The sequence below is a fragment of the Harmonia axyridis genome, chromosome 2 (genome assembly GCF_914767665.1).
Source record: "Harmonia axyridis chromosome 2, icHarAxyr1.1, whole genome shotgun sequence".
NCBI classification, from domain to species: domain Eukaryota; kingdom Metazoa; phylum Arthropoda; class Insecta; order Coleoptera; family Coccinellidae; genus Harmonia; species Harmonia axyridis.
In genome coordinates, this window is record NC_059502.1 from 35,930,146 (window position 1) to 36,074,324 (window position 144,179).

The 144,179-nt window shown below is 34.0% G+C and overlaps 5 protein-coding genes across 8 annotated transcripts; 2 read left to right on the forward strand and 3 right to left on the reverse strand.

Annotated features, from left to right (window-relative positions):
* Positions 1-652: 652 nt before the first annotated feature.
* Positions 653-964, reverse strand: LOC123673290 (cytochrome c-like). The gene has a single exon (XM_045607775.1). It carries the CDS (start codon positions 962-964, stop codon positions 653-655), a length of 312 nt encoding a protein of 103 aa, XP_045463731.1.
* Positions 965-18,479: 17,515 nt separating this feature from the next.
* Positions 18,480-64,525, forward strand: LOC123673237 (heparan sulfate 2-O-sulfotransferase pipe). The gene is made up of 8 exons (XM_045607708.1): positions 18,480-18,749; positions 43,998-44,137; positions 48,385-48,446; positions 59,525-59,741; positions 60,805-60,865; positions 60,924-61,080; positions 62,480-62,756; positions 63,648-64,525. Exons 1-8 carry the CDS (start codon positions 18,703-18,705, stop codon positions 63,818-63,820), a joined length of 1,134 nt encoding a protein of 377 aa, XP_045463664.1. The 5' UTR covers positions 18,480-18,702; the 3' UTR covers positions 63,821-64,525.
* Positions 64,524-118,025, reverse strand: LOC123673236 (glycogen-binding subunit 76A). 4 transcript variants are annotated; one of them, XM_045607704.1, is made up of 3 exons: positions 117,739-118,025; positions 76,524-77,897; positions 64,524-65,146 (listed from the first exon to the last, which is right to left on the reverse strand). In XM_045607704.1, the coding sequence occupies exon 2, from the start codon at positions 77,871-77,873 to the stop codon at positions 76,539-76,541; it is 1,335 nt and encodes a 444-aa protein (XP_045463660.1). In that variant the 5' UTR covers positions 77,874-77,897; positions 117,739-118,025; the 3' UTR covers positions 64,524-65,146; positions 76,524-76,538. The 4 variants fall into 4 exon arrangements, with proteins under 4 accessions (XP_045463660.1, XP_045463661.1, XP_045463662.1 ...); XM_045607705.1 differs by lacking the exon at positions 117,739-118,025 and adding an exon at positions 117,443-117,682; XM_045607706.1 differs by lacking the exon at positions 117,739-118,025 and adding an exon at positions 101,676-101,803.
* A 7,645-nt stretch (positions 118,026-125,670) lies between these two features.
* Positions 125,671-126,849, reverse strand: LOC123673291. The gene has a single exon (XM_045607776.1). The coding sequence runs from the start codon at positions 126,847-126,849 to the stop codon at positions 125,671-125,673; it is 1,179 nt and encodes a 392-aa protein (XP_045463732.1).
* Positions 126,850-131,553: 4,704 nt separating this feature from the next.
* On the forward strand, positions 131,554-133,683 carry LOC123673292 (spectrin alpha chain, non-erythrocytic 1-like). The gene has a single exon (XM_045607777.1). The coding sequence runs from the start codon at positions 131,554-131,556 to the stop codon at positions 133,681-133,683; it is 2,130 nt and encodes a 709-aa protein (XP_045463733.1).
* Positions 133,684-144,179: the final 10,496 nt, after the last annotated feature.

The following is a 144,179-nucleotide window of genomic DNA, read 5'->3' on the forward strand; positions in this document are numbered from 1 at the left end:
ATTTTGAATAAATTATTATTATTATTATCACTGTGTTGATGAGGGTCAAAAACCCGAAACACGTGTCCTTGGTTAGAGCATCTCCTTGAGGGATGTATGTAAGTACATTTTGTTTGATTAGCGATTCCCTTGATTATTTCCATTATATGCTTGTTCTTGTACTCGGATGTTAATCAGACTAACGTCAAAAGAGTATATTAGGGTCGTAAATTATAAAATACACCTACATGAACAAGACGACTCTGCTCTATTACAGAGTACGGATGGCAACCCTATTTATATTTTCATCGTTGTCTCGAAATTATCGTGTCAACCTTTTTTTCGAGATTGAAAGCATAAATCTAGTTTCGAACACCCTCACTATAAAATAAGGATTCCCACACATATTTTTAGACAAGATCTGCACAGGAGAATATTGTTTACATAGTCACTTGTATTATTTATTAAAATCATCAAAGATAATCAAGAGAATACTATGCAACAGAAAAATAATTAGGAACATTGATCGGTTAACAATAAATACATAATAACAGTGGAAAACTATATGTGAGTAATATACATATATGTTTAATTCATATTGTCCTGCTGTGAACTGTTTTATTGTTTGTTATGAACATGCAAAACTACAAAACACTATAGACCCATCTTAGATCTATCCATTCTTCTTGAGATAGGCAATCAAATCCTTCCGGTCTTCGGCTTTCTTCAACCCTGGAAAAACCATTTTTGTCCCGGGAATAAAAGCCTTAGGGTTCGTCAAATAAGTATCCAAATTGCTATCATCCCAGGTAACACCTTTGTTTTTATTCGCATCTGTGTAATTGAAATTAGGCGCTTGTCCACTCTTCCTACCATAAATTCCAAATAAATTCGGACCTACTTTGTTCTTACCACCTTTTTCGATAGTGTGGCATTGGGAACAGGCTTTAATGAATATTTTCTGACCTTTATCTGCGTCCCCCATGATCAAGGAGAATTTTGAACACTCGAATTAGTGAAACCTGACATTGAGTGTCAAAAATACTGAATTCATCTATGAATAACCACAGAAGCTGAATTATTTCGGTGTGATTGATTTTTTATTCGATGAATTATGGTTGTATGATACATAGAGAAATTAATTTTATAGAATAGTCCAACGAATTGGAGCAAAATTTTTTTAACAGTTTTTTCCAAATAGATTGCACTATCAGAAACTTGAAATTTGATGTCGACTGCCCCAAAAAAGGAGAAAAGTTAAGCGACATTTTCATATGACTCTTCTTTGAAAATAATAATCATAACTCCTTATTTCAAAACCATAAGATACAGGGTGTTTCATGTGAGCCGGTCCCTGGATTTCGTGACTTATCCTTTGAGCAATATTGAAAAGTGACCCATCACAATGATAGTGGTTATTGTTCACGCCTTCACGGGCTATCCAATTATCCCTCTTATGCATAATTTTTTGTTTCAAGGAAGAAAAAATTAATTTCACTCGAATTTATTAGAGATATGTTTATCTATTGATTATTAAAAACTCACAAACGTGAAAGAAATTTCATTTTTCATTAAAAAAATTGTCCTCATATGAGGACAATAAGAATAACACAACTCAAAAACGATAGTCACGAAAACATTCAGAGCACAGTGCAACTAAGCAACGATTACAATTATAACGCGTTTTTCTTTTGCATTTCTGTTCCTTGCAACGAGCGGAGTATTTTTGATTGTATTTCATAGGCCAATGCTCGTTATTATCCAATCTTCATTCTTTCGGAACGAGGATTCTAAGTCTTCTTATACGCGTTGCAGTTCCTTTTTCTCTTCTTTTCTTCCCATATATCCCTTACAGATTAGATATCCTGTATTTGACCTTTGAAAGATCAATTTTTTTATGTTCGTTGAATCTCCAAATAAGCCAAGCATTGACAATGGTGGCATCACCACCTGATTCATATATTTCTTCCTTATTTCCAGAAGCACCCTGATAGGGTTCAAAACAGTAGACATATCCTGAAGTCAACTAACACAATAACATGAAAATCGCATAATTGACTAAGGTACGGAAAAAATTCAAATGAAACATAAACAACAATCGTTCACTTTGTCCTCATATGAGGCCATTATGACAAAGCTTATTCACATTGTCCTCATATAAGGCCAAAACATTTTTTACTGAAAGAAGGCGAAACATGTGTTTTTCTTATAATTGAGTTGAATAATAATAATCAGTAAGCAATCTAGAGGAAGCTGGTTATTTTTTACTCACCAAATATCATCAAATTCACATCGAAAAAAACATAGTTTTTCGGCATTTCTGCACGTAACCACAAATGACTCGGATTTCGCGCAAGATGTGGTTTTTTATAATGTTCTCTTGTGGTGACCTCTTTTAATGAATTCATTTATCAATTTTGACCCTTCTATGAGATTTTTAACGTATTAAACAAGTATACGAATGTGATCTGTATATTTTTGAAACCTTTGAAGATATGTCCTCATTTGAGGACATTATGCATGAGAGGGTTATGTTATCGAAAAAACTTTCAAACCAAATCATGAAAAATTATTGGGGAAAAACCATTTTTCCAAATTTTTATTTGAAAATTTGACTGGTTTTCGAAATAGAAGGTCTAGAGACAATTTCTCACCAATTTTTCCACGCCATCCTCAGGCCAACTGAATACGAATAACTTAGTTTACACGCACAATTCTATCGTATGAAGCAGCTATTTCCTAATACAAATCGAGTAGACTAAAGTAAAAGCAATATATTATTTTATTTGAAAATTCTTATTTTAGGTTAGCTCAAAGGTATGCTCACCGTCTCTGTAGTCTGTAGTAAAATTATCTATTAAATAGTGCATAAACAGTCTCGATGATGCTTCTTCACAAAAAGTCTAGAAATGAAAAGGATCCACAATTCGTATTAGTCTTGTAATCTCTATTATGTAATTTTTTATTTTTATTTTTCGTCTGTATAAATGATCTAGAAGGAATGTCGGAAACAGGACATGGAAGGAGCAGCTGGTGCGTCAATGTCATGTAGAAGACGGGAAGTTTGAAGTAACCGGTGTTGTGTCTACCATTTTAAAAATATTCACGTTCCCATTGAAATCTGAAAGGTTGTTTAACAAATATATTGTCACTCTGTTTGACGATTTCGTATTGTTCAAGTAATGTAAGTTTTCTGAAGTTATATCCCTTCTGTAGTATCTTCAAATTATCTAGTATTGCCTTGTGGTGTTGTTCCATCAAATGATTTCCTAATGCAGAGTTTGGTCGGTTTTTTGATTTTCACTCAGCCTCTTTCCCATGGTTCGTATCGCCATACCAATATAAAAACAGGAGCAGTCTGAGCATGTTATTTCGTAATTGCCACTGTGTTGGTCTTTTTTCAGTTTTTGATTTGTTGTTAATCAAAAAGTTTTCCAAAGACTTGTGCCGCAAAAAATATCCAAAAATGGAGTTTGGCTGAACTGTATTGTTATTGTTCATGACTTGACTTCTGAGTAGAAATAAAAATGAACATTGAATTCATAGATAATAGATAAATCCGTGACAAGAGAGTTCCGAGTAACAACATAAAATAATGAAATGTAACCATGAAATCTGTGTGAAACTGAGATTTTTCTATACGATTTTGTTCTACAAGGTTTAGTTGATTGAACGAATTTGCCACATAATAATATATTGTTCCCTTATCGTTGATACGCCTCTGTTTTCGATACGATTTCTCCAAAATGAATTCCTTAACGATGAAATTGAAACATAAGTCCACAAATATTAAAGAGACAATTTACAGAAGAAAGTTCAAAACCGGTCGGTTCTGATTTATTATCCTACTAGTGGTCAAATCCATACGACCGCATTGACCTACCGATCCCAATATTACAATTGGTGTAGTCTTCCGCTCCAAGCCACCAAAAAAAAAAGTGTAGTACAGGTTTCTTTTTCGTACTTTTACTTAGGTGAAAGGTGAAAGATATCGTAGAAGGTGGGCAGTGGATATGATAATACCTTAAAGAGTGTTTTACATACTGTTGAACAGAGGAAAAAGAAAAGGCTTGGATGGGACTTGACAATTTTGCTATCTTGCATTTAAGCGATTGTTCATGTAATCGGTCGTTGAAAGTTCATTGTCTACTTTTTGATCGTTGTATGGTCTAATTATGGGGGACGAACGATCTTCTTCTATAGGTAAGAAGTAATTACTCTTAGGAATATAAACCGAAAGTCTGTTTGATGTACCTAGCAATGATTTTTGGAAATTGTTTAAATAATAAATGAGTGATTGAATTGGAACGAAATATACCTATAAGGCCAGTTGTTATTCCATTGCATTCTGAACATTCAAATTTGAAATCTATCATGCATTCTTCATCACTCCCTATTTGAGGAATATTTGGCTGATGTTCATACTATACTATTATAAAGGGTGTTTTTTTTAGAGCTATAGAACTTTAAATTGCAATAAAACAACGATGGATTATTCGATTGACATGAATTTCATTTATCCGCAAGATAATCTTGTGGTATTACATTTTAAATATGATTTCTGGCATATGACCGCCACGGCTGGCTCGGATGTAGTCCAATCTGGACTTCCAATTTTCGATGACTTTTTCCAACATTTGTGGCCGTATATCGGCAATAACACGGCGAATGTTGTCTTTCAAATGGTCAAGGGTTTGTGGCTTATCCGCATAGACCAATGACTTCACATAGCCCCACAGAAAGTAGTCTAGCGGTGTTAAATAACAAGATCTTGGAGGCCAATTCACAGGTCCAAAATGTGAAATTAAGCGGTCACCAAACGTGTCTTTCAATAAATCGATTGTGACACGAGCTGTGTGACATGTTGCGCCGTCTTGTTGGAACCACAGCTCCTAGACATCATGGTTGTTCAATTCAGGAATGAAAAAGTTAGTAATCATATTCTATACCGATCACCATTGACTGTAACGTTCTGGCCATCATCGTTTTTGAAGAAGTACGGACCAATGATTCCACCAGCCCATAAAGTGCACCAAACAGTCAGTTTTTCTGGATGTAACGGTGTTTCGACATACACTTGAGAATTAGCTTCACTCCAAATGCGGCAGTTTTGTTTGTTGACGTAGCCATTCAACCAGAAGTACGCTTCATCGCTAAACAAAATAAAATGGACGTAGTGCGCGATACGTATTCCGCACAGAACCATTATTTTCGAAATGAAATTGCAATATTTGCAAGTGTTGTTCAGGCGTAAGTCTATTCATGATAATTTGCCAAACCAAACTGAGAATAAATCACTTGACAGGTGTTAAATCGGTCGCCATCTTGAACAGTAATGCCAACTTAAATATATACCTCGAAAAAAACTCCCATACAAGGACTACTGATTTATGCCATAATTTCAAACTAAACCTCAGGTTTAATATACCAAGAACTATGAAATTTTCATAGAATTAATACAGTTATTTGCAAAGTAAATAATGGGCAATTGAATTTTTTTTTATACCAAACTGTCTATTGTGGAGAATCTCTTCGATTCCTTCTGACAATTAGACCATAAACGTGCGAATATACTAATTTAAACGTCATAATGATGAACTCGTAAATGAATAGAGATGCAGCGTATCTTATTTTGGATCTGAATTTCACGCTGCATCTCGTCTGAATTTCTTCTCTAACGGTCTTCTCGGTTGAATAAGATGGTTGATGATACTAATTTCATTTACTTATTTCTTCTTACGAATTGTCCAATCTCAAAAATCTAAGATGCGTGAAATAATATTTCTTCATATAAAATGAAGTGGTGTAATTTAATTCATAACGCAGGTATCGGCAAACATGATGAAATCTTTTAGACATTGATTAGGAAAAATGATTTGGATGGAACCGATTTTTTAGATAATAAGAAAGTAAGTTCTGCATTTGCCGAAAATTCCCTATTTTTACAAATTTTGAGCGGTAATTGATCTCAAACAGTTATAGGTAGGTGGTATACTTCGAAGAAGAATTTGTACTCAATTTCAAATTTTATCACATCACCACTCAGTAAAGTTTTTCTTGATAAAATATTATTTGACCACCAAAAAAAAAAGAAGTTTTTCTCGATGAAATAATATTTGACCACCAAGACACCTCGATTTTTTAAAGATTTTAGTTTTTGTTTTATGCTGTTAGATGATGTCGATCACATTTTGACTGGAATTCATGTTGGAGAAGCATGCACAGTACTGTTTATTTTTTATGATCCCCTGTAACTAAAGAATTTCTATTTCGGCATGGGGCTCGAACTCTGAACATTTGGTTCAGGAACCCTGGTTATGTTAGCTCCATGCCAATTTCATCCTTGGTAGCTTATCTATTCGAGAAAAACATGAAAATCATGAAAAACTATTCGGCCGGCATGAGATCAAACAATCCGGATCTTGGAGCTGGTCCCTTAGAGATAACCAATGTGTTCAAAGAAATTTTTTTCAGAGCCTTCATTTTTTTCTATAAAATGAACTCAAATTCATTCCGGTCCGCTCATTAGGAAAATTTAAAAATCACAAAAATCTCTTTGGTCGGATGAAATTCTTTAATTCCTTTCTGGAATCTGGTTCCAGCCTATGTGGAAAAATATTTCTCCTTGCTAGATCTTTGATTTCTCTATAAGATTAACCTAATTTTATTACGATCACTCATCCATAAATCAAATCGAAAATGTTGATAGTGAGTTTGAACATAGTGGAATGAAAAGTATCCCCATTTCCACCAGAGTAATGTTAGCTCCTGCTAAGGAGGTGGTGTAGAAGTCGTAGTCTTACCCACTGGACCAACCGAGAGAATAAATATTTGATTTTTTTTGTATTTAAGATTTCAATCGTTTTACTTCAATTGATTTTGCTTCTATTAAAATCTTATATATTATACTTTCTGATATAGTATGTGGACTTTTGTGTTGACTAAAAATTATCATTACAAACATTAAACGACGTTACCATAGTGAATAATAATAATTAGTAATAATAATAATTATATTGTTTATTGACTGAAATAAGCATAAAAAGTTACAGAGGTTACATACTGCATATTAGTTGTCATATAATATGATGTTATTAATAGACATTTGACATGAAATAGTGTCACGTCACAGCTAGGAAATTACACTCTATTCAGGTATTTTTTGTATCATATTTTTTTAGATTTGTTTCTTTGCGTAGCCATGGTTGAAATATTTAATCGATCTATATATTTGAAAGATCTTTTAGTTTTTCCATTTACAGATTTTATAACAGATATATTTGTAATTCATTTGTAGATTTGTCTGTGTCATCTTTCGGAGGTAAAGTCAGGGATGTAGTTTATAGGGATCAGTGCGGGCTCAGTAATCAGTAATTCTCTCTTTTTTTTTGACACATATGACTCACTTATAATAAAATTTTGAAATCAGAAAGTTATTGAAATTTTTTCTTTGAGTTACGTTATTTTTTTTTTCTTTTTCAATCATTGTTGTCTCGAGATGTATAAAGCTTTTTTTCATATATTTTTCGTCAGGGTTTGAGTGGAAGAGCAGGGGTGTATGGCTTCATCACCATCTGAACTCCGCCCTGTGATTGATTTTTTCTGATGTTTTTTTTTGGAATTGTAATATTTTTTATTCTCTTCAATAAAGGCATTATTATTATTATTATTATTATATGCTGTGCTCTTTTCTGTGTTACCCAGATGATGCTTTGGATATAAAAGTTCACTACTTCTTGTTCTATATGTCGACGCACCAAATTCAATGCCATAATGATTCTTGAACAAGAACAGTAAGCTTTCCTGAATGTGAATACCAGCGACTGTGAGAAGGCTGTTTGATCGAAAGATGCCCCTGCATGAGTCCCCCGGCTTCCTCCGTGTCGTGATTCTCAACACTCTCTTTTGAATTTTCATTATCCCATTAAGTGCAGTCGAGCAGCCATAGAAGATAATGCCATACCTTACTCTAGATTCAAACACACCATGGTAGACCATCTTTAGGGAATTCACATCCAGATATTTAGCCATTTAGAGTAACAGACGGAGCTTAGTTTTTTACATGTTTCTGGAATATGGGCTTTCCAACTTAGAGTTTCATCAAGATATATACCAAGGAATTTGCTGGATGGAGCTGTTTTGAGGGTAGAAGACTCGCTTACTATTATTATATGAGGAGTTTCTATGCCCGAGGGGTTGGTTTGAAATAGAATAATGTTGGTTTCTTCTGCATTTAGTATTAATCTATTTCTTGAGAACCAAGTGGAGGCCTTTCCCATTATAGAGCGTATATTATTCACCACCTCCGGGTATGTATAAGCTTTTACGAGCATGTTTGTGTCGTCCGCATAATTTGACATATCTGCTCCTTGTATGTCCTCAAGAATAGATCCGAGATCATTGGCAAAAATGATGAATAAAACGGACCCTAGGACACTGTCCTGGGGAATGCCAAGAGTTAAAGGTGCCTCGCTTGATATGTAGGTAACACCCTCTTTAGTAACAGAGGTTTGCTGTGCGGCCAGTAAGGTAAGATTCGAACCATGCGTGACCTGCGTACCCCGCACCATTTGAGCTTTTCCAAAATATATTTATGGGAGTCGAAAGCTATAGTCTAGGAATAGACCTATCACAACATCCCCATCTTCAAGAGCCTAGTATATGTTCTTCAGGAAGTCAAAGATTGCGGTTGTCGTCGATTTGTCCCTTACCAAACCATGTTGCTAGAAATTCACTCCTACCAAATAGTTAGGCTGAAAAGGACTTTGTTAGATTTTCATTTCCATTTGTTTTTTGAATATTTCCTCAACATATTTGGTGTCAGATTGTCATCGTTGCGAGTTCATTTCTACTGAATTTTAGTGTATTGATGGTTTCCTGTAATCCTTAAAGTATATTCATTATCTAAACCGCAAAAAAAGTTTGATAATTATTCACAAGAACACTCACACCATAGTTATACAATAACAGTAAAATATTATTTTTACTACTAATAGGTCAAAAAGAGTACCTGAAATGAAACATAAAAAATTATTAATTCAATTGTATTTTATCTACTGCCTCTAGAGGCAGTACAATTTTTTGTTTGTTTTTTTTTCACAAATATTTTTCACTTCTGAACTGGAGCGAATATTTTTCAATATAATTCGTTTCATTCTATTCATGAATGAAAATAATTCAGTGTTTTTAAACTTTAAAAAGATTTATCAATATTAATTTGGATGGAAGTACACTTTCCGGAAATTTGACACCCTATTGAATGTAGTTGGCGTTCGCGTTCGCCAGACGACTGTTCTACTCGAATTATATAAACCAATCTCTTTCCTTTTGATTGTCATCTGATGGATAATAGTACGTCAGTTCATGCATCGAATTTCTGTTCATGCATTGTGTCGATGTTAGATCGCGTGACACTCAGTTTTGCATATTTCAATCACAATAATAGAACGTGACGCATACTGTTATGAATGGATTGGCGAAAGTTTTATTTTTCGTTGATAATATAATAAAAAATAATTTCATGATTTCCGAGACACATGGTCTTTTATATTTCTACTCTCTATTAGAATACCGTTCACTCCGATTTAAACTTGTAGCAGATCAGTTCGATTTGTTAGTGTCCATCGACCGATCAGCCTCCTGTCATCGATTTAAAAAGTCGCAGAAAGGATTGTAACGCGTAAAATGAGAAAATTCAATATTTCATGAGAAAAATTAACCCACTGGGCTCTGACAGAAGGGACCAGCTAGCTTCCAAATTAATTATTTCGTCCATGAATATTACCCCTGTTTAACAAAAAAATGCCTTGTTATTATCAATATAGAATTTTTCAAATCATCTGAACGGTCAGCCTTTGTGGCACCTGTTCATATCCTGTTCCCGTCTAATGCTGAAGAACTGTGTGTAAGACTGAAAACAGATCATTATATAGGAATGGATGAAATAGTTTCGCTGAGTACCCTTATCATTTCCTCAGATCTAAAGGGTAAAATGATCAAAAGTTCAACATACGGGCTCCCGATAGGGCGATCTGGTAGATACACATGCCACTGGTCTCATGGAGATAAGTATTGCTCTGACACTGATGATTCCAACTTTCGTGGAAACGATGAAATGGAAGCTGAAATATACTGTTCCAGAGTCAGCCTTTCGATCATTCTGGTCATATGTGCAATTGTATTTCACAAGAACATCATGCCAACGAAGCTGCTGCGTACCTTTAAGAAAGGTTCATAGTTGAACTGCACTAAAGGCAGAAACATACTACAGTTGACGCGTCGACCGGGTCTAGCCAGAGCAGCGTTCCATTGTGTCGACTGTAGTATATTTCTGTCTTTAGTGCAGCTCAACTATCGATGAAAATTTTAATTCGATTATTGTGAACCTTTCTTAAAGGTACGCAGCAGCTTCGTTGGCATAATGTTCTCGTGAAATACAATTGCACATATAACCAGAATTATCAATAGGCTGACTCCGAACAGTATATTTCAGCTTCTATTTCCTCGTTTCAAAAAAGTTGGAATCATACATAAGTATATGGGGCTTTACAAGTGTAAAGCCTCACTCGGCGCGTCGGTTCACATTTGCGACAACACCAGTGGAAAAAATAGTAATGCATATAGATTATTCAAATAATTACGAGTTCACAAAAATCAAACTGTAAAGTAGTTCTTCCGATGAGTTCGATGACGATTCAGTAGAAGCAGCAGTAGCTAAGATACTACAATGTCTCCGCAGAAAATATTCGATACACGAAACCTTTTAGACTAGAGAGGAATGTGGCGAATTCGAAATTGTCTATCACAAAATCATCACGGGAACCAGAGAACTCCGTTAGATTTTTCATGTTTTCGATATGAATGTTCCGACGAAAATCTGGATCCTCTAAATCGGTTGTTGTCGAGATGAGCTATAGTATAGTTCGCTGTTCTCTTATAAGGAAACCATTGCTCCAGAATTTCGTGCGTAAAGTCGGTCTGCTCAGCGCATAGCATCGACTAAGTATGTTTCTGTCTCAGGATCATTTGAATCCGATTACGGCACACCAGAATTAGTATGGAATTGCTGAATGATCCTCGACAGGAGCGAATAATAGATTCACTCTTCTAGGATTGGACAAACCTAAAAAAGCAAGAAAGATGAGAGTGCATATTCCCAGAACGATCTAGCTGATTAAGATGTGTGCAGACTGTGCCTGAATGTGCGAGACGGCAGTGCATATCATCTCAGAATGTCTGGAAGTAAACATACAGAGTTTCGGTTAGCACTACATAGCCTGTAATGGCGCAATGGAAGGATAATCAACCGTCCACCAGATACATATGGAAATAATATGATATATAGGAAGAGGAGAGAGAAAGAACAAGTTTTTTTAGGAAATCGAAAGAGTTCAACCTAAAGCTGATCAAAGGTCTATAGAGCGAGAGACAGACAAAAGGCAAACTAACAACAAATTTGTTCAGAATGGTATGAAATGCATTCTGAAAGCGCACATTTAAAAATTAGAAATTAAGAATTTATTTATACAAACAGTATTTATTTCATTCATTTCATTATAGATAGACTGCGTAGAAAAAAAAAATTTTAAGATGGGTAATTGAATATCATTAAATCAAAATGAAGTTCTTGAATGAACAACCAACTTACGATGATTGCTTTCGAGTGGAAATATCATTATGCACTCAATTAAGAAACGGTGGCCTATGATTTACCATATCTTTATTAAATTATGTATTATAAACAACACAATTTAAACACCTTCCAATTTCAGTTATTACTTTCGAGTCTGCCAGAGGTAAAGGAAGCAATGTAACCATTTTTGTGGCGAAAAAATGTTGGTTGTTGATTTCAAAATTCCCTCCCGTAAAATGTATTTTAGACCACCTTGAAAAACTTTGGTTCCAAGTCCGTCCATCTACACTCGTCAAAATGTTCTAAGGGACAGCGCGAAATTTTAATTCCATTTATTTGTGAAAAAGATTGAAGAAAATTTTTGAAACATAATATAAAAATAATAGGTATCTATAATTCATTAAAATAACCCAAAAATAAGAAATGAATTGAATATTAACTTCAGTCACTTCAGAGACTAAAAGAAAATTAAAGAATTCTCAATAGTGATGTTCTAATAAAAACGTGCTATGAGGAAATTTGGTAATAAAGGAATGAAGCACCGAGACAGTTTACGACAGCCTCACATCTCCTAGCCATGATCCTCCTCAAGGTATCAATCCGATTTTGATCAATTTGTTGTCACTGTTCTCTAAGCAATTTAATAGTGAATCTCGAGTTTGAGTTGAGTTGAGTAGTTGATGACTGATTCGTTTGTGTAGCGTCAATACGCTAATGACAAGTAGAGTGATTTGCTAATCCAAATAACTAGACGCCCTCTGGTACATTTTATGAACAATTTAGCTTCTATCAGATCAATTTGTCTCCTTTTTATATTCAAGGTAAAAGGGATAAATCTGGAAACCTGGAAATTGACTAGTTCAGAAATGAGAAGGGTCTTTTAGGTACGGATGCGAGTGTATTCACGCTTCATAAGATGAAACCATCATTTTACTGCATATGTAAAACAGTCCAGAACGTTATTAAGTGCATAAAGGTTTACGAAAAACATTATTAACATTTTAAATTAACCGCTAACCATTTTTCATACATTCAGGAGAATTTGGTATTGCCAATGTGTCATAAAACTTACTAAGGAAACGAGATTAGTTGTATGGCCTATTGCAATGCCACCTCAAACCATCAGGTTCCACCTTGGTATCTATCCACCCCATGTACAGATTCTAAATAAACGCTTATACCACGGAGTCTTCACACTGTTTTTCTATAAAAATCTGGATTAATTCGTGAATAATACTCCTCCCATTCTTATTCCACATCCTGATCTAATCTCCTAGCGGTATTCTCACGAGAAAGAACAGGAACTCTTAGGGGACGTCTAGCATGAAGGCCAGTCTCATGTTAACGATTTCTCACCGTTTGATCGCTAAAATGTATATTATCAACAATCTGTAGTTCACTTCCTAATTGATTAACGGTCAACTTTGGGTAGTATCATGCTTGAAACTGTATAAATCTGTCGTGAACCGGCTGGGTAGCTCTTGAAGGATCAGCACGTCTTTCTCGGATATCCTTTAAACGTGAGTTATCACGCTTTTTGATGAATTTACCATTTCAGCAACATTTCGCATTATCATGTCATGTCACCCTTTATGAGACCAATTGCTCTTAACTATGTGTAGCGATCGCCGATCTAAATGATGCCTATCCATAACTACTGTATGAAAAATCAGCTAATTCGAAAAAAATTACGCATATAACTAAATATTGACGTATACAAGTCAAAAATTAATTAAAGTTACCCAATACCTTTACCCTTGTCACGACAAGAATCAGAAGAAAACTACGAGCACAATATGAAAAACCAACATCTTAGCCACATTCCCTTCGTAAGATACATTTTATTTAAGAAAATAATCAGTTGTCCCGTAGACCATTTTGATGTGGGTATATGTTCGCACATTCTGAACTTCTCAAAACTCAGCAATTCTTTTTCGATTTCTATGAAATTATGGGTACTCAGTTTCGGCAGTAAATGATCCGATATAAGATATCAGCTTTTCTACGATCAAGACTACGCATTATGCATGCCTAAAGGTAGAATTCCCGAGATTTCTCATATCTGATCTGAGCAAAGCTTTCGATTGTCTTTCCAGAGGCAAGCTTCTTGACAAATTAAAGTTCTATAATATTGATCGGAGTGCAATAGATCTCATTAATTCCTTTCTCATAAATAGAAAACAGGGTGTAGATCGTAGTGGTATAGTATGTCTGATATGTGTGATGTCAAATGTGGTGTAACCTAGGGATCGGTCCTTGGGCCACTTCTTTTTATTATTTACATGAACGATCTTGTAAACATTGATGAGGACGCTGATTTCGTCATTTTTGCCGATGACACAACGGTATTGAAAAAAGCAAAATCTAAGGAACTTTTGGTTAATAACATGAACGAAGCATTTCATGTAGTTTCGGATTGGTTTCATAGCAACCAGCTCAATTTAAACGTAACTGAAACGAAGTTTTTTTCAATGAGAGATATGGAGGGAATTGCTTCAACTAAACCGGTTAAGTTCTTGGGTGTCCATATAGATATTAAATTATCTTGGAATGCTCACATGGATAGCTTTTGTCAGCATGTATCATCTTGTGTCTATGCATTGAGAACATTGTCTGGTGTAGTTTCGAATACAGTTTTGAGGAGTGTCTATCATGCTTTCATTGAATCAAATATGTCGTATGGTATATTGTGTTGGGGTCTTGATGCAAATGTAAAGCGTCTATTCAGTTTACAGAGGAAAGCTATCAAGGTAATAGCCAGCTCGGTTTAAGAGATGAGTGTAGGAATGCTTTTGAAAAAAAAAATTCTTACTGTCCCTTGTTTATATATGTTACAATGTTTGTTATATGTGAAGTCTCATGTTGCTGAATATAGGACAAACCAAGATGTGCATGATCACAGTACTCGTCAAAGAAGGCATATTTATACCGATTTCCGTCGAATCAACAAAATGAAGTGTGGAGTAACATATTACGGGCCTAAACTTTTCTACCCTTAAAAAGTTTTAAGTTTCAGTTAATAACTATTTACTGAGGAAATGTTTTTATTACCTTGAAGAATACGTCTCTTTTGATTTTTCTGATTTTCAGGAGTGATACTTTTGTATATTTTTCTTTTTGTTTTGTTGTTTGACGTATGTAAGCATTTTTGTTATGTATTAGCATGAATAAATTCTTATATCGCATTCTACTAGATAAATATTGATGAAAATTGGTATGGCTATTTGGATAGTACCTAGGTCCATTACTTCAGATGTATTAGTGGTGAACCTCCATTCTGAATACTGTATACACATGAAGTATCCAGGATCTCAATATTTTGCTTTTTACTCGTTCAATTTTGAAGAAATTTGCTGAGGCATTCGTATTGGAATATTAAAAGTTCCATAGTACCTATTCCTTACATAAAGAAGTGGAGAGTATGGTTTCAAAATTTTAATCATCGATTCCAATAACAGACATTACTGTTTTCAGAAGTTTGCATCTCGATAGATTCATAAATTGTAGGGAATATTCTCTTGTTTAATATTGTATATAACTTATCCCCGATTAGTTGTCCTATCATTCAGAATATGCTGTATGTGTAGTCAGTGTAGTGTCTAGTCCTCTTAGCCACTACACATATAGTAGACATTGTATATAACTGTTTTCATTATAAAATGAGTCGGAAAGGAGGTATTACCAAAAAACTTTTTTGGTGGTGCGAGCGGTAAAGATACGAGGAGGCAAGGTTTTTTAAAATTTTTATTAATCTTCCCTACATATTGGGTAACTAAGTATCAAAGTTATAATCAATTATTTATTCATCTCAGATTACTGGATCTGATATTAATTTGAATTTTCCTGAGGATAACTGAAGAATTATTTGAGAAGAACCGACAAAAAACCAAAAAAGGGTAGTTCTGAACCAGGGTTTTTTTTCAAATTTCTTTAAACTACCAGTGATTCACCAAAACTAAATTCTGGTGGAAAGAAACGGGCAAGTACCCCCAGTACCCCCCCTAATTTCTACGCCCTTGCGAGGTGGCAAAGTTGAACTTTGAAATTCTTAATATCGCCAATTTTTGAAACTTGGACTAAGTAGAATCTTCTCAAGTTATTGAATTTTCATGTATATTGCCTTCTTTCTAGATAACTCCATAGTAATGAGTGATGAAATGGCTTTCAGTCCTCGAAAGACTATGATCACATTCGGATTTCAATTCGAGTATAGACTGTCGCACGCCTCTTTTGAGTTGCAACGCCAATTGGTTATATTAAATTCTCCAGTTTTTCCCGCTAATATCCTTTGAGAGTTATCGAATTGGACAAGTAAAGACAAGAAGGCATGATATGCCGATACGGAGTAAAAAGCTCTGAATTGATTGGCTGATTGACAGTAATCATTCTACAAATATATTTAAAATCACCTGGACAATCGTAACTCAATAGTTCAAAAAGCATCGTAATATGTTTTCTTCAGGCCCACATTGAAACTAAATGTCGATATAAGTGCACCTGCTTCGATGTAGTGAAACCAATAATGATTAGTGATATTCATACAGGTTCACATAATTGTTGAGTTCTAGGGAGAAAGAGTCATTTGGCAAAAAACGCCACATTGTGTGTGTTATTATACGAAATATTATTATTTATGGTATCCGAATAACAAGAGCTCTCATCAAAGGTAACATGATAGTCCGACCTGTATTGAAGAAGTAATCGACCAATATCTTGAATTGACTTATATTACAATCGTATTTATTCTTCGTCTACGATTTCATAGCAATCCTACTTAAATACCATCCCAAACGCTATTTTTCCACACACATCGAATTTTTCAATGACACATCGCATGTTGCTACATCAATGATAGCCGTCATGAATTGATATCATACCCAAAGTTAATCTTGACCTCGAAATTCAACGAATAGTTGAATTTTGAATACATAGTTCACTTTTGGGTCAAAACTCACCTAATCTGCCTCATACTGCACATATTTGGGACATGACTGATCGCTAGCTGCAGCCTCTATAAGCTTGCGCACGAAGTATACCTATGGACCCAGTTGAGACACAGTTCAAGTTTGGTATCAGCAAATTTAATGAAAATCTCACTTGTTATGTTCAATATTGAGGAAACGGATTGATTTCTATTCCGAAAAATCAAATTGCTCAATTTGTATTTTGTTTAATGGTAATAAATATCATAGTAATTTTCTCTCTTTTACGCTGAATAATTTGTTAATTTCATTTTTTGAATTTATTTTCCGCGTTGCACTTAAGTATTATTAAAAATTTTCAACCATAAATTCAAATGGAAAAATTAGAAAAGCACTGACGTGAGGAGTTTTAACGCGTTTATACAAGTTATTTTCTGACAAAATTTTGCATAAATTTTTTACTGTGTGTTTTTTAAAGCAAACTAAGGCTTCTCAGCACAAATGTACATCCGATACCTAGTAAATTTATTCTTTATTGTATCAGTAATTTTGGAGAATTTCATAGCTGAATTGTTGGATAACTCATTTCATCAATGAACTTCATGTATCTGATATCCCAAATTCGTTGTCTAGTGAGAGATCTCAGAATCCCTTCTAACCAGAAAAAACGAATGCCACATATTCGGGATAGATTTCTGAGAGAATGTATTTGGTGAAAAAAGCAATCTCATAAAGTCAAGTGTTTTTAAGCTTTAAGAGAAAATTTGAAAATGGCATGAAATGAAAAGTTCTCATAACTTCTTTATTATTGGTGGTATTACCACGAAACAAAAACATCCTACAGGCACTTTTCCTAGTAGATTCCATTGGTATAATAATTTATTTTTATTGCCATTCATTTTGAAATTATAATACCAACTTGTGTTTTTTTTAAATGTAAACCATAACAATTTCTATAACAAATAAAATCGCTCTGTTTTTCCCTTTTCAGAAATATGTATACAACATTATGAATAAATTTCCATTCAAACTATAAAAATCATCAAAAGTTCCAGTTTCACACGACAAGTTCTTATCTATGATACTCTGTGATTTCAGATAATTGTAATATTAGGTGGCCACCAAGGTCTACGGATTCAACACCGTTAGATTTTTCCCATATTTCAACATTTTCAAAATGATCAATATTAAATGTGACAATAAGAAAAAATCTAACAGTGTTAAATCCGGAGACCTTGGTAGCCACCGAATATATTAATCATCTGAAGTTCACATATTATTATGAATAGGCACTTGGTGTTTGCCGTGGGAAACTGAAACTTTTGATGATTATTATAGTTTGATTGGAAATTTTTATATATAATGTTATATATTCTTGATAAGGGAAAAATTGAGCGATTTTATTTGTTATAGAAATTGCTATGCTTTACATTAAAAAAAAACACATGTTTGTATTATAAGTTCAAAACTAATGGCAATAAAAATTAAATGATTACACCTTTGGATTCTACTAAAAAAAGTGCCGATGATGTTTTGTTTTATGTTTATAGCACCAACATCAAAGAAGTTGTGAGAATTTTTCATTTCACGCATTTTCCAATTTTCTCTTATAATAACTTGAAAACAGTTGAATTTATGAAATTGTCCAAAAATGAACTCAAGTCTCTACCACAGTCCGTCCAAAAGTTATCATCTACTACGAACATAATCGTTTTCGACCTCGAATTCTTCATGTCGAACTCGATTTTTTGGAATCCCCCTCCGCTCTAAATTCAAAAATTAGAGATATTTAGGCAAAATGCCCCAGCAAGCATGCAGAAAAAATAGTAACCGCTGTCTGGACATTGCTATAGAATGTGCTCTTGAATGCAAAAAGGTTGGGGACCCCTGATCTATAACTACCGCGAGAGGAGTAGGCCATGCAAGACGCATCAAGCGTGTTACTCCGGAACTCCCATTCCGGTCCCGGGTCCGGTAGGCGGCTTTGGATGTTACCGCTTTTCAGTTGTTTGCGGTCGGTCCAAGAGCACTCTTCACTCTTCCCAAATAGTCGGAGTCTGCGATCATGGTGCCGTTTTACGCGTGCTGAGCGAAATATATTCTTCTATAATCCTCATTGATATGATCGAACTTTTTTGATGAGCCTCAGTTTTTCATTTTGAATCAAACATGGATGTCATATACAACAAATATCGGCGTATTAACCTGCCTAAAAGGTGAGAGAAAATTTTTATAGTAATCAAAATTGAGACAATTATTTGAAACCGATTCCTCCGATTAACCTTCCCATTTATTCACTCAAACATACATCGCCAGTAACAGAATTTTTTTCTTACTTTGTGGTTCATTAATTTATTTCAATTTTTTCCAGAATAAATTCATTTCGTAGTCTTTGAAATTTGTAGATTATCTTCTAATGTTTTTGGTATCAATGCGCTTCAACAACAAATTTGATGTGAATAGCTCTTATAGTTTCCGATTTTTGTTTAATTATTTTCTATAATAATCCTTTCAATCGTTCGAGGAAAATATTTGTTGATTATATATTGGGTATAGAATTCGAAAATTGAACTAAATATGTGTTTACGCACTACGTAATTAGAACTGCTGACAGAAGAGTCTTATAGGAACATATCTATAGATCGTAAATACCTCATTATTTATTGATGAGATCAAAATAATCATATAACAGTAAAATGGCTTGTTCTGTTTGATTAAATGAATAAATGAATAAATAAATAAACAGCAATCCAATATATGATAGGACATATACGTATGAATAACAAAGAAGTAGAAACCGTGTGCCTTTGGGTACAGTGAATACATTTTTCAAGAGATAAGTTTTGTCTATAAAAAATGCAATGGTGCGCAAAAAGAGGATTTTTGAAAATTATAGTCTACACTTATCGATGTATTCATTAAATAAATAAATAAGTTTTTTGAAACAAAAAATATAACGAAAAACAGTCTATGAACGTATATTGTTGCGTAAGATTATGATTAGATTTGAACAACATTTTGGTTCTGATGTTTGAAATCGGATGAATTGGAAAAAAATACTATCATTTAGTCTTTCATCCGAATAATATAACTGGACCGAACTTGTACCTAGTAAATGTTGTAATGATGCTGATTAAAATATTCGTTACCGCAAAGTCCTTACCCTAATAGTTCCGAAGTTACGAATACTCAATATTTTCAGTAGTAATTCTGCATAGATAATAGGTTATCGCCGTAATTTGAAATTGCAATGTAACGCTGTAGGAGAAATTAATCAGAAATAAAAGATTACATCCACGCTATATCACTGTTCTGATAGTTTCGGATGCTTGAAATATTTAATCTTGAAGTTCAAAATTCACCGGATAAGACCATTTTTCTTAATTTTTTTGTAATCGCAATAATTGATTTTTGACTATACTATACCTACTGTAATTTTCATTTGGAATATTAAGAAATTGCATTATTATGTATGAAAGCTCAATGAATTTATAATTGGATCATTCTTTAACGTAATTCAATTCGTATTGAATGTGTAGTATACATTTCAATATTTAGTTTATCATTTATAATTCACATTCTTCTTTTACATTTTTTTCTTGTTTTGATCTCTCGTTTTTCCATTCAAAATTCGGACTCCTTTATCAGTGTATTCATAATAATGGATTATCGGTAAACAAAAACATATATCTTATAATGTTTTTGCAGGGGAGCGAAATTTATTATAACAAATGCTTTTATTCTACTGTTGCTGTCAAGGTGAGCGTCAACTTCCCTGTTATAGGTTTTTTACTGCAGTTATTTCATTTTGAATAAAGGTTCCCTTTTGTCAGTCTCTCTGACCGGAACTTCAGCCTATTTCACTATTGTATGTCCTTTTATACGTTCCATTAAGTTTTCCATGTATTTCTATATTGTCTGTTCTATTGTTTTTATCATCAGACATCCTCTTATCTTGATTGCTCTCGTAGGTACCATGACATTTTTATGAAATTTCTTATTATTCTGGTACCTAAGTGCAATTGTAAGGTCTTCTTCTTGGAGATTTCCACATTATTTCATTTGCTTCCTGTTGGTATATATGATGCTCGGATCTACTACCACTGCCCTTATGAATTTGACTTTGTTTTCCAGAGATATATGTTGTACTTATGCTTGTCTGGTTTTTGATTCGTATTCAGGATTTGTATGATTATACAACTCATGTTCTGATGAACCAATAGAATCCGTAAATTTCCCATAGTATTGATAAGTGAATATACTACTTGACGACGAGGTATAATCGTTTTGGTGTTTCGCCTCCTGCCATATTGTGATCATTTCCATAGTAACATTCTTGGACGTTCTCCAAAAAATAAAAGTCAAGCTCAGTGAAATGTCATTGAATTATCAAAATGCAGTGCTTTGGTTATAGTTATTCAAATTATTCGTTATATAATCGTAACGAATACCACTCGAGCATAGACAATATATTTGGATTATACGAACCTCTTCACTCGACATAGTTCGCGAAACACCACTCGAGCTGCGCTCTTGTGATGTTTCTATGATATTGTCTATGCTTTTGCGATATTATAACTGTTTATATTTCCTTGGTAATTTTTTTTTCGATTTAGTTTTCTCTGAGCTTACCAGTATTCTTCCTTGTTAATCCTCAACTATGTCCCAGAATTATCCCGTCACGTAATCGTAATGGGTAGTGGGCATTTTGTTCGTCTTCTTCATTTTATCAATGAATCATTGGTGCCACATCTTCTCTAAGACCTTTTCCATGACCATTTGCAAGAGTAATATTGTCCATGAAAAAAAGTGGATCTTCTATAATGTTTTTCCATAGCCATCTCTGCATATTTTATGATTAAAACATTCTTAAAATCAATTCTTATGAAATTTACTACTTGAAAATTTATTTCTTTTCTACATTGCTTCTCCTGGTGTGAATCTAATGGAATCATTTGAAATCAAAAAAAAAAATTACTGCTATACCTAGCTATGTAATGAACATATAGTAAATAATTTTTTTCGGCAACCGTCCGGGAAGTGCTCACTTCCCGTATTTTTACGTAAATTACTATTCTGAATAGACACTCTTCGATATACAATATGAAAATCATCATGAAATTCAACTCAATTGTTATCAATGGAAATTTACGAATTCCAATAAAATAATAACCTAATCAACTGAATATTTCGTTTTGAAATCCCAATTTTGAATGGTCCAGTAGTTACGGAATCGTAAATATCAATCATCTAGAAAATTTTATTGATAATGATAAGTCTATGGATTCAATAATTTGCGAAATATATATAGTACTGGAATTGTAATGAAACGATCATTGTGAATCGGTAATTCATTATTCAAATACATGATTATATCATACTTATACAGCCTAGAAACACCTGATATTCAATTTTCAACCTGATTTATTATGATTTACGACTTTCAATCAGCTCACTTTATGATGGATTATAATAACCAAGTTATTCATCATTAATTATTCAGCCATAAATTCATTCTAACACTGAAATCTTTATTTGATTTTGCGTTTTTACTTTGACATCGTTTAAAAAGGTGCATCATTTTTTATAGTGATAAATTCATTCCAATTTATTGATTCCCTTCCAAGTAATATCTGTCATATGAAACAATTTATAGAAAAGGAAGTAGGCAGCTACTATTATTGAATGATACTTTTTAACATATTGGTGGAAATTATCCATATAGTGGTGGTATATTTGTGTTATGATTGAAAAAATGATTTTTGGAGGAAGAATCAAGTTAAAAAAAGTTGCGTATTGTACCTATTTATTTGAATTAATTCTGCAATTCTGAAAATTCCGGAAAAACAAAAAGATATATATATATATATATATATATATATATATATATATATATAAGGGGGGTTAATTTTTCATCCCCTATACAGGGTTTCCCAGAAAGAATGCGACAAACGGATTCCATGAATGAAGGTCATCATGGAGGACTCAAAACTCTTAAACTAATCGATCAAAAATTTCAAATTTTGAAGTTTTATCAACTTCACTATCGCCTTCCTGAAATCAAACAAAGCAGATCCGTACTAGGAAAATTTTAGATTTTTTCTAGTTTCGGGAATACTGGATCACCACATACATGAAATTTATGATTTTTTCTGATAAACTTCTGCTGTAGTATTGTAGGATGTTTTTCAACAAGGTCATATTTCTATGAAGGCTCATTAACTGGAAACGTTTAGCCCTGGATTCACTAGAAATTGCGTCCCTTCAAATATGACGACCAAAAAAAATTGGAATGAAATCATCTTTCGAATGGGATAATAAAGAAGGTATGTATCTGTGAAAAAAAATTGACAGATCCACGACGCCTGAACATTGACTTGTACAAAACGCTTTTTACAGAACAAAACAATATTCAGTCATTTTCGAGAAAATTTGAGTTACCAAGATTAGTGAATCACCCTGTACATTTGGAAAATATTGGTTCGATACCTACTCAACTAGTTTTTTTTCTTAAATATATCAAATTTGGACAACATTATACAGGGTGATTCACCGGGATGGTATTAGACGTTCATGGAAAATTAATCATAATTTTGAGCTGCAAATTTGCATATTGAGGTTTGAGACAAAGTCAAAAGAATTTCCAAGTATGGAAAATTCCTAATGTCTCAGTGGCAATAACGAACCAAAAACGGTAGGGTCAAATGATAAAAACCGAGTCTACCATTACCTCAACTCCTTTCGCCGTTAGGTCAGTGTTTAACTTTGACCAGCCCCAGCGGCAGACAAGGATGGTGGGCCGTGAATATAAACTACCGTAAGGAGGTCATGTCTTACGCTTCTTGCCATATAAACTGGGAGGAATATTCCACCAAGAGTTTTGTAAAACTTCACGATGATATAAACCGATAGGAATTTTTATGTTCTCTTTGAGAAATCAACATCAACATCGTCTAAAAATCGAATATTCAACTGTCTTGTTATTTCATCAATTCATTGATTCAATTTTCATTTGAAGTGTTCAGTGAAAACATAACAATGAAAGCTATTGTATAAAAATTCAATTGCTTCTTTTGTTACTTCGATAAATTTTGAAATGAAAAAATTATTTGAAACTTATGATGCTCACTCTATACAAACCATTTCCGATTATACATTATTATTATTTTTATTTAAAATTTTCATGAAAAGTTGCAGTTTATTCTGTTTAGTTTCTGTCAGAAGTTTTTTGAAAATCTATAGCAGCTATTATAAATTATAACAAAAACCCCTTATTTCCTTATCTATCTGAAAATTCTTTCAACATCCCACACCTTTTATATTTGACCTTTCGGAGAACCCGAAAAACGTTACGAGGATTCCTACCAGTGTCTCATATGGACCTTCTCAAATAACAAAAGATATACCAAAACTCCTTCAAACAGAAATACTAGATTTGCTGAGAAACTATATTTGATCACTGTTCTGTTGTTTCTTTTTGTTTTTGTTCTTGTCATTCCCTGGATACACCTCTTCGTCACGCATCCTCCTCGCCGTCCTTGATTTGGCAGACTTTTGATTTGCTGGTTTTTCCTTTTTTTATCTTTCATGAACTGTATTATTAACTGCTTTGGCCTGGCCAGATTATACAATACAGGCATGCTTTGCCTAGGTGAGTCTTACCTGGTCATACTAGATTCACAAATATTGTTGTTTTATAGGAAATATTGTATGGAGATCAGATTGAAAAAATTGAATTGAATTGAAATTTGATTGAATACTTTTTAGTAATACTGTATCAATGCTATATTATAGGTTCACTTCACCACTTCTGGCACAGCACTGTTAATTGTTTATGCAGCAGCAAAAGGTTGGAGTGTAACTCGAAATGAAAAATTATTTTCCAACTATGTTGTTATTTGACGAATTATTATTTTCAGAATGACCTAATACAAGGCAATACACTATCCACAAAATAGTCGGGTACGATACTGTAGAGGTAATAAGCGGGATTTTTGGTGATACCAACGTCGGAAATGATTGAGAGGACTTCTAATTTTTTTGCTTAATAACTGATTATATTTCAACTAGAATATAAAATTCTCCCAACGTTTTCGAAGAAAAAACAAAATTCAACTTCAAAGCAACATTCTTAAAGAAATGTTCTTTGTTCTACAACATTCAAAAGAAATGTAAATTTTTTTGAAAAATGTTTGGAACATTTGCATCATATGAGAACATAATTTCATAAGAAGAGACATTCACCAATTCATTATGCTTGAACTTGAACTTGTGTGAATTGAACTTCCTTTGCTAGTGTTCCTCAAATGGTATACCAACCCAATTATCTGAATGAAAGGTTCAACGATCTACATCTGATGTTATTCGATTAAAAGATGAGCCTGATATTATAAAAACACTCAAGTCAATTGCAGCGCAGTATTAGAGAAGTCTTTCGTAGTGAAGATACCAAGTAATAACGGAATGACCAAGACCTTGAGAAAATTATACGAGGTCACCTCAAGGAATACAAGGAATGTGAGATGAATGGGAATGAACGATAACATTAGAAATTTGGAAAACATTCTGTTGTTTCATGAGTTTTGTGAGTTAGAGATTGGTTCCAATGTTTCACCCACAGTTCAAATGCTCAAATATTGATAGAAATTATTTGGAAAGTAAACATTTTTTCGATGAAATTTTAGAATGATTCACTATCTGATTGTTTCCTACATGGAAGTATAAATGGTTACTGATATGAGAAGAATGATTTTTCCTCAAACTATTTCATTCAGTTTTCAAAACACGTAGTCAAAACTTCCTGGTCTGTTGCATGTATTGAAAATTAGAATTATGTGATACTCTCAACACGAGATTATTATTTTGGAAAAATTTCAATTAAGAATCTGAAGAGTATGTAAATATAATTAATGTCTGATTCGACATACAGTATGTCAATGTGCAAAGGTACCACCCTGAAAATTATCAATCCCGTAGATCCGCAAGGATGCGGGATTGTTAACAAATACTCTTTGTGTTCAACCTATTAAACATGCTCATAAAAAGGTCTTATGCTATCAAAAACATACTATAGTATGGAAGTTTAAAACTTGGCAAGAGCTGTCGAGTTTTACCGCGTTAAAACTCGAAAAATCTGCTGACAAGTGCTGTCTCACAGTTTTTCCAACTAGAAACCATTTGTTATTCAAAATTGAGCGTTTCTGATTGGTGAAAATTAAGTCAAGGGTCGGAGTTGCAGTAATCAGCTTCCAAGTACATACCCGTACCCCTATTCCGTCTGCATTCAAAAAAGGCCATTTCATGTTTCAGCCATAGAAGAAGCCATTGATTTGATTCCTCTTCTAAATTCAAGGGTGATGGTTCACGCCTAGTTGCTAGATTAGATAATGGTATTTTGTCCTGATATTACAGATATTTGCCTAGGTTTTTTAACTCCGGTACCATACTTGTCATTAATGAACGGCGCTCTTTTATCCTAAAAAATAAAGCTTTAACAATTTCTTTACTCAATGTCGAAATATAATGACTTTCCAATTTGCTGATCATGAATCGCAGAGTAGTTTCAGCAGTAACTGGTGTTGTATCTTCGTCGTAACTTATGAGAGGCTTATTGCTTTCTGGGACGTTTCAAAAGACGTTTGCGCTTTGGGAATATGCAATTTCAATATTGAATCCCGCAGACATCCAGAGGGATCCCGCATTTGCGGGATTGGATTCCCTAGTTCCAACCGATTTATCACCCTGTGAGCTTGATGTAAGTAACCCCTAAAATTTTGGTTGAGTTACCTTGTTTTGAAGGTTATTGTATATGGCTTTTTCCAAAATACCATACACTTGACCTTTATTATTAGTATTTCCAAAAAATATTAATTATAATAGTAGAATACGATAGCAAGAGCTGCAATGAATCATGAAAAATTTTGTACTATAAAAGATTCTCAAAATGCTATCCATTATTCTGTAGATAAAAATATATCTTTTTTTCTTTAATCTTTGGCCATTACTGATTGGAAAACTTCAATTTGAATTTCTCTGTATGCTGTGCGTATCCTAACTTTCAATTCTTCTACATCTCGGAGCAGCATTTTATACACACCCAACTTTGAGTGTCTTCAGGGGAAAAATCTAAAGGTGTCAAATCTGTGTAGCATCGTGGCCATTCAATCAGCCCTCTTTTACCAATCCATTCCTCTTGGAAATCGAATGTGAGCAGTGAGCCGTAAAGACTAACGGACATAATCGATTTTTACTTATATTCTTCATCAACCATCAATGATTCGAAATCAATCGTTTTGGATCACTTTTGACTCAAAATAAAAAAATAATAAATGTTTGCTCAAAACGACAGAATGCTGTACCTCTCGAACAAGGTAAACAATAAACTGAAAAGACTAGTGACACTAGTGTAAAGCTGACCGTGACTACAATAATAATTTATGTACAATCAATTCGCTAGAGTTTCAATCATAGTCGGTCAATGACCAATAATGGGTAGAACCATTTTTCTGAATCAACATAATATAGCGTTGGAGTTACAAGCTGAATCAAAGCAAACAAATTATTATGATATGTATGTCCATGACTATAGTTGGTAAAATTCTTTAATGATTTTTAAAGTGGTCGACTGAAATATATGCTATTTGAACAGGTAAATTGTTACATTATATAAATAGTAAACGATTGTCATGAATTAACAGAATATACCCTCTATGATATGTACCTATCTATTTAAGTTATTATTTTTGATTATAAAATTCGTAATTTAAAACACACAAATTGTACTGGTATTTTCATTAATTCTGTTGATTCTTGAATAACTGAGATGGAAATTTCTTGAGAATTCCGAAACCATCAATTTGATCAGACCACAACATTGCATTCAGATATGAAACGATAATTTCATGAAATATTCATGTTGATCACGATACTAGAGAAAATATAAGAAGAATAGGTTTCGAAAAAAAATTACAAATATTTTCGTGATCACAAAAAATTCGAAAACAATATTCGGAAAGAAATACCCAATATTTCCATGACAACAGATCCGGTCGCAATGAGATTTTGTAGAATAACATTTTAAAGCTTTTTGTTGAATTTCGTAATCGTATCAATATCGTTATCAGAACAATAGGAAATTCAAGCTGACATAAAGTCAGGACTTTTAAGCGCTCGTTTATTAATGTTACAATTTGCCCTTGGAGTCCAAATAGACATATGAGAACTAACACTTCATTTGCAATACCTATCCAAATGAAAATTCTTTGTCTGAGATCTGCTGTAGGTATTCTCCAATATGCAATCTCTACATTTCTATTGGTGTACAACTTTGCTTCCGCCGTTTTGCAATAGATGGCTGTAGCTATAAGTGGTAGTCGAAATAAATAGACCGTAGATGTCATTCAATAAGCTAAGGTATTTGTAATCTTAACGCCATCGAAATATTAGTCGATTTGTGTCTGCATCTAAAGTTATTCTCCATTAAACATGTCAGCTTACGAGCCAAATTCTCGTCATTTTCGGGAGGTTTTAATTTTCTGCTTTGGTATGAAAAAATCTGCGGCTGAGGCACATCGATTGCTCTCAAATCTCAAATACCTATGGTAAGGCCGCTATTAGTGAAAAAACATGCCGAGAGTGGTTTCAACGCTTCAAGAACGGTGATTTTGACGAAGACCAGTGGTGGAAGAGAGAAGGCTTTCAAAGATGCAGAATTGGAAGCATTACTTGATCAAGACTCATGTCAAATGCAACAAGAATTGGCAGGATCATAGGGGTGACGCAACAAGCCACTTCAAAACGCCTGAAAGTCATGGTTCAGAACGAAGGAAATTGGCTGCCGTACGAGTTGAAGCCGAGAGATGTTGAACGGCGTTTGTTTGCTTGTGAACAGCTGCTAGTAAGGCAAAGACGAAAAGGGATTTCTGCATTGCACTCTGACTGGAGACGAAAATGGGTTCTTTACGATAATCCCAAGCTCAGAAAGTCATGGAGATATCTAGGCCATGCTTCCACGTCGACGGCAAAACCGAATAATTACAGTTCCATTTCCAAGGACATGCTCAGCATTTGGTATTATGAGTTGTTAAAACCGACTGAAACAATCATAGGCGATCGTTATCGAACGCAATCAATGCGTTTCAGCCGAGCATTGAGAAACAAACGAGCGCAATACAACGAGTTACGAGAGTAATTTTAAAGCATGACAATATTTGACCCCATGTTGCGAAAGTGGTCACACCCGCCGTATTCTTCAGACGTTGCTCCCTCGGACTATCACTTGTTTCGATTAATGGCACACGACCTGGCTGACTAGCACGTCCGGTCTTAGGAAGAAATATAAAATTGGATTGATTCTTGGATCGCTTCAGAAGATGACCAGTTTTTTCAACGCGGGATTCGTAAGCTGCCCAAAAGATGGGAGAAAGTAGTGGCGATGGACAATACTTCGAATCATAAATGTATAACCAGTTTTTTTACAATAAAGACTCAAATTTAGAAGAAACGGCGGAAGCAAAGTTGTACGCCTATGTATAAAACGAAAATTTGACATTGTCTGATTCCAACATAATTGAACGTTGAATATAAAAGTTTGTTTATCCAACTCTCTGACACCTGCTTTATCCATACCCCTCTGGAATCTGAGTGGAGATGAAAGTACAACTAGTTTCAAAAATCTGCTAGAATTACAATTAGAATCAATTATATTTGAAGATGAAAGTGACCATCCTATTCGCCGACTAAGCATGACATGCGTTCACTTTGCTCTGGGCAAAACTAAACTTCAATAAAATCGAATTACGCAATCTAAACATCTCCGAGATTCTGAATGTAGGCCTTCATTAATTTATATCTATCCTTTCAAAGTAGGTAAAAGCATGAAAAAATCTAGACGAAATGGATTAAACTGGAACAGTCCCTTTCACATCTTGGCCTATGATGCTTTCGAATGGATTGTAGTTCCTGGAAATGCCATCTATGAAGATTTTTTAAATTGATTTCATTCATATTCATTTGAACATAAGCCCATATAAGTCGATGACACTCCAACTAGAATTTCATAATTAGTAAATGTATATATGTTGCATTTCAATTTGGAATGAAAAATGAGAAAGATTACTATATGGCAATAAAATATTAGTCGTGGGATGAGAATGTTTAGTGGAGTTTGTCGAAATAGCTAGCGAAAAAAATCTTAGCATGGAGCAATATAGCGTATTTTAATCAGTAAGTTATGGATTAATCATATAGAGAAAGTTGAAGCTGCACAGAAAAAGCTTTAAACACATCAACCTTTGTTTTTTGCTATACTCGCATTTTTGACCATTGAAAATTAAATTGAAATTGAAGGACGGCGATTATGTACAGGGCCGGCGCGAGTAATTTTGGCGCCTGAACGAATACAATTTTCGGCGCCCCTGCTGAAAAATCAATTATCACATACCCAATGGTTGGGCTGCCATGTGTTATTTATTTATTATTATTTTGATATTATGTTCTGAATAATATTTTTCATATTTTTTTTATTATAATGTAAAATGGCTTGTTCGTATAAATAAATAAATTACATAGGCGGCATCGTAAAGGCGTGCAGGGAATGTTGACAAACTAAGCGGAGCGTAATAACCTCATATTGTTTTTAAGAATCAAGGATGAAGTATGAAAAGGCGGCCAGCAAACTGGGTCGAATTGCCGACCCTCTAATAGAGGCGCCTGAAAAGGTCGCTTCACTGTTGCACCCCCTAACGCAGGCCCTAATTATGTAATGTCAAAAATTCTACTACATTAAAGAAAGATAAAGAAAGAGAAGAGTTAAGTCGCACGAACGAGAAGGCCATTTGACAGGACCACTTCTGGAAATAAAGTTGTCACCAAATTCATTTTGCAATGAATAGATTGGAGGAACATACTGTCGTCGATGTTGAGCTGATTAAGATGCTCAATCATTTCCCATGTAGTCGAAGCACAAAGGTCAACAAGTTGAGAACGGCGATGTATCGACAATTCGGCTTCCTCTTCAGCACTTCGCGCAACAGCAGCAATTTTCTCTTCGGTACGCACATTTATTTGTCTTGTTGATGGTATTGAATCGAGATGAATAAAATTAGTGCGAAAATAACTGCACGGAAGGCTTGCTCAATTTTTTTTTTTTTTTATACGCATCTCTCGGGAAAAGACTGAGCTTATAACGCCCTTTCAAGCGCCCCGTGATGAATTTAGAAGAAATCGGTTTGTGCGTGTCTTAAACCGCTGTAAGTTGTAACCAAGGGGGAATACATCTTGAGGTAGGGTATTCCATAGCCTTGCAGTTCGGTAAAGAAAAGCCTTCTGATACACCGATGTCCTAGCTGTAGAAAGATGCACGACAAACTGGTGAATATAATAAACCGTGAAATGAACGGAGATGAAGTACTCTACAAACTTCGAAGAAACAGATTTATTTTTTCGAGGTAAATTTTCACAATTTTGAAGCGTTGTTCTGGCGTTAAACGATTCATGATGAATTGCCAAACCTTAATGAACAGAAATGTCAAACCAGTTTAACATTATCAACTTTCAAACCATAGACAACAACCATCGAAACTTCTCATGCACCTTAAAAAAAACACCTATCAGAATTCTGATGAAAATTCATAAATGATAATATATGACATATGAAAATCGATAGATCACTGTATATTACTATATTACAAAAATCATTTTCCTACCTCCGGAAGGTTGAGTACCTCCAATTTGTTAATGATATTTCCTATTGAAAACTCATAGTACTGCGTATTACGCATATGATCTTTCTCAACAGATTACTGAACAGTACTGTCCTACAGTAACCTGTAGTTTCTGATGAAGTTTTTAATTTTTTCTTCTCGTGATAATTATAGTTTTTTCAACTTGTATAAGATTTTATTACAAATTTCTTCGATAAGATTTTCGATAGATAAAATGAAATAGCTCTTGTGGAGCCCATTTTCTATTCCAAAAGTTAGCTTTTGTAGTCGGAAATCCGAACATTGCATGCAAATATTTCATCATACCTAATAATTAGCTCTTTTACACAAAAGCATTCGAAACGAACACACATACTCGATGCGTTGAACGTACTAGCTACTAGAGTTCTACGACTTTTCAACAATGAGATATAAATCAATGTCAGGAAAAATTGACCAAGGAAGAGATTCCTGAATGTCGGAACATAACTTGTTCGATCAGTCTCAATGTGTTTTTTATTTTATCTACTAAACGACCAAATGCAGTGAATTGGATCAGTAGGTCAAACACCTCGTGTTTTTCCGTTGTCAATACAACTGCATTTCTAGTTGGACCTGTTTTTTTTACGGGGGCCGCTGTTCTGCATCGGTGACAGGAGATCCATTCATTCAGGGAAGGAAGTATCATTCGACAGTGGCGTAGCCAGGGGGCCAAATGAAATCCATTATTGTTCGTAATTACTAAAGAAAATAGAATTTTCAGTCAAACATGAAGGCTACAAACCTCATTTGAATGTTCATTTTCAGCTAATTGTTTCCAATAATGACTGTGGAATTGGTAGACGCTAAAACTTTCTTTCCCTAATCAACAAGATTCTGCGGTATTGATAATTTAGGAGATAAAACTTGGTGATGAACAAAGTTTGACATAACTTCAACTCTTTGATTGTAGCTTGCATTTTATGGTAAAGATCCAAATTATTTTCATTAATTCACAAGGAAATTATTGGCTTTTTGAGAGCTCGTTCCCCGAATATATCATATCGTCACGATGTCAGTATTTTTGAAATTTTGAGCTGGAAACGGTCTCGAAGAATAAGGTTCGTCTACTTATGACGATTCCATGCTCAAATTCAATTCTGTCCGTCAGGCGTCAGTATGTTAGTTCGGCAGTACCTAGAGGGACAATAACTCGAAAATATAAACCGAAAAACAAAATAAGACTAATAATTCCGTGAATATGACGATTCGAAATATTTTTTTCAGATAATTTGTGGAACAAGTATTCGAACAAAATATAATATCGCATTCTGATGTAAAATCACAATTTCAAGCTTCTTACAGAATTTTATGCTTATCGCTTAACCAGACTATATAAATTTCAATAGGAATATCGGAAAAAATACTTAATATTTCAGTGACAATACATCCAACCGAAATGAGATTTCTCCTGTAGATATAAAATAAAAGATAGAGGAAGATGAATAATTGCAATGTGTCGGATTAAAAAGTTTTATTTCATGTATAGCCAATAATCATTCATATGATCTATCATGTGAAAATTCAATAGGGAATCCAAAAATATAAACGATATATTGAGCATGCCATTTGAAAAAAAAAATAGTCACTTTCAATATAATCGGAAGTGATAAAAGCATGAAAATATTTGAGATATTTGCTGCAATCCGAATAACACAATAAAAATTAATTTCATTAAAATATCTTTATAAATTAATTTTGGGCGAGGCTGAGAAAGAATAGCTGTATAATTCAATTTAATAACGCACAGGTAAATATTTCGCGAAATAAATACCTCTGTAATTTTTTGATGTTTATAGTGAATAAATATTATATTATTATTATTATATTATTTGAATTAATCCATCCAATCATACATACATAATATTTATAAATGTGCAGAAGAGTCTAGAATCGATGATTTACCGCAAATATTTTCCTCAATAGTGCAGAAAAATGACCAATTCTGAAAAAAAGTAGTGCGAAGTGCTAGATATATTTTCATTATATTAATATTTTGAAATATGTAAAACCGATTTTGAGGGCACGAAGCGCAGTGGAGTGGAAGCATTTGCAGTTAGGTACTCACATTAGTCTATAATAATAATAATAATAAATTTTATTTATACGGTATATTTATGTACCTATTTATTATAGGAACTAGGTATAATAATAATGCTTCAAAGGATCTGTAACTTATTATATTTATTTTAGCCAATAAACATTATTGTTACCATGAATGCTGAAAATGGAAGTTTAACTAGGCTTTAGAATTTTAAAGATATTTGAGAATGCTGAATCATAATTGATACCAGAAAAATCCAGAAATTAGTATTTTAGATAATATGAAAAGTTAATACATACTATGCATCGGAAAGAAACATTTTAATATAAAAAGTTTAATTTGTTTTTCTTTGGTAGATAGCAATTTTCGAAACACAAGGTGTTTCAGTTTCGAAATATCAGATACTCTTCATCAAGTCGTATAGGATTCAATAAAAGAATATTAATTCAAGAATCCTTAGACCGATTAACAAAAATCTTTATAAAATCCGACGTCAAAACATAAACATCGTTAAACCGAGTGAATTCAAGGATTTACTGAATTCCAAGAGTGATTAAATTCTTCATATAGTACAAATTAACAATGTCATCATATAAATTATTCACAAAAAAAACTGGAGTTCTACACCCGACGCTGGCGGATGTCGTTATTGGTCGCTATTATACCATCATCGGCTACCGTAAATACTGTACATATTAATATCTCATTGTTGTTTAACAGTTGTGACTATAGGTAGCTACGTGTTCTTAATGACATGATTGATACAACTTTTTTTAGAACTTAACAATGGATATCATCAATGAAGATTTGATTTTACCTCAATTGCAAATCAACCAATTACATCGACATACAATATGAATCACTTGAATGGAACCGAATACTATAAACGCGTTGTTTGTACAAGGAATTCATTGTATAGTCTTATTTTTATATTGTTTACACTTTCCTTCGAGAATGTGCTATACAGAATAAATTGCATATTGTTTCACTAAAAGGTGTGCTAATAGGAAATTTCCTCGTAAAGGTACTTTCTACAATGAAATGTTTTCCAATTATTACGAATAGATAGATGTGTGGACAATCATGATGATCGTTAATGTGAGAATGCCATTTCAAAGAATAATTCGATAGGAGTTGAAGAAAATTCAATAAAACTGACAAATCAATGACATTTCTGGAAATAATTACTTATGTGATTGAATTATCATAAAAAATTTGCTGACAAAAAAAAGAATTGATAAGACTGCCAGTGTTCAATTATCTAGACTAGACTGTTCAATGTGGCCTATCAACCGACTTTTGTAACAGATTCCATATGAAGAACTCTTGGGGAACTTCTTACATTTATTATTTACATAATTTTTATTCGTTTTTAGAATCCGTCATATTTTAAGAACTTCGAATCGGTATTCATTCAATTCGTAAAATAATTCAAATTAAAATATTTGTCGAAAATATTCGAAATAAATTGTTAAAAGTTCATTTCCTTTTTAGAATCACCTACCATCTCCATTTAAGGAAATGAATGTTAAAATTTAGTCAGGCCAACTTGAACTTTATAATTCATGAATAAAAAGGAACTTGTGATTCAGGCCTTAGTATTCAAACATAGTGTTGAGATTTCAGTTTGTTGAGTTGTTGATTACCTAGTCACTTTAAATCAATATTATTCATTTTATTCGTACACTTCTTTCTTCACCTATTGAATTAGTTATTCAAAATATCATAGTACGATATCATTTGGAGTAGATTTTGTAATTAATAATTCGTGAAGTACTTCATGAAAAATAGTCTTTTATGAGTTTTCAATAAGATCAAAGATGTGAATAAAATTGCATAAAGTTTTGAAGAATGAGAAGGGGTTTTTTAAATGAATCAGCGTAATAATTATTTAATGCATCTGTTACTCCTAAATCTTAGATGATAGAAATTATGACGAGAATTCCTTTCAAATATTTTCATGACTAGCATCAGAGCTCAGCAGCACGCTGCGTAATTGTCGGCAAAATGGAAGCGCTTGGTACATAAACCCAACCGTTCATCGGCAAAGTTACCACGATCTGCTATGGAAGTTATTGCTTCAATATTTGTGAAGCCATCACCATCAATATAAAAATATGGAAATGAATTGAAAGAATGACTTTGTATTCAACGAATAATTTTTAAGTTAGACTCCACTTGTGATCAAATTTGTTTTATAATGTGTACCTGCACCTGAACTGAACTCTACTATTTGATTTATTTTGATTTTGGCATGGAAAATACACTAGAAATGTTCAATATGAATAGCCAAAATTGAATATTCTGCTTCTCTCAACTCAAGTATTCAATCACATAAAAATTTGTTTATTATGTAGTGCTGTGTTTCAATGTGAGCTTAAATGACCTGAAGAAGAATAGGTACAGTAATGTACGATAGCAGCAGTTTTTAGTGAGATTTTCAGATCTTGATTGGTGTCATGTTTTAATTTGTAATGGAACTATTTTGTAAAAACTTTTTTAAACATGGGCTTCAGGAGTGATCTAGATTCTTCAGAACAGAATGTTGATTTTAATGAAGTATCTTCATATTATCAGAGCTGTGCCGAACTTAAGTAATTTATGATCAAATTGTCGAGTCGAGGTGAGCTTATTCAAATAATTTCATTATCAAACTGAGTTGGCTTCTACTTCAAATCTAAAATTTAAGACATGACATCATATCAAATATTCATTTCTATGGTTTTTTCCACAGAGCATTGTGGAAATTAGCCGAAGTACCCATTTTTTGATTTCACAGATCATTTTTTTGAGATCAAATTACTCGAAAACAGCGCATTTTACGAGAAAATATTAGGTATACTCTTATTTTTATAAATATCAAATATTCATTAATGAGCGTTCATCTTACATTAAAGAGTTGGGTTCTTCCAATTTCTGCTATTTTTATGAAATGTAATGGTCATAACAAGGGAATTGGAAGATGGAATTGTTTGTTCGGAGAAGATTCATAACATCAAGGAAAAGCTATATTCCGAAAAATTTTTCCATTGATGCAATCATTTACGAGATATAGGCGAAAATTACTTCTTTTATCAATTTTCAACAGCCTGAATTTTTTTAACCAAACCAAATCGGAAAAAAGGCAAAGGAAAAGGGGTTCTTTTGATCTAAGGAATGTTCGGTTGAAATGTATGTACAAGTCAAAGGCTCCCCCAGTGTATGGCATATAAGAGAACTCAACCTGCTTTTGAAATAGTTTCTAGATAATAATACCACTGAAAAACTTCAATTTACATATTTCAATTCTTAAATCCGCTAATCTTGTCATCAACTTATCAAACTTCAGCATTTCTTGATTTTTAGATAGAATATAAGGAAGAATTATGGGTATCATGAAAGTTAACAATTCATCAGTTGGAATGTCATTCAATCTTCAATAGTGATTTACTATGCAATCGAAACCAGAGAGAGCTCCTCACGAAATGCTGCTTATGTCAAAAAATTTTCCACTCATTTCGAATGAATCCATTTTAAATTCAAGAAATTGGTTTTACGACTTCCAATTATCGAAGCAGATGATTCACTTACACAACAGCAAATAAATTGATTTCGGAATCATAAAAGGTTTCTTGGAAAAATGTGCCCGCTTCACGATAGTCCGGTTTTTTATATCCGTAGAAAGTATAATTAGTTCATACCTGGTGCATCGAAAGTGTAATATGCGAGTGAATAAACTGGAATAAAGACCCACCAATACATAACTGTGTGTTGGTTTCATTACAAGAGCTCTCATTTATCTAAATATTGAGGATTTGCCAATACTTTCCCTCACAAGGCAGCAATATTTGTATAGAACTGACCAACTCAACTGCACTAATACACTACCTTTTACTACCAATTAACTGGACTACAAGAGTATAATTTAAATTGCCTCGTGATGTTCATTTGGAGTATCTGTTTGTGTAGAGTGTGCCTTTCACTCTGTTTCTGCACAAGGTGAAGGTAAATATATATCTAATGATTTCCAAAAATGAACATATCGGATCAACGGGAAAAATTTTCCTTCCTAAAATTTGTTCATTATACCATTGTTCTCTTTGAACAATAATTGTACTATTTGCGTGGTGTAAAATCCAAACATCAGATGAAAAACATTACCTACATGTTGTTCTAATAAGAGTCTTCCTGCATCTTATTGAATATACTTCTCGCTTTCTCGATTAGGCATCTTATTTCTCGAGAGTGATTCTAAAACCCTATTTAAGGTGCAGTCCAGGAGGTATATAACTATCTCTGCCATATTGTTGGCACTAAACTGTGGCTTTCTGGCGTTATTTTTGCTTATAAGTTTGTTTTTTCTTGCAATTAATTTTTATACCATATTTCACGCAGACAGAGGCGACACGGCCTATTATCCATCCGGTCTATAAGTCCATCTGCATTATCAGCAGTATGAGAACTGTATCATCCACATATCTGAGGTTGTTCACTATTTCTCCTTCTCTGAATATATGTTCTGAGGAGGGATAAAAATATACAACATTTACATTCTCCTATCCGTATGTTAAATTCCAACTTCCAAGACTTATCACAGAGCTGCAAATCTCTGCAAAGTAATTTTTGTAGTCTGGTGGACTGAAGAGTCGACTGGGGTGCAGAAGGTACCGGGTTCGAATCCTGGCTAGGTCATAGATTTTGTACATGTCTGGTGATGGTTAATGATTTTGAAAGAGTCTTATAGATGATGAAATGTTACATGTGTCGATGGCTCAGAAAGCCAAGCACATATAAAGGAAGTAAAAATAAATAAATAAAAAAAGTATTTTTGAGGTTATATTGATGATTTGTTATGAATATTTGAGAGATTGATATCATATTTTCTGTATTGATACAATGAACAAAACATAAAGTAAAGTTTCAAAATACACTCACGCTATTATAGACAGTCTCCTTCGCAATTTGAGATATGTCAAGTTGAACAGGGATTAACTGTTTTTTTTTAATGTATTATTTTTGGTAGATCTGCATTTTGGAATTTCATCATGCTATACATATACATATCTGTCCGAAATCAGCCCAGAAATGGAATTGGAAAATTAAATATGTTAAATTGAAGATTTAAAAATTAAATTTTTACTGAAAATCGGAGTTAAGATCTAAAATCTAAAAAAAAATATTTTTTGGAAGAACGAGTATTGATTATGATGCATTTCCGTTTTGATCTCCTAATAAACAGAATTGTTAATGTACTAGAGTTCCTACGTAATACGGGAAATAATATAAGGGTAATTTTCAACAAATTATTTCAAAAAAAAAGTAATTTGCATATTCCCAATTAAAATTTATCGATGCCTTCATGTTAAAAATTAAATTTTTTAAGACATTACCCAATAATATACATCCATTCGATCTAAACTTTTTGCCATTGAAATATCGAAGGAGTATTCCTAGACGGTAAAACCAGCATGCATTAATTTACTCGGAGATGACAATCATAAAGGTCTGTTGATCACTAAAATTAAAAATCTGAAATGCGCCAGTGAAAGCAGGCGGAACAAAAGATGAGATATTTGTCCTTTCTAAACCTTTCGTTTTTCATTTATTCGACTAGTGAATGATAAAGTGGACTGATGAAGATGGTCTTCGACCAGTGTAATTATTTTTCAGAGCATTTATTGCTAACCTTCGTAAAAGTCTGAAGAGTGGAAACAATATTTTTTTCAATTATCGCGAAAATTATTCGCTACATTGTCTACATGCAGGGTGTTTCATCATAAACTGGAAAAGCATATATGGTCATGTAGATGACACTGGAAGGATAATTTTTATAACTTGAATTTGGTTGAGAAAAAGGTCAAAATAACTGAAACCACTATGGATCTGTTGCCGACGTTTCGACTTTTATAAAGTCATCCTCATGGCTCTACAATAGGGATTATGATTATCGTACAAGATTGATAATAGAACAAATAATAAAATAAATGGTAAAATAACAATAGAGTCGAAAATAGATTAACTGTAAATAGGACAATTTTTACAAAAATATTATATGAACAAAATTATTATAAAACAAATTATGTAGAGAACAATAGAGAAACTTACAAGAAAAACAGGTTCTCTGTCGAAAAAATAATGTATTTTAAAAAAGGACATTTACATATACTCTGATTCCACAATATAAATGAAAATGTTCACATCATTAGGACCGGAAAAGAGCACCTGAATGAAGTCATCCAATGAAAATTGAAAGAATTGTTTGCCCCCTTTTTGATTTCTTTTACATATTAACTGATAAGATACTTGTAGGAACCATAGGCGTGCCTGATATGTGGATATTGTAATGTTTTTAATTTACTGATTAGGTGTGAGTAGGAGTTAGGTAGAAATTGGGTATCTGTTTTTTTATTAGTATTGTTTTTGTATTTTTTATATTTATCATTTCTTGTATCCTTTTTCTCTGTAGTTTTGTTGTCTTCCAACAATTTCTGTATTTTGAAAATCAAATTTCTGAAGATTTTTGTCCGAGTGTTCTGCAAGACTTGTTTTATTTGTTGCTCTCAAGAGGTTTTCGGGTATTATACTACGTTTATGTTCAGATATTGTAGTTTTGAGTTACCGTCCCGTTTGCCTAATATACACTTTGTCGCATTCCGCACAGGGAATTTTGTAGATTATGCCGCTTTCGAGATTTTAACTTGGTGAAGTACTTCTTTACGGAGTTTCCATTTTTCAATGGGATATTGAAAGGAGCATCAGCAAATACATTCTTTAACTTCTCTGAGAGGCCCGAAATGTATGGGATTTTGTAGAAGAAGTTATATTCATTTGGTAGTTTGTGCGGAATGCGACAAAGTGTATATTGGGCAAACGGGATATCTCAAAATATCTGAACATGAACGTAGTATAAAACGCGAAAATCTCTTGAGAGCAACAAATAAAACAGGTCTTGCAGAACACTCGGACAAAAATCTTCACAAATTTGATTTTCAAAATACAGAAATTGTTGGAAGACAAAAATATAGAAAAGAGGTATACGTTTGTTTTAACTTTGGAAAAATATGACTCTGATCTAACAGAATATTTTTTTCTTATCATTCTAGAATTCCTTATAAGTTCAACTTCAGACACTATTTGATTTGGAAATTCTCATCAACATCATATTTTTCCTTTAAAATGTTGTGCATACGCGGAAATTTGGGAAGAGATTCACTGTTTTTTTCTCTTACATAAAAATTAACCTTTCCAATTATTAAGTAACTATTACCAAATGCGATGTAATAAAAACTGACATAAAAAAGGTATCACTTCCTCGAAGTACCTTTTACATTATTTCAATTAAAATCCAATTTTTTAATTTCATGATCAATGATTAAATGATTGAATCATTTATCTATTATCTATTGTGAAGTTTGTGATACATTCCATCATCCATCTGTTATAGAGCGTAGTAGTTTGGATTAAGTCTCTATTGGGTATTTGAATAGTCCATCTCTTAGCACAGTATATAGAGTAGTAGTTTTAGCACATCCCCAGAAAAAGATGTCGTGATTCCATATGGATGACGAGCATTCATTCATGAAATAGAAAACGTAGGTAAATCAATAATGAATATAAGTGATATCAGTACAAAATCTAATACTTTCTGAATTATGAATTTTCAAAATTTTTCAAAAGATGAAATATAGCGTGAGAAAATATTGAAACATCATTTGAAATTCACAGTATATTTTCGTAATAAAATAATTAAATTATAAATGAAGAAATAGGTGTTCAAGTATCGTTTCTCAGAGCACACGCAACGACAGTGCATTCTTAGAATCTTCTAGGATTTGAATGCTGCCCTAACATTCGAACGGTATGTTTAAATGACCACCAGATCTGCTAATATCTTTTATGCACCTGCTTTCAATTAAATGAAAATAATAATACGGATAATTGTCTTATATAACATAAGGGAACCAGCATTCGATTGATGCGTTCTTCAATACCGTCATCTTTCAATAAATTGCACCATTAACCTACATGTTCACGATCTTCTCGAAAACATGATACATTAACTTTTCCGGTTCGCTTTTCTATTTTATGAGACCTGGATGGGAAATAAATGTGATAATTGGAGGTAATCAAAATAGCACGTTATAGTGGATAAAATGGTCAGAACCGTTATCAAGGGGAAGTGTATTATGTTGATTATCGAAACAAGGTGAAAGACCATTTGAAATGACGACAATCAGCAGTATTTTGTTAAGACTGTTTGGTTTTTCTGCAGCAAGAAACTGGAGAAATACTTCGTGAATCAATATTGTACTGTTAGAATTATCGATTTTGAATCCGGGAATATTCCTGTTTTACCAAAAAAAAATGATTGCGTGTAGTTTTGGAGAGCAGGTCAGGGCCGCCGCCAGGACCGGCAAACCGGACATTTTAGGCCCAGTCAAATAATAAAACCAGACATATTTTTAGACACAAAAATGATTACTCAGTGAAAATACCACTTTTTGTAGTAAAATAATAAAATTACCAAGAGCCAGTTTTTTAATCGAATAGGCTTTCTCAACTATAGTTATGAAAATACATATAGGTACTAAAATGCACCTTCAAGAACTACGTCTTTTCAATATAGACTTATATAGAATAATACTTTTCAACAATGTAAGACATTTTTTGATGTAATCGAATAAACATCCTTTGATACATTTGACAAGGTGATTTTATGTTAAAAAATACGATTTCATATTATATAGAATATACCTGAAAGGAATAACAGAGGCTCCTTCAAAGAAAATTCAGATAAATTAGCCAAAGCAGGGCAGCGAAATTTTATTTTGCCGGGGCGCCAAAATGTCTGGTGGCGGCCCTGAGGCAGAATTCTACATTTGGAGAGGAGAGCCTTCAGATACCAAAAAGATACTACCCTCTAGAATAGGCAATTTTATAATATAAAGAATGATTAAATTACTGAAGAAATTTTTGCATCTTTAAGATTTTGTTAATGTCGATCGAGTTGTAGTTTTGAAATTATCAGGAAAATAACCTTTTGAATGGCCATTCTAGCGAGCCTACCCTGAAAATTTAAAGTTTCCAGGTCAATAGAGTTATTGTATTTACGGACGACATATTGGAATTTGAGGAACAATTCATCATCAGTGAGTTGAACCTTATAGCTTAGGACCATGGTCATCTCAATGTTCGAAAATAACAGACATTGTAACGAAATTATATAGCGATCTGGTCAGAGAACGACCCCTAAAAATATTTCCTTATTCATTAACATCCTGATAGATCAGAAAATTAATTTGTTCAAAGAAAATTTTGTTATTCGATAAGCAGACTGAAAACTTATTTTAATTTTTGTTTCTCTGCATATTTCGATAATTTTTACAATAAAACATACTAGTTATTTGATGGTTATGAAAAGGTCATTGAAAGCTTGGGGCATTTAAAACAACATTTTATTCTAAACTCAGGCACGGTACATTGCTATAATGAGAATGTAATGAATCAAAGTAACCTTCACAGTGAGATAATTTCATTATCTTTTATAAAGAAAACGTTTGCGTATGTCAACTAATTATTATGATATTCTGTTGCGTTTTACTTTTTTTAATGCTATTGTTTTGTGTTACAAACTGAATGATTTGAGAGTATTTGATGAATTTGTTATTCAGCTTATTGGCTGAATTATGCAACCAGTGGAAAATAATATTGATCATTCGTTTCGTATGTCCTTCGAATTTTTAGACACTTTTTGAGTGTTGTATTCAAACGAGAAAGATTCGCCTGCATCAATTTCCCTTCTTCCTTTTTCCAAAGAAGTTTGCTTACCTACTCATACATAAGATTTTGATTAGTTTTGATATAATTCAACACACCAACACACATTAAAAGTTAAAAACGGGTTATAATATAGAAAAATAGAAAAATTCCACTTCACTCACCTCAACCTAATCAACAGAATATACTAAACCTACTGAAGTGTGAGTGAAAATGACAAAATAGATTCTTTGCGACAAAGGGATAACTAGATAGGTATAAAATGATATTATTTATTTACCTTAGTGTACTAAAAAAATGCTATGAGGGGTGCCGTCGATTCAATTCGAATAGTTTGGAGCTTCTACTTCAGGATCAGGATTAATTTTAACCCGATTGTTTATCATCAATTCATCTTTTATTTCCCGTACATAAATAATGATTGTGCCAACGACAGTCGGGTCAGATCGAGCCCTTCGATATAACCTCTGGTTAATGAATTCGTAGATTCAATTTTTGCACGATTAAATTATTGAGCATTGTGATGGATTTCCATTCCCCCCTTGTGTACGCCACTGGTGGTTACGGTTCTTCTTCAGAAATAATCCGATAAAGTTCAGAAAAATATTCTCATCTTCACTACAAAAAACCCTAACCCCCAAAATAGCTGGTTACGTTCGAAGGTTATAACTTTTTTGTTATTTAACGGAATCTACCTATGATGTTATTTAAAATCTCCGATGAAATGATAAGGGTCTACGTCATCTATACTGTGCAAAATTCTCATCTCCAAAAACTAACTCTACAAATGAAATTCACAACCAGTTTTGTCACGATTTGCGTAGAATTCAATATTTTCTACCGCAAAGTTACCAACCGACCAATAGTATCAAAGTTATGAACTTTTGAATATTTCCTTCTAAACATTCGATTTTCTTTTTCAGAACAAGTGATCTAATTGCACTGATGGCAATTTCAACAACACTCTTTCTATTCTTGCACACAAGAGATTTGAACACGAAATTGAGAGAAATGGAAGTCAAACTACAACCAGAAGATGAAATATTGAACAATCACATATCAGGTAAGAGTTCCTTGAACAGCTTCTTCGACAATAAACTTTTAAATCAAACAAGAGTAACAGAGTATGAATATTATATTGAATGTTCCAAATAACTGAAAACATTTTCAAAATTCTCCAGCCGATTGAGTGACAAGATATCAAAATATTTGGAACTATGATCTTTATCTTCAAGAGATGGGAAAAAATATTATTCCATGAAACAATTAATATATCATATTATTCAGGTATCAGATAAATACATTCTTGGTTCTTAGGTCTATAGGGTGTCTGTAAATAACTGCGAAGGGCTTAAGGACATGATTCGTCGATGAAAATTAGCAGATGTAGTTCTTATAATTTTTTTTCAAAATCGACCTCCCTTCCAAGATTCAGCCTTTGGAAGGTGTTGACAAATTGGCAGGTTTAAATTTTTTTTAAGAGTTTCAAAAAACACTGAGTCATAAAACTCTACATAGGTAATATGAAGCACTAAGTAGATTCGGATCCGACCCTTGTATCTATATATAAGAGCTCAAGGATATTTCCTGATATGAAACTCAACGGCTCCAGTAAGTGGAAGTTAATAAAATAATTAATGATATTAGGCAACATCACAAAAGAATCTAAAGAAATTGATGGCAATATTGAAATATCATAAATGAATGACTAACATAGCATTCGATGTCAATTACATGTAGTCAACTCCTCATTTCAACTACGGCTTGTTACACTTGAATACTACTATTTGTGGTTATGAATTGCGTTTTTACAAGGTTTATTTAATTTATTATTATGGAGATGATACTCGTTTAAGTGAATCATTCATATTTTATCAATAGGAATTGTTTGTGTTTTATATAAAATCAATTCAGAAACTTTGTTTTTTCAAATTTTTTGATTGGAGAGTTAATTGCCTCAGAAAAACTGTTCATCTGTAACATGAGAGTCCTTCGACTGATCTTTCAGGATATCCGAATATAACAAACATCTGTAACTGTGTAACATAACGGAAATATATATTTTCCATTGAGAAATATATGCCCAAAAAACAGTCCTAGTTCTAATTGAAATACAAATATAGCCCAGTTGTCTTTTTGCATTTCAAATTTATGAACCTCAATGCTTCTTACTTCCTGTAATTTACATAGTTTCGTGCTCGGATTCTTGTTCAAATGCAATTCTGTATGTCCCATTCGATTGGCAAATAGAATTATCAGTTTCAGTATATCAAATTGGTATCCTGAAAAAAATGAGCATATAAAATCAGCATATAAATTTCTAGAATTTTGATTAGATCAGATGCACATATCCGCACAAATTCGAAAGTATTCTGATTGCACTTTCATAGAAAATGCGGGAAAGAATTTAAGAATAAATTGTCAAATCAATAAGAATATTGATTAGGTAATCGAAATATAATTTTATGCATATTTTCGCGAAAGTTATATGTAGATATATTGTTGAATATTCAATTCGATGCACCTCTACATATATTAATCATCAAGATTTATATTTTGTTTCCATCTTGAGCTCCATTTGTAAATCACCACTTTCCTATATGTATATTATTCTACAAAGTGCAATTTTTATTGCACTTTCTCTTGGAAACAAGACTCCAAATTGTTGGACGTGAATGGGTAATTTGAACTGGTTTTTATTGCTTCTTCTTCTGTTATAAAATTTTCATTTGTTCAATTCATATGGATGAGGCACCATAATTTATTCTCCACAATATGAACTGGGAGTATTGAGGTAGGATAGATATCATTTTTCTTGAGTACCTAGGTAATTCCACAAATGACCTAACTGAACTTCATCTCTCATTGATATATTTTTGGTCAATTACCTTCACTCGTTCACTTAAATACGTCATCCAAAAAGAATAATGATTAACCAATATATCTAAACCCTCTTCCTCATTCGTTTCGATATCCCATTTTTTCCTAAACTTCATTGGCAGGATGGACCTCTCAAACGACTACACTCCTGTGCAAGGCCGTAGAAATGAGGGGGTACTGGGGGGTAATTACCCCTAATTTATTGTGTTTCATTCAAATTGCAATTTATTTGTGGAGACATCAGTTTTGAATTGAGTATATTTATAAGGTGTTCCTAAATTGGAGGTACAAATGAAAATGACAGATTTCTTGGATCACTTCAAGAAAGAAAGTCCTTTATCATGAGTCCGCAAACGCTTTGTTCTTGAGATACAGGAGTTAAAGTTCAAGTTTTTCTCTCATAGCACCTTCCCTTCACTCACAAGACATTGAACTTAAATTGGCATGAATATTCCAATTTAAAGTTTTCATTATGTGATATCCTAATTTTGAATGCAAATCTACAAGGAGATTTTTTGAAGGGTGCTCGCTTTTTTCCTCCAGAATTATTTTTTGTGAACCACAGGTAGTTAATTTAAAAAGAAACTCTGGTTCAGTACAACACTTTTCGGTGCGTTGTAGTTTTGTCGTAACTGCAATAGATTTCGAGAGAAAGACTCGAAAAGCTCTCTAAAGTACTTCTTAGGAAAATCAAAATTATTATAGAAATCCATTTATGTAGCTGTAATAATTGAATCAATTATAAGTTTTGGTACTTGATTCACCAACTCTGTAGCGAAGATTAATAAAGATTTGTTAAACTGGTTAAACATCACAAAACACACAAGAAACACCCTGTATCTCGAAAATAAAGCGTTTGTAGGCTCATATTTATGGATCATTTTACTTTTAAAATTATTCAAGGAATCTCTCATTTTCCTTCGTAACTCCAATTCGAGAACACCCAGTATAAGATAAGAACAATGGAATTGGTAATAAAAAAAATTATTTCGAGTAATTTGGTTCAAACTTCGTTATCAAACCTCATTTTCCTACAATATAGATATGAGTAAACAATGTCGTCAAAAAAATTTTTTCGATTCTAGAATCTTGAACAAAGTGAACGAGTTAATTTCTCTAAGTGATTCAATATAATCATGCTGGTCAATCAAATAATCTGAACAACAATAGTATCTCGAAATCGAGTAGGGTAATTGGTAAAGGGCAAGAAGAGGGTGAAAATAATGTTATTTTATAGTTATTTGTAGTTTGGGGGTAAAAATTTAGTATATTTCTCTTTTCGTAATAATTCTTCATGGCGATTTAATTTATCTTGTATATGGTTAAGTTTTTTAAACACTTCTTTTTCAATTAAGTATTTTTTTAATTATCAATTTTCATCATATATTATCGGTGAAATATTACCTGTAGGAATAGGTTCTAGGAGCTAATAAAATGAATGAATGAAAAAATTCATCAACCTTTAGTTTTAATTGTTCCAAATACGACCTAGAACTTATATAGCTATGGATATATCGATGAATCTCCAGATCGATATCGGACGAAGCAAAACTATCATGTTCACTTCTCGATGGACAGGCTAAAAAAATAGCTGAGTTCACTTCAATCCTCCAAGAATCACTTATGTGCTCATTCTTCTACATCGCCATGATAGTTGATAGAAAATTTGATTATCATTATTTCCCATATAAAGGGGGAACTTAAACTTGGATATTTCAGTTTATTAATGAATACAGAATAAACTTAGGCATCACTTATTATAAATACAATACACACACAGTTCAGAGAATATGGTATATAATTAAGAACTGTACCTTAATTGAAATATGAGCCGTTTATTTTGAAAGTGACCTAACTCCGTTTTTCAATTTTCTGCCGGTTACCTTGTTTACATTTACAACTTCATGTTATTTATCAGTGACGCACTTCAGATTGCTTATATTCAGAAAAAATACGATACATTTTTTACACATAAGTTTTCCGAATTAATTGAATAACTGAGCCGTGTAGTTTGAAACGCAAAATTTTCAATATCTCGATTTGAAGATAAATGGAGTTAGGCCACTTTCAAAATAAGCGGCTCGTATATTTTTTCCGATACCTAGTTAACGATAACTTCATTCAAGTTTAATTTTAACGTTTTAACACATAAAAACCACTTCAATGGTGTAATTGAATCCTTCAGCTTGTACTCGGTTGTAACGCAATCTGCAGAAACAAAATGTTATGGGTAGTCTACTATGGTGGATGCGCATGGGTCGAAAGATAAGTTACGTTCAGTTTGCATAATCAACAAATCAACTCCATTTAAATTAATTCGATTACCAATAATGTTTTATCGACTGTATTCAAGGCAAAACTGAAAATATCATTTATGCTGTCATTTCCATCATGGTTTATGATTTCATTCAAATTATTTCCGTTTTGCAGATATGGACAATCCTCCAGAAGGTGTTAAAGCGATGATGAAATTACTTCAAAGTACAGGAGAGGTAATAAATTTGTCAATTCCTTCAATAGTAGTTACTTTAATCTTAAGGTTTTCAAGAGTAAGTGAGCACACTAGTGTTTTAGACATCTTAAGTAAAATCTCGAGGAACGTAGAGAACATATTGTTTGAAAATTTTTCAATTTGTATCAAGAATCAAATGGAAATATTAAAAATAATATTATACTATATTTTGCCTTCCAGAAAGCAAGTAATAACAAAATTTTAAATGTGCTACAGAATATTTCTCCTTAATATTTTTCCTATAACTCATAATTCTTATAATATATGTACTGTGACTAATATACAGTTACAGTTAAACGTTGAAATTTTCGAATGTTTTTTCGATACAGTAACATTAGGCTCATTAGAGCTCTCCCATTTGTTTGGAAATACACAGGGTCTACCAAAGAAGTGTAAACGACCAAACTTCATTTTGGATTTCAACTTTCAATTACAGATCTATGTTACGAAATTTTCATTTTGCTACGAAATAAGAATTTATTTGTTTTATAAATTTACAGGTAAATGCTCTGAATATCCGGTTAATAAGAATACTTCGGATATTAAGTATATTTCTACCCATGCAATAGCTTTTCAATATTTCAAATTCACCAAACTCGAGATTTTTTTGGAATTATTGAAATTTGAAAAATTCATCCAGAATATTTCTCTCTGCTTGTTCTCAGTTTATTCACAGTCGTTCCATGTAATTATATTTAACTGATCTATGAAAAGATGCTGGTTCTACAAAAGGAATTATTTTTAGTACTTAGTATCTATATTATTTTCATCATTATTTCATTATATGAGTATCATACTATTTATATTTACTGATCAGCATCTTTATTGCATTTGGGAGAGATCTTTACACTTAGGTGTTAAATAGTTAGGTATATCTAGACATTTTAATAACTCTTTTCGGGCGTTAATTACGTGCCTATCTATAATTCTCATAACAAGCATTTCAACCTCAGAATAATAAAAAAATTTTAAACTATGCTGGTTTTGTCGATTTCGGTATATATACCGTTTTGTTGATTTATGAGGCAAATTAGCCTGACTATGGATGATGAATTAATTCTTCTCAGTCTATCATAAAATTAATATAAAATTTGAACATTTCGCCTGTTACTTTTATTCAAAACTTTCTACTGAAATTACATTCGAAAATTAAAAACTAATGTCATCTTATCATATAATGTTATTGCTACTAAAATTTTTGGATGAGTATTTACTCTACTTCTATTATGCTGGTAGTAACTGGGTATATAAGCAGATTCCAGAATAACCCAAGATTCAACTTACATGTTGCTTTGTTGTTATAGAGAGAATCTTAAGTTGGGAAATATGCATCTTATGTTGTCATTTATGAAAAGGCCTTGTGGATTTTCGAGCTAAAATAGCATTGAATCAAATTTTGTATAAACATCAAAAAAAAAAAATTCCCAATACAGGCATAGGAACTATTCGACTTTTTTCTCAAATATCAAACGATATACACTGAAAATACAAAATATAAACGAGAGATTTTAGATGATCAATTGAATCACTCACTAGGAAGCCAATGGAGTTAATCAATTTCATTCTAATTAAACGAAGGAAGCCCATCACAATTGCAAACAAGAATGCAAAGTTCATACTTAAGAAAACTAATTGAAAATATACTAACCTTTAATTCTGGTTTATTATTTTCAATGATAATCCTTCGAAATTGAACAAGCAAAAATTAAAATCGCCATGCATTTTTCACAGTTTGTGTTTTGGAAAGTATAGAATCAAAATAACGAATAAAAAATCAGTACCTCCGCAGTCCAGAGATTTTCTCGTAAACTATAAGAGCGATTATCATTAGGTTATTATGGATACTAGGTAGGCACAGAAATATGGCTGATGTTCATTCTTCCGAGATCAGTATTTTCTGTTTTCATCATCGTGCCTCAAACTATTTTTCTTCAAAATATTCCGAACAGTTTATAAATTTTAGTGGTTTATCAATGTTGAAATTTTTACATATTCAGAAACACCTATACACGTCTCGAACTTTTCAATAAGTTTTAAAATAATGGAAATTGAAGGAATTGGCCGATATTCAAATGCAACAATAAGAAGTGTAATAAGACGGTAATCATTCTTCGATCTTACGCAGTGTCATTTGGATGTGAAACAGAAAGTTCTCTGTATTATCATCGGAGCAGACGCGGTTTTTCCTTTTGGTTATGAAGGAGGTCCTTTGGCTTTATCAGCAAAAAATTCTTTGCTTCATGCGCCAAAATTACTCGCGCTGGTCATGATCGATTTACGATTGATGATTGACGGAATTGACTAGGAGCAACTGATGTTTCCCAGACAATACTAAGTACATATTTTCAATTTTTATTCAAAGGTATAGGTATAGAATACATTTCTGATGAAAACCAATATGATGTCCTCGTATTGAATTTTACTTTTAAATTGTGTTTCCTCTGAAAATCAATTATTCTAAGCCTCGTTAATATAGGTAGTCTTCATAGATAATTCTGATAGAACAGTTCAGAAAAGAAAATACACATAACACATTAATATCATTCATAATATGACAAACTTTCTTCAGCCTTCTGGAAGCTGCGAACCGCGTCCGTTTCTAAGTCAGCATTCATTAAAAATTTATATTTGTGGTGACAGCGCTGCCTTGCGATAACCATGTGACATATTTCTTTGCGATAACGGTCCTACTTTTTCTCTTCGTCATAATAAATCCGATTTTTATGAAATAATTGCTGGCAGCCATCCGGATCTGATCATTTCACGCCACTGTAAGAAACATAACGCGAGTCGAGTGGAAAATGTAATAAAAGAGACCGCTACAACAAATTATTTATGTCGGAGTTAACACACTAATGACGATCCGAAGTTGTTAATCTTGCACGTGATAAGCTGGATGCGTTTTCGAATAAAAAATGCTTTCCGTTGATTGATCTGGATTTCTCTGGACCTGAAAGAACTACTCTTCCGTATTGATCATCACTTAATGAAGGAGATGGGAGAAATAAAAAATAATCGAAAATTTCAACACAGTTATTGCATCTCCAATAGAGAAATTTCTGTGTCTAAATTTATTCATTGAAAGTAAGAAGAAAAATAATTCACAATTATTATAAATGATTGTAACATAGTGGTGTCATTTGATTTTTTTCAATTTACTTATAGCGGGTTTGAAAACAGAAATTCAAATATGACTGGTATGAAAACACAATTCGAATAGGAACTGATGATACATGATTAATTATTGCCGATTTTGAAATTTCATCGTACATGGTATTAGTGAAAAGCGGTAAAAAACATTTCAAAGGGTCCTTACTCCTGGCGGCAGATTAAAGGAACGGCAAATTTCATATTCTGCAAAAATATTATAATCATGATTTGAAGGAACAGATGGTAATCACTTGTTGCCAGGTCCGGACTATAATAATAACATTTATTTTGCAAAATAGCTATTAAAAACTTTAAAAAAAATAAGTGAATCCATTTCATGAAAACACATCATATATGTATGAAATTAACATATTTTTATAAATTCTATAATTATCATTATATTTTAAGGTAGCAGGCATATTATTATACAACTTTTGGCCCATGCTTAATGTGGATTTATTCATAATAGTAGTGTTATAATTATACAGGGTGTCCCATAAGTGGCACGTCACAGTGACACCGGAGGTAGGTCAGCTAAAGAGGGACCTAACCAGCCTAACATGACCCCAGTAAAAGTTGCATGGTTTTCGAGTTATTACCAAATTACGTTTTTTAGTGAATTTTCACCTTTTTTAACATTGACAGGGTCAGAATTCTGCTGGAAAGCTCTCGAAGCTTATTTTTTTTGTTGTAATGGAATCTTAAATAGTTATTTAAGATGACATGAGTATGATTATGTCAAAAAGTTATGTGGATTTCCGTGAATTAATGGATAAATCTTGATTTCAATTGCTAGCAAAACGAGAACTTCGACTTTGGACACCTGCTGTGAAAAAAAAATCCTTGAAACAAAACGAGCAAGTAACATCAAAAAATTGGGCATTTTAGACAGATTTAGAAATGGTACAATACACGAATCTTATGCCCATAAAACTAGGTATTTTCATCATTTTACCGATGCCCTACTTAGGGGTTGTCCATTAATCATGTGATCTTTTTTTAGCATTTTTTAAACCCCCCTCCCCCATTGGTGATACGTAGTGAGGTTTAAGACCACCCACCCTCCCACTTCTCAACATCATGTGTATTTTTAGTACCTACAACGAATCTTAAAATTTTCTGAATATTAACTCAATTTAAATATAGGTATAAACTATAATCTTTCTTCTGAAATTAAGGACCATAATAAAAATGTCTACACCAGGTTGCAAGTTTTTTTTGATTGCCATAACAATAATAATAAACGAAAAGTGTAATCATAGGAAAAACATGTATTGTACTAGTACATGAATATATTTAATGTAGTCAAGGTCACTACACGCCGCGCCGTGCCGCTTAATATTTGTTTAAAAATCGCGCGTTTAACGAAAAAATAAATACACGTGATATCTTACTACACCCCCCTCCCCCTTGTGATATTTTCGTGATTTTTATCAAACCCCTCCCCCCCCTTTCAAGCCTCACGTGATTAATGGACAACCCCTTAACTAAGTTGAAACTAGGAACCCCGCTATCAGGTAATTTTGCCGCTTGCTATGACATTACATTTGATACCGGGCTTTGTTATTATTTGTTAAAGTCACAATAGGGAAAAAGATGGATTAGAGGAAGCGAAAAAGGAATATTATTGAAAAAAAAGGTAAATTAATTAAAAACAGACTTAACTTTCGATTATTTATTTAATTCTTAAACCTAACTTACAGTAAATGTTCAAACTGTTTCCCTCGGACTCTAATGCATAAATGACACCGTTTTATAAAATTACGATTCAATTTTCTTAAACTAATTTCCGATATGGTCCGGGCTGCGTCGAATACGCGTTCACGCAATTCTTCCTCGCTTCTTATTGGTTTTGCATACACTTTGTCCTTTAAACATCCCCAATAAAAAAAATCCAGTGGATTCAAATCCGGGGATCGCGGTGGCCACAGTATGGGTCCTAATCGCCCAATCCACCTGTCGGGGAATGTGTTGCTGAGGTGCTCGCGAACCCGCCGAGCGTAGTGTGCCGGGCAGCCATCTTGCTGGAACCACATCCTCTGCCTTCCTTTTTCGCTTCCCCTAATCCATCTTTTTCCCTATTGTGACTTTAACAAATAATAACAAAGCCCGGTATCGAATGTAATGTCATAGCAAGCGGCAAAATTACCTGATAGCGGGGTTCCTAGTTTCAACTTAGTTAAGTAGGGCATCGGTAAAATGATGAAAATACCTAGTTTTATGGGCATAAGATTCGTGTATTGTACCATTTCTAAATCTGTCTAAAATGCCCAATTTTTTGATGTTACTTGCTCGTTTTGTTTCAAGGATTTTTTTTTCACAGCAGGTGTCCAAAGTCGAAGTTCTCGTTTTGCTAGCAATTGAAATCAAGATTTATCCATTAATTTACGGAAATCCACAAAACTTTTTGACAGAATCATACTCATGTCATCTTAAATAACTATTTAAGATTCCATTACAACAACAAAAATAAGCTTCGAGAGCTTTCCAGCAGAATTCTGACCCTGACAATGTTAAAAAAGGTGAAAATTCACTAAAAAACGTAATTTGGTAATAACTCGAAAACCATGCAACTTTTACTGGGGTCATGTTAGGCTGGTTAGGTCCCTCTTTAGCTGACCTACCTCCGGTGTCACTGTGACGTGCCACTTATGGGACACCCTGTACATATAAAAATCATCACGATATCTTGTTTCATCACTATGAACTTCGTTTACAAAATGTAAGGTTTCTTTCAGGTAACCCGGCAACATTTCAAATGTTATCCTATGAATATAATCTAGGGTTTTGTATGTTATTCCCCGATTTACACTCATAATTTTCAATATTTTTAACATATTCTTAAGGAGTTCTTTCTGACATTTCAAAAGGATTCTCAAACCTCGATTTTGAATTTTTTGTAAGATAGCTATAGAACATTTTTGTAAGTTAAACAAAATAGATGCACAGTTATCAACATGTGACATTACCAGTGATTTAAACAACATCATATAGCTGTATTCATATCTATATTATTCCCTATTCTAGACAGGAGATGTGTTTTTTAGACTTTTTTTTTGCAATATATTCTGCGTATAATTTGAAATTCAAAATTTCGTCAGCACCTCGTGAGGTGCACAAGAACTTTCCAACAATAATAATAATAATAATAATAATAATAAATCGTACTTCATTTCAAATCATATTACATAACAAAATCATGAAAATGAAGTGAAACAGTGTCATATATATATATATATTTTATCCCGTATAACTTGCTATATTATAAGGCTCTAAATTTAATAGGAACTTGTATATTTTCTTCTTGAAAGTTCTGGTGTCCTGAATTGCTTTTATATTGCCAGGCAACGAATTGAAAAGTTTCAGGCATCGGTATTCCACTTGTTTTTGGCTTGTTGTTAATTTGAATTTGGGAAATATGTAGTCCAAACTTCTAGTTTCGTGGAATGATTTTTCATTTCGATATTTTTGGAAAAGATGGTCGTTTTTCTTCATAAACAACAAGCACTCATGTATATATAAGGCATATATTGTCAGTATTCCATTTTTCTTGAAGTAAGTTCTACATGATTCATTGTATTTCAGATTGTTTACTATTCTAAGTGCTTTTTTCTGCAATATGAACAAATCTTCTATATTCGATGTTCCATAGAATATCATTCCAAATCTCAGCCTTGACTATCGTCGCGTGATACAGAGCTTTCAGGGCTTCATATCCAATGTATCGTGCCATTGTCCTCAGGCCATATATATTTGTTCTTAACTTTCCGCTTAAGTAATTCACGTGTTCATTCCAATTTAAATTCGAATCAATATACATTCCTAGTAACTTGGTGTGTTCTTCTACCAAATTGGTATTTTGGTTTATACTTGAATTTCCGCTATTCATGTTAGAGGGTGTGAAAAGTACCAAACGTGTCTTTTCTTTGTTGAGTACTAAGTTGTTCATCTCAAACCAATTTTCACTCTCTTTTATCAATTTTTCGCTCATCATCCTTAGTTCTGAAAAAATCTTATGAACAGCTAATAGATTCGTGTCATCCACATAATTTGCTGTAATTACCTGCCCTTCTTCAACTCCAAGGCATTCATCAAAATCATTTATGTATATTAAGAAGAAAAGGGGGCCAGCTATACTACCTTGCGGAATTCCCAAAATGATTTCCTCCAATTCCGAATTGAACACTCTTCCCTGTGACTCCACTTGTACCATTTGTTTCCTAGATGCAAAATATGACTTTGCCCATTTCAAAGCCGGTCCTCGTATGCCATATTTTTCTAATTTTCTCATCAACTCATCTACACTCAAACAGTCATATGCTTTAGTCAAATCCAAAAAAATTCCCATTGCATATTCCTTGTTTTCAAATGCTTCCACTATTTTCGATACAAACCTGAAAATAGCCGTTTGAATCGATTTTCCCTTTTGATATCCATGCTGACTTTCCTTGAAGAACGCATTTTCTGTTAAGAAATTCATGATCTGCCTACAATACGCTATTTCTAGTATCTTTGAGAAGCTTGGTAAGATGCTTATTGGCCTGTAATTTCCGTATTCATTAACGTCACCTTTTTTATGTATTGGTTTGACTATTGCTATTTTCATTCTTTCTGGAAAAATACCACATTTGAGGGAGTTGTTTACAATGTGATTCATAGGTTTAACTATTTCCTCAGCTGTCTGTTTTATTATTTTGCTTGATATTCCATCATATCCACTTGTATCTTTATTTTTCAACGACGTTATAATTTCTTTGGTTTCTTCTAAATTTATTGGTCTCAGTAACAAGGATTTATTTTCTTCCACATACTGGTATTCACTCCTGTTTCTTGTTATATTTGCTGTGAGTCTTGTAGCTGCATTTATGAAAAAGGTGTTCATATCATTGACAATATGGGTTGGATCTCCATTCACTTGAAATTGATTTGTTTTCTGAGAGTTATTCATTGATTTTATGAAAGACCACATAGTTTTATTTTTATTTTCAGATGTTTTAATTTTCCTGTCGAATTTATCTTTTGTTCTCCTTTTCAAATGATTATCATATTCTAATTTTGTTTTTCTATACATTTCCCTGAACGATTCATCGTGTGTGCTTAACGTTAGCAGTATATCCAATTTCTCTTTAATGGTTGCAGTTTCAGGATCCATTTTATCCATTTTTGGTTTTCCTCTCACTTTAATTTTTTTGATTGGGAATAATTTATTGAAAATTTCCTGGTATAACGTGTGAAAGTGATCAAACTGGCTATTTATGTCTTTCTTATTAATTTCATACAGAGAATCCCAATTTTGTTCTCTCAGTGCATCCTTGAAGAGTTGAAAATTTCTCTCTGAAAACATACGTCTGTATTTGAACTTCGTTTCTTCCTGATCAATGGTGAATACTATTTTTTGGGCTGTGTGATCGGATATGTGTGCATCAAAAATGCTGACTTCATATAGTAATTCACTATTTGTAAAAATACCATCAATGCATGTTGCTGAGTTCCCTGTTATTCGGGTCGGTTGATTAATTGTCTGCTCTACATTATATGTCCCCATCAAATCTAGTATGTTGCGTCTTTTACTTGATTTTTTTTCCATATTTATATTGAAATCCCCTGCTATTACCACTTTCACATTTTCATTGTGTAATTTTTGTAAAATTTTTTCCATACCCTCAGTCAATATATCATCATTTCCGTCATTGTATACAGCGACGCAGACCTGTTTACTTTTTCCTATATAATATTCAACTGCCACACATTCAAATTTTCCTTTTTTTGAAATCTTCTTGATGTCTTTCCTCTCCTTTACTTGAAACCCATTTTTTGTGTAGATGGCTACTCCCCCATGTTCTTTTTCCGCCCTGCAGAAGTGTGTTTGCAATGTAAAGTTTGCTATTGCATGATATTGAAGCTGTTCTTCTGTCTTCCAATGTTCTGATATACACAACACCTTCACTTCCTCATTCTCCTTCAGTGCTTCTTCTAAAAGTTCTTTGGCATTGCCTATGGATCTAACATTTTGATGTAAAATCCCAAATTTATTAGACATATTCGGATGTTCATTTTGTCTTTGTATATTTCTCTGTGATGTACCAGCAGGTGTATCTACTAAAAAGAAGGTTCTTTTTGTATGTTTAGTGTTTGTAGGAATTCTCTATGTTTATCAAAATCAAAACGTTTGACCCCTACTCCATTTGGCCAGAATTCTGAGCTATATAATAGATCTTTTTTGTCTATCGGTGCAGTGACTACATATCTATTCAAACCATTACCTTTCACTGGAATTTCTTTAGTCCAAACTTCATTATCGGTAAGTCCAGTTTTTTGTTTGATATACCCATGTACTTTTTCCTCGGAGCAAGCTTTATTTACTCTATATATGTAAATCCAAAGTTTTTTCTGAACTCCCGTGAAATCATCATTAGTTGTCTCATTGCTTGTTCCTATTGTCCCCATTCTTTTCCTGTTCGGTCTTCTTCTCTGGTATTGCCATTGGTATTCTTTTTCATGATTCTCCTCATTGCTTTTTTCATTCTTTGCCATTTCTATTTTGGAAGTTTTAATTGCCCTTATTGGTTGGGTTTGTAATCTAATCTGTTGTTCTTGGATTGAAACCTGTTTACAGTATATTTGTTTACGTTGTGTTGTTTGACTTTCCTTTCTGGGTTCACTGGAACTACTTTCTCTTGTGCCTACTCTGTCTGCATATGATTGATCAGTTTGTTTACGTTTGTTATCATCCGTTATCTTGATGGTTGGAATTACGGCGCAGTTGTTATCTATTTGATCTTTACTAACCTCTCCTAACTTTTCTTGAAGTAGTTTATTACTCAATGTTAGGACGTTGTTTTTATCCCTCATTTCTTCCACAAGGAGCTTCAGATAGTGTATTTCCACTTTTAGGGATTTGTACTCATCCTTATCACTTTCATCTTCACTTTTCTTATCGCAGCATTCAATCATTCTTTCGTTGATGATTTTCACATTTTTCATTCTTTTTATGCAGCTTTCGTGGAAAATAGCGAAACACCTATTGCATATGCAAACCTTGCACGACTTTGAACAGCATTTGAACACTTTTTCACTGTTATTTTCACAATTATTTGCATAATCATCAGCCTCTCTATCAGACACGTCCGTCTCGTTCGACGCCATATTTATCATATCAAAGCTCCCAGAGCTTCTGGTGAATCACTACCGATGTGTGTGGCCTGGCATTGTCCTGATGGAACAGTTGTGCCGCAGGGGAGCAGCTCATAGTAGATAATTCCCTCGATAATTCCTGCCAATCTCACCAAACATATAGCAAAACCTTTCTAGCCGTCAATCCTAGCTTGACCACCGTTTCCGCGACCTCGCCATGTTTCGGCCACGACCGTTTTCGCTTGACGTTGTCGAATGTGATTCACTTTTCATCAACAGTCACATACCGCTTCAAAAATTCGGTTCATGAGATTTTTTTGTGTGTGATATCGATCCATCAAGCTTCTTCTTGTGACCAGCCCTATGCAAATTGTCTCAAACGGTTTTTTGTGCAATCTGTAGCTCTTGGGCAATCAAAATATATCTCACATGATGGTCGGGCTCGACAATGTCCATGATTTTATCGAAAATTTGCGTTCCAGTGCTTGGTCATTTTTAACATTGAAACTATCGGAACGAAATCGACCAAACATTTTCATCTTCATCGAAGAAAAACTGTAAAATAGAGTATTCTCTCTTTTCTAGTATCCGTCTTTGACGCGCGCTAGAACTAAACTAAGTCTTATGACTGTCACATTATCCATGTTGGCTTTCTTGATAATTTACGATAATCTTATGACAATAAAAATATTGTCATAAGATTATCGTAAATTATCAAGTTTTAGTAGAAAAAATTCTACTAAAACTCAACAATAATTCACCGCTTACTTTTAGGTAACCACGTTAGAGCCAAATAGATTAAACAATACGAAAAATGCCCAACAAAATATGGTATTTTTCAATAGAGTTCCGAAAGTTGGTTCTCAGACTCTAATGGAGTTGTTACGTAGACTGAGCATCAAAAACAACTTCGGCTTTCATCAAGATGCTGTACAAAGGGTAGAAACAATAAGACTACCACCAGAGGATCAAGCAGATCTCTCTGCTATCGGTAAGTTATCCATTTATATAACTCTTGAGTAGGCTCCTACCTTTCCCGTAACGTAACCTACCAAAGAACTATAATAGTTATGTACTAGAATTATGTTTTCGAATCCGCAGTTCTCCCTAGTATACAGGGTAATTTGTTCGTTAGTGAATTAAACTCTTTCACCAGCTATATATCAAGCCGTTCAACTTTTGAAGCAAATTATACTAAGTCATTGTCAATTTTTTTAATCTCATGGATTTTCTGGATTTTCTAGTTCGTGTATCGGGTGTCCCAAATTCGTTGTCTAGTGAGGGGCACTTTTCGGACTCGATTTTTGAGAGAATTAATTTGGTGAAAACCGTATCCTCAAAAATTCATCTGTTTTCAAGCTTTAAGAGAATATTGGAAAACGATGTGAAATGAAAAGTTCTTATAACTGCTTTATTATCGGTGCTATTAATGTGAAACAAAAACGTCCTTCTTGCACTTTTATTATCAAACCATAAAAAACATTAAAATCAAGCAAGTGGCTATCTATAATAATCTGTCAACTTCAGTAATACAAAATATTCGGGGGCCACCAGGGTATTTGGATTTAACATCGTTGGATTTTTTTAGTCATATTTAAAAAACAACATTCATTAATTTGAAAATGTTGAAAAAATCTAACGGTGGTAAATCCGGAAACCTTGATGGCCAACGAATATATTAATTATTTAAAATTCACAGACTATTTTAGATAGGCACTTGGTTGATTTGCCGTGATGAGACTGAAACTTTTGATGATTTTTATAGTTTGATAAGAAATTTATATATCATGTTATATATTTTCGAAAAGGAAAAAAGAACGATTTTATTTGTCATAGAAATTGTTGTGGTTTACATTTAAAAAGACACAAGTTTGTATCACAACTTCAAAACTAATGGCAATTGAAAATAAATTATTACACCAATGGATTCCACTACGTCATATTTGGTTGTTCAATATAGTCTACGTTATAATAAACGGATGCTACTGTAGTTAGTTCTCATATCAACAATCCATAATATTATTTATTCACTGATTTCTTCCATAATATTTCAGTATCAAGCTACGAACCACCAGGAGTCTTCATAAAACATGTAGTATTCACAAATTTGTCAGAGTAAGTGAACAAAATAACACTCTTGAAGAATTGGATGCTAATTTATCTTCTTTCACAGATATGGATATCCTGAACCGATATACATAAACATGGTACGAGATCCAGTGGAAAGGGTTATATCCTGGTATTACTATGTGCGAGCCCCATGGTATTTCGTAGAAAGGAAAATTATGTTTCCTGATCTTCCACTTCCAAATCCAAAGTGGCTCAAAAAGGTATTTATTGAAATCCAAGAATGATAATTCGAAATTAAATGACTTTGCATTTATGAATTCTTTGGACTGTATTCTTTTATGAATTTCAAAAGATTTCCTACACAAATTAACAGATAAATGTACCCAATCAACAATAAGAATTTCAATATCCAGTGATCATGATCATAGTGATAAAGATAACTAAGATAACACATACGAAAATTGATGGGGGAGGGGTATGAAAGAATTTATTTACGAAATTGTAAATAAAATGTCGAAAAGTATTTTTTTTTGTATGCGGGTCTCTGATTTCAGCCAGTTAAATTTTTTTGAATATCAAAATTTTTTTGCGATTCCATTTTCATGAAGATCCACGCAGGCGTTCAAAAGTTATGTCGATTGAAAGTTTTTGATAAAATACATAAAACAGCCTGTATCTCCTAAACTAATATAGTTAGGACATGTTTCTAGCACTGATTCAGGCTCACCAAAATGTCCTACATCTGCCCTGAAAACCTGTACAATCATTCGTGAAACACCCTATATACTTCATGCGAAGATTTCTATCTATTTTGAGACGTAAAATATACCATTGAATTTTTTCAACCAGATTTCGGGAAACCTGTATAGTCTCTAAGATTAAAATTGGCACATGAATGAGCGAGCGCCGCTCAAATGCTCCTGGCTTCATATCAGTGCTAGATAGATTTACCTTACTTATTTTTCTAGCTTGGAGGAATATAAAGGTGATATTTCCGTATCATTTTGTAGATACGGAAATAAATACATGATACAAGAATAACGAATATAATATAAAATATATATATAACAGAATTGATGATACATTTTGTGAAAACATCGGTTGAGGAACAAAATTTTTCCATATTCATAGAAAATACATTTCAGAATAGTATTTTTAGTCTGCTTTTATTGGTAACATCTTGAAAAAATCATTAAATTCCATTTCCCATTATTAAAAATAATGAATCTGTACTTCAACGTAAAATAATATGCAATAATCTTCACTAGCCGAAATAGCCTTAGTATAATTTGTAGTATTATCAAATTACTCGAATCCGAAATTGTTGTTTTCTAATACTGACATTCCCACGTAATTTTACTAATGAAGGACTTAACCTTCATCATTGTCTCCGAATGGAGACAATGCGATTCAAGTATTCACTTGAATCAGCTATCATTAAAAAATTGTCTTGCAGATTGTTTTTCTTCAATTAATCTTTTCTTCATTCCCGTAGGTAATTGGAGGTGCGGTAGGAATCACATTTCAATTAAATTTTTCATGCGGGTGTTAAAATAACTCACAATTCTTCAAAGCGAAGTGCATCTTGTAATGTTTCCTCATAGATTTCAGTTTTGCAAACCATCTATGAATGAAAACATTTTTTTTTTATTCTTATAGGATTTTGAAGAATGCGTTTTGTCTGGTGACAGAGAATGCAGGTACGAGGAAGGAGAGTTGAGAGACGTTAGTGATCACAGAAGGCAATCCATGTTCTTTTGTGGTCATCACAGGGACTGTCTACCCTTCAACTCGCCAGGTGCATTGGAAAGAGCTAAGAGAGCTGTAGAACAACATTACGCAGTAGTTGGAGTACTAGAAGAGCTCAATACAACCTTAACCGTTTTCGAAAATTATATACCAAGGTTTTTCGAGGGGGCAAGCGATATATACTGGAGTAAGTTGATTCAAGGGAACACAGCATCAAAAGTTCTGAAGCCTCTATACATGGTGTTCCTAAAATGGAAATACGAACAAAAATGATAATTTCATGTGAAAACTCCAATAAACATGGGTCCGCAAAAGTTTTGTTTTCCTGATGTCAAGTTTGATTTTTTTCCCATAGCACCTTTCCTTCAAAATATATTTCAGTCAACTTTGGCATATATATTCCAATGAAAAGTTTTCATCATGTGATATGCTTATTTCGAACACTTCCACACTTTTTGATTACTTGTAGAAAAAATTTTCAAACAATTCTCTCTTCTCCTTAGGAATATTCAAATCATTATAAAGATCCAGTTAGAGAGCTGTAATGAATAAATTGATTATAAGATTTATTCTATCCATTAATTATAAGTTTTGGAACTTATTTGCCTAATCTGTGGCGAAGATTAATAAAAATTCGATGAACTGGTATGATCTCACCATAAAAATCTATCTCTATCTACCTATCTCGAAAACAAAGCATTTGAAAACCCATCTTTATAAGATTTTTTCTTGAAATTATACTAGAAATCTCTCATTTTCTTTTGTACCTCCAATTTAGGAACATCTGTATATTAAATGTTATGATAAAATTTGGCTATTTTTCTGTTGAAATGCAATTTATTGAGGAAAAAGTAGAGTAAGAAATGAAATAGGGGGTATGCTGTATTTTTACCTCAAAATTGCTCGAAAAATCAGTTAGTGAAATTCGCATTATTTGAACTGAATCCTTCTGCAAATTTTATAATCTCCTTGAGATCAAAGATGGTGACTCTATGTCTCTCGTTGACTGATTTTCAGTTTTCTTTCTAACTACTCATACATACCTTCTCTTTTACATATTCGTTCAATTTTGTTGCAGATGAGATAAGTGTCTACAATCCCATCAACAGAAACTCTTTCAAACCTCCAGTGAGTGAACGAGTTAAAGACATAGTCAGGCGGAATTTCACAAGGGAAATAGAATTCTTCCAATTCTGCAAACAGAGACTGAATAAACAATACCTCGCACTGAAACTATATGATAAGAAATGAGATTCATGGAAATTTGTACCATTGAAAGGTCAATAGGCTTCTAGTCTAGGCAAGAATGAATGACATCGGCCTTGAAAAATTGGTGATAAAATTAGGTTGGATAGATGAAACGAATTTTTATCCACGAAAAAGTATTTACTTCTAAATGATGTGAAAAATATCTAGATAATTCTTGAGGAAGTTCTGTACACCATTGCTTATTAATAATGAAATTGTGATCATAACTTTGAAATCAATTCATTGCATTCATTTTTTTTATCACTTATAGTTTCTAAAGAATTTGAAAATTAATAATCAATGTTTACTAATATAGTTCAAGCTGAATTTTTTTATTCAGAATTTTATATTGGGGTTGAGTTTGTAATATCCCTTTGATCTATATCAATATCTTTCTTCAACGTTTTTACCAATATTCTTATTCTTTCATTATAAATTAACAGGATATTCAGCTCTTTCTACTTCGTGTACATAGAACCATCTTATTGCTGAATATAAATTCTTGGGTAATCTAGAATTGAAAATCGAATTGCTCAATCATTCTTGACCGCGACAGAGGTTGCAAGCTAAAGATGTGTGATAATTTGAAGAGGGGTGCAAGGTATGCATGATATATTCGTTTATAAATTTCTGAAATGTGATTTTTATTGAAGATATCTACAAAACTATATACATAGTCAGTAATGTGGAAATAAATTATTTCATGTACTTTTGTTTTTTTATTATTCAAAGAGGAACATGGATACATTACATCTAGAAAAATATTGAAAAACAAGTCTCTCATAATTGCAGAATTCCTTCGTATCATAACGTCAATAAACAGATCAGAAATAAAATATCGAATATTCAAATGAATTCAATATCGAATAGAGAATTTGAGCTGCAGAATCAATTAAATCTATTAAAATAACTATTTGAAGAAGAAATAGAATTCTTCTTGTTATGAAAAATATACTTCAATAAAAATTATTTCAACGCGTACCAGTAACTTGGCACATAGTCTTATTTCGATTTGCATAGAACATAATCTTATATAGATAAAAATCAGACTAGGACTGAAAAGAAATTACTAGCAACTAATAAATACTATTTACAACAACAATGTATAAAAATAAATAAATTAGCTCATTTATTGCTTTGAATCTTGGTTGTTTTCGCTCTACTTGAATATATGAAATGAAATAGTGCAACTTAATGTGTAATTTTCGATAGATTTCTCATAAATATTTTCTCAATCTTCGAAGTGGTTCCACAGAGATTTCTCTTCATTTTTCTATGGCAGGTTTCGAAACCTTGATCAGACTTTTCGTTAACATTCACCCATTGCACCTGAAAAGAAATAGAACAAAATTAAATCATGACCAAACAAAATTCAAGAGTATTCGTCAGTTATTTCAGTAAACGAAATAAACCAAAGTTGACATAATCGTGTTAAGAAGGTACCTACGATTATAATAGAAATGATGAATGCCAAATCATATACAAAAAAAATCAATAAGTAGGTAAAACGAAACAATAGTTATTTGACCTACTAGGCAGCAAAGTATTAGATTGACTGCAGCAGCGCGGCTTATAGTTCATAGCAGAGCGTAGCGAGGCTAGTAATTCAGCCAAGGAAGTCAATCTACTTTGCTGTCGAGTTAAACATATGATTTTTTCTTCGATTGTTCATAATGATACATGTAGGATATTGTATTTGCAGATGATTATAATTCCCACAATCTTTTTATTTTTTCTGTAGTGGTAAATTAAAACGAAATTCGATAGAAATCGCAACTGTTGGAATGGTTGGTTGCTATGGTGATTATAGTTCGACAACTTATGAAATATCTGAAAGTTTTTTTGGAAAAATATAGAATATGTTTATATTATGGACAGTGATAGCGACTTAGAAGTACTTACTTCTCCAGAAATAAGGAAGATGGCAAAAAATATTGATTGTCAGAAAATGTCGAATGTTTTATTCGCATTGAGAATAATCACTTTGCTGCCTAGGCAGGAACGTAGTTAACTTGCTGTCTAGGCAGAAAAAGTAATACTTTGCTGATTGATTTGTGCCTGCAAAATCAATATTTGTTGTCAATCTGAGAAAAAACCATTTATGCGCACAGTTCGCCATAATTAAGTTCCTTGCTTATATTGACTGACAGCTAGCTTAAGAGCTAGCAGGGTTCTTTTGACCAACTCATTACTCACAAAGATGTGTGATATTTATATAATACCTTATTACCGGTCGATTCAGAATAGTTATTTATAATACAAGTGCAGAATGCATTGATATTCTTCCACGAGTTCAAAATTCAAAAACGAGCCACGAAGTGGCGAGTTTTGGAATGAACGAGTGGTAGAATGAGCCTTCTGTACGAGTATTATACATTATTTTCTCTAATTCATTGCATTTTCATTGAAATTAATGAAATATTTCCATAAATATATTTTAGTGATTTTTGCATTGAAAAATGTTGGTTGGCAGAACTGATTTCTTTAAGGCAAATTGATGAATTGACAGATAAAGCCGTGGCGGAAAGTTCGGAGTACCAACATAGAATAATAAAATATAACCATGAAAACTGTGCGTTTCTGATATATTCTCGCACGATTTTGTTCTACAAGATGTGGAAGAATGAACGGAATAACCACAGAATTAGAGAAAATATTATTATTGCAGGCATCTCGCAGTCGCGTCACCAAATTTTTATTTTTTGAAAATGTTTTGTTTTTAACTCACTCTAAACTACAATTTTGATATGGTGCTATTCACATGTTTAAATTTATGTAAAAGATTATTTTTTTTATGATAACTTTGCGATCCCATGGTAGATACTTGCAATCATTGAAATGGCTTGGCAATTTTTGTTGACACTCAAATGTACATAACAACAAATTAAAATTAAAAAATACTTTCTTGATATTTTCAAGAATTGAAATTCAATGACGCTACTGATAAATGGCTACCAAAAAAAAATTGTTATTGACCAACAATAAAAAAATCTTTGTGGAAAATGGGACCGCTAGCCCTCTTCTACTATGACAACTCTTTGGTGTCTTCTGGAAGATACTTCCAAGTATTGAAATGGGTTAGCCTTCTCTTTACACCCAATCAAATCTGAACAACAAAATATCGAAATTGTATCTATATGTGAGTGGTATGAAAAAAAATCTTTTTTCGGCAACCGTCCGGGAAGTGCTCACTTCCCGGACGCTTTTTCTTTGAGAAAGTAGCATTTCCCGGCCTAGTCCGGAAAGTACGTACTTCCCGGACTAGGCCGGAAAAGAATCATAGAATCCATAGCAACCGAGATAACGGCTGACAGTTCATATGAAATTAGTTGTCAAAAATTTGCATGTTTTTTGATCGTAATCGCAATAAAATAATGAAAGCAGCAGCGATAGTGTTATTTTACATGGTTGCCGAAAAAATATTGTACGCAACACGCCCGAAAATGGTTTTTTTGGACTCACAGACTTCCAGGACTCGCTTACGCTCGTCCTGGAATTTTGTCTATTCGTCCAAAAAAACCCTATTTTCCGGACTTGTTACGTAAATTACTATTACATTTTTAAAAATTTTAGTTGTCACGAACCTCAAACATTTGTAACAGCGTAAATTCTACAATTACCATCCAATTTTCATGGAATTGGGTGTGGATATCCTGTTTTTTCTGTAGATGAATTCATACAAATTTCTGCTTTTCGAAATTAATGTAGCTACGCATTAAGCGTTAACGAACATGAAAATGTCGATATTTTCATATCTCGCGTTCTGCTAGTCCCATTTTGATGAAATTCATTTATTATGTACTTTCAGATTAGACCAAAATCAATTCCAGAGGAACGGACTGAAGAGTAAGCATTGAGAATGAACAAACGTGAATTCCCTGGAATCTCCATATCTCACGTTTTGCTTGTCCGATTATTATTATGAATTTAAGCTTTCTACCACTACTCATCAGATGTTTATGAAATTCGATATAGGTATTAAAGCCAAGTCATCAGTAATGTTAGCTCTTTGCCCCAATTAGAACTTTTAGGCAGATATGAGATAAAAGTGTTACAATTGGCAGAATATTTTTGTAATTGGTTTCAGAGAAGTTCTCGTTTACTCACGCGTTTCAAAGTTATCCAGAATAGTATACAGGGTGAGAACTATTTAGAGGGCCACTACAGGGATTTCGGAAATCGTTAGAAAGACAGGGTGTCCTTAATTACAAAAAAGTTGCGTCATTTAGGGATGAGTGTGTTGGTGTGAACAGATCCGAAATGTCTCCATTGGTTCCCGAGATATCTCGAATATACTGAAATCGAGATTATCTTTTTTTTCCTGTAGAACTCATTTGTTTTTGGAGATAACTTCACGAAATTTAGTTTATAGCCATAATCCAATATAGAGATACTAATGGCGTCTTCAGATTTTTTCTTTTTTCCATTATTTCAGAGACGCGATAGTCATGTGATGATTTCACATAACTATTCAAATTTGCGTAGATACCTAGACTCGATATTTTTGTCGAGTGTGATACATTGTTGAAATCGTAATTTTTTTCTTCATCACCTCACAAGGAGGATATGGCGTCCATAAAAAAAATTGACTATCGCGTCTCTGAAACAATGGAATGGAACGGACACCATTAGCATCTCTATATTGGATAATTACTACAAACCGAATTTCGTGAAGTTATCTCCAGCAACCAATGAGTTATACAGAAAAAAAAATCTCGATTTTCAGTTTTTTTTTTAATATCGTGAACTATTGGAGATATTTTGTATCTCTCAACACAAACACACTTATCCCATAATAACGCAAGTTTTTTGTAATTGAAGCCACCCTGTATCTCAAAAGGGTTTTCGATATCCCTGTAGTGCCCCTCTAAATAGTTCTAACCCTGTATAATGTATTCTACTAGTAAAATTTTCCATTAGAAGTTCAAAAATTTTTTCATTTCGAAAGTGATTACAATTCGCAAAGCTTACTTACACCTTTAGACTATTCAGTACGAGGATGATCAATTATTGACGCAAGTTTTTTGTAATTGAAGCCACCCTGTATCTCAAAAGGGTTTTCGATATCCCTGTAGTGCCCCTCTAAATAGTTCTAACCCTGTATAATGTATTCTACTAGTAAAATTTTCCATTAGAAGTTCAAAAATTTTTTCATTTCGAAAGTGATTACAATTCGCAAAGCTTACTTACACCTTTAGACTATTCAGTACGAGGATGATCAATTATTGACTGGATTATCTACCTGCTGAGTTTCTGGTCAAAAATCGCATTCAGGGTTCTCGGAAAAAGGAAACGTGTAATAACATTGCGTTAATTTTTAACATCGGCAAATAAAAAGCACTGATCTAATGTTCGGAGCTTCTGAGTGTCCGTCATTCATGCGCTTATTGAAGACCTCAGAGTTGTTTATGTACAAGGTGCTCCCAAATTGGAGGTACAAATGAAAGTGGGAGATTCCTTGGATAATTTTAGGAAAAAAGTATCTTACAAACATGGGCCCACAAACGCTTTGTTTTCCAGATGGAAGGTGTTTCTTGTAGTCCTAGTTTTTGAAGATTACATGAGTTTATCTAATCTTTTTGAATCATTACTACTGATCGGCTAACTAAGCACCGAAACTAATAATTAATGTATTCATCACAGTTTACTAACTGGATTTTTACATACGACAAAACTCAGTATCGAAACTATGTTTTTTTTTCAATTCTTTCAATCAACCAGTGGTCCACCAAAATGAAGTTGGGAATTATATGTGACAAATTTCAGTTAAATGTCTTCTGAAGTCGAAAATGAAATTCAACACCCTGTATTTCGAAGACAAAGATTTTGTGGGCCTATGTTTATAGGACTTTTTTCGTGAAATTATCTAAGGAATCTTTCATTTTCGTTTATTCTTCCAATACAGGAACAGCCTGTGTAGAGGAGATATGATTTATGATTTTTCTGTTATCGGTTATTGCATTTAGAAGACGTTTTCTTATCATACTGTCTTCGTGAAATTTGAACTTTCAAGTGCTTCAGTGCTTGATCAGCTGTCACTGAAATATGAGCTCTGTTCTCGATGTTCTGTTCGAATTTTTTTTTAGTTTATATAGATGACGCTTTGAAAGCACGGAGATGGCGTCGATGGCTGCACTATTCTCAGGACAGCTTGGGACATAAACCCAACCGTTCTAGTGAAAAGTCACCACGCTCCGCTATGGAGATAATACTGAAGATTCCATCAGTTGACTGAGTACGCAACCAAAATTTCGCAAAATTTCCTTGAAATTATTATTTTATACCGGCACAAAAATTTTCAGCTGGTTGGATCTATTAATACTGAATTATATCTTTCCTAAGTTTTTTCTAGAATTTTATTTGGTTCCAAGCTTTCATGAGACAAACAATCATCCTACTAAACTGATTGAGAAAAATTAGAAAAAAAATGGGAAAAAATATTCTATTGGATTTTGAATGCGATTCAATGAAATATTCAATCTACTATAATTTTCCAATATGGAATTCATTGAGATCATTTGACCATTAGAATTGCTTGTTATTTCCATCAGTAGGTAAATTTGGAAAATCGTTCAAGGAAATTTTGTTGTTCAATTTTGGAATATGTAGACATTGCGGATGTATCAGTTAAGAGATAATCCGATTTATCGTTGTATGGCTACATTACTCCTGTGTAAAAATTTCAATTTACTTATCTTAAATTTCATTAACACTCATATATATTTTTCGTATATAATCAGGATGCAATTCGGATCATTGAAGATAATTATGTTTTCGATGCAATTCTAATCATTAAGATAATTTTGATTAGTTTTGCATCTGAACAATTTCTTATGTGATATTTTTTCAAATCGAAATTTTCGAAATGATCAAAATAAACTATGGTCAAGGTTAGGACTCCGGATCAGTAACCTCATATCACTCTGATTTATCCAAAACATTTCGCAATATATTTGAAAAATAATATAAGCGGTCGAGCCTAAATAAAATTTTACCCGTAAGTTGACGAAGGATTCATTTTTAAGTTCATTATCCGAATAAAACAAATAAGTATCCGATACTGAAATCTATTCGATCCCAAAATAAACACCAAAATCTGGTTCAAGTAGGTATCAACGCTTCTGGATTACATACACAACGTCTTTTTATTTTGACTTAATAATCACACAACTATGATGAGTCTTACAGGGATAAAATGAGTTCACTATATAATAGCATAACGTTACGAATTTCTGTACGAAAATACCCCAATAGGCAAATAAGGTCGAGAAAAAATGACTTTTAAAAATTTGATCGATAATTTTTGGCAGGTAGCGGGAAATGAAGGTGTGTGAAGTAAACACCGTTTCAGAAAATGTTAAGCCGTAGCTGTGAGAGCAAACATAATAAACACACCAAGATACACTAGTAGAATAAATTAAAGGATCAAAAAAATATTCGAAATTTTTAGCGGTTTTTCAAATGGCTGTATTTTCGATAACAATGGTCGTATCTCAAATTAAGAACAAATTTTTTGAAACTTGAAGTTTATAGTTTAGAGATCTCATGATGAAAGAATTTTCAGCAACGTGTACCGCTCAATCCTAATGAATACAGTATCTAAAATTTCAGCGAAATTTTTTCAGTTTTCATTTTTGGCATACAGACTTGGAAATTTAATTTCCAACTTAACCACTATATGGATGAGATAACTTGTTCATTCAGCTTCAATACCCTTTTTTCATCATTTCGATGCGGGCACTTCTCGCTGAAATATCGAAATTTGAATTGAAAAGGACCTTTTTGTCTTTAACCATCAATATCTCACCAATCAATGATTGCACAGAAACTATAAGAGATATTTCGAAAACTTGAATGAATTCTCTACAAGAAGTAGCTATTGGATTTTCAGAAAACATTTTTTTTCGTTCTCTACATTAATTTGAAAAGTTGATAAAAAAAGTGCTTTTGGAGGCTTTTTGGATAATCAAGCACTGGATTGAAAACATCGAAAAAACCATCAATGATGAGTATGCGTTTTACAGTTCAATATCACCACATAAATCCCAGAGAATTTCAATTCAATCCATGAAGCGTTTTTTTTGTTTCATTCGATCGACTCCAAATGAATCAATTCAACATGTCATTATCATTTCTTATGCGATTCCGTAATTTCATTCCATGATCTTGATGATATAAACCGAATTAAATTCGAAGTTGGTATACCCAAGTGAATTCCGAAATCGATCTACTCGCTTTTCAGAAATTGCATAACTCAACTTTTCATCTATAGAACTTTCACAACGCTAAAAAAGCCAGTTTATTCTCAAAACGAATTTGTAAAATTTGAAAATTATTTTTGATTTCCTAACATGGTTAGAAGGCGTGATCCTTCAATTTTTTGAAAATTCGATCGAATGAAACAAAAAATTGTTCTCTAAACTATAAACTTCAAGCTTCAAAAAGTTCTTTTCAAATTGAGATAAGGACCATTGTCATCGAATATACAGCCATTTGAAAAACCGTTAAAAATTTCGAATTTTATTTTGATCCTTTAATTCATTTCCCTAGTGTATACAGCATATTATAGTGTCAACACTTCTTCACTAATGATCTTTAAATTTCAGTTCGTGCCTAGAACTGTTATTTAGATTTCGTTCTGAAAACGGTGGGGTCGATACAATCGATTTTTCCGTATCTAGTTAGTGAACGATTTTGATATCGGACAGAAAGAACATTTCAACAAAATTATGAATGAATACATCTGGTGTGATGAATACTCTGGTGTGATTCGGAATTGAATCAAATGAAATTACCTTTAAGAAAATAATTTAGAAGTTTGGAGGAACGAAAGTAATGTAGTCTGAAAAGTCTTTTTTTACTTCTAATAAAATTTTTGTTAAAAATATTTCCAATTACAACTTACTTCCCTCACTTTTAAATTTAATTCGAATAATTGGAACCAAGTTCTCAGAAATTGATGGTCATGTTTCAATAAATTACAGAAAATAGCTAATTGTATGAATTATTCATAGGAGAAAGTTTTACCGCCCCATGAAATTTGTTGAATGAATAAGATAGAATGAATAAACCAACCTACATATTTATAACATTGAGATGGACTAAATTAAAAGCTTCTAGCATTCAAATAAAATGAGATCATTTAAACTGATAAACTAACCAAGTAGGAAGAAACTACCATCATCCAATAAATTAGTGAATATAATATCTACAGAAAACAGTTCCGAAAAAAAATATCTCGAAGTCATTTGCTCCGCAATGAATATATCATTATATTATATTACTACATTATTTTTGTCAACAAAAAATATTCTTGTATTCAACATCCTTCCACGTTCCATCGAGCTGACAACGTCATCATAAAAAATGAGGAGATAGCTGATATGAAGCCAGGATGTCTTGAGCGCTTGTACATTCATGCGCCAATTGCATTCTTGGAGACAACATATAAACCTATTTACAGTAATGTGGCCTCCAAGAGTACAATTTACATACAAGTGATGAGTGCTCAAAAGCACGCAACTTCAAATTTTCATACAACGAATTGTTTCGATGCCAGAGCAAGTCAAAAATGCTATTGATAAATTTCACTTCGATTTGTTCATATATTTTCCATATTATATCCAATTTATATGATTTTTCAATTAACAAGCAATGAATAAAGTCACAATATCTGAATTATTTACACATATATCATCTCAATTGATTAATTCATAAAATACGTTTTCATTCGAATATGAAATTCTAGTTTTTCACCAAAATTCTCCTGAAATAGATTTTTGAAGATATGTATTTTCAAATCCCTCAAAAGTTCCATTAACAATTAAATATTTCTAATGATTCAGGAAAAATCAAATATATCTACCATAAAATGTCTCTTGGAGTCAATGACATTGACATTTTATTATGTTTTGGATCAGGGACATGATGAAAGCTATGCCCTACTTCGATGAGTTCAGGGTCTCCTTAGTTCACATTTAGACGCATAATCCACAACATAACGAGTTGAAGTTTAGAAGAGTCTCAGATTAAATCGAGAGTTACTTTCTAAAAATGATACGAGAAAAATTCAAAAAAAAATTTCGGGTGAAAATAGTCGAAACACGTTCCTAACCTAGTTCCATTTCTATTAGGCATACTTAATCCAGAAGTTGTAATAAGAGTATATTCACGTTAATTCATGGATCCACTCAATAAGTCGACGTCAATCCAGAATCGGGTGAAATTCGTAATAGTTAAGTATTTTTGAAAATATTGTCTTCTCAATAAAAACAAATAATCTGCACTCTGTGATGGTCTTCTCACTTTTCACAGATATTTCCCGAATACTGCTTTTTCATACTTTGGCTTAAATTTTATATTCAACTGCTTCAGATTGAAACTCTTTGACAACTAAAGATTCAGAATTAATATTTAATACAGTTTTAACTCAATACATGACTCATGTTCTGATGAACCAATAGAATCCGTGGATTACGTATCGTGAATCGGTGTATAATCGAATATTATCTATGCTCTTGTTATATAATAATTGACTAAACTGAAAAAAAATGTACGGGTCAGTTTGACATTATTATAATAGTAGAGCAAAGGAATATTCAATAAATAATTTCTAAATGGTATGACACTTACTGATTTATTTCTTTCAATTTTTCTCTAATAACAAATGAGAAAAATTTTCCTGTTTACCTAAAAATGATTCGTATGTACCCCTGAATTTCTTTAACTTTAAGATTCCAATTGAAATGAGGAAAATAGAATCCTTTCATGATTTCTGAGCGAGACATACATATATGTAGTATGACAAAGTGATATAATAGGGGTCATTTAAATTGTGAGAGACACATAGTGACGTTTTGAAATTAAATTGAAATGAAATAAATCATCAATAATTCAGAAACTTAGATTTATTAAATACACGAGAATTGTCCAACATCCTTTATTTGGAATATAAGTTGATTGCGTCATGAAAACCAGACTAAATCAGCAAGAATATTGGAAAAAATATGCAATATTTCAGTGACTAAAGATCTTGTAATTTTCCAGTAAGATAAAATGATATTTTAATGCTACCTGGAAAATTTCAAGATAACTCTTTATCGGCACCATAGAAAATAATAATTAACAAAAAAAAAACCGATATATAATACATCCGAGCGGTTTGAATTTTTACGTCTAATAATTTCAACTCTTATTCAAATTTTCATGTTGATCGAATCATGAGACAATTGAAAATTCGGCAGAATATCGAAAAAATCACCCAATATTTCCGTAAAAATAATAATAATAATGTAATAATAATTCAAATGTTCATGCCGAATTTCAGGAGTAGGTATCGTATCATCAGAACCTCTCATCCAGATAAATTAACCGACAACAATTACAATAATTAATCCTACATGTGAATGCAGATCTGTGAACGACAAATGCGAATGAATAAAGAAGAGCTCAAAAGCGTCAGGCTACAAGTCAGTGTCGCTTCTTGAAAAAAAAAATTCTTGTCAGACTGCCTTTTCCTGAATCCGAGGTTAAAATGAAAACTTTCTGGAAAGGAATACCCTTTTTCCCTGCTAAAATTTTTTGTGGTGTGACACTGGTATTTGAAATATATAAAACATTATCTTTGTTTGTTTTCGAAATCATGCTATTATTTCTCGAAGAATGCCTTTAAAATTCATTTCTCGAAGAATGCCTTTAAAATTCATTTCTCGAAAACGGTTAACAACGGATAAAGAAAGCATTGCATATCTCAAAGTTTTTAAATGTGTAAAAGATTATTTTCCATATTTTCACTGGCGCACCACAAAAAATTCCAACTTCAACACCATCTCATCTCGATCTTTACACCCTAAATCTCGAAAACGAAGCGAATGGTAACCTATATTTATGCAACTTTTTTCTTGTATCATCCCAGTGATCACGATTCTTCGATTGTACTTGCAATTTAGGAACGCCCTATATACCTAAAGGTACTACCCGATGACAGTTTCGTGTAAAATTTCAGGTCATCGCTTAACTCGAATCATAAAAAATTGGGGAAGAAAAAAAATAAAAATATTCTCCTAATCACAAAATGGAGAAAGTTCAGATTTTGTTAATGCGAAATTTCAAACTGATGTTAGCATTAAAACATTAGAAAATTCATGAAGAATATTGGAAGAGAAATACTCAATATTTTCGTGACAACAAATCCGATCGGGATGAGATATTTATAGTTAGAATGATAATTCCCAACTTCATATAAAATTTCAGGTTGATATAGCCTCATCAGAACCCATGAAAATTCAAGTAGCATATCTTAAAAAATTTTTTGTAACTCCCTCATTTGAGATTTTGCTAGTGAATATAATAACAATTTCAAGCTTCACATAAAATTTTGTTTCTATATCGCATTTTCAGGACCATAGAAACTTCAAGCAGATTCTCGAAAAAAAATGAGGTCAGTTATTCGTGCACCAATTGCACCTTCGGAAACTACATATATACCTATATAGTCTCCAAAGGTGCAATTGGGACTCAAAAATTCTTGAGTTCACGTCTTTTCTATAATTATATCATAATTAAACTATTCATCTACTTCTAGGAAGTAGTTTGTGAAAAAAACTGACAAATCAACTCATCATCAATAACCTAAACTTAACCTTATCTAACTAACCCACCCCACAAAATCAGATGAAATTCAAAATAATTTCAATTGATCACTTACCACATTGCCATCTAATCAGTAGAAAGCAGCTCCCCAATTATCACTACCCCAAGAAGGAGGAGGCATCAAGGGTGCCAGGCTTACTGTTTGGGTCGAAATACATTCGAAGACGTAATTCGCCCCATTATTATTATCCCAGTATTCATTTCCTTTGGCCAGAAAGCAAACTGCAAATTCCAACTTATCTCCACACTTGAGCATGTTGGCATATATCAAGAAGGAGAATTTATCGGAGAACCCATCGCAAGAATTGTCCACATAGCTCGCCTGAACATTAGCAGAGTTCCGCCATCTATCTGTGCTATACCTCACCTGAACGGTCTTGTGAAAATCGATATTCCTCACCCTCACCACTCCTCTGATAGAGCAACAGACCGGATCGTCCACCAAAGCGCTCTCCAAGCAAACGTTGCACCTTCTGATCTTCTCCATAAAGTCAAACCTCTCTCCCGGTTGCGTAAAGAGTGGTACCAACGCCATCTTGGACTGGCCATTCCGACATGGTCTCATCAACATAGAATCCTCGGTGTCATCTTCCAGATTGTTCAAGTCGTTGTAAGCCGATGTAGGAATTTTTGGAATCTCATCAACGTAAGTCTTGACGTCTGCCAAATCTAGTCCTAAGGCATCGGCGAATCTGACGATTTTCTTGCCACCAGGGGTTCCTGGAGGCGTCTTTCCCGACTTCAACGAAGAACATCTTCTGATTTTCGGAGAAGCGATAGTGTCGTCCTGTGAAAGAGAGGGGGAGTGGTCGTTTCGACCCCCATCCGTATCACAGACCTCGATACTCACTTCTGGGGCTTCTTCTTCTTCATCACTTCTCCTAAAATCTGAGGCGACTGCTGATGGTGATGCTGAGGATTCAATCTCAGATGATACGATTTCGGAATCGTCAATAGCCTCGTCATTTTCGTCAGCAGACAGATCCGAAGCTGTTTCGTAGTTATCGTCGACCGAACTACTGTCAATAAAATTATCGGATGGACTCGACGCACAACCTGTAGCTCCAACGGAGAAATCACTACCACGGTTATCACTGACGAAGGCACAACTGGAGAATTCGATGGGTTTAGTGTTCAGGAAGAGTTCCGGGTTGATGAAATGGTTTGCGATTGCTCCGTTGGACAAGGGATTGTCGATTTCGGTCTCTGGGCTGAGTGGTGAAGAGACAAATTGGTCGACTTGTCGGCTATGTCCGTTCTGGTACCACGACGAAGGATTTTCGTCATGATTAGCGATGTTCAGTGAGCCGAACCTTTTTTGTAAACTTCTAGCGAAGGCATCTGCGCTGCCCCTGCAAGAGGTTGACAATGAGGTCCCCAGAAATCTGCGCTCTTCATCATTCATTGTTGAACTTCAGGTTCGATCGTACTGGAACAACGAAAATATTTTAGTCGATTATATTTGTCGACACAAAATAAATATACATTTATTCATTAGTACGTTCGTCAGATAAATACGCGAATGCAATTGAATGTCAACATAGCCGAGCGAGGTCTAGACTCTAGAAGTTTCTGAGGCATCATAAGATATTCGAGTATATTTATATGTTTGTTTACCGTCAGTTAAACAAATGCGATTGTATTGAATCACAAATATGATCGTATTGAGGTAGGTCAAAGTTTAAAGTTATCAACAATTTTGGGAGATAGGACATGATAGGATACTTTTTGAAACATTTAAATATTTTTATATGGCAAACAAACAGAAAATTAATTGTATTTTCATTTTCAATAAAGATGGAATTATTCAAAAGAAATAAAAACAAGAGTAATACCTACTGAAAAATGATGCAACTATACCATATAGTTTTCAATTAAACAATATACAGGGTGGCCACTTTTTTAATGGGATTGTATTGGTAAATTTTAAACCATAAGAGTTAGAAGGTCGGTCAAATGGGGAAAAAGTTGCATGCATAATAGCATTATCAAGCAGTTCAAACAAATCGAGATTATCAGGGCCGGTTATTGAGATATCATAAGAAAAGTAAATTATGTCATTTTGATTTTTCTTTTTTTACCACTTCATTTCAAATATCATCAAAAAATGTTACAGGAATTTTTTATTCGACAGTAAATTATCCTCAATTCGACGTAATCAGATTTCGTATCCAACGTTTCGTACTCCCTGGGCCACCCTCAACCTCATTTTTTTCAATACGGACCTGCATATTTTATGACATTTTTCGAAATAACTTTTAACGCTGAATTCAACGATATATCATACAATGTCATTCAAAGTAGATTTTCAGGTGATATCTCAATAACAGGCCCTGATAATCTCTATTTGTTTGAACTGCTTGATAATGTTATTATGCATGCAACTTTTTCTCCATTTGACCGACCTTCTAACTCTTATGGTTCAAAAGTTACCAATACAATTCCATTAAAAAAGTGGCCACCCTGTATAATTCTATGTAGGTAATAGGCGAAATTTCGTTCGAGTGTTCAAATAAATTTTCGAGAAAACGAATGAAACTAGCCATTTCCTTAGAGCTTGATCACTCTATAGCTCTGCTTTGGAAAGTTATATTGGAATATTTTTTGCAGTTTCCAATATAATCATGATTGGATAAGTTTAATGATTATTTCACTCGAGTGTTTTGTACCGGCAAAATACCAACTCGTTGAAAATGTAATCACCTAATCAAGATATCTAAAAATAATAGTGTGCCAACTCACTCTTCAAAAAGTTCAAGATGAAACTAGCAACTTTTGAAAGGACCAACCTTCTTGGATTTCAAAGAGTTTTTCGGTACTTCACTTTGTTTCTACATCGTGTAAAATAGCGCTCATATTGAATAACACTTTCGTTTACAAGAAAACATGATCATTTCATTATTTAATGGAACCTGTATGGAAACGATAGCGATAACACTTTGTTTTTGTTTCCGTAGCCATTTTAGACTTTTACGGAGAACGGAAGGTACGATTTTTTTTTAAATTTGGTTTCTTGGGTAGGAACCACTGCTCTATCGATCTAAAATATTTTTAGCCATGCGGTGGCAAAAGTCGAAAAGTACTTACAACTTCGGTACTAGGACACCTTGTCAATTATTATATTTTTCGGTTTTCCGTAGTCCTGAAATTTCCTTTCAGACGATATAAATCTTCATAAATCTAAATTGTAAGGTTTCCTAATTAAAAGCAAGTTTTCATCCCAATGGCAATATTGAGAAACATTTATTTTAGATATCCAGAAATGGCATAGAACTTATGATTTATGATAATTTTACTATCGGCATCACTTATAAAATATTATTTGTTGCATTCTTTAACAAATATATCATTGAAGAACGATTTAAATGGAAGGCAATAAGTGATATACACAAATTAGGGTGAAATATGAAATTGTGATAAATTGAATCAAATTGTTGTAAGAACGTTTAATGAGATGTGTACCCTGACTTAGAACCAATGAACAAGAAAAAATTCATACGCATTAACCTTGTAGAATCGTCTATCAATTAAATATCCGTTGTTATTCGGCGTAAGGGGTGAAACAATGAAGCAACCGTTCCAGGCGCCTCTATTTGAGGGGGGGCAATACGGCCTATTTTCCTGGCCGCCTTCTCATATTTTATAATTGATTCTTAAAAACAACATTAGAATTGTTCCGCTTCGCTGCGTTTGTCAACATCCCTGCAATAAAAATCTCCAAACCGCCTTTACTAAGCCACTTGTATAATAAACAACACATGATAGTAAAACAAATATCAATAAATATTCTCCATTATCCTCAGTAAAAAAAGGAAAAAATCATCATGTATTTCACAAAGACGAAAAATAGCAATGCCTTCGCTTTCGAATTTTTTCGGAGTTTACACATTAAACATATGGAAAATTCTTACGATTTTGCATTCGAAACTAGTTACTGTTGAATGCTAAATGTTTTCAGGGGAATATATCATTGTAATCCCAATTAGTTTTCGAAGCAATACTGGAACTTTGCATGCCCTACCGCCCTTTACATCTTGTGGTGTGATAGGTAATATTTCTTCGATCGTATGTAGTGTCATTTGAATGTGAAAATCAGATATAGTAATTACGCATTATTTATCAGAGTCGAACAAATTCTGTTTTATTTTTATTATGATTTCTTCGACACATTATACAGAAGTTGGATTTTTTATGTTTACGATATACTATATGTATTTCGATATTTTTGAGTGTTTTATTTTATTCGAAAACCTAGGAAACACTTGGTGTAATATTATATAGGGTGCTTCACCGCGATAGCCTATTAGACGTTTATGGAGAACTAATCATAAATTTTTGCAGAAAATTTGCATGTTGGGGTTGAAGACATGACCTTCTTATTGAAAATGGAACATCTAGTATATTATTGCATCATTAGATAGCTCATTTGATGACAATTTCGGCAATGGCAATGTGCCATAACTTCGATTAAAACTCAACGGTTCATGAGTAAGATTCTTATGAAAAAAATTGTGGCGACGATGACTCACATTTTTTTCAGAATATTTCTGCAAAAATAGTTTTTCTCGAAAGAACCTTTTCTATTTTCGATTCTGCAAATACGTAGTATTATAAGACTATTTGCGGTTTGAACCAAAGATGTACAGCGCGTTTATGAAAAGATCATGATTCATGAACTTGGACAGCTCAAACTCATCAACTCTCGAGATTTTCACAAAAAAACTTTATTTTTTATTATATCAAATAATTCTACGTATAAAAAGAGTGGGTTATGAGGGAAATCAAATTGTTTAATACTTTTTCAGCAGGGGTGCCCAGTAATTCTTTGCTTCCGGCGCGAAAATTACCCGCGCCGGCCCTGGCTGATTGTCAAATTATCATAGTTTGAAATTTCTATGACATCTCATGGATATCTGAAACAAATGTTTCTCAATATTGCTATTGGGATGAAAACTTGCTTTCAATTAGGAAACTTCACAATTTAGATTTAGGACCATGTTATTTCGTCTGAAAGGAAATTTCATTTTCTTGCAATACATCTTAGTCTTCTCAAACACCATTCGGGCATTTCTTTTCAACTAGTAGATTCGGACATGCATTACCAAATAAGAAGTGTCGATTTTTATGGCTTATCCGATCAAAATAAAATCCCTCCTGGTTTACATAGATAGATGTGTCACAAAAATATCACGTAGGTACGTGATATTTTTGTGACACATCTATCTATGTAAACCAGGAGAGATTTTATTTTGATCGGATAAGCCATAAAAATCGACACGAATAGACTGTAAAAAGTATGTTGATTAATTGGTAAAAATTGTTTACTAACATTAGAATCAGCCTGATCTGATATCTCCTAATTAATTATTGAAATGAAAATAATTCAATCAGATTTTTAACTATTAATAAAATTTTATCAATGAACCCTTAGCAATTTCTGCCTGAATCTCATGTTCTTCGTTTAGTGATTAGTCGGCAATATTTACTCTTATTTGCAATCACTTAATTCTTGTATAATTACATTGTTTGACCTCTTGCATTACTTTTATTTGAGGAAAACAAGGAAACAAAGCATGTCGTAATTATTAATGAATAGATAGTAGACCAATTTCGATGCTAAAAATTCGTGTTGTGGCTATTTTCATACATAACAAGCTATCATGATAGGCTACATGGAAATATTCAAGAACTCTGATTGAAAGGGCCATTGAGCGGACAGACCTTGATAGATTTATAAGATTGTAGAACACTGCCAGAAATTCTGAGAGTTCAAAATAAGTTGCACGATATTGTTCCGTGGAGTCCACATTAAGACACATATTTATACGAAATATATATTTGTGTATTCATCAACACATTACATAATCGCTCTTAGTCAGATTTACCATAATTACTTTTAGTCTGATGTGTTGAGTCAACTTCTAGATTGTTCGAATTGTCTTTTCATGGTAGCCTTCACAGCGTTGAGTTACAAACTTAGACCTATATATAAATATCTGAAGATACCTACCGCAGTTGTACGCGAAACCTTAGATAAAATTCTAATAGACCACGGCAGAAATACTGAAATGTAAATGAATTCTGTTGAAAAGCCTTTTCATGATCGCCTTCAGCATTGAACTGTTTTTTGAATATCAGAATCCATGATTCACCAAGAAAATTTTCAGCTTCAAATTTTTGTATTTGCTTCCCTACTTTAGATTTTATCTCTTTCATTCTATTTCTTGTTGATGTTCTCTTAAATATTGAAATAAATTGTTTCGACCTCAGTAACAGTTAGGATTTAATCGTTTGATTAGAATTTTCCTCCATTATCACGATTTTTTTTATAATTTCTTCATGTCATGTGCATTATAATTCAAATCTAAAGCTTTATTTTCAATTGGAATTAAAATATATCATTTATATATTTTCATTATTAATTTCTCATTGGTTATTTTCCTCAAACCATATCCCATCTATCAAAACATCAAGAAATAAATGTCACACTGAGATTGTTCGAGAATTAGTTGTTATACCTTATTGATCTTTCGGGCTCAGGGAGCGTTAATAATTAATTCTGAAAAGAAAAAAATCAAAGAATTTGGTTTAGAGAGAATAATTTCACGAAAAATCGAGTAGATACACAGAATTACGAAATTCAGAACGCCTGTTACTATGGTTGTACTAAATACAATGTTTTTCACCGCAAGTAATTTCCTGTATACCTTATACCTATAACACGCTTTGGTAACCAATTCAATAGAATGTGTATTAGGTGCCTACACTTTTTTTTATCCATTGACTTCAATAATCTTCATTTAAAAGTACATATACTTTTTTCTATTCAAATCGCTATTCTCATCAATCAAGTAAACACATTTCAGAACGATCAAGAACCAGTTCGAAACATAACGGTGTATGTATTACATATATAATAAAATAAATCGTCATCCAGCAAACTTTCTTATGTGAATATAAGTATGTATAATAATATTCATTATCTAAATACGTTTATTTTTGACTCGACTTCAACCTAGTCAGTATCCTAACGAATCTGGAGAAGCTCCATTTTATTGGAACTGTTCAATTATATGTTAAATAATTATATATCAATAAGTCAATGTTTGAAAATTGCAGTATTTTGGAACACATTCAAAGGTTCTTGATCAGAAATTGTCATATACATGACCTCCCATAGGCCGTAGTACACCCAAGCCAAACATTGAAACAAATTATGTAGCATGACAATTCATTAAGCATTCATTCAAAGCAACGTGTTTAATGCACATGTATACAGGGTGTTCCATCTCAGACGAGCCACCCCGTATATTTCGTATCACATAGTGATTGGAAAAATTTCTCGAAACACGTAGAATTATTTTGTTTCGAGGACATCTTTCGACGTTTGAAAACCCTTAGAAGTCTTACAACGTTGAATGAACAACGTAATTTTGATGAACCGTTTCCGCCAAAAATTAATTGTTTACATCAAATTTTAATCTGCGTTTTTGAATCAAATGTTTAAATTGCTCTCCGTTGATTTCCATACAATAGTACAATTTTGACTGAAAATCGTCAAGATTTATGGTAAACATTGAAAATAAATACACAAAAGCTGCATTGAAATTATAACAGTTTCAAACTTTGAGCAGAATTTTATGTTAAGCAGAGCCATAAAAGGTTTTTTCGAGCAGCATATGAAAAAAATTAAAAATCTTCAGAGCACTCATTGATTGATGCGCCAATCGTACCATCGAACATATCTATAGATGAACACATATAAGTCTATAAGAGAACAATTAGCGCATGAATGAACAGGCTCTCAAAAGCTCCTGTCTAATTTTCCTTTTGTTTTATAATCCTTATAACTTCTAGTAGTGAAAGCAGAATTTCACTCGCCAAATTTCTCGATGCGAATCAATAATTACCTTTAAACTTATCTCAATACTGGTTATTCCGAGTATGTGAATGAGGATGCAGTCAGTTAATTTTAGAACAGTTTAATTCGGCCGATTGTTCGAGACGCGCAATATGTTCACTTTTTTGACGTAGGTTGCAAGTTATTTTTATTCTGCTGCGAAATACTATTAAGTATAAACGATAAAATTCGTTAATCTTCGATATTCCACGCCAAAAGATTTTAGTTTATTATTTTCAATGGCCTACCAATGGAATCTTTTAAAGAGGAAAATTGGAACCCACTGAAATTTTCAATGAATTATTGTAATATCTCCTGTCTCACCAGAGATACACAATCTTCAAAAGTGAATAAGTATGAAAAATATCCTGATGAGAGAGAGGTTCAATCTAGGGTTTATTTCTTTCAAATAACTAACAAAAAGGACTAGCATCAAAAATTTTGTTTTCAACATCATATATTTTATCACTTGATTCATAAATCACATTCTTATACAATATACCTACGGTTTTTATGAATAATCGTTCAAAATGCGGTTTAACATAATTATCACGTGTTGGGAAAAAAAAGAATAAAATGGATAATTCACAATTTGTGATTCTCATTTTCTAAATTTCAGCTAACTCGTAAAAAGTATTTCGATGGAATGATCAGCATAATAGCTTGAAATTGTTAGTCTACATCTTTGTATGGAATTTCATCTTCATTGAATGGGTGCTTGATATTAACAGGAAAAGAAAATTTCGAACGACCATATTTATCTATTATCTATCTATTATTAGAGTTTTCTCATCAATTAATTTAAGATCCGAACTTACCCTGAAACTTTCAAATTTCTAGGTTTTTCGTTATCGTGTTCACGGCCGCATCGGACGGATAGGATTAAATTCGTCATTTGAAAGAGCTATATTTATACGGAACCCCTATTCTTGTCGTTGAAGAGCTTAGCCATAGCATTCGAGATCCGAACCTAGCCTGAGAATTTCAAGAATCTAGTTTCGTCCGTTCGAAATTTATCGTGTATACGGACGGACAGAATCGGATTTGAGAACGGATGCGTCATCAGTGAATCGAACCTTATCCTTTGAAAACATCCCCGGTTAAAAATTCGAAAATTACAGATATCGTGACGCAATTAGGTAGCACTTTTTTCGCGGAACGAGCGCTCAAAAACGTTATTAATCTATACATATGTGACAAATGTTAAACTGACATAATGTGAATTATCAGAGTATTAAATATAGAGAGAGAAAGCATATATCATTTTCAGTAAGCAAATTTCGTCCCCAACATGAACTATCAAATTAATTTAACATGAAGCGCGCGGAAATGAAAACATGTCAGTGATACGATATTTCACCCAATTCGCTAGTTTCTCCACAAAGAACGCACTTCTTATGTCCCATAGTAAATCAACGTTTCATATAAATTCAAAATATATTGAAATAAATGCCTAAATATATCAGAAATTCAGAAAAAAGCGCGCCAAACGACGTGAAACAACCGATAACACTAAGGGAGCAAAAGTTGCCAAACCTTGAATTTCAGTAGGTAGTTACAGAAAATAATAAATATTTTCCTTATTATAAATTCGACAATTAGGAAAAATTTCGTATTCCAAATATTCAAAATTGCATATTTGATCGGAAATCCTTCAAATAAATATATTTCATTCAATATAAAATATATATTCATATAGATATATTCATAACGATATAGTAAAATAATTGTGGATTTGAAAATATATCACAATCCGACAACGTAATCTAACCATGTGGGAGACATGTAAAAATTGCGTATACTCACTCTATCTATGTTTATTACCTTATGTGTGAATTTGATTCTATAAACACCAACCTATTCAATTTTGATTTAACATGTGAATTCGTTCATCGGATTTTTCTAAAAACACTTTACTTTCTAAAAAGAGAAATGAAGCAGAATTTTCACATAACTTTTTTTCAATGCACTCCAATATGGTGACAACGTTTCAGCACAATGTGAAGAATAAGGAAATATCGACTTTTTTAAAAATATGTTTCGATCCTAACGGAATTTTGCATGAGTTGTGTTATTATTTCATAACTAACTAATCAATTTCGACTGCAACAGTAATTTTCGAGTAATTAGGAAAACATCATTGGCTATGAATTCGAAACTGATACATAATTGAATTCGGACCATCAACGAACAAAGGTGCATTAAAATTTCAAACGTATCCTGAACATTGCAAGGATCTACGTATATTCTTTCGAAAATCTTAATGTTCACGGAAGAATGATACCAAATAACAAAACTAATATTGTACCTAATCAAATAGTAGGCGCTCCGATCATTGAGAGAATCCCAATAGAATCTCATGCCTTTATTTGCCTATTGCCATTTTAATATTATTACCTTCGCGACTTCAAAAATACTCTGGTACCTTACCTGTTACATAATTAATGTTATTTAATTCAAGATTTCTGGATATATGCCTAGTAGAGGATCTAAAAACGTCATTGCCCTTGCAGATATTCAGTCTCACGCACACGCAATATTGTCGTGTTTGTTTTATTCCGTCTAGCCGGTTTCACCTTCATGAATGAATGGAACCGTTTGAGTTTTCAATGTGGACCTGTACAGAGTAACTCACTCTACACAAAAATTAAATTATTTCCTGCAATCACAAATACGACGGGTTTCTCAAAACTTTGATTGACCGATCAATTCGTTGATTGTAGTTTGAAATCAATGGAAGTGTAAAAAATTTATTTATTTATACGGTCAAGCCATTTTACATGATAATAAAAAAAATACAATTCAAAACATAACATCAAAAATAAACATGAATTTCAAAAATTCTAGTCACCGAATTTTCATCTAGTGATCAAGCCTTGAGATTCGAAATATCGCTTTAATTGATGCAGAGAATAGATCCATGTCGCAATCATTCGCTGAATAAACTAAAATTCATTGAATGATCAGGCAAATCACCACTATAAAAGTTTCATGAAATCCTCCAGAAGTATCTCAAATAAAATGATATAAATATGCGACATTGAACCGTTATCATTTGTTCGGAATCCTCATCAAATTTTTCCAATATCTATGATGTCGAAACTATCGGACAAGTAGGTACTTTGAGGTAAAAATATTGTATAACCTTGTATTCACATATAATCACAGATAGGCATTTGGTTAATTTGCAGTGTGAAACTGAAACTCTTGATAATTTCTATAGTTGGATAAGAAATTTATATATCATTTTTATAATTTTTGAAAGGGGTAAAAAAGCAATTTTTTTCGTTACAATTTTTTTTTTATGGTTTACCTACATTAAAGAAACCCAAGTTTATGTTATAACTTTAAACTTATTCCAAAAAAAACCAAATGATGACGCCAATGAATTCTACTGAAAAAATTACCTGTATAGATTGTTTTTGTTTTATGTTCATAGCACCAGCAATGAAGAAGTTATGTGGACTTTTCAATTCAAGCCATTTTGCAATTTTCTCTTATAGCTTGAATATAGTTGAATTTATATGGTTGCGATTGTTACCAAATCAAGTCTCTCAAATAATCTGCCCGAAAATGTGTCATTCATATTTTTTTAGCATACAATGATATATTTTAGAATATGGTCCGTATATCTTCCGAGTCTACCGAAAGTAGTGGAAACATTGTAATCATTTGTGAGATGGAAAAATTTTTTGGTCTCCAAGTTCAAAATTTTCACATGCGTTTCAAACCATTTGTTTATCTGTCTCCTTATAACAGTCCTAACATCTACAATTCTTATCTATTAATGGAATTTGGTATGGATATTTTGTTTTGGCCGTAGCTCATTCCATACTAAATTCTGATTTTTCAGATGAGAGCACGATGTGTATGCCAAATGGGAAACTTGTTCGATGTTGATGAAAATTCGTATGAATACTTGCATTAGCTTTTTTGGTCCATTCATTTCAGCAACGGCATGAAGTGAGCGATCGAATGAAAAAGTTATAGCCAGACTGTCAAACCGATCCTTTTACTGCTAACAAAACAAATTTTGAGATGCTATTCCGAACGTTAAATTGTAAATGCAAGATTGACTATGTATGATTCATCCAAATTCTAATGAAATCAATATTTCATATGAATACTGATAAAATTGAGTAGAGCAGATGGAAACTACATCGAAAATACCAGAGCCACTCCTTGCATATGAAATAAATACACTGCACATTCAGAAAAGTACATCGGATATAGCAAAGAAACTGCATTGAAACTGCCCGGTTTTGTGTACGTTTTCAAGGTGGATACAATTGGCATCTCAGATTCGCCAACCGTGACATTGCTAAAGTAAATATACTATATTATAAGCACACAAATTAAATTTCAACTAGTCGAATCTGTAATAATGGAATTTTTCCATAATTTTTTTTTATATTCTTCTTGAATTCTTCGATGATTTTGAGCTTGAAATTGCTATAATACATACATCACCATGCAATTTCCACTTCCGATATTCTGCGTAAATTTTGTATGGTTCCGACTGGGATAACAACACGAAGCTTGAAATCGTTCCTCTTTATTATACAACGAGTATCAGAATAACATCGAAAAAATGTAAGAGGTGATTTTGTGATGAAAATTAAGATGAGTATTTGGTATTAAATTTTAAATGCTCAAGTTTTCGAAAGAACTAGAGGAAAATGTTTGTAAATGAATTGTGAGCCTTTCAGCTATGTTTTTTCAAAAAGAAAATTTTCATCCAAATAAAAGTTGTAACAAAAAATATTTTAGGGATTGACTAATTCAATTTTCGAGATTATGCTTGATCTTATGGTTCGAACGACGCTATCAACACGAAATTTAGAAATTGTTATGCTATTTATACATGCAAAATATGTGGTCAGCTTGAAATTTCACATAAAGATGAAAACTGATATTTTACACCTAAATGTATCATAAGATTTCTTCTCGATCGAATTGATATTTTATAAATAATCAGGAAAATATAAGTTTGCGGAATTTGCCCTGAAAATTTCGAGTATTTATTTTTTTTTTTTTGTTCGAAATTTACCATTTTTACAATCGAACCAGGTGTGGATCCCGGATTTTTTCATGAGGGGAAGTGGGACACACAGTGCCGAATTCATATGAAAGTTATACAGAACGAAGTTTTTTTTTTATTTTTCAAAATGCATCATCGCTTAAAAAGGGGCGCACGCCCCTGTATCTGTCACTGGATCGTACGAATTAAATTTAAGGACTAATTATCAGTGAGTGAACCTTAATCGCTTGAGACTTTCCTCGGTTTAAAATTCGAAAATAATAGGCATCGCCACGAAATAAAAGAGCTATCTTTTCGAGAATAACCACTCCAAAAGCTTCGTCCCGCCGAAATGAAAGAAGAATTTTATCTCATTCACTGAACATGACTTTAGTGGACATCAAAAGATATTCAGATGATTCAAATATTTGTTCTTCCCTCGATTTAGAACATTTATATCTGGGAATGATAATTGAAATATTTCAAATTCGTTATTATTTAATGAATTATCTTTCAAAGTTTGAAAGAACTCAGAATAATATAAATAGATGATGATGATTCATGTTGAAGGATAATAAAATAATATTCTGATTGTACTGCATCACTTGCTAAATACGCCTAATTTTGACTTGGCAAAACATTGTTCTAAAAATAAACAGGAACATTCTAGATTTCCTTGAAAAACGAAAAATGTAGATATTCTCTAAATCTCTCCCTACAATATATATGAATAAAGGTTTTAAATTTTTATTTTGGTCGGTTCATATTCAAAATATACACCAATTTCTTTATTTTTTCAAGAATCCTATACAGTCGCAAATATCAATATACATGTGTACCTAATGAATGTAACGCGAGGTGTAACGTTATCTAAACGGCTCCACTTAATTTAGAAATTGAAAAAAATAAACGAGTACTCTCGATCAAAAATACATTAAAGTCTTTCCACAGACTTCAACAAATAGGGCAGATTCTACACAATATCCCTTATATACTCTAGTGATCCTTCAACTACTGTGGAAAAAGTCATAAAGAAATACCTCCGGAAAGCTTAGTGGAGCCACCTCTGAAATTAGCAGAAGTAGAAGTTCCTATGTTACACTGAAAATAACTACCTGTAGCCTCGAGATCTTAATTCGTGTGTTAACAATATATCACCCAATTATTAATATTCATATTTATGCGTTTCCTTGTAAAGCAGACGAGCCACCTACCCTAGCGTTAATTCCAATATACCTAAGAATATTTTTTTACAGTTTCGGTACTCATGTCCGTATGTCATACGGTAGCCAAGCTGTTTTACAATTGTTTTGCTGTGACATAACGGACGTAAAGTTTGTATAGTCAAAGATTAAAAACTGACGTGCAGTAAGGAGTACCTATTCTTTTATTCATGTGACCTTCAAAGATGTGTAAAAAATAACCTACTAAGAAACTATCAGAAATGTGATATAGTGATACATTCTGACAGTCAGTCTGCAATAAAAACATTGGGCTCAGACATATCATCAATTCTAAGATGGTATCGGAGTGTCGAAGAAAACTCGATGAAATAGGCAAGAATAACAAGGTTTTTCAGTCTGGGTTTCCGGTCACTCGGGAATTAAAGGCCAACACAACTTACTGTGGTATAGGCAAATGTACCTACAAGTAAGAGTATCAGGAGAATAAAAACACCAAAAGAGAATCTTCCTGGGTTGAATAATTACAAAAAGTTTCTTTGATACTTTAAAATGTGAGATCTGAGAAGTATCTGGATCTTAGCAAGAATATGCTTCACCTCCTCTCCTTAATGGGCATTGTCACCACAGGAAGCACTTCATAGGAATGGGTTTAGCAAAAAGCAACGAGTACAGATTATGTGGGGAGGAGGAAGAAACTCCGGATCACCTGGTGACGGAATGCCTCGCCATCATTAGCCAACGCAAGATATGATTTGGACATGAAACTTGTAGGAAGTGAGGAAGTAGCCTCCTTGAAGCTATCTCAGATACTGGTGTTAAGTAGAACTCTGGAACTGAAAGGCGAGCTGATGATCACGTAATAGCGAGAATAGTTGTGATGGGGGGCACAATAAACCATTCTGACGCTATCAATACAAAATTTTGCAAGAAGCTTGGAATTTTATTTTTACTATTGGATTTATTATCACTGAAATATTGGATATGCTTCTTCTATATTCCTCTAGAATTTTATATGGTTCTGAGTAGCTTATAATTCTCAAGAAGCTTGAAAGTTGTTTCTAAACACAAAATCTCAACTCCGACGGTTCACGGTCAAGGAGATATTGAGAATTATTTTTTTATATTCTTTTTGAATTTTGTCCGGATCAACACAAAATTTTGTAGAAGCAAGAAAATGTTATTTAACTCCAACATTTCATTCTGATGGAATAGGTAGGTGGTTTTGAACGACCATATATGCGGAACCCCTAGACGGATATTATCCATTAACGAAATTAACTGCAGCATTCGAAATCCGAACCCATCTTGAAAATTTCTAAGCCTTCCTGTTCGAGAGTTATCGTGATAAACGGCGAACGGACATAATAAAATTTTAGGTTTCATAGTCATTGAGTTATGGTTTGACACCTTTCCCGACTAGAAATTTCAAATTTACAGACATCCTGGATCATCCCCAAGATGCTGGATCTATCCAAAAATTAAACGTGTTATCTCTGTTTCATTCTGAGAACACAATAATTATTGTGCCGCATTGTTCGGAGACTAAATGAATAATGAAGCTTATATCACGACATGACACTGTGATTGTTCCGTGATAATAGAGACAACTATTTATAAATGTATATTTTTGAAAATCGTACCACCATCGAACGATTGTTCATTTTATGTTATCATACAATATTGACCAATATAATATAACTGAGCTTATTTATGTTTTATTTACTTACATCATCTAAATATCATGCGAAATTCATTGGCGTGGCAGTTCAACAGCTTGAGCCTACCTGATGCCGATCAAATGAAATGTTTTTAAATTTGGTTTCTTACTTTCAATAAGAAATCTTCGAAATGGATAAAGGAGAATAATTTGTACGAAACCGAAATTTTCACAATTTATATTTTCGGTATGAAAACCTGGAAGTAAAAACGTAGCTAACTTTTAGGAATGTTTAGTATTTTTCTGTTTTTACTATTATTTATTATCTTGGTTTCTGTTCGAGATATACGAAAATTCTAAAACGGTTTTTTCAATAATTTTTTTAGTTTTTATGATACTCATAGCAGAAGTCAAAAATTAATTATTGTTTTAGAGATACAGATGAGAGTTGGTGATGTTCAAATCGTATATCCTATATATTACTTGATGACGATTATACAATAGTCACAAAATGAATTGAATCTCCAAATAAATGAAAAATCGAATGACTCAATATCCTTGAAAATAGGGCATTTTTGAAAAAATGGTAACGGGATGCTTTTCGACAAATCTTCAGCTGAAAAATAGTTGAAAACATAGGGTGTCCCATTCAAAAAATGCCAACTCTCTTCTATATTTCTGAAACGGTAAATAATGTCTATTATCTGTAATGAGTATCATATAATAATATTACTGTTTTTATTAATTTTTATTTTATTAATAAATGTGAACCATAAAAATTACTGAAAAAATAGTTTTAAAAATTTTTTACACTTTGGTTCATTATTTCCACTCCCAAGGCAAAATATCTTGATACACGTGATGAAAAATATAAAATTATCAAGGTGCCACGGGATTCGAAATGAAGAAAATGCTAGTATTTTTTGTTAAAAATCTTGTATTTATCATCGCAGCACCACATATTTTCAATTTCAGGATTCTATGTTATACATTTTGTGAGAAACCATATTTTTTAAATTGCTTGTTGAGCTGGGAAGATTTATTTCGTATACCTAGCATCTGATTTCATAGTAAATTTTGATAGCTCTTATAGTTTTCAAGAATAGGTCTGGAAGGCGTAGGGGTTTTCTCATTCCATTGTTGAATAATCCAAAATGTAAACAATGAAATTTTCATTGGGTTAATTTTTTACTTTCCGATTCCAAAGGTTCATCATCGAAAATAATAAACCAAAACACTGTAAATTGTACACTACGGTTAATTTTTATCCCTCATATCTCTCAAACTCAAAAAAATTTTATTCGGTTAACTCCAAATAAAATTTTGAACCATGACTGCTAAAAGATACGTGACGGGGACAAAAAATTATTCTGACTTGTAACACTGAACTCAATATGCTAGGAAAATTCTAAGATTAGACATATTGAGTAAGGTCAGTATATTCCGATTAAAGCTGTCGTTAGGCGATCCACATTCCTATCTTTATCATTCTCAACGCCTTCATAATTCAACAATCTGTATATATTTAACCGACAAACTCCGGTTGGAAATATAACCAATATTCGATCTGAAATGATTTCGTTCTTTTTTTTTCAAGTTGGATATCGATTTCGCCTAAAAATTTCACTAATCTTTAGGAGATTTTTCCATAATACGAATCAGAAGAATGCGAGATTTCTGAGTTCAGTATATAGGTAGGAACTTTTATTGTACACACCTCAAATTAGGAGAACGGACAAAATCTCAACAAAGTTTGTAGTTCATTTTTTGTTGAACCCTTAGGCCGATTTTAGCAATTCTTTTTTTTTTATTGTAGCTGTAGTACTGAGGACATTTAAATAGACAAATTCCCGAGGAATCAAGATACACTTAAAAAAAAGGATTGCTAAAATCAGCCGGAGGGTTCAAGAAAAACTAGAAACTTCGTTGAGATTTTTTTGTTCCTCCAATTTTGCCGATGGGTATATTTCTTTAAACTAAATCAAAAAGTTGATAGGAATCGTAAAAAATTTCATCGAATCTCTCCGTCATACATCGCCAATGTTACGAATCCTGTGTGATCCCTTTTCAAGGCTAAAATGGTAAATAACGTTGACACTATTGAAGACTATAGAACACTCCCCAGTATGTTCCGAGATAACAATATGTGATTAATTAATTAATAACTCAGCGCTCAATTCATTATTAAAAACAACTGCTTTTGACATTCTACAGTAAATTTCTTTTTCTCTTCTTTTTGTTTTCTTTTTGTATTCTTTTTTGTTCTTTATTTCTAATCTAACTTGACTTTCAAATAAATGAATGAAATACACTTTTTTGACACCTACTACAATTTACACATTAAAATCTTTCTTTTTTTTTCGTGAAGGCATCGACTGCTGCGGTCATTAGCCTCTAACCTTCCATCACCAGACATGTACAACATCCATGACCTAGTCAGGATTCGAACCCGGTGCCTCCGGCACACATTAAAATCTGTTCAATGGTCATAATCTGTGTTATATATTTTTTTTCATATATTAAAATACTATAGATCGAACTGAGATGATGAACATCTTCCCTGAAAATGACTGAATTGTTAGTCCTTTCGTGTTTCATTTCATTTCTTGAGTGTCTACCGTTAATAGGTACTTACACGATCTAAAACTGTCATCCTTAAGAGGGGTTTATACCACGTGTCTTTTTCGTGATCTGCCAAAGTTCAACTACTCCTACCTCTTCGGCGTTTTTGAGTTCTCACCACTTTTCAGGTTTAGTAAAGCAATCTCAAACGTTTCTCTGATTTACCGTCTTTTCTACCACATGCAAGAATTCAAAATACGCATTTTCAGCCTTCGACAAGACTTTTTGTATAATATTTTAATGTAAAAATTCATAAAAAATAAATGTTTTTTAGGAGAGTCATTTCAAGCATCTATTCATTGAAAAAAAGAACATCTAATTCTTTTTTCCATTCCAAAAAAATTTATAACAAAAGACTTTCTGCAATTACGAATGAATAATCGTGGAAATCTCATACAAATCTCAAAGCGTTTTCTATTATGAACTGATCGTTGAAACGGTGTAGACCCCAGGTGCGTCAAGTTGGTGATCCACTCCTCGAATTTTGGTATCAAATTGTTTTGGGTATTTTGTGCCCATTTTGTGCCAATTTTTGCCGTATGAAAAAAATTTTGTGCCCATTCAGTTTTCGAGATATTTCGATTTTTTCCCGTGAGTCACCAACTTGACGCTGTGACTCACACATGGAAATTTTAAATTTTTTCTATTTGGCTATTTTGTGCTCATTTTGTGCCAATTTTTGCCGTAAAAAAAAAATTTTGTGCCCATTCAGTTTTCGAGATATTTCGAGTTTTTACCGTGAGTCACCAACTTGACGCTGTGACTCATACATGGAAATTTTCATTTTTTTTTATTTGGGTATTTTGTGCCCATTTTGTGCCAATTTTTGCCGCAAAAAAAAAATTTTGTGCCCATTCAGTTTTCGAGATATTTCGAGTTTTCCCTGTGAGTCACCAACTTGACGCTGTGACTCATACATGGAAATTTTAAATTTTTTTTATTTGGGTATTTTGTGCCCATTTTGTGCCAATTTTTGCTGTATGAAAAAAATTTTGTGCCCATTCAGTTTTCGAGATATTTCGAGTTTTTCCCGTGAGTCACCAACTTGATGCTGTGACTCATAGTAGATGTTACATATTACTTTAACATAGTAATATTCTAAAGTAGTAAGGGCAAAACATTTCTATTTTTCATGTTTTATTTTATGAAAAGATAACAGTTTTCTTTACTGTATTTTAAAGATTTTCAAATGAAGTTAGTGTTAGTAAATAAAGTAATCTCGTTTTGAATTATAATTAAAATGATCTATCACAAAGTAACGGACTACTCTATCCAATACCTAATGAAGGATCTAATAAAGAGGGCAAAAATAGTGTCCTATATACCTACATTTCCCAACTTCAACTATCACTTGGAATGAGATTTTTTTTCTCTCCAAGCTTTCATTCCTCACATTATTTCAAAGTAGATCCTGAAACTTTGTACGTGAAGCAGCTTACTCTGAAATACATGTTCATACATTTCTAATTATCAGTGAATTGACGAAAAAAAATAATTATAACGAAATTATAAAACCAGACTAAACAATAGATCTAAGAGAAGAAGAATATATAGGAATGAAATTATATCATTAATCTAAGTACCTATTTCTGATGAAGTATCGTGATAACAAGAATTATTCATTATTGAGAATCGGGTTATAATAACTCATCTCGTCCGCCATCTTGGAGCCACCATTTTGTTTATATAAATTTAATGAAAACTAAGGGTAGTGTCTGAACATGATTATGCTTTCACATTCAATAATTCAAGAGTTATTCGAGATTTTATGAATTTATGTTATACGTTGGCCAATAAAACATGATGTGCTTCGCATCTTTCTTCTACAACCGTTGTTTGTTGTTTCATTTAATGATTAAAAGTTTTATCTTTATCTTTTCCTTACAGCTTTTGTATAGTGGCATTGTATAATGTCTGAACATGGTTTTTTCGCAATAAAGATTCGTCTAGACTCTAGAGTATTTTGCTTAATATGTTAAAAAAAAAGTTGTAAATTCTTCAATGTCGCAAACAGAAAGTACGCTGAAATTAGAGATTCACTCAATCCTTCAGTGATCGACTGAGACGACAAACGGATTCTAACGCCCCCATTTAAAAAAATATACAAATATATAAAAATACAAAAACATGGAGTAAGTATACAGAGTGATTTGAAATTCAGTATCAAGATATCAGAGGCGTATTTTTCAGGTCAAAATAATGCTTTTTTTCAATAACCTGTGCTCGCAAACGCTTCGTTACCGAACTACAGGGCATAAAAGATTTTTTAGTCCTTTCTTCACAGCTCTTTCAGTTTTAGAGCTCTTAAGATAGTAAGAATTGATTGTAAGGGAGATATTTTTTCGCCTCATACACTTTTTGCAGTACGGCGCTGGTGAATTCTAACATATGAAATGAATGTATATTATATTCATAAATGTTTTGGTTTCTGTTAATTTTACGCATCTGCGATCGTCATCGATAAAAAAGTGAAATCATTTTTTGTAATTGGCTGCATTTCATTAAAATTTTTACTAATGATGAGAACCTATTATTACATTGAAAACAAAAAATTTTTGGTTTAAAAGCAAATTACAAGTTTCCTTAGACATTAACTAAAAATAAGAACTTAAACGTTTTTGGTTCGGTAACTGAGCGTTTGCGGACACATGTTCATGTAAAAAAGTCTTATTTTGACCTAAAAAATACGCATCTGAAATCTTGATACTGGATTCTGAATCACCCCCACAATTATTATCTCTAGCAAGTATCTAGCAGGGCCGGCGTTAGTGGTGAAACCGACTGTTTCGGGCGCCTCTATTCGAGGGTCAGCAATTTAGCCCAGAGTGTATTTCTATAAAAATATAATCTTGATTCTGAAAAACAACTTGAGGTTGGTCCGCTCCGCTGCGTTCATCAACATTCCCTCCAATAAAAATTTCCAGACCGTCTTTACTAAGCCGCCTGTTAAATAAATAACACATGGCAACCCAACCAATATACGCATTGACTATTACCCTAATTGAAAGAGGGATGAAATGTATTTCACAAAGACGAAAGAAAACACTATCTTCGCTTTTTAATTATGTGGAAGTTGTTCACTCATTCAACATATTGGAAATTCCTACGATTCTGCATTCGAAACTAGTTACTATTAAATGCCAAATGTTTTCGGCGGAACATATGTTTTCCCATTTAGTTTTCGAAGTTCTGCGTGTGATCGTACGCAGTTAATATTTCTTGTGTCTTGTGAATATGAAAATCAGATATATCACTTACAAGGGCGTAGATCTATTTTTTCCTGTGGGGTTTATCGTCGACATTGTTTACTTATACCTATAATGTGGGAAAAAGAGGTTTGATAACGTAGTTTGAACCAAATTATTCGAAATAAGTTTGTTTTTTATTAATAATTGAATTGTTTCTATCTTATACTTATACTGGATGTTCCTGAATTGGAGTTATGAAGGAAAATGAGGAATTCCGATTTTTTACTGACGGCTTGTTTCCAAAGGAAAGTGAAATGATCATTATTGGTCCATTTTATGGAGAAATTTTAGTTCTTCGTCTTTACGGTTTGATTGATACTTTTTCAGCGGGGGCGCTAAAAAATTCTTCGCTTCAGGCGCCAAAATTGCTAGCGCCAGCCCTGGTACCTAGTGACTCAAAAACAATCTATTTTCATCATGAAATTTTGCTATAGTTTCTGAACGATCTAGGGTCAATTTGGCGCTTTTGAAATATGCCCCTAGGAAAGCTCAACTTCCTTCCCACCCGGTCACTACGGCCCTGGGTGTGTTAGTTCTGTGCATAGATAAATTAGTTTGTCTATGGTTCTGTGTGTTCGATTCTTAGCAGTGTATTCAGGTATGCTGTTTTGACACATCGTTTGAATTCTCTTAATTTACTTTCGTTCAATCTGTTTTGCAATTGTTCGACTGTTTTGTTTTTGGAGTCGACCAAGTTAACATCGATTATGTGTTCACTTTTAATTCTCACCAGATGTTAGTAAAATTAGCAATCGGGATAAATATTTTCTCCAAACAATCCAATCCTTAGAGGTTGAGTAGACAAAAGCTCATTAAAGTTGGTTGGGATTTGTCAAATATATTATGCACTGCAAGGCAAAAATATCTCATTCGAGACACAAAAATGTATATTTATACGCATTAGCATATGTAGTTAAGCAAATGCAGATTTATCCGAAGCATAATTTTATAATACAATGCTCGTCGCTGAATTGCGCTACATTTATCCATCTCACTGAAATTACTACAAATATTTCGAAAACTGTTGGGGCTCAAAATCCATACGATACGCCACAAAACGAGCACAATTTATCTAAAGATGAAAATTTTCGTCCGACATGTAAGTGACTCACAGGGAAAACTCGAAATATCTCGAAAACTGAATGGGCACAAAATTTTTTTCATACGGCAAAAATTGGCACAAAATGGGCACAAAATACCCAAATAAAAAAAATTGAAAATTTCCATGTATGAGTCACAAAGTCAAGTTGGTGACTCACGGGGAAAACTCGAAATATCTCGAAAACTGAATGGGCACAAAATTTTTTTTTACGGCAAAAATTGGCACAAAATGGGCACAAAATACCCAAATAAAAAAAAATGAAAATTTCCATGTATGAGTCACAGCGTCAAGTTGGTGACTCACGGTAAAAACTCTAAATATCTCGAAAACTGAATGGGCACAAAATTTTTTTTTTACGGCAAAAATTGGCACAAAATGGGCACAAAATAGCCAAATGAAAAAAATTTAAAATTTCCATGTGTGAGTCACAGCGTCAAGTTGGTGACTCACGGGAAAAAATCGAAATATCTCGAAAACTGAATGGGCACAAAATTTTTTTCATACGGCAAAAATTGGCACAAAATGGGCACAAAATACCCAAAACAATTTGATACCAAAATTCTAGGAGTGGATCACCAACTTGACGCACCTGTAGACCCCTACACTACCTTTATCAATAGGTTCTTCACTGCAGAACCATTTCAATTCTGTGCTGAAATCGCTTTATCGATTCTTCCAATTTTTGTATGTCAGTTTAGAATAAAATCACTGATTTCTTTCACAAAAAAAATTATAGTTTTTGTTTAATATCACTTTGGATATTGAAAAGTTTTTTTCAATCGTTTCTCAATCATTTTGATGTTTTGATTATCATGGAATTATCAACTGTCCTAAAACACTACTATGATTCAATTGTCATTTAGCTCTTTCTTATTTGATAATATTTCCGTTTATTAATATTCTGAATATCAGTTATATTTACAGTGTATATTAAGAATAACAATTTCAAGTTCAATACCGCCATTGGAATTATAGGAAATCTAGGCGAAATATAGAAAAAAACTCAGTGGCAACAGATCGTACTGAGTTGAGATTTTATAATTAAATATAAATAGCAATTCCAGGTTTTACACGAAATTTTGTTTCGAGTGTCATCAGAATCATAGAAGAAGCACTGACGTCAGAGCTTCTATGATTCTGAGAGCACAGAATTGTATATAGGAATATAGTGTTATTGATCGTCTCTATTGTTTTTTTTTTATTTAGAATAGAATATTTAATTCATAATTTGATATTTCGATCCAATAATCAATATAATTTCGACTTTTAAATATGTTAATGGCTTTTCTCAGGAGGGTAATAATTCAATTTAGGAAATTTGAAATTTTATTGATGATGAAAATTGGAAATTAAACTAGTGACTCCAATACCTATCTAAATCTAAAAATTACTTATCTAAAATCTTCAATTATTCAACCAGCCAATCAATCTTCAATTATCCAACCAGCTAATCCTCTTCTGTGGTAATTAGTTCTCTATATTTCTGGAGCTAACCTCAATTTTGAACAATTGAACCTGATTACTTTCAATATTTACTTATAATATGACGTCTTCTATTTCCATATATTTTTTTTTATTCAAACTGTGATATCTTGATTGTAGCGATGTTATCTATAGATACTATGTTTTTTCACTGACTGAAATCTCTGCTCTGGATCTCGGCTATTTATAGTTTTTTTCAAATTTCTCTTGAAATCTGAAAAAACTATAAATAGTCGAGATTCCATTTTTATTTAATTTTCGTATTTCCTGAATTGAATTATTGAACATTCCTGAGGAAAGAGTCATTTAAATATTTATAAGTAAAAATTATATTGATTATTGGATCGAAATATCAAATTCTGAATTAATTATGCTATTCTAAAATAAAAAAAAAATAAAGAAGATTCATAACAATAGGTACAATTGACGCATGAATGATCGATTAGTCAAAAGCTACAGACTTAACATCAGTACCCTCCTATTTTTTTTATTTGATTAAGTATTGATGTTACACATCTCAAATTATACATATACTGAAAACGGGGTCCAAGTAAGATCAAAACCAAAAACCAACCAATTCATTAGAATTGGTGAGTTTTTGCTACTAAGCAAACTTCCTTCAATCAAACCTAATTACTTACTCCAAATTAACTGTCACTTTTTGATTTAATAGAAATTTTAGAGAAACCCGATTTTAAAAGCTAACTCTTTTCATATTGTCACATTTTGGTCCGAACTGAAATTATTTATAGATATTCATAAATGAAGTCATATATCCTCCCAAATTGTTACACTTAATGTGAGTCAATATTCAATGACGAGTAAAACTAAAATTAGATATAACTTATCTGAAAATATAAATGGGTCCTTCGAATGTCACGTCGAAAAAACAGACGAACAAAATTCCTCACTATTCAAGGACCAAAATGTAGGGAAAATATCAATAGAAACTATTCTAAGAACAATACAGTAATTATTAAGAGAATACATACATACTCATAAGTCATTCCAGTCCGAATACAAACTTGATATTTGATACTGTTATTCATTGTAAAAAAAGCACAACACACTTGAGGTAAACTGAGAAAATGAAGCTAGAATGGAAAAATTAAGTGAAATACAACGCTAACAGTTGCTAACATACCAACAACAAAAATGATGAGCTATTCAATGATCGTTGTTGTCATCATCAATGTCGTTCGTTTCACAAAATTTTTGATATCTACGATTGCTCATGATGACATTCACAATTAATGTTTATCATTATCTAAGCCATTTTCTTATTTATATTCAGACCACGTAAAACGAAAAATTGAAAAAATATACTATCTACCTAAATCCTTCATATCGTAGGAAGCTCCTTCAGATGACATTGAATAGTACAAATCAAGTTCAGCTTTCTATTCTGGGTTCAAGGAACTATACAAAAAAAAAGATATCATGTGTAAACGAAACGATCACAATTCATTGAAAGAAATAAAAACTGAACGCATAGGGATAGACAGCCATCACACCCGATAAAATGTTAGGTGTGACTGGAAAACCATGAGTTACTTATTCCTAGAAAAGGTGTTGCAAGTTCTCAGTTAGTTTAACAGCACAAATTCCCCATTACTTTCAGACCTCATATTCTGATAACAAATGAAAAGTGAATAACGATCGCAAATAGATCATATAATGAACAATCCATAAAACGTTTGATATCGGGTTTATCGCAATCTAAGGAAAGTAATAGCTCTACATGAGGCTTTACGGTAGTCATTCATGGTGGATTTATCTCACGAAAACATTAAACGGCTTATAAAATTATACAGATCATAAAATAATGAATTATTTACACGAAATAAGGAGCGACAACTACAAGTTAATTCAGTTTATGGAGAGGTGTAAACATTTCCGAACTTAGAATTTTTGAATATGTATCGGGTGTCCCAATTTCGTTGTCTAGTGAGGGAATCAGGGTAGGCGGTCGCCTAGGGCGGCAAAATTCAAGGGCGGTATCGCATGTTTAGATATTCAAAGCATCGAATGAGATTTGATTCGGTCAGCAACAACAGAAAGCAATACCGACAAGTTTAATTAACATCAAAAACCATCAAAGGTGCCGCATTATGCATTATACTCATAAATATCCATATGTTGACTAATCCCCTCATAGTCCTGTTTACGAGTTATATTATTATTCTCTTCGCTAAACCTTGCTGAATTTTATTGCCACTTAGGGCGGCTTCTGGATTATTTTTCTTTTCAATTCTCCGAATTAAAAATAATGGTTAATCCGCATCATCTGGTTGTTCGAGCCTACCCCCTGCTCTTTTGCAAAGTGAAAAACCTGCAGAAACTCTAGAGCGGGCCCTGGAGCCCGATTATCCATTATTTATTTCTATTAATCTGCAGAGTTAACTTCTGTTAGGGCGTTAAATTGGGTCTCTGCCTAGGGCGGAAGTTTGACTAGCGACGGCCCTGGAGGGAATCTCAGAACCCCTTTGAGCTAGCAAAAAATGAATGGCACCTTTTCGGGCTCGATTTTTGAGAGGATTAATTTGGTGAAAACCGCAATTTCATAAATTCAACTGTTTTCAAGCTATAAAAGAAAATTGGAAAATGGCATGAATCACTCATAACTCCTTCATTATTGATGCTATCAACATAACAGTTTATCAAAACATATCATTTGAATATTACGAGCGTATAAAGCAACATTTTCGGGCTCGATTTTTGAGAGGATTAATTTGGTGAAAACCGCAATTTCATAAATTCAACTGGTTTCAAGCTATAAGAGAAAATTGGAAAATGGCATGAAACACTCATAACTCCTTCATTATTGATGCTATCAACATAAACATACACATCCTACAGGCACTTTTTTCAGTAGAATTCATTGGTGTCATTGTAATTGTTTGTTTTCTTTTGCAATTAGTTTTGAAGTTATAATAGAAACTTGTGTTTTTTAAATGTGAACCATATACATATATTTCTATAACAAATGAAATCGCTTAACTTTTCCCTTCTCAAAAATATATAACATCATATAAATTTCTCATCAAAACATAAAAACCATCAAAAGTTTCGGTTTCACACGGCAAATCAAACAAGTTTCAATCTATGATACTCTGTGAATTCCAGAAAATTGAAATAGTAGGTGGCCACCAAGGTCTACGGATTCAACACGGTTAGATTTTTCCCATATTTCAACATTTTCAAATTGAACTATGTTGTTCTTTGAATGTGACCAAAAGAAAAAATCTAAGATAAATATCTTAGATATATATATTAGATATAAAATCAATCATAAAATTTGTTTCATGTTCATAGCACCAATAATAAAGTAGTTAGGTATGAGAACTTCTCATTTCTCATCATTTTCCAATTTTCTCTTGAAAACAGTTGAATTTATGAGATTGGGGTTTTCACCAAATTAATGCTCTCAAAAATCGAACCCGATAATGTCGCATTCATTTTTTGCTAGTTCAACGGGATTCTGAGATCCCTTCACTAGAAAACTAATTTGGGACCCCGATACAACGAAATCCTGAAGAAAAATACCTTCCAACCGACCTACGATATTTGTTAAATTTCATTTCTAAAAAGGCACTCAAAAATCTTCAATTACAATTTTGCTACATCTAAAAACATAAGAAAAGCAATTACCTGTAGTCAGGAGCTTTTGCGCGCTTTTTCCAATTCGTATTCATGAAATTTTCTCACGAAAAATTGAATGTAATCTAAGCTGAGACATGCCATTCATCAGAAAAATATTTAAAAAAAGGACTCTTTGGTTCGTAGGGGGACATATTATACGGTTGGTTCCAATCAATTAATATCAACCCTGATGACACCCTAAAATCCTAACCCTGAAATCTTAAAAAGGTAGGAGGTTGAGTTTGACCTTGTTTTATATGAAGGTTATTCGATTCCCTTTTCAAACATGCCATACAGTTGATCTTTTTTGTTAGTATGTACTTACAAATAATCAAAAGAAAAGAGTAGAATAGTTACGATAGCAAGAATTGCAATGAAAAATAATGAAAAGTTTTTCACTATAAAAGATTCTCAAAATGTGATCTATTATTTTGTAGACAGAAATATAATTCTTTTTAAATTGAATTCCTCTCAGCATGCAGTGTGTACCCTTGTCCCCTACTTTCAATTTTTTTACGGGGTTGTGTTTTATACACTGCCGACTTTGAATATCACCAGAGAGAAAAATCGAAAGTTGTCAGGTCTGGGGAACGTAGTGGCCATTCAATAGGCCCTCTTCTACCAATCCATTTATTTTGGATATGATCTGAGAGTCCTTGGCTCATTAAATTTAAAATCACAAAAAGGTTAGGAGTATAGCATTTTTGAAAAGGCGATCGAATTAACTTTTAAACTAGGTATCACTAAACACCAACCCTTTTCCCATTTAAGATTTTAGGGGTTGCGGTCATCACGCTCATCGGGTTTATACAAATTGTAAAAATGTCCACCTACGAAAAAAAATTTACCTTTTTAATCATTTTTTTGGATTTTGCTTGGGGGCCGAGATATTAAGGGTGATACCTTTTCAAATTGGCAAACTATCTCAGGGAAAAATGAGGGTAGAATGTGCCAATTATAAGAACCTAACGGTATTTTGCAAAATTGTTTTTTACTATTTCGCAACTAATACAAGATCAATCGGAGCATTATTTCAATTATTGAGAACAAAATTCCGAAACTTCTGAACGTATTTTGCCTATAAACCGAGGTATTCTTATAATTAAATTTTACACTATAATTTGAAATATTTAGTGTTATACGAGAAAATATGCTATAGTGTAATATTAATTTCATTTTGTTACTATGACCAAAAAAAAATAATATTCTATATGCAGTAATTTGCACATTAAAATGAACTTAGCGCAATTAAGATTATGGATATTATACAGTTTATCAAAACATATCATTTGAATATTACGAGCGTATAAAGCAAACCATTGATGATTTCAATTTTTGCATCTCACTGAATGCAAACCGTATTGATTACTTTTTGATTACCTGGAAACGCAACCTTAGGCTCGTCTAGTCAGCGGCTGCACCGACTAGCAGTCATTATCTTAATAGTTGATTTACTTGCAATAATCTTTACTACATCGCCTACATGAAAAATAAAATGATTAAATGCTGCGAGGTTGGGGCAATAAATCTCTTCACGGTTCACTTAATCGGAAGGACTTGAAAGCATTAAAGACAATTGTCAACTATTTTAAATTATTTATTCATCATAAAGTTCGTATAGGTACGTGTGTTCGTTAAGAAATCAAGAATAATGGCACTTGCTGATTCCTTATTATCTTCATTTAGTTTTAATGAACCTAACACCCAACTTATCCCACATTGACCTATAAGATACATTATTGAAGGGCCTATTCACGTATCGGCAAGGGCATAGATATTTTTTTTTCTTGGGGGGTGTCATCGAAAAAAATGTTTTTACCACATTGTTTACTCAACTCATAATGTGATAAAAAGAGGTTTGATAAAGAAGTTTGAACCAAATTACTCCAAATTATTTTTTTTATTACCCATTCGATTGTTCTTATCTCATACTAGATGTTCCTGAATTGGAGTTACGAATGAAAATGAAAGATTCCTTGGATAATTTTAAAAATGAAATGGCCCATAAACATGAGCCCGCAAACGCTTTGTTTTCGATATACCTACAGTGAGTTTCTTGTAGTTCTATTATTTGTGATGCTTAACCAGTTTATCGAATCTTTATTAATCTTCGCTACAAAGTTGGCAAAGAAGTACCAAAACTTATAATTAATTTATTTATGACAGCTACCTAACTAAATCTTTATTATAATTTGGATTTTTCTGAGAATCTTTTAGCTGTTTGATTCTTTTTCTCGAAATCGATTGCAGATACGACAAAACTACAACAAACCAAAAAGTTTAGTGATAAACCAGAGTTTCTTATCAAATTTTTCTTAACTACCAAGGATTCTCAAAAAAATAATTTCGGAGGAGAGAAGCAGGCACCCTTTTAGAAAAAATTTACCATGTAGATTTGCATTCAAATTAGGATATCACTTAAGCTTTAACACCTGTATCTCAAAAACAAAACGTTTGTGAACTCATGTTATAGGCCTTTTTTTTAATGATCTGAGAAATCTGTCATTTTCATTTGTATTTCCAATTTAGGAACACCCTGTAGATGTAGTCAATTCAAAACTGATGTCTTCACTAGTAAATGGCATTTTGAATGAAACACAATAAATTGTACAGGGTGGGCAAATTTCGATGTTTTAGCACTACAACTTTTGAACCAGAGGAGATAGACAAAATCTGATACCCACTTCTCGATCTCTTTTTCTGAGAAACTAAAAAGGGTAGTTTTCGTTTTTGGCCACCTTCTTTTGTTTTCGAGTTATGAGCGGAAATTGGAAAAGTGGCGAAATCGAAAAACAGTTATATCTCCTCTAATACTGATGATAGAGCTCTGAAATTAAAACATTATACAGGCACTTTTTCACGTAGAATCCAGTGGCGTGCTTGTATTTTCAAAAGGGTTTTTAATTACGAAGCTATGACCCAAAGTTATGTTTTTTTAAATGGGAACACTTGATTTTTGTGCCATTTTCTGAAAGCTTAATTTTTCCTGATTTCAAAAATATATAACATCGTATGATTCGGATCAATATAAATAATAGAAAATGGCCAAAAACCTGTTTTCACCTAAGAGTCTGAATATTTCTATGGTTTCAACTGTTGATGAACACAGAAAAATTGAGCTTTCTATAACAAGAGCAGTGTCCTTCCGTCAATCTGATTATTTCTATGGTTTTCACTTATTTCTACAAAATTCGAATCTATATTTATTTTATACAAATAGTTTCGAAAAGATAAACGAACTTGGAAAAAGTTTCCTAGGTAGCTTGAACACAGTTTCAAATATTCATCTATTGAAATATCGAGAAGAGGTGTCGACTGTGCATTGTGCAATTGTTGTCATTATTAGGTTAAATATTATTTCTTGTTTGTCCCTTCGTAATTAAAGTGTTGAGTTCAATCAGATATGCATTATTTCATATGCTGTTTAAAATGGATTGGTACTTGTGCGTATTGATTCTGGAGACCTATGTAAATAATCTCCTGATACATGCATCTCAATACAACTCTTTCGATTGAAAAATTCGATCTTGTGGTTTCTCCGTTATTTCCAAATCAATTTTTAGATAAAAAATTTATAAAACATATCTAGATTCGAATTTTGTAGAAATAAGTGAAAAGCATAGGAATAATCAGATTGACGGAAGGACACTGCTCTTGTTATAGAAAGCTCAATTTTTCTGTGTTCATCAACAGTTGAAACCATAGAAATATTGAGACTCTTAGGTGAAAACAGGTTTTTGGCCATTTTCTATTATTTATATTGATCCGAATCATACGATGTTATATATTTTTGAAATCAGGAAAAATTAAGCTTTCAGAAAATGGCACAAAAATCAAGTGTTCCCATTTAAAAAAACATAACTTTGGGTCATAGCTTCGTAATTAAAAACCCTTTTGAAAATACAAGCACGCCACTGGATTCTACGTGAAAAAGTGCCTGTATAATGTTTTAATTTCAGAGCTCTATCATCAGTATTAGCGGAGATATAACTGTTTTTCGATTTCGCCATTTTTCCAATTTTCGCTCATAACTCGAAAACAAAAGAAGGTGGCCAAAAACGAAAACTACCCTTTTTAATTTCTCAGAAAAAGAGATCGAGAAGTGGGTATCAGATTTTGTCTATCTCCTCTGGTTCAAAAGTTGTAGTGCTAAAACATCGAAATTTGCCCACCCTGTACAACACAGCCCAGACAATTTTTCGATGCGAATTACTCAGTTCCGTTCTTTGATAACTGTATATTGGAATTTTGTGACAAGAATGATACAAAAACCGAAAACAACGGGTGTATACAGATGACGAATGCAAAAATCACAGATGGCAAATAAGCGGCGAGGCCGAGAAAGCGGATAGATATAGAAAAATAATATACCTCGGACAAAGATGAGCTCGTAGTTCAATAAAAGTACTCATAGCCCAGTCATATTAGGTAAAAAAAGGGGTCAACTTCGGAATGAAAGATAATAAGCTGCAAATTAGTATGAACCTTTGTTTTGTCATTCTAAATGTTGTCTCAAAAGTCACAATCGTTATCGTGTCCGCGTCTCAAGATATTCAAGGTCAAAGGTCACAAAAATCGGTTTTTCGCGAATATCTGGCTTCCTATCGGTTAAATGAGATTTGCATTTATTATAAAAGTTGTAGGCTATAAAATTCCCTACAACTTTTGTTTAAACTTTTTTTTCATACGACCAACCGTTTTGAAGGTAGAGCGCGAAGAGTGCACATCGTACAGTCATATACGGCCTAATGCAAGGTCAAGCGTGAGTTATGGTTATCAGTACGTTATAAAGTCAATTATTTACTTGGAAATTATAATTATTAAACAATGCCTATTATTTATGTACTAACTATTAATTATTTATATTTAATTAAAGTAAGTAACTTGATTATTTATATATAATTATTCATATTTAACTATTTAAGTATAAAATATTATTAATTCTGGATTATATATTTTAGTTTTATTTTAAGTTAACACGACATTATATATCTTTTCTTTAAAACGCGTAAATTTCTCAATACTTATATACCTGGAAATACTTGTCCCTACCCTATGCCCTTTTCTATTCATTGCCGGGACAGATGTTCTATAGTATTCAAGGCCACTCTCTCCACTTTGTATGAGTCAAGATTATTCGTTAGTTGGAAATTGTACCGTTGCAACTACGGACGTACGGTTTTAAGAGCTATGGCTGATTTGTGTTTTATATGTGATAAGAAACTTTCAGAAGGTGTTTCTGTGAATGTCGTACGTGGTTTACAAACTTTAAAAACTGCAAGTATTGAAAGAAATGATGGGCATATAGACTATTTAAATACTTTAAGTTCTGTAAATGTGCATTCCGAGTGTCGAAAAGTGTACACGAGTAAAAATGTTATTATTGCATCAACATTTATTATTTCAACAAGAAAACTGCCCAAAACAAACATTATTAGAAAATGGAGTGCGCATCTTGTTGGCATTATATAATGCTCCAAAATCTGAGGACAACATTGATCATTTCCGCTACACGCAATTCATCAAATTTACAAAACTAAATAAACCTGTACAACTGTCAACACTTCCACCAACAAGTGTAGCAGCTCATCAACACATAAAACGTGTCTACTACCAGATTCAAACGTGGTTAGGGAAGGACTTAGAACCTCAAGAATGGGGCTGGATGCTTGACAATGAAATCCTGGAGCCCATACGAACGTTATTACCTCCAGCACCAGCCGAACTACTAAACGTAATATTTTGCAATTGCAAAAATGGTTGTGGTTCCCGCTGTGGATGCAGAAAATCAGGGCTACAATGTTCTTTAGCTTGCGTCCAGTGCAACGGACAAGCTTGCCTCAACGCTTCACTGTATCCAAGTAATCCCGATGAAGAAAATACATATGATCCCGATATTCTGGAAGGTTTGGAGATGAACATGACAGATAATGAGGATGATGACAATGAATCGAACATTTTTGAGCGACAAGAAGAAGAAGACGACGAAGAAGAAGAAGATAATTAGCTTCCATTTCCAATTTCATTACAATTAAAATCAACAAAGATACTTTTGATATTTGAACTCACATTTTGATAAACGTATATTATGCCGTATTTAATAATAAATAAAAATATGTGTAAAATATATACTCTTACTATCATTTTAACTTAAAATAAAACTAAAATATATAATCCAGAATTAATAATATTTTATACTTAAATAGTTAAATATGAATAATTATATATAAATAATCAAGTTACTTACTTTAATTAAATATAAATAATTAATAGTTAGTACATAAATAATAGGCATTGTTTAATAATTATAATTTCCAAGTAAATAATTGACTTTATAACGTACTGATAACCATAACTCACGCTTGACCTTGCATTAGGCCGTATATGACTGTACGATGTGCACTCTTCGCGCTCTACCTTCAAAACGGTTGGTCGTATGAAAAAAAAGTTTAAACAAAAGTTGTAGGGAATTTTATAGCCTACAACTTTTATAATAAATGCAAATCTCATTTAACCGATAGGAAGCCAGATATTCGCGAAAAACCGATTTTTGTGACCTTTGACCTTGAATATCTTGAGACGCGGACACGATAACGATTGTGACTTTTGAGACAACATTTAGAATGACAAAACAAAGGTTCATACTAATTTGCAGCTTATTATCTTTCATTCCGAAGTGAAAGCCCTAATATGACTGGGCTATCATCTTGAAAGCGATAATAAACCCATAAACCGTAAAGGGGTCCGATTTTTTACTGACGTGTCGATTTCAAAGGTAAGTAAAATAATTATTATTCATTTATTTTATGGAAAAATTTTCGTTCTTCATCTTTCCGAGATTTCTGAAATTTTATATTTTGAAAATCTTGGGGGGAGGGGTAATAACCCCCAATTTCCCCCCCCCATTTCTACGCGCTTGCGTACCGGCAATCTGCCGATCAGAACTGTTGTTTTGACGTTTGTCAGTTTTTCCTGCACTATTCATGCAACGACAATCGTCAAGTCGAATTTTTCAGTTTAGATCGAACATTTACTGAATATACACATGAGTGAAGGAAAACCGTTCGATCCCACCAATCGGCGATCAAAATTTTCGATTTGATCTGATAAAAATGTCTGAAATGCCATTACTATCAAATCGAACGACTCAACCTGAAGACCTTATGTCTGACGATCGAAAACCTGACAACAGTTGTGATTTTTCACTGCACACATTCGGAAATGAGAAATTTTGAAAAATAAAGAAACTAACATAACGTAACTACTATCGATTAGATCAATCAGATCCGATTACATGTGTTTATACGACTGAAAGATTCGACCTGAAGGTCGACTGGGTACAGGAAAAACTCACGATCAAAAAAAAAACCGTTCTGATCAACAGTTTGCTGATACGTATTTAAATCTAATTGGTTTCATGAGTTTTCCAATTTAATTTTCCTTTCAGAGGACCACAGACCCTATCAAAAGGAAATTGGCTTTCGGTAAATTTGGAGAATTCTACCTAATTTTTACATGTTGTAGAACTCGTGGTTAGGGATTCACGGCTTGGCTTGACATGACTTGAAATCATGTAAAGCTCAAGTCAAGTAGTAGTTTTTCAATCTCAAGTCATGTCAAGTATTTATTTATCAAGTACTTGAATCATATCAAGCTACTCGATTTTTGGCAGTTTTTTATTGTGGAGTTTTATATCAATAAAAAAAAAATGAAGAAATGAGAAGGAACCTTGCAAAAAACACTTTTATTTATTAAACTTATTGTATAAGAGAACCGAAAATATCAACTTTTTTTAAATAGAAAAATAATCAAATCATTATAAATCATAACAAAATAGAAAATAATCTATTGATCCAAAAAACTTATTTAAAAAATCATGTGTGAAAATCGTTGAAAACATTATTCAATACAATTTTCTAGTAATCCAGATTTCTCGGGAAAAGTAGAAAATGTCTCCTCCAACATTTGCGGCCCCTCTAGACCCAACCTTGCCAAAGTTCTTCTGACGAGGTTCGACTTTATAAAGCACTTGAACATTTTGTTTTTTCTTTTTGAAAGAATGAAACAATAGGTTGATGCGGATGAACCATTATTTTATATTCGAATGCGCCCACGCCCAACTTCAGTTGATTCGATATGGAAAGTCATCTGTGAAATTCGTTGATATTAAATAAATTTATCCAATACGTAGGTATTTCTAGAAATTCGGATTTCTCGGAAAAAGTAGAAATTGCCGCCCTCCAATATTGCTGCTTCGGCGAAACTCGTTTTGTTTTCTCCTGAGTGAAATTCCATTCTTTTTAGTCTTTTATAGAAATACATATAAGTGTGTAATAATTTCTGAATAAATTCTCTATTGTTTCTTATATTCTCTTCTTCCGAGTCTTTTTTTCAATGATTTTTCAAACCTATATTTTCAATGTGGCTCCAGCTTTTGGATATTTGAAACAACCAAAATCTACCAATATATTTTATAGAAATATGAGAAAACTACTGATTAAGTCGCACTGGCGAATGCTTCAGTCTTTCGGCGCTCGAGGAATCCCCTTGTTTAGTCTATGCGCGCACGAGATTGCAGAAATATTAATACGCCGTGCGATGCGTGCATATCAAGCTCAAGTAATATCAAGTACATAGCTTGATATCAAGTCAAGCAATAAATATTTAAAATCGAGTCAAGCCAAGCTCAAGTATATTATTTTTCACGAGCTTGATTTTCAAGTCAAGTTGTTGGTTAAACCTACCTACTAGTGAAGCTCATCAAATGTCTTCATTTTTAATTTATCCATTTAGATTATATTGGATGGTAAAATAAACTATCATAAAATTTCAAATCGTCATTGAGAAGAAACTTTTTCGAATATACCGGATGACTCATCGCAGACGCGGATCCCATTTCGAGGGAGTAAATGAAAATATTTTGAAAATCTTTTATTGTTATGTATATAGGATAGTTAGAAGCATAATTTGAAACTATTTTAAAGTATACATGGTGTTTCAACACGAAGATATAGACCAAAAGTACACTTTTTTCATTGTAACACCCTGTAAATGAATTCAAAAATTAAATCATAAGCTCAAATAATGATGATTTTCCCCAGACAATATTATCCTTAGAAGCACCATTCACGAAAAAATGGCAAAAATCAAAAATATGGAGTTATTTTGATTGATAATGAAGAAACCAGTTACTCCGTATTGACGGAACCCCTAATCGAGTTTTTCTCATCAACAAACCTAACCCATTCGAGAGTTATCAGATTTAAATCCTGGCCGGAATGGACTAAAAGGACGGACAGAATTAAAATTGCCCACGAATTCGTCATCAGTGAGTGAAACCTCATGATCATGATTCATGAATGATCTCTGTTCCGGGAACCTCGGTTCAGAAAATAAACCAAGTTGTAAAATTTACAGTATTTCTTCAAATTAAAGAAGGGGGAATACAATAAATTCTTATGAAATTCATAGAATTTTTTGTTGTAAATTTTAGTCAATATAAGAATTCAGAAATATCGAAAATTTACAGATACCCACTCTGTAAAGACCAAGTCATATATCAATAAATCTTTAGAAGAAGAATTTCATTATTTCTTCTGTTTGATACAGTAGGTAATGGGTATCATTGATGAACTGATATTTGATAAATGAATATCAAAAGATAGATTAATGTTTAATAAAGAATTTGTGTAAAATTTCAATATATCTTATAATAAATCTTTATCGCAAGTTTCACCTGTTGATACTACATATAAATCGTTAATTCAGTGTAACTGTTTAACCAGTATGCGAACAATTATCGACAATCAAGGTCACGGCTCTGAATATTAAAATATTCCATATTTGGTTTATATGCTACACGCAAGTTTGAATCGAAAATTACTATTTCATTTTGAATTAATTATACTTGATAAGGTATTTTTCTGAGGGATATTTTGTCGTATCTAAATGACACATGGCATTTTTTCAATTCAAGGTTAAATAGAAGATGAGGAACGAGAACTGATGATAAGTCGGGAGTTTAGCGCTATTTGATTCCTATATATAACCCCGTTGGTAATCTACGTTTAAAATTAGAAAATGCCAAGTAATAGCTTTACATGAGAAAATCTCATGTCTAACCCAACGGTCACCCTTCCAAATATCAACTTCATCAAACTTTCTTCACGTAAGTCATTTTTCGTGAATTTTTAAAAACGTTCTAACGAAATAAAAATAACGCGGAAATATTCGCTAAATACGACATGATTTTTAGAGCATTTTTCACAACATTTCGGCTTCAATTTTTTTTTAAATGTCTGTATTTTCGAATTTTGAGCTGAGAATGGTTTTAAACGATAACGTTTGACTCACTTATGACGAACCAGTTCTAAAATTCTATTCTGTCCGTCCGTATACACGAAAACTTCCGCACAGGAGGACGTAGAAACTTGAGATTTTCGAGAAAGGTTGAGTTCGGCTATTTTTCGGTGATTTTTTCGAGATATTTTGTTGTATAAACCTTTTCACAAAAAAAAATCCAATTTGGGACAGTCGTTTGAACGTGATGCCCTTACATAATATTCATAGATCCTCTTTTATATGTATATAAGGATGTTTCCAAATTCGATGGAAACCTTGAAGAAGATGTCAGTATAACTCATTTGCTGTCGATTGAGCCATATTTATCGATAACCGAAAACAACAGTTTCGGAAATATGTATTTGAGTTCTTGGGTTTTTGAAAAATTTCTCACCTTTCTTCATTTTTCGTCAATTTTTTCTACGTTTGCTAAGTTTGATTTAAACTTTGGATTATTTAATCAGAAGAAGATATGATATGTATAAAAAAAGCATTAATGTTGAATAAAATTAGATTGATTCGAAAGTTGGTGTATGAAGAAAAAATACTAAATTTCTAATATAAATTTGCCTGCAACTTTGGAATTTCACAAAGTGTGTATGACAAACTTATTGTGAAAACTTACCAAATTCCTTCTTCATTTCCAAAATAAGTAATCGTTAAAATGCATGCACTAGTTTCATTTTAGCAGATTTTGATTTGAAAGGGAAAAGAAGCAAATGAAAGAAAGTAATGAATTAAATATTTATTTTATTGCAATTACCCTCAAAATTTCCGTAGGAAATGTATTCACAAATTATGTTTGAAATGATATCCAGCATTCCTTATACAAGCACGTGCCCATTTTCTTATTTCTTCGGTTGTTATTTTCCGCCTCAAATTTTCTCTCAATCCTCTCGCTACTATTCTAGGTGTTAGATCCGGACTTGTCTCTAGCAACGAAAATAATCCAAAATTACAATCAATTTGGTCAACATAGAATTAATTGACGAAAAGTGAAGTAAGGTAAGAAATCTTTTAAAAATCACAAGAACTCAAATATCTCGTAAACTGTTGACTTTTGGTTGTCACTAAATATGGCTCAAATGAGTCATACTAACATGTCTTCCAAGATTCACATCTAATCTAATACACCTTGTGTATAGATTATAAAAACAGAATATTCAAGCATAATATTGAATAAATTTGAAGAGCATAGCACTGACTTGTCGGTTGCTTTTGAGCCTCCGTTTCATCGAATAGACACACACATATAACATAAGACCGAGCATAAGACGATATAAAAGCGTTTCTCCTGTATTCTAGGAAAATTCCGATGAAAAGATAACTGTTATTGACATATATCACCCACCTACATATTACGGTAGAATGGCTGTCTTCACTCGACCCTACCAGTATAGAAAGGTCCTAACTTTTTTCCTGAACTTATGTGAACCTAGCATGTTGGGAACCTGTGGTGAGAATGTTGTTTGCAACAAATATAATATACTGTTCTACAGAAGTAAGGGGCATGACAATACAATTATTAATTGAACTCCGAGTTATTTTAATTCATTGAAAATTTTATAGTAAATAACTTGTAGAGTTAAAGAAATCCCTAAAAAAAATTTTTCCTTACCGACAAATCGTTAACTGATAATTTCAGAGTCAACCAATTTCATTCATTATTTCGAATAACCTCTGTACATTACACTAAATAAAAAACCCAAATGTAGTCCTCGTCAAGAGTTTTTCTCGAGGACTGTAGAAGCTATTTTTATAAAACTTTTTTGGTGTTTATATCGACTTTTATTTCGTAGTTTCAACAATTGATCCTTGAAGGACAAGAATCATAATCATTAATTTCAAAGACTAAAAATTAAGGAATCAAAAAAGTATAATCACATACAATCATAATACTTGTATTTGTCCAACGTCACTTATTCTGGGATTCAAGTGTTTGAAAATTTAAGTCTGATTGCAGAACTAATAACCTCAGATTCAAATATGTTGAATGAAGGCGAATAATGAATTATGTTGTTATGTTGTTCTTCTCGAAAAAGAGAGCCGATACGACAAAAAAGTGTAATATTGGACCAAAGTTCCTTCTTACATTTTTCAAAACTACTAGTGGTCGTTCAATGTTCAAAATAAAGTTCTGGAGGAAAGAAGCGTGCACTCTTCCAGAAAAAATATTAGCCTGTAGATTTGCACTCAAAATGAGTATATGATGGAAACTTCAAATTGGAATAGCTATGCTAAATTTGAGTTTAATATATTGAGGAGAAGAGGTATTATGGGAAAAAAAAACACCCTGTATATCGAAAACGAAGCCTTTGCGGGTCCATGTTTATGAGATTTTTCCTTAAAATGATCCCAAGTATCTGTCATTTTTGTTTGTGAATTCAATTCAAAAAACACTGTGTCGATCAAAAAGCATGAACCAATTAATATTATTATTAAAAATAATAAATATTATTAATTCAGAATAATAAACCACAAAATTTTATGATGAATATTAATTTTTACTACCACGTACTAGAATATTATGGAGTTCATAGTTTTTCAGATTCAGAGTCATGAAATTCGAAAAATTAGTTCAATTTCTTTGAAAATAAGAGTCGTGTCTATTGATATCATGTTGTGTTGTTTATTGTCGTTAATGATTTATTCTTTTCTACATCGATTTCATATTCAAGCTGAAGGAAATTCGATCCAAACAAATATTTTTTATTTCAACGCGTGATATCCACCCCTAAATTTTCCACCACATTTTCAAAACTCAATCAAAACTCACCCCCTCTGAACTGCGAGAGTGCAACAGGTAAATTCCTCGGTCGATATACGACTCAAAAACGCTGATGACACGACATCTTTTCATCTCGTTATATTACCCGCCGTATCGGACACTGAACTGATCCGTGAAAACATTTTTTTGTGAATTTATCTGGATTTCGGTACCGCTTATCTAGCGTGAGCGTGCGAGAGCAAGAACGTATGCGACCTAGGTCAACCAGGCACCGCGATAACTGAGCATTCCACAACACAGACATGTATCGATAATGTGCAAACAGAAAAATTCAATCAACCAACCTTGCCAAATCTCGGGAAATGGGAAATTCTGCGCCAAGACGGCCACTGGGGGTACGTTTGGTAGCTTGCCCGACACCGCACTTGGTCTACAAGGACACTCAAGGTCGAACCGGCGATAGTAACGCCGCGATGGTGAAATGCGACGAACTTTCCGCTCGGACGGACCACCGTTTGATTTTCGTGCGGTTCTATTTTACGAGTACGGCCCCCTCTGGTACGCGTCCCGTGATGTGTGTGTGCGCTGGGTGTCCCTTCGGATGCCCACACCGCCGCCGTCGTAATGGGCGGTCATCTGCGTCTATTTTGGTACCCGCGCGTTTCTGAGACACCGGCCGGGATTGATAATGTTGATGTTAACGTTTGGTGTTAATAAATGGATAAGGGGGGTCACACAACATGCGGTTGAGGTTTTTCCGTGATTTCGTTTACGGACATTACTGCAGAGTCTGTATACCATTTATTTATTAATCAGACGGCAAAGCCATTTTACATTGTTGAAAAATTTTAACAATAACAAATCTTCATTGAAATATACAAGAACATAAATAAACAAGCACTCATCCGTAAAGCCAAACTTTCAAGAAATACACACTTCCAATAGTTTTTTTATTAATTTTGGGCATTGAGCAAAATCAGATCTGAGATGCCAGCGGACTAGAAAGAGCTCCGTATTCGAAGAGCTTCTTCAGGGTGAATATAGATACTAAAAATATATCAGCCTGACATTTATTAGCTAGGCGAGGAGCTCTAGATAATGGACTGTGGACACTATGATTTGTTGGCGCAAAGCTAATGTGATAAACCTCTCGAGTTCTAACGCTGTGTCCTACGTGAGCGAATTATTGCGAGCGATTAGAGCGACGCGACCAAACGCGATATATCAAACCTTGGAATATAATAGCGCTGTCCTACGTGCAGTCGTATCGGTCGTAAAACTGTTTCAGCCGAATTTCGCGCTCTGTCGGCGATCAAATTATTTGATATTTCCAAGCGGAATTCGCGCGAACTTCTTGTTGATGCAGGCACGTTTACTTCGACCGCTCTACAATGAATGATTTAAACGAAGTTTTAATACTGGCTATTAGAAATTCCAGTATACTGGGACAAGACTGATAAAATATATCATAATCGACTGTTGGTGGATAGAGAATGGAGTAGAATTATTGCCGATGAACTGGGGGAAACAAGTAAGATTGACGAATTAACTATAGTATTATATACACTGAGAGAAGTGTTTATTTGATATTATCGAAAATGCATTATAGTTAATGAATCATTTATTGGATCTATGGTCAAACAAATATTAGTTTCATGGAAATAAATAATTTATTTGAAATCCCACCAATAATCATCATTTATTATTACACTTCATTTATTTACGCATAACTTATATTGAGAATGCTGAAGAAATATCCATTTGAAGGAAATAAATATAGTTGAGGTTAATATATCATTGAGTAATAATAAGTAAACCTTATTTATATGTAATATGTATCCATGCAATATTTCAATTCAGTAAAGGTTAACGTATTTCTTAGATTTTTTTTTTTGGTTGTTTCTATATAGTCAAATGTTCACTATATAGTCAAATGTTGTAGGAAGCAATCTATAATAACTGTGGAATAAATTTGAAGAAGTCCTTAATTGTTTATATAAGTGGTGAAACTCTCCAAAATTCATTCGTTCCAAAAAAAATTTATTTGTTGGATTTCTCTTTCTTCCCATTTTTCTGCGTCTTACAATTAGCATTTTTAAAGCCACATTTTTACATATGAATAATTTACGTTTTCTTGACCACCTCATTATAACTGTTTCTCTACAAGCGTATGACAACGGACTGATCTTCCGCAATGCACAATCCCAACCCAACCATATTTATGTCGCGTCGTGTCGCGTTTGTAGATTTCAACGTAGGACAAAAAAAGTCGCGCTGCTCACATCGCTCGCGTAGTACATAAAATTGGCGTCGCTCGCGTCGTAACATAAGTCGCTCACGTAGGACATAGGGTAAGGAGCGCTGGACTACAGTTGAGATTTATTCTGCTCATTAAATAATAACAATCGATGAGGTTATTAACAAGTTCGAAAATGAGCATAATGCTGGAGTTCTCTCTTCTCAAAGCTAAAGATCGTAGTCCGATTATCTCTTGATTATAATTTTCGGATGACATTGACAATCCAGTTTTTTGCGATACCCACTTCAGAAATTTCCTCTGTACCCGTTCAATACTTTGTCTATGGACAAAATAATATTGCGTCCTCACCACTGCTGAATTCTCAAAAAAAAATTCTTACATTTGAGCAGTAAACAGTAAACACTATCATAATAGTTTCGATGCATCGGCATGCACGGTTTAGCATACCTGCACTACACTCCGTACAGTTGAGATAAGAGAAAATTCGTAAATGGCGCGAAATAAAAAGCTAATATGACTTCCTTTCTTTATTTCTTACATTACATAGGCGTACAACATTGCTTCCGCCGTTTTTTTCCGAAATTCGAGACTTTATTGGAAAAGCTGGTTATACATTTATGATTCAGACTATTGTCCATTGCTCGCCACTACTTTCTCTCATCTTTCGTGCAGCGTACGAATTCCGCGTTGAAAAAACTGGTCATCTTTTGAAGCGATCCACGAATCGATCCAATTTTTTACTTCTTCATAAGACCGGAAGTGCTGGTCAGCCAAGCCGTGTGCCGAAATAAGTGATAGTCCGAGGGGTAGGTCTTCCCATTTCAACGTTTCCAAGTATGCCTTGGCCACTTTCTCAACATGGGGTCGATCATTGACATGCTGTAAAATCACTTCATCATGTCTCGTGTTGTATTGCGGGCTTTTGTCTTTCAATGCTCGGCTCAAACGCATTATTTGCGTATGATAAATATCGCATGTGATTGTTTCAGTAAGTTTCAACAACTCATGATACACTACGCCGAGCTGGTCCCACCAAACACTGATCATGACCTTGAAACCGTGAATTTCCTTGTTTCTGAATCATTCCCATGACTTTCAGGAAATAGCCTGTTACGTTACTCCCAATGATCCTGCTAATTCTTGTTGCGCTTGACACGAGTCTTGATCAAGCAATGCCTCCAATTCTGCATCTTCGAGAACCTTCTCTCTTCCACCGCCATGCTGTGTCAAAAATCACCATTCTTTAAGCGTCGAAACCACTCTCGGTAGGTTCTTTCACTAATAGTAGGTATTTGGGAGCATTCGATGAGCCTCAACCCGCAAATTTTCTCATATTAAAGCAGAAAATTAAAACCTCCCTAATTGTCCGCAAAAAGGGGTTTGCGGTCAATTTCAGATGAATTTTGTTACTAATATTGAACAACCAAAAATTGTGAAATGCAACTTACCCCAACGGGCTGCAGAAGAAACCTAGGCGAATCACCGCTAATCTGGTTCCAAAAAGGAGGTTCCAAGGAAGGGAATTCAGGGAAATTTACCTCCCTTAAGTACCTGTGGCTTCACCAGGCTGAAGATAAATTCAGGGCACTTCACGAATAGTTGTTCAATATTATTTTGTTCATTAACACTATTAGATGACGATGCAGAAGATAGATGAAAATAAATTAACTAATTATGATGAATTATCAGAAGATTAATCAATTTTGTCTCTTTTGAAACTTTTCTATATTAGCACGTACGATCGATATTGAAAATCTGTTCTGATTCTCCGCTGACAGCCGATACGAAATCAGATTCTACCGGGGTCGGTCGAGAAGAAATACGACCGTAGTTCACGACTGAACATGCCACCCGCCCTGAAGTGTCCCTTCAGTAAGATAACTGAACTGACGAAGTGAACAGACGAAATAATTCAGGAGCAATCTACTGAGTTGGAAGAGGACACAATTTAACGACTGGTCGCCGAATTGTCCCAGACGCAGTGGCAACATCAGCAACGCGGGTTGTGGAATCAGCTCCCGGAAAAACAGATGATATACGACCGATAGACCACTTTAGAGGAGGAAGATTGTCATCTCGAATGACGACAACGGTACCTGGAAGGATAGGGGTAGATGGCTGCAACCACTTGTGACGTTGCTGCAAGGTATGCAAGTATTCCTGACGCCAACGCTTCCAGAAGTCCTGCTGAAATCGCTGGACTAGTTGCCAACGAGATAACCGGTTCACAGACACAGAACTGACATCGTTGTCAGGAGGAGCTGTTAGGGACCGGAAAACCAAGAAATGCCCTGGTGTAAGGGCCTCAAAATCAGAAGGATCAGATGATGGAAGATACAGAGGGCGAGAGTTGAGGATGGCTTCAACCTGAGTGCAGACGGTGAGAGACTCCTCGTAAGTGAGTTTCTGCTCGCCAATAACGCGAGTAAGATGATGGTTAGCAGATTTTACAGCGGCTTCCCAAAGGCCGCCAAAGTGAGGACTGGAAGGGGGTATGAATCGCCAGTCAGTTCCGGACGACGAGGCAGCATCACAGAGACTCTGCTGGTGTTGTGGAGCAGACAGTAAGCGGCCAAGGTCACGAAGGTAGTTATGAGCACCAACAAAGTTGGTCCCGTTATCCGAAAAAATGACGGAAGGATGACCTCGGCGTGCAACAAAGCGCCGATAAGCAGCGATGAACGCTGGGGTTGACAGCTCAGATGCCAATTCTAGATGAACTGCTTTAGTAGAGAAGCAGATGAAGACAACCAGATATGCCTTCGTGCTAACGGCTCCGCGTAGTCGTGCACTCGTCACATAAAATGGGCCGGCGTAGTCGACACCAGTAGTTAGAAAAGCCATAGCAGATGATAGCCGCTCTGGTGGAAGATTGCCCATTGGCTGTATTAGAGGACGGGGCTTGCAAGAAAAGCATCGGTTGCACTTGCGCGGACGATTGCGTACTACATTACGTCCGTCCAATATCCAGTACCGTCGACGAATGTACGAATGAGTAGCTAAAGCACCGGCGTGCAGAAGACGATAATGGGCATCATCGATTATCAGATGAGTGAGATGATTGTCCTTCGGTAGAAGAACAGGATGTTTGTGTCGATATGGTAATAAAGAGGCTGAAAGGCGACCTCCAACTCGAACAAGTCCATGCTCATCGCAAAAAAGGTGAAGTTTCATGATGAGTCGATGACGAGAAGATGGTTTCTGCAGCTCAGCCAGCTCCTCGGCAAAATGAACAGATTGAACCAGACGTATTAAACAGATCTCTGCTTCCTGAAGCTCAACAGAGGTGAGAAAACCTGTGCGAGGTAAAGCTGAACCACGAGCATTCAGTATGAAACGTCGACAAAAGGCAATGACGCGCTTGAGTCGAAGATACGAAGAAAAACGGTCAATCATGGTGGGTTTACCGGAGACAACCGTCAACACTAAAGCGGAGAGTGGCTTGGCTTCTTCGTCCACTTGATCAATTTGAGATGAATCAACAGAGCACAGGGGACATAGAGAGGAATCGAGAGACAACCAAGGAGGACCGCAGAAACGGCAGATGAATCGTGGTATGTGAAGCTCTGTCAAAGTGGGAAGCTGGGATTGAAACTGCAACCAACGGTTTTGAATCTCATTCGAGAGAGGTTGATCCCATTCTAGATGAAGTAGACAGAGCTGACGAAAGAAGATTTTGGCATAGAAAGTGACTGGAGTTAGCCATCCCAAAGGATCGAAGATTCTAGCCATCTGACTCAGCACGTTCCGTTTGGTGACTGTCGTTGAGTTTAAACGGACGGAATAAAAGAAGTGATCAGATGCAGGATTCCATCCAAGTCCCAGAATTTTGAGACTTGGTTCACGGTCAAGAAGAAGGGGGTCAATAGAGGAGGATTCCCTACGATGATCAGATGGGATACCGTCTAGCAGGGAAAGATGATTAGTAGCCCATTTACGCAGCTCAAAACCACCCGCCATGAGCAGGTCTTGAACCTGCTTTCGCAATTCAAGAGCTTCAGATTCGGATGAACAGCCGGTCAAGATGTCATCGACATAAATCTCATTCAGCAAGACTTGCCTTGCCGTAGGAAATCTGAGTCCGTCGTCCGAAGCTAGCTGATGAAGGGTTCTAAGTGCTAGGTAAGGAGCCGAGGAAACTCCATAGGTGACTGTGTTCAGACGATAATATTGGAGGGGTTCCCGTTTGGAGAAACGCCAGACGATGCGTTGATAATCGCTCTGCTCAGGGCGTGTCAGGATCTGTCGATACATCTGTCTGATATCGGCAGTAAAAACAAATTGATGTAGACGAAAACGAAGCAGAAGAGTGGAAATGTCCGCTTGCAGCTTCGGGCCGGTAAGCAGAAGATCGTTTAGGGATTTGCCATTAGCAGATGCGCAAGAGGCGTTGAAGACAACTCGAATTTCAGTAGCAGGATCATCTGGACGGTGTACAGGATGATGAGGAATATAATAAGGTTCATATCGAGGATGGTCAAATGATTCAGGAACCAATTCCATGTGACCACTCGAGAGATAATCTCGCATAAACTCATGATAGGCAACACGAAGATCAGGGTTATTTTCTAGACGATGTTCTAGTCGAAGAAACTGCCTAGTCGCCACATTGACAGAGGTACCCAGACGATAAGATGAGAAGGGCAAACCAACAGTGTATCTGCCAGTGGAGTCACGAGTGATTTCAGCGCGATACAGAACTTCACACTCCTTCTCGGCAGGGGTCAAAGGAAGCACGTCAGGTACTTTATCGAGTTCCCAAAAACGCCGAACGATGTTGACAAGTTCCTGATCTGAATGACGCGGGGAGCTCAGAGGGTCCGTGACGACCGGAGAACTTATCACATCAGATGATGAGATACGGGCAGATGCATCAGAAGAATCAGTATTGTCCGAAGGAACATGGCAGGCGGCCTCTGATAGAAGGAATTTGGGCTGAGAAGGGGATGGAGAAGACACAGCAGATGATGACCCTGCTGAAAATGAAGGAAAAGTATTTTGACTAGAAGGTCGAATGCGACCATGAACAGTGGCCGGTGAAAAGGACACGTGTTTTGTCTTCCTGCGATGGCGAGCATACGGCCCATAAAGTACCCAACCTAAGGTGGTAGATAATGCACCTGGAAGCTCAGACGATGGGCACAAGGTGCCAGGAAGAACTAGATGAGGAAGCACATCCGAGCCGATCAACATTCCAATGGCACGAGGAAGAAAAAAGAGTGGATCAGCCAGGCTGAGTTTCTGAAACTTAGGCCACCGGCCGTTGAATGCTTTGACAGGAAGAGGATCTATTTGGCTGTGAATAACGTAAGCTTTGATGATAAGATTGGGAGGATCCCCTTGGTGATAGATTGTGACGTATGCGTACCCCTGAATGCGAAACTGATCCGCGTTACTCAAGGTGCGAAGTTGAATGGTTTCAGGGTGGATGAATAGACGAAGCTTGGAGGCCCACTCACGGGTGATGAGGGTGTGCTGGCAGCCGGAATCCAGGAGAGCACGGCCGAACACGACATTCCGCCGGTTATCAAGACGTATCCAAGCGGTAGGCATGAGATAGTCAGGATTATTGGTCTGACGCAAAGAAGACCGCGGAGATGAAGACAGATGATAAGAAGAGAACAGACGGAAAGACGAAGACAGATGTTTGTTTGACGGAGTAAGATAACCGCGAGATGACCAGTGCAGTCATTCGGAACCACTTCCAGAGGAGTGGGAAGAATAAAGGGGTGGTGAAGCTGGCGAGGCTCGAGACGACACTGAACCTGCCGTCTCAGGGCTCCGGCGTGACATCATCGAGATCCCCGCTGATCGAGCCCTTATTGAGGTGCCCCGAGAGGTGACAGCACGGGTTGGCTCCTCTGATGAAACAGAGGGCGAAGAAGGACGTTCTGTCGTTGAAAGGGATTTCCTTCCAGCATAGGAAACGGAAGGGGATGCAGTGGCAGCAGATGCCAGATGGAGAATTGTATGGTGTCGTCCCCCGCATGTGTGACAGCTCTGACTCGAACTGCACCTAAGTGCAGCCACTGCTAACAGTGGCATGGAAAGACGACATGCAATTTCTACATAGCCGCCTTTCAGTCACGAAAGCTCGTCGCTGATTAACGTTCATGGCCTTGAACTCACGACACTGGCGAACAGAATGATTCGCCGAGCAAAACACACACGCGGAAGACGACGAAGGGCACGCACCAGCGTAAGCAGGGCGGCGAGGATGCACACCAGAGGATGAAGGCACAGACGATGGGGAAACAGATGCTGAGCCTGCTGGAGATTGAGGTCTTAATGATCCCTTCGGCGCAATGGATGAGGTGACGGAAGTGCTTTCCAACACTCGCAACTGTCGATTGGTGAATTCGAGCAACTGAGCGAGAGTGGGAAAGTCATCAGAGGATAACTGTCCCTCAAACAAGTGGCGAGATGGTATATGGAGGTTGCGCAAAGCTAGTGAAAACAAGAGGAAGTCAGCCAGATCTGAAATGGGTAATGCTTTGATGGCATGAATGGCATTCTGATGCGTCGTGACGAATTTCTTCAATTGTGGTAAGGAAGACACAGATGCGGGCCGTGAATCCAAGATCTGATTCACATAAAGATTCGCCAACCGACGAGGGTTTTGATACCGGGAGTGAAGGGCTTGATAGGCCAGAGGGTAATTCACCGAATTTAATTGAAATCCAGAGATGACAGATGCTGCTTCACCAGAGATGGCAGATGCCAAGAGGTGAAACTTCTGAACGGGCGCCAAGGAATTGTTCTGATGTACTAAGGCATCGAATAGAGCGATAAATCCGGGCCATTCCTCAACCTTGCCCTGAAAGCAAGGCAGGTCAACCCGCGGAATAGGTAGCTCAGCCGATGACAATGATGGCGCCCTAACAGACGTAGATGCGGTTAGACGACTATGGGCGGCACGTACATGTAGGCAAATTTCAAAAAATGCCTCGAATTTTGATGGTGATCCGATCTGACCAGGCTCCTCTAGCTGAGAATTGAGTTGGACAACTAACTCATCAGCCTCTCTAAAAGTCTTTTCCACTTTGACCAACTCAGTCAGACACATATTGGCCACATCGAATTCTGTGGTCAAATCCTTTATTAATTTAAGAAGAGTAGATGTCGCAGAAAATTCATTCTCGCGCTTGATGACAGATGTTGCTAAAGAGGCCTTCAATTTATCCATTGACGGCATTTTGAATTGTCGACTGACCCCGGTATGTATATCGGTATAAATTAATTCCGAAAAGTCTAAGAAGAACAGACGATGTGTTTATCGTTGAAGATAATGAACACATAAGATAACCGTGTTATGAATTTTCAATAACTACCCAATTAATGAATGACAATCAAATCACGAATTCAATCAGATGAACGGAAATGACAATTACACTGAATTTAGGGGGTTTTAAGATATTTTCCCGGGTTTCGGCACCAATAATTGTCCGCAAAAAGGGGTTTGCGGTCAATTTCAGATGAATTTTGTTACTAATATTGAACAACCAAAAATTGTGAAATGCAACTTACCCCAACGGGCTGCAGAAGAAACCTAGGCGAATCACCGCTAATCTGGTTCCAAAAACAGTGACGGCTCGTCAGGGTCGGCAGGGTCGGCCGGGCCGACCCAAAAATTATCGGGAAATAGAAAATAATTATAGATATTCAATTCATTCAAACTCAATCGGAGTTATCGATTTCGATATCCAAATTCCCTCGGTAATGAATATTTCCACTCAGAACAGGAAAATATAACTTATACCGGCCAATATTTTCTTTCGGACCCACCTAATATTCGATTTCCAAAGCATCCAGCGTTGTTATTCCCTTTCATAAATTGTAACAAACCACAATCGTAAATGGTTACTTTTCGTAACATCACCCCAAACAAGTTATTCCAGAATTGTACGTAACACCGTAACATTAGGTCTGAAATGTAACACAAATGTTACAATTATACAATTGCAACTCCTGGAATGTCACTGAAAGCATCTCATCACGTTAGGTCGGCCAAGAGCCGATGGCGGAACCAGCGCTACCGAGAGCGCTACGTAAAGGAAAAGATAGTACGACATACGCCCAGAATACGACCACTCAGTAGAACGGCACAACAACTCGATGTTAGGTCGCTTCCCAATCCACAGGGTCGGCCGGCCGGTTATCCTATTGCAGAGCGTCAAGAAGCAACTTTTCACAGTTTATTTCAAATATTTGATAATTAAATGAATGGTTAATTATGAGACATTATGTCTTAATCAGAAAAGAATATAGAAAGAATATTCGATAAGAGAGAAGAATTAATTGAAGTTTTTGATCATATCAGCGACAATTTGGATGAATGGGATGATATTACAATACGTGAAGCTACCGGTCTGAAGAAAATATTGAATGATTTCGAATTTTTATTCATTCTCCACTCTTTTAATTTGATTTCAATTCAAATACGCTGAATGGTATTACGGAATTCATTTTCTCAAATAATATTGTTTCCGATGTTCCTGAATTATATAAGTTATTTTGTATGATTTTGTCCCTTCCACCAACATCCGCGTCAGTAGAAAGAAGTTTTTCAGCGCTCAAAAGAATAAAATCTTTCAGTAGGAACACGATGTCTCAAGACCGTTTAAATAACCTGGCACTGATATCAATCGAAAGAGGTTTAGTTAAAGAACAAGCCAGAGGAAACATTTTTTTCGAGAAAATAATTGATGACTTCGCGACAAAGGAAGATCGTCGAATTGATTTGATCTATAAAAATGAATGAAGGGTACGCAAGCTCATACATTTTTGACCAGAATACATGCGGTCATTTCCACAATATTTTTTGTGGTCTTTATAAGATTTTTTTATATTTTAATTTTATACTTTTATTTATATGTATTCATTATAGGTTTTCCCTATGTTTATTCAAATATATATTTTATGTTGATAATTGAATATTTTATTATTTCTGTTTTTCAAGAGTTTCATTTTATTTCAGTTTTCATTGATTTGAGAACTACATTTTTATATTGGGTTATAATAGGGCTATTCTAGGCGAGGTTTCCCATTAAAAACAAAAAACCAACGCGTCGTCAAATAGTACCTCTTGGGTGACGTGCAAATCTATTTGTTTATATATATTTTTTTATATATATATATATTATATATATATATATATATATATATATATATATATATATATATATATATATATATATAATATATATATATATATAAAAAAAAAATGTGTGGCCGACCCACATCTCGAGGGCACGAGCCGTCACTGTCCAAAAAGGAGGTTCCAAGGAAGGGAATTCAGGGGAATTTACCTCCCTTAAGTACCTGTGGCTTCATCTGGCTGAAGATAAATTCAGGGCACTTCACGAATAGTTGTTCAATATTATTTTGTTCATTAACACTATTAGATGACGATGCAGAAGATAGATGAAAATAAATTAACTAATTATGATGAATTATCAGAAGATTAATCAATTTTGTCTCTTTTGAAACTTTTCTATATTAGCACGTACGATCGATATTGAAAATCTGTTCTGATTCTCCGCTGACAGCCGATATGAAATCAGATTCTACCGGGGTCGGTCGAGAAGAAATACGACTGTAGTTCACGACTGAACACTCCCGTAAATGACGAGAATTTGGCTCGTAAGCTGACATGTTTAATCGAGAATTAGATTTAGATACTTTATGATGCAGACACAAATCTACTAATATTCCGATGGCGTTATTTTTACAAATACCTAAGCTTATTTTATGACATCTACGATCTATTTATTTCGACTACTACTTACCGCTACAGTCATCTATTGCAAAACGGCGGAAGCAAAGTTATACACCTAATATTATATATATCTATAAACAAACAAAAACATTCAACAGGTATTCTTTCAGTAGAATCCGTTCGTTTTATCATTTTTTATTGTAAATGGTATAAAAAAACTACTAATCTTTCAAATATAGACCATAAAAAATTCTGTAAGATATAATATCGCTTTTTTTTCTTTTTCGAAAATGTATACCTAACATAATATGTATATACATTTATTATCAAACTACAAACTACAGAAATCATCGAAAATTTTACTTTCGGTTCAGTTTCAGTTCTCGCCAAATATTGAATCAAGCCCGAAAATGTACCATTCATTTTTTTTAGCTCTAATGGATTCTGAGATCCACTCATTAGACACCTCTCCCATGAGTCAACTCTAGTTACGCTAATGTAGTACATAAATATATAGAATAATCATGTCAAGATTCATGCAAAATTTCATGTTGATGGCAGCATCAGAATATATTGCGGTAGAATGGCTGTCTTCACTTGACCTTATCGGTATAGAAAGGTCCTTACTTTATTTATGTGAACCTAGCTAGTTGGGAATGGTGGGAATGTTGTTTGCAACAAATATATAATACTACATATTGCTTCATAAGGAAAATTTCATTCTGGTCGCGTAACCAGAACCATAGAAAAAAACACTTGATATTACCTTGACCTCCAAAACCCGCGGAATCGAGATTTTGGGAAAATAAATAATATGAATCTCCATACGAAATTTCGAGCTGATAATTTCATCAAAACCATAGAAAATTCAGGATATTACATTCAAGATATTAGAGAAGAAAAACTCATACCCAATATTTCCGTCTCAAAAGATCCGATAAATAACGATTCAAGCAGAATTTTGGGTTGATACCTTCTTCAGAACCACAGGAAATTCAATCAAAATATCGAAAAAAATGAGGACAGCAATAATAAGAAGAACTTATGAGTATACACTGTGTCCGTAAAGTATGGAACAATTCATTTTCCGCTAAACAGACCATTTTAAGAAATAATCTTGAAACATGTCGATTTTTTATTTCATTTTACCGTATTTTAAAATAATAATCTAATATACAGGGTGGATTACTTTCGAGTAATGACGTCACCGTAATTTTTTTAATTGGAACACCCCCATTTTGTCTCAATTTTCTGATTACTCTAGCTGAGCTGATTCAAAAAATGTATCACATGTTAATTCCAATTGGTACAGGGTGGACAAAAATACAATAGTTTCGTGTGTGCTTATAAAGTAACGCGTAGTTACGCGTTACTTTATATATATATTACTTGGTTATTATCCATTGTTATTTTCTTATTTAGTAACGCGTAACATTCTTTATTCGTTAAATTAACAATATTATCAAAAATACTCATTGTCTAGCGGCAATAAAGAAATAATGACATTTCACGAAAAACTAGACGACTATATTTTTTTTAAATTGATAAGAAATAATTTCTTTCATATTCTGTCTGCTAGACCACAACTACAGGGTGTTACATCCAAATCAAATGCCGCTAGACAATAAGTATTTTGGATAATATTGTAACGAATTCGCAAGCCCTACGCCACTGCCTCTTTCTAGAAGGTACCGGAAGCACCGGGAGCTGGATAGAAAGATCGAGACGCTTCTAGAGAGAGATGCGAGCGGTATATAACCAATCGAAGCCGCAGAGCAGGGCAGTGCGATAGAATCGGCGTTCAGTGCCGTACACTCAATTAGATATAAGTTGTAGTGATAAATTAATGTAGTAGTGAAAATAAATTAGTGTAATAGTTGAAATAAATCATCTGTAAATAGTTATTTATAGTTGTGTACCTGAAATAAATTAGTGTTAGCCAGAAGTACCGATTTAATTAACCGAAAAACGTTACAATTGGTGTCAGGTGTGGGGTTCGCGTGTGTTTTCGAACCGAGAGTTAATTAAATCGTGAACATTTCTGTGGATATTTTTGTGAACATTATCGTGGACATTTTTTTTTTTTAGTGGACATTCTCGTGAGCATTTTTGTGGACAGTAGTGCGAACACTTTTGTGGCCATATTATTGAATGCCAGTTACGAGATCGCAGTCAAGTAAAATGGATCAGACAACCTTGGATTTCTTCAAGCAAGCTTTTGAGCAACTGACCAAGCAAATACAGGATAACCATACAGAAATTAAATCCACCAGAACAGCAATAAAGGAAAGCATCGAATCTTTTAAAAATGAAATAAAGTATAATTGTAGAAGAATGATGGATAACACGAAAAGGTTAGAGAATACTAGGAATGAGGTTGAATCGAAGAAACTAGAGGACCATGAAAGGAACCAGAATAATCAGGAAGTGTCAAAAATGACGGAAGCTACACCAGATAGAAAAAAAGAACGTTTGCAAATGACGGAAGCCAGAAGACTGAAACTGAAAGAATACAGGGCTTGTCAGGAATTTCTGAAGAATGTTTGCAGCGTGGAGATCTGGTTGAAACAAAAGCTTCAGATAGCGGAAGATGAGAGCTATAGGGAACCTCATAACCTGGAAAGTGAAATCCAGAAGTATTCTTCATTCGAGGCAGAGGTTATGGACAGCGATGAAAGAGTGCAAAGCGTAATAAACGAGGGAGAACAGTTACTACATTCGAATCACTATGCCAAAGATGAGGTAGTCGTAAGGATGGAAGAAATCAAAGAGGATTGGAAGAGACTGTTGGAACTCAAGCGGATCAAACGGGAAAAGCTGAACGAAGCATATCAAGCACTGCTCTTCAGAAGGTCCGTCGAAGAGTTTGAGGTTTGGCTAGGTGAAGTTGAGATTCAAGTTAGTAACGATTTCAAAAACGGCTTGGCTTCAGACAACAACATCCTAAGATGTCACCCCGCTTTGGAAAATGACTACCAACAGCGCCTAGAGAACTACGAGAGCATCAACGAGATAGACAGAGAGGTACAGTGGTTGAGCGACAGGAAATCGCTGGCAGCGTCGTTGGACCTGGGTATCAGTCTTACCGTGGTCCAGAGCTTACAGAAAAAGTATCGGACGCTGGAGGTCGAGCTGAACTCGAGGGAACACATCGTGAAAAGTTTGATGAATAGGGCGGTCAACATGATGAGATCCGGTCATGAGTTCTCCAATGATATTAGTGAGAAGGTGAAGGAATTGAAGAATCGATTTGTGATAGTGAGGGATATGGCCAGTCTGAAGATGTTGAGGTTGCAAGATGCCCTGGAATCGGAAAAGTTTTACGAGGAGAGTTCAGAAGCTGAGGCCTGGATTTATGACAAGTTGTCGGCTCTGGCAACAAGTGAGGTTGGTAGAGATGAGATTCCCATTCTGATGTTGCAGGGAGAGATGGATATAATAACTGCTGAAGTTGAAGCTTACCAGGAAACGATCGATAAATTATCTCAGAGGTGTAGCAATCTTGTGAAAAGAGAGCACTACGATGCAGATAACATCAAGAAAAGAGAGGAAGAAATAGTGCAAGAGTTCAAGAAGTTACGTCAGCTAGTGGCTCAGAGGGAAGTATCCCTCTCTGAAGCCTTCCAGTATTTCGGGTTCCTCCAAGAGTGCAACAAGCTCCAAGAATGGATCAAGGACCAGATGACGAAGTCCAGAATTGAAAAGCATGGAGTTGATGTCGAGCATGCGGAACTTCTAATTCATGCCTTCGACACTTTTTACGCTAGTTTAATGAATAGCGAGGCAAGGCTCCAATCATGTTTAATCAGTGGAAATGCTCTGATAGAAGCTAAATGCAGATATAGCGCCAAGATCCAGGAGAAGATGATTGAGGTCCAGACTCAATGGAAGGATCTCTTGGAGCTGGTAAACGGTCTGAATGAACTCTTGGTCGGAGCAAAACAGGTGCATATGTTCGATAGAAGAGCTGAAGAAATAATCTCTTGGATAAGCGAGAAAGAGGTTGACTTATGCTACGATACCAATAGTCAAGACTCGGAAAGTAACCAAGATTTGCTCAGAAAACTTCAGACTTTCGAAGGCGAGTTGGAAGTGATCGAGGACAAGGCGAACTTTAGAGAGCAAGAGGCCAAGAAACTTGTCGAGGAATTCCCAGAAACCAATGAGCACATTGACAGCAAGAGGGAAGATACGCTGGAAGCTTACAAATATCTTGCTGTGTGCGCAGAGAGGAAGAAATATAACTTGCAGCAATTGGAACCATCCCGAGGTTATATTAACCAAGACATTGCCGAGAAGTTAAAATCCTGAAGCTTGGATTAGGGACTTGGAAGAAGCGAAAGGATATCTGCGATCAGAACCTGGACGTTCAGTTATTCAAGAAGGAGGTGTCCGTATTCGTGAATTGGCTGATAACGAGGGACGACGCTCTCAAGGAAGAGAAACTGGAGGATCTGATCGGGAGGTATTGCGACTTTGAGGAGAGGTTCAAAGTTCAAGAGAAGACTGTTAGGTGCTATTTCTGTGCACCAGGAAATTGCAGGAACGGAGAATCCTGTAGTTTCAGCCACCGTGCCGGATATGTTCAGGGACTGAACATCCTAGGAAGGGGGCAGTGTAACGAATTCGCAAGCCCTACGCCACTGCCTCTTTCTAGAAGGTACCGGAAGCACCGGGAGCTGGATAGAAAGATCGAGACGCTTCTAGAGAGAGATGCGAGCGGTATATAACCAATCGAAGCCGCAGAGCAGGGCAGTGCGATAGAATCGGCGTTCAGTGCCGTACACTCAATTAGATATAAGTTGTAGAAATAAATTAATGTAGTAGTGAAAATAAATTAGTGTAATAGTTGAAATAAATCATCTGTAAATAGTTATTTATAGTTGTGTACCTGAAATAAATTAGTGTTAGCCAGAAGTACCGATTTAATTAACCGAAAAACGTTACAATATTGTTAATTTAACTAATAAAGATTGTCCGGGATGGCACTTTGAGAGAGCAGCATTTGTCGAAATTGTCTACAGACGTTTGGATGGGGGTATGTGTACAGCGGGATTGTTTGTCAATCTGTCTAGAGCGTTTGACTCCTTGTGTTTCTTCTTCATGTTGAGTAAGTGTTAAAATTTGGGATTCAGGGGTATATTTTTGGATTGGTTGAGAAGTAACATGACTGGTCGAACTATGAAAATCAGGATGAATACTACTAGTTCGGATGAATGTGAGGCTGTTCTGGGGATTCCTCAGGGCTCCGTTCTGGGACCATTACTATTTTTAATGTTTATAAACGTTTTACCAGTTTATATCGACACAGACCCAATAACGCTATTCGCGGAAGATACCTCGATTCTTGTCACGGTTCGGAGCCCTGAGGAGCTCACAGAGTTGACCTCATATATTCTCAAGTTATTCACTGATTCGTGTAGAATAAATAAGTAAATGGTTAATGTTGAGAAAACAGTTTTGTTCATTTTGGGTTCAAAATTTGGAATAGAGAGCGTATTTCTGTATTTTAAGGGGACATCTCACTGACGTCGAAAGATTGGACAAAATTTTTAGGAGTCTACATGGACCATTGAATGAGATGAACTTATCAAATTGATATGGTGTGCAAAAAGTTGAATTCTTTCTTTTTCGCTATAAATAACTTGAAGAATTTGTTTTCTCTGAAGTCTATTCTAGATGCAAATTACTCTCTAAGTTATCCACACATGGCCTCTAATATTTTGATATGATGAAACTCATCAGATTCATACAGAGTTTTCATGTCAGAAGAGAATGATAAGGATGATAAAATCAATACACATCCACGATCCTCCTGTCGACCATATTTAATTGAAAATAAAATCATGACAGTGACTTGTATACATATTCAAATGTTCGCTTCATATCGAGAAAAATTTTAATTCTGTTTCTTGATTCCACAAGGAACACAAATGTTCTTACTGTGCCTAGTTATAGGACCCTCTTATCAGAAAATAAAGTTATTTAACCATTTACCACTCTTTCAAAAAACTTAAATCAGATAAAATTCAAAAATACAATAAGAAAATTATTGTTAAATAAATATTATTACTCGGTTGCTGATTATCTTGGTGATGGATCGTTGGAATTGTGGTCTTGTGGAGTTGTGTGAAACCTTTTTTTTTGGCAATGGTTATATATGTATTAGAAATTATACTAATTGTTACCTGTCCTATACTGTGACAGTCACAAAGGATCAATAAATGTTATTATTATTATTAAACTTCAGCAGTAGTCGAATTTTCGGGGTACGCAGATGGTGTACGCAGTAGTCTGAGTTCCGACTTCTTTCATAATTTAGTGGTGTCGAGAGGTTGTGAGTTGTTGCAATCTGAACAGGGCTCAACTTCCTCACATTGGATCTTATGATGAGCCCAGATCGGCTTGATCTCTCTAGATAGGGCATACTAATGATATTCGGAATGGCAGTGATAGCCATCATGAAGGTTGTCTTCTTCCTTCGATATTCTGAAAGCTACATCCCATTTGATGGTATGGTGTTCATCCCAGGTATGTTAGACAAACCTAGATTTATCTGTCTTTTCCAGTCGAGTTTTTGGTGCTCTTCAACTCTTATATTCAGAGGGTGTTTGGTCTCTTCAATGTATGCACTGGCGCACATGGTATTTGGTATTCGCAATTTTTATTTTTTTGATTTTCATTGTCAGGTTTCACCTTGGTTAGGTTAGCCCTGACAGTGTTTTTCGTATTAAATTCTGTTCTCACACCGCATCCATTACAACTTCTTCTCAGTCCGATAACCCTTTCACAGATAAGATGATTGTGGTTATCGTCACTATATTGTTTCGGCTTGTGTTTCTGGTCGGGTTTCCGAAGTTTCCTCTGATGTCCTGGCGTTTTATAGTATTTTCTTGGGGTAGCCGTTCCTTTCGAGGATTCCTGTGGTCTTCTCGAATTCCTCATTCTTATCGGTTATCATCCAGAAGAGAAAATACTTCAGTTGCTCTGTCATAGAGGCATCTGATGGCTACTCTTAATTTGGTCTAGAGATTATGGTTAGTTTGGAAATGGAGATACTGATCTGTGTTCGTTGGCACATCCAGGAATAGAAGTTTGATTTCCATCATGAATGTTTTTTATTTTTCTATGCTATTAAGGTCTTCTAGGAATACAGTAAGGGTTTCTCTTGCATAAGGCCAGATCACTAATGTGTCATCGACGTATCTTCGCCATAGTTTTGGTTTTAACATATGCTGGTCTAGTACTCTCCCCTCGAAAACCTTTATATAACGAGCGTTCAAATAAATTCGTGGTCAAAAGTGCTGTGACATTCTACTGAGTTGAAATTTTGTGTACAAAAGTTGTGCGCAATAGATTGGCACAGCACACTAGACTACGAATTTAAATGAACGCTCGTTATAATATGTCTGTCAGTGCCAAAGACAGTGGTGAACCCATAGTCATTACGAATTCTTTATGGAAGAAGTTATGATCTACTTGGATGTATATGGTCTTGATACAGGTTAAGAGCATATCCATTATTGCGTTCATGATCATTGGGGTACGTTCAGCCAATGTTTGTCCTCCTTGATTTCGAGAGTTTGGTATATAAGGAGATTTGTTAACAAGATGGATTGTTGATTTCCTGTGTGCACATGGTTTCTATGAAATTTTCCGTATTTTTGATAATTGATGTTGTATGGTCTCGTAAAGGTGATATTATTTTGAGGAGGAGCTTGGTTAAGTAGTGGCAAGGGGAATTCCTCGAGCTGACGATCGATCTGAAGGGGATGTTTTCCCTGCTATTTTTGGGAGACCGTATAGATGCGTTAAGTCGCGTGAACGAGGGATCAGTTGAAAGGGTCACTTCTGAAAATGTAGTTGTCCCCAAATTGATTTTGCAATAAATAACTTTTAAGCGCGCTGTATGGCAAGTCTTATTGGAACCCAATATCGTGAATGTTTAGCTAATTAAATGTGGAAACAAAAAATCAGTCAGCATAACTCGATAGAGCTCACCATTCACCGTAATCACAGTTCCTTCTCAATTTCAAAAGAAATAAGGAAATGGCGCCACCGTATAAACCGCAGCGAATAGCCAATTTTAATGGATGTAATGGTGATATTCGTGGCTTGACGAATGTCTCTATAAACGACGATTTTTCTTATCGACAAAGCCATTAAACCCGAAATGAGCTTCATCACTAAACTAAACACAATTCTTCGGAAAATTTCTTCTCTTCAGCTCATTTCAAATTAGCCCAATCAAGAAAAATGCGACGTAAACGATAGTCATTTGGCTTTAATTCTTGCACGAGCTGGATTTTACAGTAAGCCGTAAGCCAAGATCCTCACGTAGTCTCGAAGGACAAATGCCAGCCAGTAGAGAACAGCAACGTATTGACATTCTGGCGTCTTATTCAACACTTTGCGCAACATCAGCAGCAATATTCCCCTTCCGTAGTCTCATTTCTTTTTTTATTGAAGGTTTTGAATCGAAAAGGGTAAAATTAGTGCGAAAACGATCAATTACTGCACGAATTTCTTGTTCACTAGGCCGATTATATAGATCGTAGTGCTCTATGAACTCCACGAGCCATCGAAACTTCTCATGCAGTTAAGAAAACATCCATTAACAAATTTCTTAATTTACCGAAGGACTTGTTACTACAATACTTGAAGTGGTCATGGTCCGTATATCGCCGATAATTTCAGAGTGGTTACTAGCGGTTCTCAATATTTCTTGAAGGAATTTTTGAGGTAATAAATGGTTAATCTTTTGTAATTTATAAACAACCAGAAGTTCTTAATTGCTCTGAAAGGTATTTGTTTCAAAATTAAAATAATAAATTCTTTGAGTGTCAGATGTCATGGAATATGTTTATAAACAATAATCTGAAAATTAAAATAACAACTGAAAAGACGGGTGCGCGTGGTTACCAAACCTAAGCAAAATAAAAGTAAGGTTGCTCTGGTGACAGATAACTCACCGAAGTTTGAGGAATTGGTCACCGCTTTTTGAGGAATATGATATAATACGGACGGACTTACTTACTAACCATAGTAACCAAAGTGATGTACGGACCTAACCCTTATTTCACGTTTTTTAGGTACCTCACAGTAATTCGTAGTAATCAACTGGTACGAATCTTAAAAAATAAAGGACAATTAATTGGGAGTTTGAAATTTTGCGCAACTACGGAAACTGAACGGATATATCTACAGACTAGTGACATGTCGATCGAGCTCAGGCGAAATCACAATAGTAATCTGCTGATAAGACAAAATCTTTTTATATACAATCAATTTCAACTCAACAAGGTGATATCAATCCTGAACGATATTTTAACAGCATAATTATCCAAAACTGACAAATGTAGGTACTTTTTACGAAGATGGTGGATGCGCAATATTATGATGCAAAGTATACGGGGCTTTGATAATTGGGTGTACATACGTGCGATCTCATTGAATTGTTTGTGTTTCAATACTACGATGAATCGTATGACTAAAAATAAAAATTGAATAAGTATCTATGTAATAATTACCTCATATTAAAATCCAATGCTTTCAAATGAATGCCTGTTTCACAATTTGCTGATAAAACTATGATAAGTTATTTATAATAAGTGGCTTATAACTTTTTTATCCAGTGGATAACCCAACTTTTTCTAAGACTGGCGTCATATTCGTAATGAACAATCGACTGTACCTATCTTGAAAAGGTGAGAATATCTCATTATTTTTTGGAATGTTTTAGGTAGGACAGCGATTTGTGTGAACATGGATCTTTTTGAGTTATTAGCAGGCGAGTATTATTATTTGCTCACATGTATACCACGTCCACGAAAACGTCTTGAAATAAGAAGTCTAGTTGATAATTTCAATGAATATACCTATAGAGTGCTTACGTCTAGTTTTCTACTAAAAAAAAATATGAAAATAATAATAAGCTTTATTCATAAACATTTGTTTATGAATGAAATAAAAAGGTGAATAATTTCAACCTCTCAATATTTTAAATGAGGTGTCAAAAAGGAGTCACAATATGTTGAAAACCTAAAAAACTATGAATCAATAAATTAATTCACATTGAATTACATACAGCGTTACAAAGGAAGATACACTTTTTGAAATGCTTTAAACAAAATTCATCCATTTCAAAAGTATGATTTGTCATGTAATATATTATAAAAAATTTTTTTATAATTTTGAAACCTTCAGAAAGCTTGTTATAGATTCATTGTTTGACCGAGTATTCCGGGAGTGAATGGATACTAAACAATAACTGATGAAGGTATATTACTAACAAATATATGGGAGAATTAACATCGAATATCGATTAAGATTGACTCGATACAACTGTCATCTATGTTCTCCATAGTAATCGTGTCGAGCTCACTGAGAATAATCCTCAGCTTCCCCTCGAAATACGACATCTATTCGTCCAGTGAGATTTTCAGTCCCAACATTTCCATACACAATTTGTGTTTCGGTTTCGGCAAACTATCTGATAGCATGTAATCTGTAGATGCATGAAGCAATTTAAAAGCTTCACGCGTGAAATGATGATGAATGTCTTTATGCTTGCTTCTAGCATGAAAAATAGGATTTTCTGCAAGCATCAAAGCACTCCGAATATCGTTGAAAACTGTGTCTTTGAAGTCCAGTTCTGATGAAAATCGACGTAAATAAATGGCTTCCTTAGAAGTTTATGTCAATCCCATATATTCAGCCTCGGTGGATGAATGTGAATCAGTTCGTTTTCTTCGAATCCCATGATACAGGTCCACCAGCGAAAATAAAAGAATATCCCGTATATGATCGTCTATCAAAATGTCGGTATTTTCGGGACGATTCCCAAGTATCCATTTATCGCAATCGTTTTTATTTCTTCTTCCATAACTGCATACCATTGAAAAGCTTCAGATCCGCCAATCGCTTGATTCATGGGTATTTCGTTCTAAGTCCTGAAACTCTCCCAAATATAGGCATATATTGATGAGGGTTTCATAATTTTTTGTTTATTGTTTTTTTTTTTGAAAATTTCAAAAGGGTTAATTGTTTTATCATGAAATTTTGTATGAATACTAAATTATAACAGGCTTTATCTAAGCCGAAGATATATTCCATTTTCTTTATTAAAAGGTTATTAAAATCTTTTGAAATCAATTCTGCTCATTGATGAAGCCGTTCAACCCTAAATGAACAACTCATCAATGAACACAATTCTTCGGTGAAAATGTACCCGGAAAAATCGGGAGTAAGGACCAGGAAGACGAAAGAATTTTGACATTGGGACGATACATATCAAACGAGAGGTTTCACGAACAACAAATAAAAAGATAAGGGATTATGGCAACCGATGCCGAAACTTTTTCGGAGGAGGGAGTGATGTAATGAATCAGAAATTAATTAAACCTTCAAAATTGAGAGGAACCAAATTCTTTGCATCTTGAGATGTTTGAATTATTCATAACTCATAATTAGATCGTTCAACAGAACTTTTGTTTTGGACTTCAAATATTTTGATCATAAATATCACAAAAATTGAGTAGTTAAAACGATTTCCGAATTTGTTTTCGAAGGTTCAAATACTCAGTGATCTAATATTTTCGAATGGAATAATCCTTCTGAGTAGATATTTGTATACAACATGATATTGCTTTTAATTATGCCAACTAAGCCTCTCTGAAGATCACTTTTGAGAAAACGAGTAGAAAAATAAGACAGTATCGATAGGGGACTCAATGTAGTTGGTTGGATGTTTGGCACGGTTCCGGATGAAGCAAAAAGAAATTATAGTTTTGAAGTAGAATTTGATATTTTGGCGAAGTGAAATAGAAACGAGTTTTTTATTCTTAGTGAAAACCCAAAGGTATATCTTAACGGAACGAAGATGATCCGGCTACGAGAGAAAACGGGTCAAAAACTTCGTTGTCTGTAAAATTTCGAAGCGGAACATTCAACCCCGCTTTGGGGCTTGTTGTTTCACCTTTGGGGCAAATTGTTCCGCTTACATTTTGAAAATATTTTGTTAAAATAATTAAGGTCGTAATCAATAAACCATTTCTATTAACCTGTGAATGTTGAGTTTATTAACTTTTTCATTTAGTTGCCCAACTCAACCGCGGCATTGAAGATCCGAACCTACCCTGAAAATGTCGAGTTTCTAGCTGGTTTAGTTCGACAGTTATCTAGTTTACGGCCGGAAGGACGGATAGAACCGAATTTTAGGATGGATTCTTTATCAATGACTCAGACACTACCATTTGATAACATTTCCAGCTCAAGATTCGAAAAATACAGACACATTGACGAAATGAGCGGTTTCGATGTCAAAACTCATTACTGAAAATTTCAAGTATTCATTCTATTGTTCATTCGAAATCAACTCGCATCGAAGAGAATTATTGTATTTTCAATACTGAATGGCGATCATTTCAAAATGCATTAATTTTGTGCTCCTAAACATAATAGAACAACTAATTTTGTCATCCTTGTTAGAAATAAAATGAAGTTGTTTTGAAATTCACAGAGGAATTTTGCAAAGTGAAGATTTTAATGAAACTGAAGCGTTGGACAATTTGGTTGAATATTTAATAATGTATAGATAAAGGCTTGTTGTATTTAATTTTTGATGCTAAAGAAGTAACTCTGACAATCAAAGGGTTTGAAAAAAAGTACTAAAAAATTCACCTATGAACACAAAGATAAAACAGTCCAAAATCTAAATTGAAATCCAAAATAAACTGTTTTTTAGCCATTCTTGATTTTAGTGCCTTCAGTTTTCAATGAATAGTTTGAACTGCTTCCTTCCATTTAAAATACATATTTCGCTTTCTTATGAAATATTAAGAACACTTTCCTATTTGAAATATTGATACATTTTTAGATAACTCTCAAAATTATGAATGCAATATAACCGGCTACGATCTACTACAAGAGTTGCAATTCTCACAATTTTGCGATGATGATGTTGCATCTTCTCCTATATGTATACATTATTGAAAATAATTCAGAACATTTCCAAACATTCACTTAGCGATTGGAATACTTTTGACTATATCAGTTTCGGTAGCGACAGCGTAGCGGTTATTTCCAAAATTAAAAGTATAACTCGAATGGTCATATAATAATTGTTTCATTAAATAATTTATCAGTGAAAGAAGAATGTTAGAGTCTATGCATAATAATAAGTTTAACCTTCTAAATTGATTCGTCTCACAAATTATCACAATGACATAAAAAGACAAATTACAAGATCTCATCCTACGTTTCTTAAACCAGTAGCATACATGCGAGACTGCTAAACCGGGCTTTCATTAAATTGTCAGATATTTTATCCGTGCCCTCAGTTGTGGAACAGAAAAACATTATCCAGGAAATTTATCTAGGAGATGAATTCACGACTCTGGCATCAGTTATACATGAAACTTCAAGTTAACGGGCTATGGTTTCCTCCAAAGATTCACATGAAAACCTTAACATTGGCTAGTGGAAAAAAATCACAAGATACGGCGGAGAGAATATCTCCAATACCTGTTAGTTCATTTAAGGTCATAACCTAACTAGGGGTTCCGTAAATAGGTCATACGAAATGTTGAATTCCTTATAATTGCGAAACTAAGAAATCAATGGAGATAGAATTTTACACTTAGGTGTAGAATAACAGTTCAAAGTTTCATACAGAGTCCAATATTAATTGACTCGCTCTGCTCGCCGAAGGGGCTCCGCCCCTTGGACCCCGTCACTATGCCGGTAGATCCTTCACTGGGTATCCCTCTAGAAAATAAAAGATTTTTTTCGGAAACCTTGTATCGTTAGCTGATTTTAGACGATTCACTCGGTATCCTATGCTGATTCTAGGGTAGAATTCTATAAGACTTCTTGCCTAGAACATATCGTTTCGCCCTTGCTCACATGAAAATATTTGATGCAAATAACTTTCCATGACGACAAACCAAGGGCGGTCCTAGCCTTAAATTTTGAGGGGGTTCGCCGTTAAGGGTTTCGAGTTTTTATATGGGACCAAATCCCAGGTTACACCGATATCGAGCTTAACCTCTCAAAAATATTTATATTTAGATATTTATATGAATATTTATACAGGGTGTTTCAAGTTCGAAGGCCTATTAGACGTTTCTGGAGAACGGAGCCGATTTGAAATCTGAAAATTCAGAATATGACATTGTTCATGATGCCCTATTCAGCTAAAATATTTTAGAAGTTCTGGCACTTCCGGTTATACAAGAATTAAAAAAAAATTCTTCGAAAAAACAATTTTTTTTCATTTTATGTCTCAGATATTATAAAGATTTCCATTCTCAATTACTCTCTGCTAAAATTATTGCGTTAGTTCTCATAGTTTTCAAAATATTAAGAAAAAACCGTAAAAAAGAGAGAATTTCCATAGTCACTATCACGTGAATTATTTTCACTGTGAATATCCTATGCGTATACTCAATTCACTTTCACAAACTAGAATGATGTTGGAATATCGTGCATATCTTGAATTTGAAAAATATCATCACAGGGTGTTTCAAATATTGTGAACAAAATTTGATCATAACTTTCGATTTTCGAATCAGAACCCTATTTTTTTGTGATTTCGTTGAATTCTACGGTAAAAATGAGGGTAGTGTTCAAACATGATTATGCTCTCAAATTCAATAATTCAAGAGTTATTCCAGATTTTATGAATTTATGTTATACATAGGGTCAATTTCATTCAATCTGTTTCTAGAGTGCGTTTCAAATATTCAATTATTTCAAAGTGACAGGTGTACTCATTATTGAATCTAGTAGATTATAATTTGACAATA

Coding starts and splice junctions, on each gene's coding strand:
- LOC123673291 (XM_045607776.1), bottom strand. CDS start 126,849: ATGCCGTCAATGGATAAATTGAAGGCCTCTTTAGCAACATCTGTCATC.
- LOC123673292 (XM_045607777.1), top strand. CDS start 131,554: ATGGATCAGACAACCTTGGATTTCTTCAAGCAAGCTTTTGAGCAACTG.
- LOC123673290 (XM_045607775.1), bottom strand. CDS start 964: ATGGGGGACGCAGATAAAGGTCAGAAAATATTCATTAAAGCCTGTTCC.
- LOC123673236 (XM_045607704.1), bottom strand. CDS start 77,873: ATGAATGATGAAGAGCGCAGATTTCTGGGGACCTCATTGTCAACCTCT.
- LOC123673237 (XM_045607708.1), top strand. CDS start 18,703: ATGGATGTCATATACAACAAATATCGGCGTATTAACCTGCCTAAAAG. Junction 48,447..59,524: donor TACTTCAAAGTACAGGAGAG/GTAATAAATTTG, acceptor GCTTACTTTTAG/GTAACCACGTTAGAGCCAAA. Junction 59,742..60,804: donor AGCAGATCTCTCTGCTATCG/GTAAGTTATCCA, acceptor ATAATATTTCAG/TATCAAGCTACGAACCACCA.